The sequence below is a fragment of the Solea senegalensis genome, linkage group LG17, assembly GCF_019176455.1.
Source record: "Solea senegalensis isolate Sse05_10M linkage group LG17, IFAPA_SoseM_1, whole genome shotgun sequence".
Lineage (NCBI taxonomy): Eukaryota > Metazoa > Chordata > Actinopteri > Pleuronectiformes > Soleidae > Solea > Solea senegalensis.
This window is the reverse complement of record NC_058037.1, coordinates 9,762,547-9,902,271: the sequence shown is the minus strand read 5'-3', so window position 1 is coordinate 9,902,271 and position 139,725 is coordinate 9,762,547. Positions and strand designations below refer to the sequence as shown.

Below are 139,725 nucleotides of genomic sequence, written 5' to 3'. Positions count from 1 at the left end.
GTTAGAAAGATAGAGGAAAATGTAGTGGAGTAAAAGTAAAAGTTGATAGAAATACGAATAACAAAGTAAAGTAGAGATACATGAATACATGAATTTTCTACTTCTTTTGTACAAAGTATTTGTGTTTACAAAGTATTTTTTCACAGCTTCCGAACCAAGGCCTACAGCAGTGAAAGTGAACTGTACACATCGAGGTCTTTGATTTGTGAATAACTAAGAAAATGAATAACTATGTTTTCCTACAAAAAAAGTCAAGTTAAGGCCATTGCGCTTTCTCTCTTTTTTTTTTTACATTATCTTTTTAAAAGTTTCTGTTTTGAAGCTTTGAGACTTTCCTTGAATTTTTTATCATAGTGATCAGTATGAACGCTTCCAATCCAAACCATTACACCGGGCATATAATTTTCAGGAATAGCGAAAACAGCGTCATACTTTAAATAAACCATAATGTGGATGGGATGAGGAAATAATGTAACCAAAACCACCACATCTGCAGAACAGATGTGTAGGAGCTGGTGTGTTTCACTGTATATTTTCAGGGCAATAACACACATTTCCAGCAATATTAATGTAAGTACCATGAAGAGAAATGTGTGTTCTGCTTCAAGGTCACTTTTGGCTGCGCTATACGGAGACACATTAAGTAATGTATATTCATTGTAGGATGTTGGATAAAACAGAGATTTGCTACTGCACATTGCTGAGAACCTGATACTGTTTACACATTACTATCTCTACATTTGTTAAGATTGTTAAAGATATTCATGAGCATCTCTGCAGAGGCGAAACCTCAGCTCTGTTTAGAGGCAGAAAACCTGTAGAGATTTACATTTTATATGTGGAAATTTTGAGTGACTGTAAACTTATTTTAGGAGCAATTTCAAGGGAATAACCTATTGACTTTTATGCACCAACCAACCACGACTATTTCCGTTAAGCTGTCAGCCAATGACGCAGAAATGTTTTACAGTCGGTGTCTGCAGATGTTACAATGGCTGTGCACAGAGGGATGCAGCGCTGTCCCACTTTTTGTCCCCTTACGATGCTTAAATTTAAATGCCTTTGTCATTTTAGGCCATTTTAAGATCCCTCAGCGATTAACTACTAAAACAACTACTAAAAGACAATGTCAGTGTCGTTTTATATCTATGTCAGAAACATTTTAATCGCCTTAAAAGGTCCAAGTTTCCCTTTAACGACAACTGATTTTAGTCTCGGTTATAAGTGACGTTCTGTGCATATACAGCAGAGGTGGAGGACTCGAATCACGTGACTTGACTTGAGTCTGACTTGAGGACTTGAGACTTGTTTGACTTATGTTGATAAAAGACTCGACTTGACTTATGGAATATTTACATTTTCTCAAACATTGTCTGATTTAACGGCCTTGTGTACAAACCTGGCAACCAAGCGACACCAACACCACTACATGAACTTCCTTCCGACACTTCAAATTCCACAAAGGAAGATAAGACAGGAAGTCAGTTGGTTACTGTTTTAATCTAAAGCTAGTTAACATCTTGGTAGGTCAAATGTTGGTAATGATTAGTGCCCAAAACGTGCTTTTCCTTTTTTGCCTAATATTTGAAATGCATTTCCATGGTTAAATGTAAGCCTAATGTCAGTATTCTTTACATTTTAGGCTTTGTAGTTCTATTTATTTTAATTTTTATTGATGTTAATTATATCTTTCTCTTTTTTTGACATAAACAATTCAGTTATGGGCCCATGAAGCAGCCTTTACAGTGTATGAGTAATACAGTGTTTCTGTTGCAGTTCAACATGATGAAATGTCTTTTTGTTTGTGGAATATCTGGGAAATCATCTTCTATATTCATACGACTCAACTCGACTTGCTTGATTGTTGCAAGAATGAACTTGGACAGGCTTGAGACTTTAAGGTCAAGACTTGAGACTTGCTTGTGACTTGCATATGTGTGACTTACCCCCATGTTTGGTGTATAGTGTTATTAGTTGAAACTTCAATAAACAGATCACTATTTTAATACTTTTTCATTTTCAAATGAGGGAATTTCCCCCCAATGATGTATGTCAATGAGGGAGATCATAAGTGATCTCCCTCATGAGATCACTTATTTTGACAGTTCAACAAATCCTGTGGTTGGCCAATTAGGTTGTTTAGTTTTAGCTCTTTAATTAACTAATTATTTGTAAATTTCTTACACTCAAATAGTCTGACAAAAGCGCTGACAAGACACACATTGTCCTCTTTACGTTAGACCAGATTGTCTTTGTCAAACATCAAAGTCGTAAACGCCGTCAGCCTGGTTTGGACATGCACGCAGCACGTCAAGGATGCACCTTTTTCCCTGAAAGGACAGGACGGCTCCATATGTTTTTTTCCCCCCACTCTGGGTAAACACTGATGGCAAAGTCCTTGACATCTGCAATGAATGTTGCATGACGTGGGCAATGAAATGCATCCGCTTCCATTACAGGGATATGTTTTTGAAATAGCTGTTTGAATTATATTGAAAATTCACTCATCCATATTAAATGTGAGAAGGGGATGAGTTAGAGGACCAAAAGTAGTAGAAAGGTCTCACTCTGGTTTGCTGTTACCAAAATAAATACCACAATAATAGTGTCATTATATATCTGTACATATAAATGAATAAAGCCATGGACATAATGAAACCATCTCAATATCGATGTTTCATTAAGTTTTTGTTGATATTGGAGAAATTAACAGTAACTCAATAACACATAAGAAAAAAAAACCCCACATTTTTAAAGCCTGAATATGTGACCTATAAACACACCCCCAGGATTGCATTCCCACGGCAATTCACCATGTGTTGGATGAGCACTAATGGTTAAAACATTATAAAACTAGGAAAAATCCATTCCACTAATCAAGAGAAAACATAATAAATGAATAACAGAAACCACTGGACCAACGCTGGCATGAAAACATATGGGAAGAATTAAAACTACATATTTATATACCGTTAAAGAAGAAGCTCAAATTCAATTGAGAGGGTTGCAATTCCATGTTGGTATCACTACACGTATTTTGAATCCATGTTTTTCTTCTTTCACTTCCACTTTTCTCCAGTGCCGTGTTAAATATCAGTGTGCTTCGAATGTGAAGTGAGTGCAAACTATGAATTCACAGTGGCGCGCTGGAGTGTTTACCAAACACACACACTTGTGTGTTTGACTGTGACCGTGAATCTACTGACTGAGAAGCAGTTTCAGCGTTTTCTAATTGACCAGCAACTCGCGCACCCCAGGGCCTGCTATTGACCAAGGCCAAGGACTGTGTGCACTCCGCAGCCTCTTATCCACAGCAGAGAGCAGGCAATGAGTGCCACAGCGGGCTGCCACTGATAAACTCCACTAATCCACTCAGGGACCCAAACACTGTCGAGGCTTTTCTTAGCGCTCAGAATCAGTGCACTCTGCCACTTTTACCCGTGTTCCCCTCTTTTGGAGCTTTTGGAGTTACAAGCAGACATTTGAGATAAGGGTAACTTTTTATATCTACAACACATCAAATTTCCCCCCACAGCTATTAATAAATCTGTCAGTGGAAATGTTGTGGGAAATTGGGGTCCGTTTCCCCGTCGATATTCTCTAACACTGACAAATTCTTTCTTCTTTGTGCAGCGACACATTACGGCGACCTTAAATGACCAGCGGCACTAACAGCTTTGCACTTGAACACACCACACAATGCAGCCTGGCCACAAACATAATTCATTGCACATTCTGACACACCGTGTTCAGCTTGCGCTTTCCTGAGAGCAAAGAGCACTTCACTCAGCAGAAGCTGGATTAAAAAGATCATAAAAAAAGGACTTTAAAGTACTCATAATAGTTTCTAAGAAATGAAACATCTTTTGCCTGTTTTCACTCTGATTACATATTCTTTTCCAGTGAATACACACAGCCACCAAAATACAATTTTACTCTGACGGACTAATGTAAATTCAAATTTCCCCCAATTTCCTTAAAGTGACTGAACAAAGAGACGCTAATGGGAGTGCGACATGTTTTTAAAATGAGAATATTCATGCCTTGATTAGATCTTCATCTGGCTGCACTGTTTTTCCCAATTCAGCTTGTATATGACGTGATTATGACACACCATAATAAGCTGTTTTGTGGATCATTGCGAACAAAATCCACTTTAAATTGCCGTGCCATGTTTCCGCTATAAGTTAAACATTATTTCTATGGTACACTTAAAAACAAACTCAGCACTGTACACACTATACAAATATACATATAAACAAGATAGAAATCAGAGTTAAATATGCACTAAAGATAAACAGACAAAACACATTATCAGAGGCACAGTTTGTAAATTTAAACATTAACAATAATAAAAAGAACTGAGATATCTTGGTCAACCAGAGCTAAAAGCCAGCGAGGAGAAATAAATCTTCAAAGTAATGGATTCTAATGTAACCGTGCTGCAATAAATCTGACCTTCATGAAGGTTATTAAGTGAACCTGTTTTAAAGAGGAGCTAAATGAACAGTGTGATCAGTTCCAATAGGCGGCAAGTTTGTGGTGCAGGTGTATATATACATGTATATATATGTTTATCTCATTAATATGGATTTTTTCAATATACTATTCACTGAATATTCAATCTGCAACATAACTGGGGTTTCTTTCTTATTAATAATTTATTACAAACAAAAATATGAGTTGGCTCTATGGAACAGTTGGTATAAGTAGAGAAGCAGAGGTAGAAAGTCATGAATTACATTTGTGTGTACTTGTACTTTTTAAAGTCATTTTTTAAAAGTTGTAATTTTACTTTTACTCAAGTATGTTTTTTTGGAAGTACTGTATTGTAAAAAAATGTTGGAAAAATGGAAACTTTGACAGTGAACGATGATTGGTGAATTAAATGAAAGTGTGGGCATGTGTGACCTTTGACCTATTTTTTCAGCACATTAATTTGTAAAAGTTTGCCTTTAATTTAAAACAATTTGTGTGAGATTTGTGTCCCCTTTTCCTTTTTGCAATACACAACCTTGTTACAATAGTAACTAAATAACTTTTATTCTACATTTTAACTACATTTTAAACAAGCTACTTCTTTACTTTAACTTGAGTACATTTTTAGACGAGTACTTTTACTGGTCTAAAAAAAATAATGTTACTTTTACTTAAAATATTTCTGGTCTCTCTCCACCTCTGAGTGAGACAGTGAGAGGTCACAACTTCAACACTGTCATGGGATTTGTTGTGTTTGTTACAACAGATGCCGTCCTGAAAAAAAAAAAAACCCAGGCTGCCATCCAGACCTCATTATATAAGTCAACCAGCAGGAAAAGAAACAGCCTAAGGATATTCTGAACAATAATCAGTCAGACTGATTTGGGACCAGGGAGAAAACACACATCTGCACATATCAGTGCCAGTCTTCTTTAACATCCCTGTTCCCCTGGCTCACACTTAATCTAATCAAATATCTCCAAATAGATATAAGATAAATGATAAGAAGGCACGGCATAATTGAATCAGCCAAATTTAATTAGGCCAGTTTGTTTTGTGTGCTTCCTGGAGACCGGGAGGACAGAAGGGATGACTGTATAATGCTTGACTTCGTCCTCTCAAAGCCGTGTCACCATTTGCAGAAAATCTACAAAACAAAATGATACGTAAAATGTAATGATCGTGTCAAATGTATCGCATAGTTTGCGATTTAGATTGTGATATATGGAGTTGGGTGAAAAGCAATAAAAAATATCTCTTCTGACTTCCTCAAAATTGGGTTTCAAATCATGTAAAATTCACAAATGAAGTGAAAAAATGAAGTGAACTTGACATCCAAATTCCAAGGTCTGGAAGATCTCTACATTTGCTTTAGAGGCACTTGTGTGTATGAATGATGTTTGCTTGCGAAATCTGGATTTTAAACTCCGCATAGGGATGTTTTTTCATTTTGTCGAAGTGCCATTTCTCCACATCTCAAGCTGTGTGTGATCGAGTTTTATTTGAGACCTCTGGCCACTGAGCTGCTCTTTCCCCCAGGGACGTAACGCTGCCACAGCCGTGACTCGAGTGGAGAGGACAGTGTGGTTCCAGTTATAATGCTTCTCCTTGGGGTACCACGACTTTTCAAGTGCATCTAAGGGCCTGTCCACACGGAATGTAGGTGAATACATAGTTGTTGTTTTATTGTAGTGGCATTTCATCCACCATCTCTGCGCTGGCATTCACTGTCCCTGTCTTTGTCGTTGTCATCCTTCTCTTCTGTGTGAAGATTTGCCAACTCCTCTCAACCAAGAAAAGACTTCATTAATATTATTGGAAGGTGTTAATAATGAGTAATATATGTTAAATATGAGGACAATGCACACACACACACGTGCATTTGGAAGCAATATCAAATGTGGAATTGTATTTCAGACACACATGTGTCTACTCACAGTTATAACATTCAAAGGAGCTGAGGCACTGTTGACTCCGTGCTCACAAATTTGCTGTGGTTCTTTTATTGATTTATGTGTCTTAGGAGAGACGTGTGTTGTGCTGTTCCGGCCGCAGGAGAAATAAAAAGTGCTGCGATGAAACCAGCGGGAGCCTTGATAAGTTTGCAAAAGAGCAAAAGTAAATGAGCGTCAGGTGTGATTTCCCTCGTTCAATATATTTCACCTTATCAACACGGATTTAGATTCTGTATTTTGTGCCGCGTAAAATATTCATGTACAGCAATGATGTATTTGCAGGTCCAGTTCCCTCTCAAAGATACACTCAGGATTAAAAATACATCACTTTTTTACTTTGAGTTTTGATAATTTTCTCCAGAATTATATATAGAAGGAGGGGGGAAAGTAGACCATGGGCTCCAGTTAGCTAATATTAATGTTATGTAACATTGTCACCCCTATTATTGCTCAAGGCAAGACATATTAAACCAGGAAAATGACTAACGTTATCACACTGTGCCCACGGGGAGTCACAATATAATGTGGTCCAACACACGACAGCAACGTCAGAAACAAATATACATTACACAGAGAAAAGCCTCTGATTACACAGATGCTCATGTTGCTTCCACCACATGCACCAGAGTGTGTCTAAGCGCTCACTGAAGTAGCTGTACATATGTTACACACAGGGCTGAAAACAACACTGGAAAAGGGAATGGTGGAATATTTAAACATTAGTTTGCTAAACGATATCCCCAATATTTATGTTTATACCCACATGTATGAATGGCTTCATTTGTTCATATTGCAGCCATCCAAATCAGTCTCTTGTGTGAAAATGAATCAACTTATTGCCTTTTTTTGTCTTTTCACCCATATATCAGTCATGTGTGATGTTTTGATTTAACAGGAATACATACAGCGTTAACCTGGTGGCACACACTCATCTACAGCACTAGGTTATCTGACATGTTATGTAAGAAAATGAAAAAACAGGATGCAAAATAAAACTATTAAGCTGATAATAAAATTCTATAAAATGAAATATTTGTAACAACATTGCTCAGCAACAAGATTACAGGTGATGTGTCTGTGAAACGGGGCCACACAGTTGGTGTAGTGGTTAGCAATCTTGCCTTTGCAGCAAGAAGACCTGGGTTTGTGACGCGATCCGTCGGTTGTGCGTGGGATTTCTGCGGGTTCTCCGGTTTCCGTCCAAAAGCATGCAATAATGGCAAATTGGACTCGCTCTAAATTGACCATGTGAGAGTGTGACCCTGTGATGGACTGGTGACCTGTCCAGGGCGTACCCTGCCTTTCGCCCTACTGTATGTAAGCTGCGACCCTCATGTGGAGGATTAAGCAGCAGAAGATGAGTGAGTGAGTGAGTGACAGGGTTAAACTTAAACTCCTCTGCATCATTTCCAGTCCTCGGACCAGCAGAGGTTTAGTGCCTGCTTCCTTCGTCTGACCTCCTGATGGGGTCATTCATTTTTATGGCGTGATAGTGTCGTAGTAATTGCTTCTGGCTGTTCAGCCTTCTGTCACCTTTGCAGTAAACAGGACAACTCAAAGCAGGATATGAAAGAACTTGTGTCGCTTCACCATATGCTATATATGCAGAACAAAAACAAGTAAAACAGTTCAGCCCTGTACACCCTAAACCTATTTTTGGGTCCTTTTTTTATCATCTTCTTTTTCCTCTTTCCTCCCGTTTCCTTGTAACTATCCATGAAGTTAAATATATTGTTATAGAAAACTGATAAGGCGACAGTGTCCTCAATACAGCAAGTAAAGAACCAACCAAGTGTGTTCCACAATCTTAGTCACAGTTGGAGATTGGTTTGCCGAGGTTGTGTGATTTAGTGGGACACGTTGATCTTTTTCTTTTTTTTTACGATTATAATACATTAAATTTCCATGCATGTACCGCATATTAACAGAATTTCAGGATCGAGAGAGTGAGGCGTGGGTGTATCTGATTCCATCTAGGAAAAAGTCAACTCTCAGAATTCTTTATGAAGTTACTGAAGAGCAAGCAAATTTCAGGGCAATGGTTTCCCAACCTTTATGGCTTCTGACCTCTTGAACTGAGCGTTGGGTTAGGGTTAAGATATTCTTAGAAGGAGGAAGAGATGGGAAGAATTAGTACTCAACAAAAATACAAATATTAAATACTTTGCTTTTCTTATGACTAAACTGGATCAAATGAGATTAGATTTCCTTTTCTAAAATCTCAACAAGGAGGAGCAGAGTTACCAGGGCCGCTGGAGTGGTTCTCACCTGTATCCGCAGTTTATCTGCGTTTCTGTGGAAGGTAATGGAGGGAGGTCAGCAGGAGGAAAGTGGGGATCGAGAAGCCAGCTGTGTCCTCATTTGAGCAGGAACTCTTAATCAATACCAGGCAGCCAAAAAAAGGCATGCAGAGAATTGCGTGTGCCAGGGTCACAAATATCAAGCTTGGGGTTTATGTGCCAAATTGAACACTTGGAATCCATGGATGGACAGGGTCTTTGGGTGCTGACCTATGTGAATGTGAGGACTAGAAATAATCTATTTTACTTCTCCCCTGTGGCTCAACAAGCGTTGGCTTAAGAGTTTTCAGCGATATTTTTACCACTTTCTCTGCGAGAACTTGTGAAATTCACAGGTGAAATTTGATTGGAAAGGGCAGGCATAAGGTACATAATCAATTTTTGATGTCAGCTTCCAAATAGGCACACTGCCTGTCATTCATATTCAGATCACACCAACTCCAAATGCACTCTAGATAGCTCCGAGGGACTCTCACAAAGTCTGCCCTTAATAATAGGATGTCCGCAAATTACATAGAAACTCGCCAGGCACTAATGTGGGAGAAGAATATATCCTGGGAAAGGTGCTCTTGAGTCCCTAAATTGAATTTACAACGTTACATTGACTTTGAAAAGGCGGCTGTGCCATATTCAATGCCCAGGAAATAATAGTTTGCTCCACACCAAGCAGCCAAACACTGAGCCAGGGATTAAATGATGGTGCAGGTTTGCCCCCCCACACTGGAACACTTAGTGCAGTTCAAACATTTTCTCAGATCAGCTTACTCTAAACAGTTTACACTGTTATATTCAGAGGCACAACGGCTCTGAAATTCCCGCTTCTCATTCATTACTGACACATTATTGAAGAAAATGTGACAAACAGCTGACCTTGCTCAGTGATCACATTAACACATGGACTATTGCCTGTCAACAAAAGCACTGTCTGAAGTGTCACAGAAATGAATTGCATAAAATCAATGTGTGGCTTTCATTGTAAAAGAATGCTTCATCTCTCGAGCTGAAAGGAGTCACTCATGACATGAATCAGAATTGATTTTGCTCTGTTGAACTCGCTGAGGCTGTTTTCCTTTGAAAAATACTCGAGCAATTGTTGGAGGCAGCCTTTTATTCTGGTTTAATTGATTGTTTCCTGCTGCTATTTTGTGCATTATTAATATTTTACCCAGTTAGTGTAGCTTTCAAATCAACGATGGAGCTTCTCACATCTAACCCAAACAATATGAGTGTTGTTGATGATTTAAAATATTCAAATAAGCAAATTCTCACAGCTGGGTCTGTTTATAATCAAACTCTCTGACTCTTCTTCAGCTGTTTTTTGTTTTTGTTTTATTCAATAGAGTGAAAGAGCACCAGCTCACCATCGCTGAAGTCTGAACCCACCTGTTTCATCCATTGATGCGCCGTTACTTGAATTTCAGTGAGGCTGTTCTTGGTTGGTTCATTTAATTTAAATCAAATTTAAAAAGTGAAGGAGACAAACCACAGGACACAGAGGTTAAGACTGAGATTTTATATTGATGACGGTGATGTGTGTGGGTATCCCGAACTGCAGACCATCACTGGACCATCAAACAATGTCATAATTGTGACTTTCTGTTCTGCTGACTACAATCTGTACACACTTTATTCATTTTCATTTTATTTACTACATTGGCACTTGAATGTTCGCACCAAAGCAAAATAACATTTTATCACCATCAGTGTGATTTGATCCATTTTATTTTCAATAATTCATAACTCAGCATTTCCATATTAATTCAGTTTGGCACCCAATCATATCAGCTTTCGCTAGATCCACAAATAAAGTGCAACTCCTTCTGGCCTTCTCTATACTGCTGCACAGTCTCAAGTGTAGTAAAAAGATGACATCAAAACAACAGTCCCTGGGGGAAAAGACAGTCACACCTGGCCATAAATATGTGTTCTTAATAATTCATTTATTTTGAAAAAAATATCTACAAATGTACATGTCATCACAAACAAAATGTCCTGCGAGTCATCTGTGAGTTCTGACCCCGTCTCCAGTACTAGGAGAAGCCGGCTTTGCCCGTGAGGCCTGAAACGTCAATGAGGCAGTGGATGAATGTCACTGTTTCACAGGTACCATTTTTTTTGGATACCACTCGGAAGCATTTCCGTTCAATTTCTTGGAACAGTGCCTGGTGTTGGTGGTAAGACGGTGAGTGTGTGATCTCCCTTTGTCTTCCACCTTTGTAGAGAAAGTGGCCAGTGAGAAGAACATACTTCCTTCTCCATATCTGCAGCAGACCTCCCCAGGATCTATCCACAGCGTGAGTTCACGGGGCAGTCCCAGGTCGCTGTATTGAACTCCACTCTCTCTGCAGGCCTGAAGCAGCACTGGATCCTCTCTGCTGAACCTGTTGACTCGGATGCACCTGTATGCCTGTCCTTTGCTGGGGTTTTCAGGGTACCAGTGTCCTCTGAACTTCTCTTGCAGTGAGACTCCAAGGCTCTCAAGGAATGGCTCAACCTTGTATGAATCCAGCTTCCCGATCTTATTCAGAAGCTTCCTCAGGTAAATCAGCACAGCTACAGTTTCCTCTCTCATGCTTCCAAAAGCTTCCATGTTGTTTGAACAGTGTTCTTCTTCAGCATGTGTTCAAAGACAGAGCAGTAATCAGATGATGGTTATGAGGTGGAGGCTGCAGGTCAGGGTTATTTATACAAGAACTGCAGAGCATTAAAGGATCAAAGTCATTTAATGGATCACAGTCATAAAATAATGCTCAAAGGTATCAAAGGACATAATGGAATGTTTTTACACTACTAGTTAATTTTTATTTATTTATTTTTAAAAAATGTCTCCTTGTTGCAACTTTTCTCTCAAAGGAAATGCATTTTTTAATAAATAAATATTTAAATATAGATATGTTGTGGTTGCAGATGAGGAGTTTACATTTAAATGTTGAATATCAAATTAAGTTTCAGGCTACTGCTTTAACGAGCATGTCCACGTTGAGACACAGAGGAGAGGAGCAGCTCTGCATAGCCACCACTAAATACGTAAGTCGGTCTTAAATAATACTTTATGACTTAACTTTTACTAATTACACCTCATGTGAGCTGACCGTTTGTCCGTAAGGTGTCTGTCCTCTTATTAGAGAGTTTTATCTGTTAACGAGCTTAGTAGTAGACGTACCGTAGCACCAACAAGTCACTGCTCCTGCTCTCATATTGTTCAATTTTTTGTGAATGACTGTATTGTTGTTTTTTTTTTTTATTTATTAATAAGTGTTAAGTCAGGTTTTTATACACCTTTTGTCTTCAGACAATGCGTGTTCAGTCTGTTGTCTGTAGCAAACATTAGCTAACTAGCTCAAGTGACGTTAAAGCAAGCTAACTGACGCACAAGCTAATAATGCATTTAAACTACATGACATATAACGGGTAACTTGTATATGAGCCCAGTGCATTTTATTTGTGCTTACACACGGCCATTGTGACGCAAACACGGAAGAACATAATTTCTTAAATTCACCTGTTGTCTTTACCTCACGTTTTCACAGTTAAGCTCTCAAACAACAAGGGGACACAAAACTGTGCACAAAACTGCCCCCCTTAACAGAAAGTGCATGAATGCGTTAAAAGGCAGACAATGACTTAACAGTGAATGTAAATGGTGGTCTAAATAATAATGTATTTATCCATAAAACTTAAAAGGTTATACTGCATTAAGTTTACCCTCAGATGTATTATTTACATGAAACGTGAAGTTTCTGAGTAACTGAGTTAATTGTGAAAAGCATGTTTGATAAATCAATGCACTGACTGTAATAAAGGAAGTTTCCAACTGCTTCCTTCTGATAGAGGATAACCCAATCATATGCTTTCACTAGATCCACAAATAAAGTGCAACTCCTTTTGGCCTTCCCTATACTGCTGCACAGTCTCAAGTGTAGTAAAAAGGTCACATCAAAACATTTCAAAACTTAAGACAACAGATACCTGGCCAAAAATATGTGTTCTTAATAATTCATTTATTTTGAAAAAAATATCTACAAATGTACATGTCATCACAAACAAAATGTCCTGCGAGTCATCTGTGAGTTCTGACCCCGTCTCCAGTACTAGGAGAAGCCGGCTTTGCCCGTGAGGCCTGAAACATCAGTGAGGCAGTGGATGAATGTCACTGTTTCACAGGTACCATTTTTTTTGGATACCACTCGGAAGCATTTCCGTTCAATTTCTTGGAACAGTGCCTGGTGTTGGTGGTAAGATGGCGAGTGTGTGATCTCCCTTTGTCCTCCACCTTTGTAGAGAAAGTGGCCAGTGAGAAGAACATACTTCCTTCTCCATATCTGCAGCAGACCTCCCCAGGATCTATCCACAGCGTGAGTTCACGGGGCAGTCCCAGGTCGCTGTACTGAACTCCACTCTCTCTGCAGGCCTGAAGCAGCACTGGATCCTCTCTGCTGAACCTGTTGACTCGGATGCACCTGTATGCCTGTCCTTTGCTGGGGTTTTCAGGGTACCAGTGTCCTCTGAACTTCTCTTGCAGTGAGACTCCCAGGCTCTCAAGGAATGGCTCAACCTTGTATGAATCCAGCTTCCCGATCTTATTCAGAAGCTTCCTCAGGTAAATCAGCACAGCTACAGTTTCCTCTCTCATGCTTCCAAAAGCTTCCATGTTGTTTGAACAGTGTTCTTCTTCAGCATGTGTTCAAAGACAGAGCAGTAATCAGATGATGGTTATGAGGTGGAGGCTGCAGGTCAGGGTTATTTATACAAGAACTGCAGAGCATTAAAGGATCAAAGTCATTTAATGGATCACAGTCATAAAATAATGCTCAAAGGTATCAAAGGACATAATGGAATGTTGTTACTTCTGTTGAGCATGAGAGACATCAAAGGACAGGATGATATTACAGACTAACCCTCTCACTACTAGTTAATTTTAAAAAATTTTTAAATGTCTACTTTTTGTAACTTTTCTCTACCCCTGAGCAATCCCCATTGCTCATTGTGTCTTGAACACTCTAAATGTACCCCATCCAGGGGGTGGCCGCATCCAGTGTACTCCCAGTGCTGGTCCCAAGCCCAGATAAATGAGAGGTTTGCATCAGAACAGGCACCTAGTGTAAAAAATCTCTGCCAAATCAAATATGTGGATCATCAACTGTGGCGACCCCTTGAGAGAGGGTGTAGATGAAAGAAAACAATGCGTGAGCTGAAGGAAATAGCTGAAAACATGATCACCACAATCAGGGAAATTTATTTTTAGGTGAAAACATTTGTCTTGCATATTGTTGATTATTCTGACTGTGTATTGATTTTCTGTGGCATTTTAAATTTAGATGATATTAGATGATATCATTGCTCATTTAGCAGTTTAGTTTGGCAACATTGGGTAACAAATGGTTATTTAAAGCTCCTGACATTTCCTAATTCCTTTTTTGTAGAAGCCTGCACTTTGCTCTGATCATAAAGTCTCCCGACCAGCCCAACATCAATAACAGCAATCAACTGGCACCAGGTAACTGATGTTAATAAACATTATTGAATTTTAAATGTTGTCTATATGGGGGGATTTTTCCAGACCTGCTGTCTTGAGTTATAATGATGCAAGTGTTTCACTACTGATCAGTAACTTACACACAATACAACACAATATATTGCTGTAATTCACATACAACAGTAATTGCCAACACATTTCCACGACTTTCCTGGCGACGTTTTTGCCAGCTATTCACTGGGAATTCTGCAGAAAATGTGATAAAGTGAAATGCATGCAACAACTTACTGAATGTCAAGAATTACACATACTCAAACTCAGCATTCTGTGGGCAAGTTAACATATTCTAGTAAAAAAAACATGTTTATTTAAATGTAAACTTTCTTTTTAATCAGTGTTTTTAAATGCAGTGGCAGTTGTATTCTCTGAATAAGTACCCTTATGGGGATTATGGGGGCTATCAGAGAGGAAATTACTTCTGACTCAGGTTTTTTTACTCGGGTAAAAAAATCATTCCACACAGAGTGAACCTGTAATTGTGTCCATAGTGGCTTTCCTAATAAGTGGTCTGAATACTTTGTGAAGTCCCATTTTTCCTTATTACCCTTGTCCACTGATGGCAGTGATGCAATACATTTACTAAAGAGTGAGGTCCACAGCCCATCCGTGTTTATACTGTTCTGGGTCAAGGGCTCAGTTCAGAACAATGCTGCTTTGTTCCTCTCACATTACTGAGCTAAGTTACAAAACAAGCTGATGGCATGGCTTTAGTCAGGGTCAGGCACTGTTGTGCATCTCTGTATATCAAATTCCATGTTGACCGCAGAGACCTGTGATGATTGAAGCTGTCGTTATGACTCATTGCAGTGCAGCTATGGCACAATGCAAACATTAACAACAGCTGTCATCATTTGATTGTTGGTAGTATGTTTTTCAGAGCGCCTACTTCTCATACTACAGAATATGTGGTTGTTGATGTTTTTTATACGCACTTGTATACAAAACATACTTGTTGGGATGTTAGGAGTTAATACAGCATGTTTTGCCTGTTGTCAGGACAGATTGCAGCCACAAATGGCTCCTGCTGGATGCCCTGCGCCTGAGATCTACTGCTCTATTAAAGTGATTATTGGGGTTGAGGTTATTGGCAGGCGTTGATGTGGTAAATGGCATGTCAAATTAGATTTGCTAATTGGTCACTCAAACTTTATTCTCTCAGTTGTGTTTAAATGCTGAGCTATGGGCTGAAAATCAGTCGTTTCTAAAGGAAGTTGCCTCGCAATATATCTGTTCAATAATTTATGTATTTTTTTTTAAAGGTGAAGAATGGACTACCTGCTATGTCAGGTATTTATAATCTTAAAGACCATGAAATCAATAACAAAGATAGTGCTATCATGTCATATTTATGTCTGTAAGTCATCTTAAAGCTCCAGTGTGGAACGTCTATCTCCTCCCTGTGGACTTCTGAATAATTCCCAAGCATCTCTATGATCTAGTTTTGTCTTCTCTCCACCTACCAGTCTCCCACGTCCAGGTTTGCGCAGCTATTCTTCTTAGGACACTGTATTGATTTGCATTCATTTGGACAGCTTGTACAACCTTTAATCAAAACCAGTGAATGCCTGACCCTAACCTTAACAAAACATAATTCAAAAATTTGCCCCAAACTTAACCAGTTCCTCAAAAATGATGAGCTGCCTCTTTAGGACTAGATTTTTGTCTCCCTGTTGACTGCTGCTCCTGACAAGGTCAGTCTTTATGCCAGAAAAGGTAACAAAATATAAGTACACACACACCCACCCACAGAGAGCAAGAGAGAAAGAAGCGGTGCTGGCTTCTAATGTTTGATTCTGCGGTACTTTGGCAAGTTATCTGCTGTAAATCTGTCATTCAACACAGCGTTACTTGTCCAGACTGCATCTAGGAAACTTGGAGTTTCATGGTGAAGGAAAACACAGCAGCTGTTATTGACTTACGCAGGCACGTAGCCAGGCAGCTGTTCAGGGACCAGTTGATTTGCTTTGTGTTCTGTTGGTGGAGTATGCATTTTTATTATTGGACGATTACATTCATGAGATGCCAAAATCATGATTGTCATTAAGATATGATTTTTAAGTCCTGCTGAATGTCCAGGTTTATGTTTAGCAGTAGAAAACACTTTTTGTGGGCATGTCCTTGTGTTTTAACCATAGTCCAACTGTATGAAGCTGTATTGCTTTACTCTCACCATGTGCTTCTTCAGCCATGACGTCACGACAGAGTCAAGACTGATAGGCTTAATCAGCATTCTGTGAACTCATTTGACATTATCAATATCAAACTACAGCAGTTTTCAGAGTATATACCAGAGATCGTATGTGCATAAGTAATGACAGATTGACAGTTGTTTTGATTCACACAACATTAATGTGAACTGCAACGAGCTGCCACCACCTTAGTAATAATTAATCCCCCTGAAAGAAATTACTGTTAAAAAAAAGAAAGAAAAGAAATCTGCAAATTGATAAGAGATGGGTGTGTGTTTTACAGATTTACACAAGGCCTTCATTAGAGGCACTGCATTTCTTATAGGTGAAAACACTTAATAGAAGACTTTCAGGGAGAATTCTGCAGCTCTGTTCAATTCCCTAATTCATTCTCATCACAGTAAGTGAAAGTGAGAGGTCATTTAAGACCCTTAAAGGGAAAGTTAATTAAGTAATCCTGGATGATTTATTGTTTGCTTTTTGACACCAATTTTACAACTTATTTTAATTAGGTCTACAGGATTTTTCATCACTGCTCCCACACCACTGTACTGTCATTCTCATAGTCATCACTTAAAAGCTTAGGACACCGGCAGATTTATGATACCTTTTTCAATATTTGAATGAAATGCAGTTAATCTTGTTTAGTGTTAATCTTGTTTAGCATCTTGATAGTGTCTAAATATGACTGAATCAATTTGAAAGCACACCCATTAATCAAGATAAATCTTAATATTCAAATTCTGGTCAAGGTTTCAGATACATTTCTATATTTTTCAAATTCTCATCAGACATTTAAGTTTCCTAGAGGATGAATCACTTTTATTCTGACCTTTCCTCAAATTGTATGAATAGGTTATATAAATCTTAACAACCACTTTAATTTACTGATCACATTCACTTTTTTATCCACTTTCATTTGTGTTTCTGCTAATAGACATTCTTTCATGCCAACACATAAAATTCAGTTCATTCTAAAATGGTATGTGAACATAATTTATATTATGCACTCTAAACATTAGCATGCTTGCATTGTCACAGTGACGGAGTGAGGCTAAAGTCCTGCATTTCCTGGAGCCTGTGTTATTGTAACAGTCGTTAACGTATTGTACCGTAGTAAAGTAAACAGCACTCAACTGTACTTACAGTAATGCATGACCAAAAAAGAAGCACACACAGATCACAGTTGGTGATGGAGTTATCCCTTCATTTATATCTCAGAATAAATGTATAACGCAAAGAACTAACAACTGCTGTTTTGAAAGAGATTTATCACAGTCTGTGGAAGGTCTTGCGTGCTCCTGTTGTGTGACAAATGGTCCTATTAGGTTCTAATTAGACTGAGATTAAGGTGATGGAAAGCAGTGGCAGAATGAAGGATGTACTTCCACTGTGTGAAGAAGCAGGGGGCACAGCAGCCTTGTTCTTGACTGACAGTTTTGATAACCTCCAGTGTTGATCATCGAGAGGTTTCCCCAACGCCCTAGTGAGGTAATCTCTTCCAAGACTGAGAAATGGGTTAATCTCAGAAAGGCCCCCAATGGTGTAACCTCTTAGTCGTGTTTGTGTTTTACAAGTTTCTGTAGCTTCTGCGTTATCTGTTTTCAGAGACCTAAGGCAACCCTCACACTGACAAAGTGAAGCACTAATACACATTTTATTGCTCTTTTCCTTGGGTTTGGTGCGTAATCAAACTCCACCAGTGTTGCTATGCATATTACTTGTGTTCAGGTTCTGCCAAATCTCAGCGCATCTTTTTTTTGTCAGTGTATATATAAACAGTTTCCTGGCATACTGGCAGTAGTTGGTTTGTTTATTACTTTGGTCCACACTCAAATAACTCAACAGCTATATATTGTGTTGCTTTTATAATTCGTAGTGAGGTAGGTACCCACTAGCTGAATCATAATCTTAATTTACTTTTCTTTCTTTTTTTTTGATATAAGATTGTTGATATTTTTGCTTTGTGGATATCTATCACCAACACTGCTAAAATGTTGATAAGATAACGAAAATTAAAAATACATACACAGCAGCATGTTTGCACACTGACATCAGGATTTCACTCACATCAGTGCTGTGCTCAAGTAGCCTCACAGCCTCTTAGTCTCATTATTTATTCATAGCTTGCATTATACACTACTTAAAATCAAATTAAATAATCAATATGAAATAATAATATTTACTAAATGACCTAAAAACTTTTTGGAATACTGTAGTAGGTGTTTGACCTTCGACTTGATCAAAACAACTCTGAATTTTTTTGCAGCGTGGCAAATGTGCTGTATTTTGTCGCAGTACCTTTGCCAAATTAGCTTGTTTAGAGATCTTTTTGCTGCTGAAGTGCTGCAGCTGTGCAGTGTGGTGAAGTGGTGCTCCCTTCAGTGAGCCTGCCTGCAGGAATTCATTATCTTGAAAGCAAGCGTGGCAAAGACCATGGGCAGGTGGTGTAGGTAATTTCAAATTTCTCCTGTGCCCTGTGAGTGAAGATGCCGCTTTGTATTACCACCCTGCAGTGGCAGAGCACGTTGGTGTGGTCTGTCCAAATGTCAGTTAATCTGAAACGAGGTTAGGTTGATAACCAGCTGATTATCTGTGGAGCTCTAAAGCCCACCACTGTAATCTGTTTCTGCTTTCCAAATGCAGCTCAGATAGGAATAGTCTTCCAGCAATGCTCTACTGTTTTTCAGTGATAACAGATTGTATCACAGCTATCGTCAAATTATCGGCAAGGGTGCAACAATGTCATAAACACAGTAAGAGTATGGGGTTTGAGCATGTGAAGTGAATTATCATCAGATCTCTTGTTTTGTAATCTCACACTGAAATCCCAACAGTGAGAATCTGGGGGCATGTAAAGTGATGTGAGCCATATCACTCTTGTTACCCTGCACACTGAGAGCCATCTAAGTTCATGGCACATTACCAACCAAAGGAGGGCGTCATGGGTGTATCTGTTGCAAAATAAAGGGCTGTGTTTTTTGTCTGTCTAAAAGAAATGAATGAAGATTCATCCTCAATAGTGTGCCCTTCTTATTTCTAGCTGTATGAGAAGAGGCAGTACTTCTTCTCTGATATTCAGATATTGTTTAAAACTTGTAGTCCTTTATGTTTTTTTACATCTCAGGCAGTGAAACACTTATGTGTATAGATGCACTGGATCTTTTCTGCATGTGATGTGGTGTGATGACCTGCCTCATCAGAGTTTCTCTCAGATTTTGTCCTCAGCAGTATGACAACACATTTGTGTGCACCTAGGAAATTGGAGATTGGAGAATCATGTAACACACAGTTTATCACAAGTGACAATTTATTTCCTGTCTTTCTCTGTTGCTCACTCACTCATTTAGTCTCCCTGGAATAAACACAAAGACATGTACACACACATGCTGTGTTCTCTCTAAAGCTGATGCAGGTTTGGCGCCATTAAACTCCACTTTCTGTCATGCACACTTCTTCCCATTGTTTATATTGGAGCAGAGTGATCGTACTAAGCAGGTGTGGTGTACGCTCTCACCGCCAACTCTGCTCCTGCATAGTCAACGAAAAGACGAGAGGACAATAAGTTCCAGCTCACATCACTCGCTGCATATGGAAATCCAATTTCATTTTGGATAAAATGCATTATTAATATTGTCTCTGTCACACAAACATCAATACAAAATTGTGCGTTGCAATGTGCATGTGATTTAAGTAGGTTTTATTACTGATGGCATGGTAAGTGTAAATGTTGCATGGACTGCATTTTCATTTGTTTGCAGCTGATGTATCTTGTAGAAATCTGCAGATGCAAATCAAGGATGATGAAATTAATGCCTGTGAGTCTCTGGAATGACCAGCTTGCAAAATGCATGAGGCAGCAAAGTCAGCTCTGATCAGCCCATATACTGGTGAATTCAATTATGGGTCTGGTTTTATATGCTATTAAAATTTAAATGAATATGAATGCTTTTAGGCATGCAATAGTGAATTAAAAATCCATCCCAGAAAATGACATCACACACACAAGTCAATGATAAGAAAGTATACTCAGCCAATCTAAACTTTGCCTCAAGCAGTGGAGAGGTAGAATGGCAACAGCAGTTTAATATCAACTAGGTGTCTTTTTCATGGTCTCTGAAAATGTAAATAAGGAATGCTGTGGAAAATGGAAAATAATGATCCCGTTGTTAAATTAAATTGTATCCTATCTCCAATGGTCGCTGGTGTACAACAGTGTAATTTTGCAGACCATAAATTTAATACTTCAGACGCTGGCTAAGGAACACTACCTCTTAGCCCCATAGGAATTCAATACTTATATACATATTTTCATGGGGGGGAAAAAAAAGCAAAATAAATGCAACTGAAGAGACTGAAAAAATACATATTGGTACTGTATATTTTCTTAATTCCTTTTCCTGTAATGTAATAAACAGACTTCTGAAAAATGATATTCATTACGATGGTGATACTTTAAAACTGCCATCTTCTATATTAAATGAGAAGAAGAGACATCAAGCCTTTTTTAAAGCTTACATTTACTGAACATCTACCATCCGTGACACAATTATGTGTTGGATAAAATTCATAGTAATTGGATGTTGAGAAAGAAGAAGCAAACAAGCAAGATGGACTTATGGGAGTATAGTGCTGGCACTATGTTAAAATGTCAGCCCATATTGAATGATGTCAAAAAACATGGTTTCTGGAATCACTTCTTATTTCTTATAAAGTGTGTTCTGCAACACTGTCCACCATTTTATATTGGTGTTTGTATGCAGCCCTTAATTACTCCAACCATGCAAAATAAATTGCACCCATTCACTTGATCCTGTGCATGCAAATGTTCAATTAATTAACCACTTGTTAGGATGAAATGGATTTTAAAATCAAGAAGTGTGTGTAGTTGTAATATCCATAGCTATTAAACACACATATTTTCCAGGCTTAATGGCATTCCCCGATTGATTTTCATGGCCGCAGCCCACACCGAAGAGTTTAGTCATTATTCTGACTGCCATATCTGTCAGGCTTGAAGGTTATAACAGCTTTCATCAAATGGACTTCTTGCTTCAAACATGTTAACATGCACAGGTACATCTTGTACTGTTGGTCAATAATGGATTTATATCACATCTCAAACACTGACAGAATGTCATCAGATATTGACTTGGCAAAAACATCAATTTAAAACCCCTGTGCTGTTTGTCTTCAAAGGAAACAGATTTTTTTTAATGAGGCACATGCGTAAAAGCAGGTCAAAGGAGACTTATGTATTATTCTGAGACAAAGAGTTTACTCCCAACTTTATTTGTCAAGCATAAAAATGAGTTGGATTTTTCTCATTAAAAGCCATGGGGGCTGAATAAGGTGGTCGCTTCCAACTCACTTTTTTGATTGCATCAAAATATGAAAAGACATTATTGCAATCCCAGCTTCAATTCCCAATGATTTTAGTCCAACAGCCCACCTCACCTGCCCCAGATAGACAAAATGTAGATGGCACCTGGCCTCTGCAACAGTTGTAAAACCATGCACCATCAAACTACATTAATAATAATCAAATTATATAAATAATCAACTCAATTTGGACCTAAATGTTACAGAGATTTTTGATTGCCAGGTGAGATGACCAATGATGGAAGCTGTGGTGTCAGTGTGATGAGTTAATTTGGAAGATTTTAGTGAAGACAGCTCAGATCCGAGGAGAACCAAGACCAATGCCTGACATCTGAACAGTAAGGCACCATCGCAGATTCTCGCGAGCAGCGTGCCAGGTCTGATACATATAGTTAGTAAGACTTGAGATAGTCTATCAGGTCCAGATGCCTGGCACCTTTGTATCTAGGGAGTTTGGGTAAATTATGGCTGTTTATATTGAAAACCAGGTCTATTTTATAAGAATATGTGAATAATTCAACTTTTGAATTTTCTCTCACACTAAAATATATAAACTATGTATATGAAAATACATTCATTTTAAATGTATTCTGACAAAGCTTCTTCACCTCACACTTGCAGAGCAGTGCCAAATACTTTTTAATCTCTCCGGATGGCGAACACTTAAGAGACGCCATCTCCTGCAAAGTAAGAGTACGATGGTCTACCTATAAATGGCCGTGAATCACTTCACTATTAATCTCTCAACTTCAGAGGAGAGCAGGAGGATGAGGCACTATCTCACAAGTGACATGTCAATTATTCCCCCCTCATTTTATATCTGACTACTTGCCATAAACACCACCAAGCAACAGCAATCTCAGACATCTTGAATCTAGGCCTAAACACATTTCCAGCAGTGGGCAGACACATGATTGATGCAGAGTCCACCCTTCCTGAGGTCAGGATTACTGTTGAGCTGAATTATTCATCCAACCTGCTTGTAATCTTCATAGCTTTAACTTTGAGGCTCAGGATGCGGTTAAATTGGAAAACCCAGAGTTGCTGGCCAGCCATTCCTGCTTCTGCTTCCCTCTGACATGCAGACAGCTGTGATTACAATTAGAGGTAATAGAGTCTTTTTAAAATAAATATGGGAGGCTGTCGATACTGACCAGCACACACTGACTGGGGCAACATCACAGTCGGTAAGGTCACTGGTGTCATGGCAACACACCACATCAAAACTGCCCACCGTCTAAAGGCTGTTTAAATAAAATGCTGCTGTTTGCACTTTGCTGTTGGTATGTGGGATGCTTTGTTGTCAATTTGTTTGCAATGCTGTCAAGGGGAATGCAATTCACCAAGGGGAAATTTAGGGACTTAATACTTCACCTGCTCAACCTTGCCAAAGAAAAACCCTGGACGTTTGTTCTCCCGTGATGTAATTACTATGTACATTTAAGTGATGCTGTCAAAGCTGTTTAGGTGCAGTGGGTTGTGGACGCCTATTATAATTTGTCACTTCAAGAATGAGCTGTAGTTGGGAGGGAAATAAGCCTCAGAATATTTAAATGCTCATCTACTGCATGTATAATGTGATTTAAACAGTACTTCTGCTTAAGGAACTTCTTCTCAAATGTACCAAAATCCAGTATTCATCAGTATTAATCAGGTCAGAAGCAGCTCTATGTTGTTATTGATCGCCAGTGTGACACTGTGTACTGTCCTGTAGCTGTGGTGTGACTTACTGCTTGAACAGGGGGTGTGCCGTTTGGAGTGGCATATAATTAATATGTTGATGGTCACATATTTCATCCCTGGACCCTGGTTTCTGCTGATACAGTAATCAATGGCTTAAGCAGAGGGGTCATATTTTACAGCACAATCAATGAGTAACTCACCAAGTTCTGTATCACTTCTCCAGACACATACTGTAGGGAGAGAGAGATCCATAAACATGTAAGGCACTTTAAACTTTATGACATTTGCAGTGTAATGACTTTCATATTGATCTCAAGATTTGTTTTTCCTCTGTATTTTTAGAAACAGGTTTTTAGTATGTACCGCCAACGTCCATGTGCTCTGAAAGCTCCTGATCGACAACAGCATACACTAGCCAGCTTCTAATCTGTCATTCACTTAACAGATGAAACAGTGTCCGGCCCAATATCCACAATACCTAGACACCGCTTTAGTCAGTATTAATCACAGACCCAATTTGACAGAGACACAACTCATCTGTATTCCCCGCTGCCTTTCCAGAAGCATCTACTCATATGTAATTTAATACACACAGACACTGGAGTACCTATAACCTTGCCAAAGGGATAGGAGTATGTCATCAACTGTGACAGGAAGCCTCCTGAAGTCTGTCAAATACAATCACAGGATATGAGAAAATTGTTATTCTGACAGTAAACAGATAAACATTCCCATTAATTTTAACACGGCAGGGGATGGAGATTTGCTTTGAACACATTGTTTTGGTGCCATAAAATACCTAGCTTTCATATTTGCACCTGGAAAAACAAAACACAGTATATGGTTGGTCAAAGCATGATAGAATGGTTTGCAAGAAAAAAAACAAAATGGGGGTCACGACCTGTCTTTGCACTCAAGACACAAACAACCATCATGTCTGAAATGCCATTGTGACACGTACAGAAGAGCGCTGCTTGGCCCCAAGGTCAGGCCTCAGCCTTGAGTCAGCTGAGCAAACCCCTCAACTAACACTCATATTGCCTCTGCCAAGGGCCATGATTTAAGACCAAACTGTCCTCTCATTTCATTCTAGCCCACAATCCAGAAATGTGTCAGGAGTGGTTCTCGCTGCAGCAGACGCTGACCCACTGTCTAAAGTCGTAAGTGCCTCAAACAAATTCTTCTCAATACTTATATTCCTACAGAAAATCAATGTCTGTAATCGGTTAAACTGTATTTAAAAAATAATGCAGTGCTCCTTTTTGTGCTGAGGTTATGATGATGAAGAAGGCTTTTCTGTGCGTGTGCATGCAAGCTTGTGCCGTCTTGCCTCTGTGCACATCAGGACCAAAGCTTTTAGAGAGCTAAGTGGCAACAGTGGTGTCCTGTGACCTGCACGTCTCAGGATGTCTACAAAGATAAATTAACAACCTTGCACCTTGACAGCAGCCAGTCATCATCCATCAGCGAGAAGCTTATCCCTGTTATATCTGTAAATGATAAATGGACGGTATTTATATAGCACTTTTCCTAGCCTTAACAGCCACTCAAAGCACTTAACATTTACCCATTTACACGCGCATTTATACAACACGTCAATGTACAGCGCTTTTATATCATTTCAACATTAACACACTGACAACGTGACCATCAGTGCTGTCTAAGGACACTTAGATGGGCAAGCTCAGGAAAACCAAATGCCCCAATTAAATAATGCATGCCGAAGATGTATAACAAATCTCTGAAAAATTATACTTTTTAGTCCAATTTAGATAAAAAGTTAGTTAGATAAAAAACATTGCTGTTATGAATAATTTAGTAATTAATAATAGTAATTATTGAATGTTGAAGGTTCGATCATATTCATGTGGGCCTAGGCCACTGTCAAAAAATAGTTTTTTAGTGCAGGAGAATACACATTTTAGCTTTTAAATATAAACAAATGTCTGTGCTCATTGTCAAATTAGTACACACAGTGCTGATCAGCGCCACACTACCTTATTCCCAGTATCATGGGGTTTAGATTTTGTGTCTCCTGCCAAAATTTCTGCTGTACACACAGGAAGAAATCAGCCAAATCAACAAAGCAAAAATAATGATGATACAGCCTCTTGTGCACACAGTTAAATATCCATACATTGGATAATTATGTTTGTGTTTGTGGTTTTAATAGTTGTGTCTGTATTACACAGAGAAGCTTGTTTTACAAAGTGAAAGGCCCTCAAGGGAGTCTTCATTACAACATTACAACCGCAGCTGTATGACCAGATCCATAAACGATATGTTGGGCTGGAAAAAGGCGACAGTTTGATTAATCATGTCTTAAATTATGAATCGACCGTTATGCTTTTCTATTTCACCATTCTGTGTTTAAGTTAGAGGCAGGAAATGCTGTAGTATCAATCTGACTATAATTCAACATGGAATAAAACATTTTTCAAGGAGGGGAAAAAAAAACTTTTCCTAAAGTTTCAAGTGTCAAGTATTTGGCATCCAAGTTTGCAGGAAGAGCATGGCGCGTGCAGCCACCGTACCCATTCTTAACATTTCATTCCCACTCCGTCTCCCCTGCCGATTTGTGTGGGAGAATCAATTTGAAGCAGCTGTCTTCATGTTCCAGCAGACTTCCTAAAATGAGAATAAATAAACATATTTTAAGTGACATCCTGGTGGCCTGTTCCTGAATGCAGCAGCTATGCTATGCTTGGATTGGACCGGCAAATGAGAGTGGTGGAGTTACTTGATTGGATGACAGATGGAACTAAACCCTTACACCCTCCTTTTGTCCTTTCTTTCCAACCTGATGTCACACACACTTGACCCTGCTTTTCTCTTATTGTCCTGTTATGTAGTTTAGATGTAAACAGAGTAAAAACATAACATATGTACATGCACATATAGATAATATAATATATATATCATAAATTCATTTAGCTTTACCCCGTGTGTCCTCTACAACGTACTCGTAAAAATAGCATGACCTTGGAGTGTCATTCAGTTGAATGTTTCTGAAGGAAATCTATGTATTGATCTCTGTGCTACTTGATAAATGTAGTAAGCCTATACATGGGTGCTGAAGGTCAATAATGACATTCAACTGCATGAGTCTTTAAACGGTGCAGTGTTTCATTCGTTCACTCATCCATTTGTGGATTAAAAAATGGTTGCGCTTTATAACAGCTGTGAAATGAGCTGCAAATGGAGGTTTCATTTATTTTAAGTTGAAGTAACTACAACAAAATGCCGCAGGTCAACCCGAAATGACCTCTCGGGTGGGAATTGCTCTGTATGAAAATTCTTGTTCGTAATTTAATTTTCACAGCTGGGATTTTGTTTTTTAAACTCACGTCAGAGGCAATAAAGACAAATGTCCCACGTAGAGTAACACATTTTTCCAAAAATGACTCAACAGGTTCCTCGAAATTAAATTCTTGAGAGGTTGCTGAGACACATAAATAGTTAATTAAGATAGTTTTGTATTATTTGTTGACAGCCTCAGAAGAAAATATAAATAGTTAAACTTTAAAGCCATTGAAATGTTAATACTAGTTACAAAAAAAGATGATGGCAGCATGTTGTTTCATGCCTTTCTGGAGATGAGGTCGGGACTCGCAGATAGGTCACTGTAGAATTTGTCTGTGTTGGATGGATGGACTTAAATAAATGTATCAATGGACAGAACTCCTCAGCTTTGTGTATGTGTGAAGCAGCAGCCATACACGAGAAAACTAAATACGCTGCATTTTTATTAATAAGATATCAATACTTGGCATCTGGGTATTGATACAATTTTGCCATGCAAAATATCACAATATTATGCTGTATCGATTTAACATCATCAATTTACTTATATTAATGCACAATCAGAGTTCTCATTAGATTCCCCATCAACTCACTTCTGTTTTGTTAATTTGTTTTAATTTGTACTGTTATTGTTATTGTTATCGACTATTGGGTTATAATTTTCTGTTAATAGCAGTATCTCGGTATGTAAGGTGTCTGTTTACACTTTCAGTAAAGTCAATTTTGTCATGATTGTTGTGTGTTTGAGTGTGTGTAGACACAGTCTTAACTTTAGCATTTTGATTTGAAATTGATTTGGGGGATGGAGCAACATTTATTGAGTAGTAAAAGTAAAAGGTGGCAAGAGAGACTTTGCACAGTTAAACAGTTAAATGTCTCATCTCTTGATAGACGACATGTTTATGAAAGGCGATTGCTTCAGAGATCACTTGATTGGACTACAATGAAGAATAGATTGACTCAGTTCCACTCTCTTATTGCGCAGCTGAGGCACTTGTCCTCCATGGTTGTCAAAGTGTAGCGAAAGGATCACCTACAGTCGGCTTAAACTCTTATTCCTATTTCCATCTATTATTTTGGGAATTGGGTCAGTGGAGCTGTTGTTCAACTCAATTGTTCCCCTTGTTGGCAGCAATGCTGTTAATAATGCCTTCAGTGCAGCTTCAACAGTTCTTCGGAAATAGACTGGTTACATGTTGAAGAGGGTATGCACATAGAGCTGGTTTGTCTCCTTATATGTTAACACAAGGAACACACACAACATATTTGACATATAGGATTTCATAAAAGCAACAGCAACATTGGGGGAAAATATTCCGATTTTTGGTTTCCAGTGTGACCAGACTTGACAAAAAATGGGATCCTACATTTTCTCAGTCTCATTCGTCATTTTGGTAAATCATGACACACCTCTCTCTCGAAAGGCTTGCATGTGCTAATAGTCGAGCATGATTAATTCCAGTCTTTCGCTCTCGTTGACATTATCTTTAGATTTACTAAAAGAAACCTATTGTCAGCTGACCGCAATTAGCGATTCAAGGTGGCTCACATGCTAAGCTCTAAATTTAAATAATCTTAATGAGCACATTTTCATATCACACGGCCATTAAATGTGCCACTTACAAATATGCAACCACTTCCTAGTCATAACATTTAACATAGTGCTGAGAGAATTTGATTTTCTGATTTTGAGCGTTACTGTGACGATACTGTGATCATTACTGATCACAAAATGCAATTTTTTTTTTCAGACCCTTTTTATTACATCTGCATCACTGGAAGTAAGTTCATTGTCTTAAATGTATTGAAGGTGAACAAAACTGAAGAAGCAATTATTTTCCCTTGATGGTAATTATGCTCCGTGTATGATCGGTCACTTTCAATTGATGACCATGATGTACAACAATGGAGCATGATTGAAGGAGCCATTTCCTCTGGGGCCTAATTATTAATGTCATCTGTCTGAGAAACTTTGACGGGTTCAGATTTCCTGTATTCCGGTGACCTCATGCACTGATTGGAAGCTGCCTGACAGTGCTGCTGTGGTGCATTAAGTGTGGCCAGTGTGTTTCATGCCAGTTGATGTGCTCAGAGTGGGAACTCATCACCTGTGCCGACACACTAAAGAACAATTATACATCGCTGCCTCTTCTCTCACAACCACACATATTATAGACAGATTCACAACAGTGTAAACTAAAAAATAATTTGTGTTCTTATAGTAGAATGTACTTCACGTTTGCCACCACTTTCTGTTGTTATTTGCCGGGTTAGTACTAATACCAATTTGGTGCATTTGTGATAATATAAAATTATCACAAATGACTTTGAATGACTTTGTTTAAAAGTCATTCCAATTATCTGGCTCACTAGTAAATTAATGTGATATTTTCCACTGAGATCATAATTAAACCTGATTGTTACTCATGTCAATATCACCTTGAAGCATTTAGAAAAGCCTAGTCTTAAATTAGTTTCTGCAATGTGAAAATTGGATTTTCTCACTTCTTTTAATATGGCATTGGCTGGTAAAATAGAACCTAAGTAATTGAAAGTACAGCTCTCTTTTTTACAGCTTTTTGCCAGTCATTGTGCCATTTACAAAAACAATCTCGATGGTGATGTAATACCAGACTGTCACAATTTCATGTTTAGATTAAAATATAAGGTGGAAAAGAGGTTAAAAAAAATTCTTTTTTTTTCTTGAATAGATCATTTCAGGCCCTTCACTGTCCATTTTAAAATATATCTTAAAACCCACTTTTACTCTTTGGCTTTTGACCCAGTATGAGATAATTGATTTGACCAGTTTGTATTGTATTTGTTGTACGTTGATTGTTTTTATATTTTTTAGAAGTGCTTTATAAATAAAGTTGGATTGGATTGGATTTCATAAATGCAGTGACACATTCTTGTCAAGCAGTTATATTGTACAGTGTGTGTTAGTTGTTATTTAGCCAAATACAGTGGTTAAGTGTATGCTCTGATTTGCTGCCCTGTGTATTTCCTGCATCCGTCTGACATGTTTCACGTGATGACAGGTGACATAATGTTCTGTGTGATAAGTCATGATTATTACACTGTTGTGCTGGTAAAGTGGTTAATAAGGAGGATACTTTGACTGTAACATGGTTTAGATATCCATTTAAAAGGGCAGCCTGACTCCTTAAGGTCTTGCTGACTTACTGTGCTCGTCTTCTCTTGTCATCTCTTTCCATTGTGTATACAACTTAATGACGGAGCCAGATGTTAATTTGAAATTGCTGCTCAGTTGTATCACAGAGCAGAAGCTTCTGTGTTAATTACCATCTGTTGAGGATCATGACAGTATGTACCCATATGGTGTAACCATAGCAAAGCCAGATTGGTCAATTAAAGAGAAGTTACCAGCCACTTTGACCAATTGAAGAGAATAGACATGCTTATGTTGCTTTGAGAATGTGAATCTGCAAAATCCAGGGTAGCAGAAGTTGATTCTTGTACAATAATATATTAATATTAATATAATAATAACATTTATTATCATTTATGAACTGAAAAACAATACTTTTTTTTAACATAATAATTCCTCATCTACATTTGTAGTTAATACTGTCATGCAACAGACTGGCATCATATCTTGTCTCTTCACTGGCTGTATTCATCTAATTGAAGATGGTGGATAGCTGTTGTAACCAGGGATACCAAATTAGTTGCACTGTAAACAGAGTCACATAATGTTTGAAAATCTATTCGTGGAGCAATTGGTTGTTGCTTATATTTTCTTTTCCATACATTACACTCAAGACAGGTGATTGCAGACTTCTTCCAAAATCCTTTGCATCAAATAATATGTTTCTTGATTAAGTGGGACAGGTGCTGTCACTGCAAAGTTGCAAAGGCTATAATATTTCCAATGACTTTCAATGTAGCACAGCAATGTTCACAACGTAGGTTGCATCTGCAACTTAAATAATAACGATAATACAAAGTTGAAAGTGAAAGCTAACAACCTGTTTCGGTGTTTTTGGAAGATTGGTCACGTCAACAAACACAAGCACAGGTCTGGCAATAAAGATGGATCTCTTTATTATAAAAAGCACTCAAAGCTGGTAGCACTGACTCTACTAATGGGATGTAGTTGCTTTCTGTCTCATGTAGCCTTGTCTTTGATCTTGGCTCAGAGTTTCCACTGGACCCTCTAATTGGTCTTTGGAAGGCTTCAGCTGATCACATGTCCTGCAATAAGACCAATTTAATGTTTCTAAAAGAAATAAAGAACAAACCCCATTAGAGCCATGTGTTGTATTATTAGTATATGCATCCGTTTATTTTCATATATATATCATAATCAGTGTCACCACAAGGGAAATATTAAAAGTCAAGGTGTTTTATAATGTATCTCTCCCTTCATTAAACAAAGGCTTCCACCCAGAGGGAAGTCAAACCTCCTCTTGTGTAGGAGATTGTGATTGATCATAGACAATATTTCAGAAGCTTGATGCCACATTGTCTTGCTGTTAGCTAGGCACATTTGTCCACCTGTTGCTATAGGAAGAGTCTTATTTGTGATTTATTGGAGTTGTTAAAACAGTTCCTTGTTATGAACTGTAAAATATTTATAAGCTGACAGACTGGAGGGCATTTGACGTGAAGTAGTCAGTGTTCATATAAACCCCACTTATGAGCTGCTAAATTTGTTGTTGCACGCACCTTCACTAAATGTCTGATCTGTGTCATTATAATACATGGAATATGGAGGGAAAAGGCCAGACGGCCATAAATATCTCTGAATAAACACATTTAGTGTATTTAGTGTGTTAAATGTGTGTTTATGCTGAAAAAGTAGTGAAATTTGACACTTGAGAAACTAATAAAAGAGTGCACATTGTCACTTCTCAAACATTTAATGGTTTGGAACATTTGGAAAAATGCAAATAGAAATTAAAAGCACATATAGAAACGAAAGTATGTGCAGTAATATCACTAATTTAAAACTTTACGACAACTGTAAGGCTGCATGAATATTAAAAATCCTTTGATATCCTAACACAGAGATAAAACTGAGAAATGAGTGGTAGCTTACGTCTGCAACTTTTCTATTGAAGTTAGACACAAGTCTCTCAGGACAGAACACTTTGAAGTTGTAGAACGAGTGGACATTGGGTCACCACATCGTAGTGCTTGCTACTAATTAGCAAATTTGGCTAATAATCTAATCTGGAATGAAACCAATGAGGGGCAATCACAGTTTCACTTGCTTTTCCTGTCTGGGGCCAGCGAATTATAGTTGATGTGAACTGGTCTTGATAATGCAAGAGTTCAATATGGGACACATGTCCTCATTCATTTAAGAGAATGTTTTACCAGGCACCTGTCGATGATACTGTTGATTTATGAGCAGAAAACTCATGTTTACAAAATTGCTGGACACATAAATATGAGAAATGAAGTCTTTACTTTACTTTAGACAGATTATTACACATAAATGTAATTTCATAGCTTTATTTCGTTGAGGCCAACAATAAAATGGCTTGTTTTTCTTCTTCAGCACAGCATGCTATAATACCCAGAGGGCAGGGTGCTTGGTCAGTCAACTCTAACAATGTACAAAGACCCACTGTGACCGATAGATAGATCAAACCCAGAAAATAAGCTGGAGCGTGTTTATCAGCGAGGCTCTTTAGATCAGTGCCCTTTCAAAGCAGCTTTCGTTTGGCCCCCAGTGGGAAATCGCAGGGAATTAGATGTCATTCCTTTTCTCAGAAATAAAACCCATCTGTTTCTGAGAGTTAAATCGTTGTGGGCAAACAGTAAAATAAGCAGAGGCACTCAATGGACTTCTGCTCTCCACAATGGGGATTATGCTTGTGACAAAGCTGAAATAACACTTGTTGTTGAGGTTGGGAGGGTGCGTGTTATATACCAGCCGTTGTAATGTATCGCTACGATGCTCAATGATGCCATATGTCGTTTTCTGACGCTTGTCTTCTTAACTTTCTTTCTAAACTTGGCTTATTTTATATTTTATTATTAGCTGATTGGCGTCAGTAAATGGTGTAATCTGTATCCTCAACCAAGCAGTGTTGACATTTAAGTTGAGACATTTTGTTTAATCTGTTGACACAGTTAGTGTGAAACGGGCAAGTAGAACACTCTGTATATCAGTGTTTCTGGCATTTTTGTGACATTTCCTTGAATATTTGATTTAAAAATGGCAACGAAACCCCTTTTCTCCAACGTATCTCAACATTTACTGGGTCATCTTGTCATTCAAACATGGTAGGGTCTGATCTTAATGGTTTCCAGTGGAAATTACTCATAATACACCGTCAGGCGTGTGTATGAGCAACCATGGAAACAAATTCATCCTGGTCTTCACACACACACACACACACACACACACAAACAGACTGTCTGTAATTTCACTTTTAGGAAAAACATGATGAGCTTTGATTTTCTCCTCTGATTGCATCACACTGATTGCTTAATAAGAGAGCAATACTCTGTCATTATTGTAGTTGGGCCAAAAGTTATTTTGTAATCAACCGAAGAGACTGACATTTTCAAGCACCAAGTGATGAGACGGAATAATCAGGTAACTGTTATTGACCATATTATTTGGCAAATGATAATAACAACCTTCTAGTTATTCTGTTCTGGAGCTCCTTTCATAGCCGCGTTTATAAAAGTAAGATACATTCAAGTGTGTCGGACAGGAGAGAAGCTCTTTACCTCAGCCATGTGTTATTTCTGCAGTCAGCAACTAGAATATGGACTTGAATTTTGTCAATTTTGGTAACACTAAGCGGCAACATGACTGTCAGATGTGAAACATCAGTGTCACATAGCAGGGTTGTGTTGTAACTTATTGTTTATTTTGATGCATTAATACGTGAGTTATTAGAGAGGCAGCTCGGGTGAACCTCAGCACCTTTTTCACTGTAAATTCACAACATGGTGTAAAACTCCTGCCTCACATCGATGTTGGAATTCTTCCAACATCACACCTCTACAAATGACATATCTGGTATTCAGCCACACACTGATTTATGATGAAGTGTTTCTGCTCTGTGAGCACACTGGCCACTGTGTTGTCATTGCGCTCTGTTAGTACTGGAACAGATATAGAGCTGTTATACATTGATTTATATGCCCTAATATGAGCATTGTTAAGGAAGATGGATTACATATTTGACACTTGAAGTGTTAACTGTCATTACTTAAAGCTACAGTGCCTAACTTTTGTAGGTTTGTGGAACGATTGCAGGACGGTTGGAGTTTCCATTAAGAACAGTACCAAAATAACCAGCCCCAACCATTTTTCCGTACCCTTCCCTGGGGATACCAGAGTAATGGTACGGTACGGTATGGTACAAGTGGATCTAGACCCACGACAGTCAGCTGATTGGGCGACAGAAAGGCGTCACTCCCTTCTGACCAGTGTTTCTTCCATGCCTACAGTCTATTCTCATACAAAGTTTGACTTCTGGTTGAAACAAACAGCCACAAACCAAGCAGAAAACGAGCTGCTGGATGTTCTCTGTTGTTGTCTGCTTTGTCATGTTTGTTGTCGGTACACATTTATAATGTCACATTATGTGTATTTCTGATGCGGCCATCGAGCACAGCACACACCCCGCCTATCAAGTGAAAGTACTATTCTCAGTCGAAACGAAAGCCTGATCGAGGTCTTTACCGTTCACTGCACCAAACCGAACTGTACCATGATGGAAACAGTTTTTGTTGTTGTTATTCTGCTTCTGGTCTTAGTGAACAGAAACAGTGTCATGTTCTTTGTATGCCTCATCCTTCATCTAAAAACAAGCTCTGTCAAGCTAACGGACCTGACAGAGGGGGGCGTTTTTGTGTATACAGCAGCAGTGAAGGGGCAGGCTGGGACAAGGAGCATTTATCCTGTCAAACTGCTGAACAACTGGGTTTCCCGAGCAGTTAAATTCACTTCTGAAACTTTTCATTGGTGTTTCTTGGTGTTTTCAGTCATACTCCAACCTGTTTGCAGTCGTCTCATTTTACTGGCACAGTGTTGCCGTTGCCTCTATCTGTCTTGACAAAAAAGGAATGGCTTTGGGTGTGTAGCATGGAAATGTCACAGTGTGACACGAGATGTAAACGTGCTATACTAAGAAACACTGGCAGAGGATAGGAGTAATCAGCATTGTGTCCATCGAGTTTTAAATATTCACTATTGTCCAATTACAAGATATCATTTTGTAGATGTGAATAAGTTCATAGATGAAACAAAGGCAACCTCAATCTACCTCTGCAGTTTAGTTAATTGAGTTCCATCTTTTTGTGCCCTTTGGACATCTCTCCTGGCCCATTTCCCACCTTGGTAGGTTAATTAACACAAACCGAGTGGCTCTTCTCAGATCTGAACTTAAATGGGCCGTATTTCACAATCACATGGCAACTGTATATTATCCGTCATGTCAAAGGTAAATGAACCCCACTAAAGCTTGATAATTGTGGTATAGTTATCCAGTGAAGAGACGGTCTTTAGCCTCTCACTCATTCAGTCATTTGCATTTATTAAACACACCCACAGGGGTTTTAGTGAGCAAGTTCAATTAATATTCAGACATATTTCCTGTGCAACTCTTGAGGGCAGATGAGACGAACATAATGCAGCTTTTTCAAGCCTTTGAAGTGAAGACAGAGAATAACTGAATAACATTACATTATTCTCAGTGCTCACAACATTTCAATTAATGTTCAGCAACGTTAGACGTTTGAATATTGGCCACGTTGTAAAATACACTTCAGTTTGAAATAGTGTCAGTCACCGAGTCACCTGCTATACTCTGCTGTGGAAATATTTTAGACAAGCCACGAATGGGGATAAGAAGAGATTGTTGTAGCACTCACCCACAAATCACATAAGAGTCTCAGGGAACGGGAAAATACCCGACACTCAGATTACAGTGAGAAATTTAGATGCTATTTGACAGATTTCCGAACTATAAAGAAAATGTATTGTACTGTAGGAAAATGAAATTGAGAGTGTGACTGTGATTTTTGGGAAGTATGTACATATACAAATAGTTTGATGACCTCATTACAAAATGGCAATAAGGCAGTTAGATAAATAAGAATATATCATGTATATTTTGAGCTAAAGGGGGAATCGCTATGCTCATGGTTTTATAATTTTATGTGGCAATAATACCAAAGAAAAAACTAAGTTGAAGTCAGTTGGACTTTCAGAACAGAAAAGATAACAGCATAAGCCTAAATTACTAAACCAGACATTTAGAATAAGTCTGTGTTAAAGCCTTTATGTCATGACAGTTTGATACTAAAGGATGTGATAAAAGAATTTCAGGGGAAAACACTGATAACATGAGACCTAAGAGAAAGTGAGGGATTGTGAGAGGGATTATAATAAATACAGAGCAGAAGGGTATGATTAGAGGATGAGCACTGAGGGCTGTTTCACAAAAGTAGAATTAAGATATCCAGAACATCTGATCAAGCAGGGCTTAACCTATGCTATCGAGTTTATACTGGCTTACATTCTGGCACAAACGCCAAACCAGGATGTGAAGCCATGGCTTGGTCAAGCCAGAGTGAGCAACAGCTCATAATAATGTATAAAGAGGTGTGAAAAAAAGGCAGTTTAGTTGTTTTTAATAAGATTAGGGAAAACGCCTGGCAGACAATAGCAAACTGACTGAATGACTAAGTAGCTCAATGTAAACAATTGCAGAGCTCATTTGACTAAATTAACTGTTGGTAATGTCAATCTTCTTAGTGCGATTTTAAGGGTCTTATTCATCTTTGACTCTTAAAGCAGACTTTATTGGCACATCATGACTATTAGCATCAAATCCACACTTTTATACAGGCCACATGCTTTACATATCTTTTTCTTTGCTGTCAGAAGCAGCATAGTTAAGCATTTTCTCTTTCAGTAGCCTCCATAAGTTATTATTAGAGTCGACTGTCTGAAATGACTCTGCATTTAGTTTAAGTAGCACCATTAGAACAGCAACAAATGTGCCGACACATCTTGGCACAGTGAAGGGTAAGCTCGCTTCTGCCTCCACCGCACCTTTGTTCATTACTGAAAATGGCCGTTCTTGGCTGGCCTACCACAACCCAACTGCCAGCCAGTCAAAGTGATTTTATTTATGCACACTCAAGTGCTTTGTTCCAAGTGAAGACTTTTCTTTCTGGCTTGTGCCTCTGGGATTCATTACAAAGAGCGTACCCAATCAAGGCCCTGGTAATATTCTGTGGATAACACATAAAGCTTGTGTCAGGTGTAATTAACAGTGCAGGAGTACAGACATTGTTATATATCATATAGGTCAGTAAAGGCACAAAAAGGAAAGTTGCTCAGTTAGAAAGATTGATACCACTTTTATGGATGTAACACAAGACCACGGACAGCAGCTGGTTAGGTTAGTTTAGCAAGGAGACTGTGAAAAGGGACTGAAAAGAACAACATCCAAATACCACATTCTTTTTAATTATTTGTGTGAACACTGCTGTGTTAAAGTGTTGTAGTGTTGTCGTCTATTTTTTTTCTTTTTGTTACAGAAAAGCGGAGACAAAAGGTTACTGTTTCTAGCTAAGAAATTGTTCCCAAACTTTAACAGAGTCAGATCAACAGGTTGTTATGCCAGCCACAGTGACACTCAGATTAGGTAATCTGTTTTGGAAGCAATGGCAGCAATGTAGATTGTGGGCAGCTGTGGCTCAAGTACAAGAGCTCATATCCACTTATTGGAAGGTCAGTGTTCTAATCCACAGCTTTTCCTGTGCACATGTTGAAATGTCCATGGTGAAGGTTTGACTTTGAAGTATAAAGAGTGGTTAGTAAAAGTAAAAAAGGCTTTATAAATGCAGTTTAAACCCCAGAAAATGCTCAAACGGTATGTGTCTTTCTTAGGAGCATGTTTTAGTTTGTTTCAACATGAATACTTGATGATGGGTAAATATAATAAGTGGTGATAATTAGGGCTGCAACTTTTAGTCAACATAATTGATGTCAATTATTAAAAGTGGTCTTTAGTCGGCTTTCAAAATAACCAATATTTGCAGCCCTAGTGATGATGTAGGTCTTGTGTCAGGAGATAAATGTTTCATATTAATGTTATATTTTGTTTTGTCAAACAAACATGAAGGAGCGCACCAATGACACAGAGCATGATCATTCACAACAGAAGGACTCCAACCTTGTGACTCCAAGGAACAAAGAGCATGCACCTTAAAGAAGTGCTACCACATGGGCATGGTTTGAGGATAAAAAGCCTAACAGGGACCAGAAAACTTTACTTGACATATTATGCTGCAGAATGGTCTCCACAACAGACTTGCGTGCCACTAACCTCTTCTGTCATCTACACAACAATTACATCAAGACTGCCTGTGGATGAGAGTAACACAAGTGCTCAAAACAAATCCCAGATGCAAACCTTTATTTGTGTTTTTCCATAAAGCAAAGAATCACAGAGATGGAAGGATTTGCATCTGCAACGACATGGTCCCCATTGTACACAGCCAAGACAAAGGTTTTAGTAACTGCATTACCTGGACCCGTCAAACTCTCTGTGGCTGTGCTTGTTCAGATGTCTTTAAAAAGCCTTGCTTCTGGCACACAAGGCTACTACAAGACAAAATGTAGTAGCCTCAGCCTGCATCCTATCTCTACTCTGAGCAAGGTAATCTGGCCACTGTTCCACTCAGGTTTGTCAAGTGACCTCCAAAATTCACTGACATTATAATTTATTTCCTGTTGTTGCATAAAAACTGGTCCCTTTGTGGAATTTATAACCTCCTTTTCCACCTCTTTATCCTTTAGCCATGAACAATCTGTCAAAAAGAGACATTTGCACTCAGTACATTCAGTACATGTATTGTTAAAAAGCCCCTTTAAAATAGTAGTGCATAACTTTTAAATGTAAACTAAAATCTGTTTCATTGTTACCATGTCATCCTGAGTACATTCCCATTCTGCACAAGCAAAGACTTCTTTTATGTTAAGGTAGACGGAGGCAACAGTATTTAACTACTGAAGTAAGACGGCTGCAATCAGGTTAGAGTATGACTGAAAACACAAAGACGCGCCCATGAAACATTTCAGAAGTGAAATTTGCTGCTCAAAAAAAACCCTTGACGTGATAAATGCTTCTTCTCTCCCCTGCTGCCCCTGTGCCATGACTGTATACACACAAACTCTCCCTCAGTCAAGTATTATTCGACAGAGCCTGTTTTTAGATAAACATACAAGTAACATTACATCATTTCTGTTCACAAAGACCAATCAAAGGCAGAAAAACAACATCAATAACAACAAAGATACACAGCAGTTTAAGTTCAGTTTAGGTAACTTTCTTTGCACAGAGTGTGAGTTTAGTTGTCGTCTTTGGGTTTGAAAGCAGCTCTTTTCCAAAGAAAGGCACCCGAGTCAACCTCAAGAGTCACTGTGGCACAAAAACAGCACGTCCTCTGGCCTGCTGTGTCGAGGAAACATGGAGAAAACAAACGTATCCATTGACGCTGAACATGTTTTTTATTATTTCTTTATTTATTTTCAAGAAGTTGTCAGTCCTTTTTCTGTGGAAGTAACATATGCATCTGCCCTCTGCTATGATGTTGCCGTTTCGCTCTGCGAAATTCTCACTGCACTTGTTTTAAAATTCAAACTGAGTGATAATCAAATAGACTTTTCTCTCTGTAATGTTTTAACGCTCTGTTTCAGAGTTAAATAATACCTCTCTGACCTTTCTGCTATCTTTTTTCTCTTTTTTCTTCCGAGGAAGAATTGGACTGCAGAACCGCCAGTAATCCTTAGAAAAGATCAATGATTTATCTGTGAGAGGACTAGCTGGTATACTTTTCCCAACATTTACTTTATCTTTTTTTTTTTTTAAGGGGAATGAAAAGTTGGCCTTACTGTTTTTCTGATGATTACTGGAAGCCAATATTCTGTAGTTCTAATAGATATTGTGATGTGTGAGGCAGGAGTTTACTCTGCTGCAACATTTATGCTTTAATCATTAAGTAGGGAATAAACTATGGAATTAATCACCAACAATTCGGTGGCAACTTTCTGGTGTGTTTGCTCCTCTATTACAATAAACTGAATGTCTTAGGGTTTTGGACATTGGAGGATGTTGTCTTTTTAAGGTTTTGGATACTCCAACTCACATTCCCCTTTTTCTCACAATAATAGTTAACTGCAGCCCTGTTGTCTACAGAAAACATATTTATGTAGTTACTTTGAAGATGCATTGCCCACATTTTTCATAATATTTGATATGATATATGGATTTTGCACCACTGGTTTTGCACCTAATGTGCATCCACTTGAGACAGAAGCTGCAATCAGCAAATATCATCTCCTCACTTTGCACAGAATAACTTAAAGATAATCACAGACTATGTAGCAGAAACATTGTTAAATAAGAGAAGTGTAAATGTGGAAGGTAATTCTTGCTGGTAAAACATGCTTATATCTCTCGAGTGTAATAAATGTTTTATTTCTCCTTCCAGCTCAGCAGATACTGTCTGATGTCAGAGATATGCTCTTGTAGTTTAGAGAGGCTGAGGACAGGGGAAGATAATTCACCTCACTACTATTGATTCTAATAGGGAGGAATTATGTCCCACACTTGTTGCACTGTGTCTTTGTGTCATAAATGTCAGCAGAGCACTACTACACAGCAGCAAACACACAGTGGAGCAGCAGTGTTTGAAATCATTTACGTCAAATCAGAGAAAAAGAGCCTTACAACTCACTTCAAAGGCCAATTAGAGAAGAAATTGATCGCTTGAGTTTTATTACACAAGTTGATCTAAAGCAGTTATAACCTGCACTTAATAATGATCTGAGCTAATGTGTACAATCTGTGTGCTATAAGCAAATGACAGAGCAGCCAAAAGGCATTGGGGAATATTCTGACTGTGGATGATGATGTGATTTGACACATTCTGTCTTAACAACAAACTACCTGTATGTCACACACATACAGGTAGTAAAGGTCAAAACCTGTGTTAGTTTGAAGTAAATTGTGTGTCCTGTTATTCGAATATCGATTATCTGTGGCAATCTTCACTGAACCATAAACTTTAGGAAGCTACGTGTCCTGTTTGTCGCTTAGTTTGAAATTTAAGGCTCTACAGTTGCCAAAAGCTTTAATTTTAAAGGACAAAGCTTATTAAAATGTTGGAAGTATTTTATTATCTAAAGACAACATAATTACTCTTGTGCACTGATTGTACTGCCTCAAAGTTAATTTTGAATTAAATTACAGAAAGAGCTCAATCTTTCTTAGCTTTTCTCAGGCCCCACTGAATGAATTATCTTTAAAAATAAAAAAAATTCTCTGTGTATGTAGAAGCTGCAGAAAATCACTCTCTATTTCTGCTCCTTCAATGTGTTTAAGCAACTTCCAGCTTGGTAAATTATTAAATATTTTTAAATTTTTTGCAAGCATACAAGCTAACAGCTGGTGAACATATTTTAGCAGCTAAAGATCCTGATATTTCCCTCAGTAGTTGATGCAGAACTGAGGTCAGAAAGCTCCCCTAATTAATGCTAAGTTCATTTGTAGTGTATTACGCTAAAAGATGACATTAGTGTTTTGTTTTCTACTTGAATGTCACCGTTAACCTGCAGTGTGTAACGTTTTTGCTTGACATTTTCAGATTAAGGACACATACAAATTCTGTTACATTGTTTCTGTTCACAAAGACCAAACAAAAGCAGAGGAATAACATCAACAATAGGAACCAACAAAAGTTACAAAGAATATGAATAAATCTGCAATTCCATCCTCTTTTGTCCTACGCACATCCTTGCCATCAAAATGATTTGGATTGGCCCTCTTTCTGATCTAGGTTTTAATCAATAGAGCTTACTGAACAAGACAATCTCCCGCAACAGGGTTTGAATATACAAAAAGACATTTCCTCTCCCAACTTCCATGGTACCAGACGTTATAATCTCCAATGAGACGAGTGAACTTTGAGAAACACCAAGGGCTTCTGTAATTAGCTACTCTAATTTTAAAGCCTCAACTACATGCTGCTGCTGAAACACAGGCTCAAAATGATGCTGCTGCTGCCAGAAGTCAGACGTTTCTCCAAAGCACAGGAGTGTGCAGTAATTCTCCTCCGTTTATGTCCATAAATGCCAAGAAACTGTCACCAGCGCTTGGTTTATATATAGGAGACAGAGGCCAAGTTAGGTGATTGCAGAAGAGCCGGATGTTGATTAATAAGTTCACTGAATTGCCTCGTGTCATCCTCTCCTTTATCATACCAGTTCCCCCACATCCACTTCCTTTTCTCGCTAATATGCTCTTGTGGTGAAATCAAAACACAATTAAAAAATAACTCTGTTCTAATTATGAGGTTGCCACGAGGGAGTTAGCACAGTGAGCAATGCGCTACTCTTTTCCGTGAGCTGTGCTGCTGATGCTGACAAATACGACACAATCGATGATTTGATATAGTTTTAAAAAGGAAATTTTTTTTAAATGTGTTATTCCAGCAGCATGTTAAAATGACACCTTTTTAAGCAATTGCTCCACATTTTGGGGAATAAGCTAATAAGCTGTCTCTGTCTTATTTAATTATTTATTTTCAAATACTGTTAATCAGGTGGTTTAAAGGATCTGAAGGCCCAGTGCAATTAAAGGAAAATTCTTAATTCTTAGCAAATAATTAGGGCAATCTAGTGCTTTTTTTATTTCATCCAGTTGGATGTGTTATGATGGAAGTAATGATGCTAATCTGAAGTTGTACAAACACAAAGTATGTTTTTTGCATCTCTTTGGGGGTTTGTGACACCACGGTATAAGAAAAATAATTAAAAATGTCATCAGCAAACATGAAAATAAACAAATCAAATACATATAAAAAAAGTCAAGTGAAAGAGAGCTGGATACTATCGCTCATGTAAGTGTAAATAAATGTCATAAACTGACCAAATTAAAATGACAGTGATTTCCCTGGGAATTTAGTCAGGCATGTTATAGCATGTAGAGAATACTTTAATTGAAACTGAGAATAATCCAATTGTTTTCATGTGCAGGCCTTTAATTACTCATCCCCTGAAAGCCTGCTGCTCCTGTGTGTGCTATTATTAGCTTCTTCTTTTTTTCTCCATGTAGGAAAATGTTCCCATATTCAAGAGTGTGTGTTTTCTGAGGCAAAACAAGTCCTTTTTATCAGCCTTTTTTACCCTGTATCTCTAATGTCCTTTAGGTTACCTTTAGGTTTTCAGTCTCAAATGAAACACAATGTTTCGACATCCATCCATCCATTTTCTACCGCTTTATCCTCCACTTGAGGGTCACACTTTAGCGGGTTTATGAAAGAATTCCAAAAATTGTATCTTTATTCCAGTATTGGGGAAAAGCAACAAAGCAAACAAATTGTTATAGAATCACTGGTGTAACCAAAAACCCACAGAAAAGCATGTTCTTTCATTTCAGAACTTTTCGGTTTGCAGTTTCAGAGGAACATTGTGGTGTCTAGTCAATCTGCATAACCTATCTTTGAAGTTTGTTCGGACTGTGTGAGGAAATAACAAAATAAATTTCATTTAGGTGCTACTACTCTCTTACAATGGTCCTATGACCACTGTTTAAGGTGAAAATGTGAATCGTGTATTTAATGTGAGGCTTTGGTAACACTGAAATACATTAATCATCAAACATCATGACAACATGAAAAGGTTTCTGATGCTGTGGCTCTAAATTAAACCCCATACCTCAAAGGAGACGGACAAGATGTGCCTTTTTGGCAGGACGTACAGTCAGTTAATGTGCTGTCACACCAAGTTACTTTGATTTAGTTTGTCTTGTATTAGAGTCAGCATTAACTAGGTGAGACACTGTTGCCACCAAGTGGTTTGGGAAAGTAGGACGTAAAAGCTGTTACTGGATAAATGTGGAGGAGATGGGAGTAGCCTGCTTGTAGCAATCTCACTTGTAGATTTGCAACTGCACATTTTTCAAGACCAGAATATAAGAACAGGGTTTTCCAGTTTGTGAGGTCTGAATACAAACAGAGGTGTGGCCTAAAATTCATGTTGTGGTCTTTGTAGTGTTCCATCTGAAGTATTGCAATATTTTGCGTGCTGTTATATCGCTAATGTGCTCGCTAATCATCGCTTATGTGACAGTCTCATAAGCGGTGATTAGCATTGACAATGATTAGCATTGACAATACAAATAAACAAATAAACTTTTTGTAGATTAGCATAAACGGTCAATTGATGTTTCAGTCCACTAGATGGTGCCAAGTGCTCACTCTAACTCGTGTGACTCTCGCAATATATGATTTCGCAAAATACTCAGTATATCGCAATATCGTGTTAATATTGTACCATGACTTAAATTCCATGATAATATGTTGTTGTGGTGTCTCTGGTGATTCTCACCCCTAAACTGTAGGAACGGTAACTTAAATCAGACGCGGATGACGGGAGATGTTTAGAAATCAAGAAATTCGAAATGTCAGACTACAGTGTGCCTGTTGAAGCGTTCCGCTTCACTCAACTGTACCAGATGACATTAAAGACAGTATATGCAAATTTTGGAAAGGGGAACATATGTAATAGATATCCAACATTCATTTGTTTAACATTTTTATTTCTTTTGTAATAACAGTAAATGTTACATTGTGAATACACATAGTGCTATTTAATAACTAACATAAAGTTTCACATATTGGCTCTTACAGCAGTTTAATTCAAAGCTACAGTGTATTTTTACTATTTTAATATAAATGTTTCTGAATGGGTAAAACACTGCAACTGTACAGGACTTTTCCTCAGCAGCTCTTAGAATAATGAGATTAAATCCAAAGCTCTCACTGATGCATTTGTCTCATTTGGTGCTGCAAACTAGTCAGATAATATTACTTTAGGTTGATACAGCAAGTTGATTAATTACAGTATACACCCAGCAGTTACGAAGCAGCGTTATAATTTATTTGAAATGATGTTTATGACCACCATTAGTTTTTTTCTTAGTTTCAAGTGAAATAGTTTTCACTTAAAACTGCTGTGTCTGGAAACAACATAATAAGAGTGGTGAGAGTGAATCAAAACAATTGTGTTTCCTGTGGCTAAACAACTAGCTGTATAAAGCTGTATAAAGCCAGTTTGGAGCCAGAGATTTAAGTGGTTATTCACTGCAGGTTCTCTAGGAGTGACCTTTTTTATGCTGTTAGTTATTTCACTCTGCTTTCATAGATTGTTAGCCAAGTTAGCCTCAAGCCAAGATCACGGACGCTTAAATAAATTGACTTACGAATGGTTACATTGCACAAACATTTTGGCTGCTTCTCACAACTTTAGGATTAATTCAGAAAATAATAAAAAGGAAATCAGATTTCCAGAATCTAAGTTTCAAGCATTTTATTTGAAGTTTTGAAATCCATTACATTGTTTGTGTTTTTCTTCAATTCAGAGCTTTAATTACTAAACTATCCTACTGCCTATGGCCCTACTGCACTACCTTCTAGGCCCACCAGGGGACCACGGTCCACATTTTGGGAATCACTGTCTTACTGAGATCATGCAGAAACCAGACATACCTCATAATCAACAAAGACATGGTTATCTCTCTTTCTCCAAAATGAGACCTTTAAATGTCTTGTTTCATCAGCCCAACAATCCAAAACCCAGAAATATTTGGTTTAATGTCACATCAGATAAGGGAAATCCACTCATTTTAGAAGATGAACTTGACTGTAAAAATAGCTGCCAGACTCAGCTCCAACATGTGCGTATTCATGTGCAAATGACTGGGTTTTCTTCAGAAGGGACAGACAGCGGGGATCCCTGAGCCACCTGATGACCCCTCACTGATTTGTTTCCATGGTTTTAGACATTTGATGGACAGCTCAGTTTGGGGGTGAGGTCTGCAGTTCACTGTCATTGTTGTGTTCCACACTAATCAGATCCTCAGTCTTGACAGATCATCCATCTTTCTCATCCCTCGCTGCAATCTTTCTTCGACCTTGTCGGTCCTCGAAGAGCTTGAGAGGTCTTGACCTGACCAGACACTCGGAAAACGGCATCATGCATCTGCGGTAATTAGCCGCCGAAACCTGTGGCTCTGCCGGGGGATCATAACGTTTCAGAGATCACTCATTTCATGCAGCATTGATTTCAAAGGCATCAGATGACGCACACAAGAAGATTTACTATACTGTACTTTCATTGAAATTCATCAGTGCACACAGGATATAAATTTGTCTTTTACAAAGATGTTCAGGAGTCATGACCAGATATGACTTAGTATTTGCTGATTGCAGTGGCAGGTGCCTCTCAAATCAGTTCTGCCAGGCCGCATTCAACATCTGCTTTACTGACTTGCTGAGTAAAGCACTGACTCTAATATCGCACCTAAGATTTCAAGGTCTCTGCTCGACATGGCATCCTCATTATTACCTTTTGTCTTTGCACGCGTGTGTCCTTGTAGCGCTCACATGTTTTTGGACTCATTGCCACGCCAGCAGACTTTGTCAAGTCCTGTTAAGTCTGAGAGACAGCTGCAGGAAGAAGCAAAGATCAGTGAGCTATTATTTTTGATGTGAACAAGCATGGCTCATCTCGTTTTGAAGTCTGTTGTTTTCAGCGACATGTAAATATTGTTTTTCGTGAGTAATCTTTTTGTGTGTGCTCCTCTCCAGATACACCTCTCAGTGCTTAGACAAGGCCAATATTTGCCAATCAATATTTTTGCCTGAAGGAAATTGCTTTTAGGGATGTCAACGGCTACAAACACTTGAGATTTTATGGAGATGAGTCTCACACAGGTATTAAACTTAAACATGACGGAATTAGTATTGTCATTGTGAGCATATTAGCATACTACAAACACCCCAAAGTTTGTTTTAAAGCAGTTGTATGCTTGTGCTTTATTCACTTTCTGCCAAAAAAACTATTTTAAATGATACACACTGGACTTTTACAGTAAGGTTGTAAATGTTATTTGTGCTCTGACCTATGCATACACTGAAATATACTATTATGTTATTTTGTGTAATTAATTATCCACTCCTATAATTATGTCGTTAAGCATCTGGCGTGCAGTTAATTGCAGCTGACTAATGTGTCAGGTTCAGTTCAGGTATTGCAATTAGCATCATTATTTAAATCAAGGCAGTGGTAGCTGACATTGGTGTGTGTGTGATGTTGTAAGCAGGTACAATCAGTGTAAACAGCCATGAAGAGGTGTCACACTTTGACATCGCAACTAGTTCTTATTTAAACAGGAGAAAACGTTTTAGGTGAAATTTTCAAGAATATTTTTATATATATGTATGTTTTGTGTTTTTCTGCTTCTAACCAAGAACACGCTGAAGGAGATTCTAATTTGTGAATTAAATAAAGTGGAAAGCCTATTAAATCAAACAATGGTGCTTCTGAAATTTAAAATGTGTCCTTGTGCGTGCCGCCGTCGCCCTGTGAGTCAATTACGTAAAAATGTAGCCCCTGGAGGAAGTGATGCACATACTAATACTCGCACTGTATTTATTTATGCGTATTTAGTAACCAAAAGATCCGTGTCCAGAATATAGTTCCCACATATGCAGCAACAGTGTCCCACTGCATCACTTTCTGCAACACATAGAGAAGTGTCACTTTTTTATTGCCCTTACAGTTTTACCCCAGCTGTGGTAATAAACCATCCCATACATCAGCTCAGGCTCTCATAGTTCTGACAAACATGTCTGTAGCCTCCTTCCTTCACTCTTTACCTCACTTATACTTGTTATCGTTTTCGATAACATTTTATTTTAAGAGGTCCACAAAAGTGTTAATAAAAGCATAATTAACACATTTATTATTACTTTTACCCTTACAGGCTTGTATTAGAAAAATGTATAGATATTATATACCTGTCATAAACATTAACATAATAATTTTGAATACTCTCACACAAGTATTAAACCTGAACCTCAGGGAATTAGAGTTGTAGACTTTATATAGATATTTAATTATCCCGATTTGTTTACTTTAATAGTCCAGTATGAAAGAATTAAGCCATGTTTCCACCGAGTGGAACGATTCGGTACAGCGCCCAGTGCCAACCATTCAATTCTTTGGAGGCCTTCCCTTGGGGTACCAGAGTAAAATGGTATTGCATTGTCAGGGTAGCTCCACCCACGACAGCCAGCTGATTAGGCGACAGAAAAACATTATTCCCTTGCGATCGGTGTAAACACAAGCCTGACTCAGAGCTTGATCATTCCGAACTGTACCATGAAGGAAACACAGCATTGGTGACCTCTCCCAGTTTAATCAGGGAACTACAGTGACCTTCACATACCAGAAAGGAGGTCAAAACTCTCTCTGTTGTTAATCTTCATTGGTTCATGCATCAGGTTTTATGTGGCCAGAGTCGTTCGTTTATGTGAGTTAGTCATCTTCAACTTTGAAATGAGAAATGCACATCTGTTTAAGCTCCGCTACAAACGTAGCAGTGCAAGATAAGCGGCCTCTGTAAAGTACTTTGGGCTAACACCATTACTCTTTACAGGCAGATGATGAACACACAGACACTTGATCCGATGGAGTCTGTGGATTCATTTTTTCCCACTGGCACAGAACATTACACATTAATGCCTTGCTTCGCTCTTGCTCACGCTAACTGTGCCCTGTCGCTGGCTGTGTGTAGATATTTAATAAGATAAGATATCAATGAGATACTGAGATGTTAGAAGTTTAAATCTTAAACATTAAAAGTATTCCCTTTTAATGCTTTTTTCACTCCATTAAATGAAGTGGAAGATTTCCATGCTTCATTTTGTGCATCAAAGAAGTGAATTGTCGCTTGTAATCTGTTGTTAGTTACATTATTATTGGGTAATAAAAGGAAACACCTACACTTTATGTAATGGTTATAATGATTTGCCTCCATTTTCACAGAATCAGGCACACTTGCGGACTTAAACCTGTCCTGTCTGTTTCAGTTGTGAGCAGCATTCATCAGACTATAAGCTGTGGACATTCCTGATTCCCATTACACTGAATCAGTAGTGTATGAAACAATCCCATCTGCTGCAACGCCTGGTCCCTTTTATTATTCCACACACTTGTGCTTCTGTAATGTGGATTCATTTTTATTAGTTTTTATTGATTCTGTATGAAATGGGTGTGCTGTTGGTAGACAGTTGCATCTCCAAAGGAAGTTTCAGGACTTAGTTTAAATTGATCTTCAAAAAAAGAAGTTCACAGATTAAAACGTATTATTTGAAATGGAGACATTTGTATGTGTTGTCACCTCGGGGATTACGCTCTCAGATGACTTGACATACGCAAGTGTTGTCTGATGGTTTCTCTGGCTCAGCAACAAATCATAGCTGTAACCTAGCAACACCATGGTTTCATTAGACTGAGTGAGCTATAGCTGGATGAAGATTCCTTAAGGAATAAAGGATTTAATTAAACTTTATTGTCGTGTAAATATAAAATGAAGTACTCGAAATATCTGTTAAAAAAGACACTTTCAAGCTATTGGCAATATATAAATAAATAGCAGCATATGGGACAGTGGATGAGTATGGTCATGCAGTTTCTTCACCAAACAAACCCTCTCATATTGCATATTCTAGTGTACCTGAATTTATTTTAAAGATGTATTTAGATGAATGAAAATTTACATGAATAAAATCATTCCCACATGCACTCATGGTTACTTCATGTTTTTGTGATAAAAGTAGCAGAATTTATCTAAATTACCGCTTTCATTGATCTCTCTGACTTTGTGTCCTATTTCCCCCCCCGGGAGGATATGAGCATCTTTCAAAGTGTGTTGAGCGATTAATTACCCAAATTATCTCAATGGCTCATTAGCGTCTAATGGCAGTTTACTCTGATAAGGCTCTTTTCAACCCGTGATAGGAATTATATACTGTCAAAGTGTCATTTGTGCTCTAAAATAACTGCAAATGAACTGGAGGAGGAACATTTAATGTAAACCAATGGGAGCACACAGTGCTGTGTGTTGAATGTGTGCTGATCAGCATTTGTTTCACACTTTGCATGCAAGTCGTAGAAGCATTTTGCTTTTTGTTTATCTCATTAGACATGTAAGTTACCTCTGCCACGCAGGTTATGTTTTTATTGTCAATTTGTAGAATCTAAAAATGTACTGCACTGATTTTTTTTAAGGGGTGGAACATGACCCAGATTCGGAGCGGATCCATATAAACAGTTTCACTCAGGACAAACTGTTTCTAAGATTATCATTTGATATACTTGGTTTTTGATACAAATTTATAGCAAAAAAAACCCTCAGGCACAGGTTTTCACTAATACAGGTCTGAAACATAAAGTAAGATCAACATGACATTTACTGAACAATTTCATGTTCCTACTTGGACTTGTTTTTCCATTTAGCCATGACTTGAGTTTTAGTGCCACTCAGGAACCATTTAAATTGTTATTCGCAAGCACATAATAGCAAACGGCAAGATTTTACCTATTGATTTAGGTGTTTCTGTGACTCTTCAGATAGATATTGTGTAATATAACAGGGTGATTGCCATGGCATTTGTAGCATGTATTAAACCTCTACATGGAAAAAGTCCCTTTAATTTAGGTGCACAGTGTTGACTCAGTCTGTGTCATTCATTGTATTAAAAGCCCTAAGACACTCATTACATTTTAGCCTCCAAATCAATATGTCGTTAATGCTTTGTGCAAGCCTGGGTTGAATATGCTTCATCTGAATGTCCTTTCTCGGAATTAAATGCAGGAAATTGCCCTATGTTTATCTTAACAAGTGGTATCAAATGCACCTATGAAATGTGAACTATTTCTACAAATTAGATCAAAACATGTTTGTGCATTCTGTGTCTCCCACAGTGACCTATTACACTGGCTGCTGTGCAAAGGTTGCCAATGGCGGAGGAGAGTAAAGCCACACTAAACAAAATAATATGATATGAGGTCATTTTTAGTGTAAGCGCTTATTTTTGCACTTATCGAGAAAAGGTCACACATGGCTGGAAGGAGGCGAGAGTGCACTTCAACTGCAGAGCACTATAACATCTCACACCAGGGAAATGTCATCCGAAAGTATATATTATTTACTTTATTGGCAGTTTACGTGGGAAATGTGCAACAACAGGTTCAACATTATATCTCACACTCAAATGTATCACTTTTGTTGGCACATTTATAGCATTTGTGCTTGATTATACATCTATCATAAAGAGGCCATTGACTTGATCGTTGTGGCAGTGGATTTCAAACTGTGCAGTTTATATCACATTCAACAGCGTGTTCTTCTCTAAAATAACCATCAGTCAAGTGACATATATGCCTGTCCAACTGTTAGAAACATCTCTTGAGGAAGTTGCAGCCAAGCAGAAGGAAACTAAATCATTACAAATTAAAAGCTCCTTTTAAAGCTCGTATAAATATAACATCTACTTCTGGATGTGATGCCAATGTCATACTTTTGAAATCATACAAGTTGGTCCAGCCCTGGGATGATGCTGTGGAGGAGGCCTATGAGCACGACGTACACAGATCTGTCAGCTGACGCCAAACAACAAGGCTGCAAAGCCAGGGTTTGTCCAGTCAAAGTTTTGTGCAGAGGCATTGTGGGCAACCATCTGGCTGCTTAAGGAGTTGGGAATAAGAGGTCAAGCCCAACGGCGAACGATGGCAAGTCGGTGGCATTGGATCAAGAGGAAAGACCACTCATGGGTAGAAGGGGTGGAAGCCAAGGGGGGCACACTTGGGCTGCCAGGTGTCGCCAATGAACCCTCTTGAGGTGTTGTGGGCCTCTCATCGAAACACCAGGGAAGGAGGGTGCCCACCAAAAAACCCAATTCCCCCCATGACCAGTCATGGATTAGGAAAAGCAAAGACTAAGGGATTGTATCATCTAGTCCTACACAAACTGAACTACTTGAGCTCCATCAGCGTGTCTCATGATCATTTCCCTAAAACTAAGAGTCCCCAAGAAAATCCATGCATACTAATCTTCCTGACTAATGCCCATTCTGGAATGTACTTTGCCTTTGATGGGATTAGAGTTGTGTGTTTAGCAGGATGAAATGAGTGACGCAAATAAAGTGAAAAAGCTGCATTTATAGGCCAGCCTCCTCCAGAATTGAAAAGACAGAAATATTAATTGAGGCCAGGGGAGGGGCTGAAGATTGATTTAAAGCACCTCCACTGATAACGAATGACACAAAAGCAAATTACATGAATCAGTCTTAGAGGCGGATTTTGTTGTGTTGGCAATATTAATCACCTTTACGTCAAACATGACTTTTTTTGCAGCCTCCTCATGTAACGAGATGAGATTAAAGGCTGTTTCATCGGTGATGAAATACGTGAATTTATATGTTCTAAAATTAAAGCTTTTTAACAGGAAGGACGATAAATGCTCTATTAATGATGCTGTGCTGTGCAGTTTCCATTTCCAACTTCCATTAGAGTTGATTCATCCCACTTTTTATAGAAACATGTAATGTTGCTGCAAGCAGATTTGCTCATAATTTCAACAAATTGTACCATCAAAGCTCTTTCAAAGTGTTTTTCTTAAGTGGGTGATCTGCTAAAACAGCAAAATAAACTGAAAATCTTTAAAAAAAATTGTCATGCTCACTGAATGACCACATGTTTCTTAGCCTCTCCTCTTGTTCCCCTGTATTAACAATAGTAATAAAACCCATGCACACCTGATTAACATTTTCACCTCATCTTAGCCCCACTTGCTTTATTCCAGTAGTCATTGGTCCTCTCCACTTGAACACTTATCACTAATAAAATGGTGTCATGTTAGCAAAGACCATGATGGATTGAAAGACCACAACCTCTGGAGCTTTCTCTGGCACATGTCCACATGAGAGGAGGAGACTGCCGCTGCCAGTTCGATGAGCGAGAGCCGTGTCTCTGCCAGAAAAATGGCCCAAGATGTGATTAATGCTCCTGAACCACAACCTACAGGCAAAGCCCAATCTGGATAAGCTGCTCGTGGAACCCCCTCGCTGCTTCCATAGCAACAATTTGCTGATGAAATCTGGACAAGTGAATATGATGATATCTCATTAGCATTTACAGAATGTTTCAAGGTTTCTGCAAGACTGTTTTAATGATAGAACCCAGGTGGCGCTCAAGCTCCTGCCCATTTTCCCTTTCATGCTGTGTTCACATCGAGCGAGATTTGTCGCAAGAGCTGGCCGCAAGTGGCCATATTTTTGAAGTAACAGACATTTCTTTTCACCATCAACCAAAGCATTGTTGCACTCTCTGTTGTGGAAACATCTGCAGAGAAGAAACCGCCATTTTGTGTCGTCTCACAACACCAACTCCAATCATGTTTACCACGCCGCTTGGCCCGGCCGACATGAGTGTCTTGTCTGTGCATTGATTTTGTATGTAAACTTGTTGTCCGACAAATTTGTGCCGCGTCTGGTGCGAACACAACATAAGGGCCATGTTGAGAGAGCAATGTGTAATAATTCCTCTATATTGTATTATGTTGTACCTTCTGTCATGTTTAATATGGTAGTTTTGCACGAGTGTCTTTGTATTAAAATAGATAATAGTAGATATGAAGTACACAATTTGGTATAGCAAAGTTTTATTAATTTATTTATTAATTATGAAGAAAAAAAAGCCCCTGCCCCCTAAAATGTCTGGGCATACTATGGTTCTTTATGTGCTTTGTGTTTGTTTTGGTAACTTTGTCAAAGCTGACTTTAGTTACCTAATCTACACGTTTCGCTTAATCACATACATTTAGCTTTAGAACACTAACTTTTAACTGTAGTTGTCACACTACTTAACAGGTAAGAAATGGATAGCATAACCAGTGAACTCACATGACAACTATTCCCTGTTCTGAGCCCAAAGCATCCTAATAATTTTTCTGGGGTTGTAACTCTCTGAAATTCCAGTGAAGGTTTGGATTTGACTCATTCTCTTTCCCAGCCTGTCAGAATCTGCCTGAAATTAGTCCTTTTTACTCTCGCAAAACTTTATTATCTGCTATCAAGCATAACCAGCTGTTGAAAACGAAACATGGTCCTCATCTTGAGCATAAATAAAAACCTGTCTGACATAAATATGCAGAAAGCAATAGACTGCGTATAGAGTGACACTGACTATGTTGAATAATGTGATTTTTGTCACACTGGGAGGCACCACAGATGGTAAAAAATAATGAAATCACCCCGTCTGAACCATTGTTGATGTGATTAGTATTGATCGACAACCCACTGACCAAATTATTGTCTGATTTGTGATCGCTGCAATCATTTTTACATGCAAGTTGTCTTTTCATTCAACCAAATTTGAAACCTATAATTTGATATACACTGTAACTTGCACCCTGTGTTGTAAAAAATACTATTAATACAATGTTTGTGTAAAACTTTCATATGGCATGAGTCATGATTCAGAGATGTATTTGACTTGTCTGAGAGAAAACTGAATATATGACAGAAAAGTAACCATTGCTAATGGATTCACACACAATAAACTGGAAACAACAATTACATTTTTTTAATATTTCAACAATATTCATCTGTATTTGCAGATTACGCCTCCTGAGAGTTCATCCATGACAGTGCAGTGTTGCCACATTAATCGCCAGGTTAATGGGAAGACAGGCCTATTGACCAGCAGTCCAATAGGACAGCGGGGCAGGACATACAAATCAAAGCTGCCTGGCCTCATATTGACCTGACTGTCCGCAGAACACGAGATTCATTATCTGGGTGCTGGGCAAAGGAGGCGAGGGCTGATTGCAGGAAGTCACAGGGACATGATTCAGCTCAGACCCTCATAGAAATAATGGCCGACCATTCAACGGGTGAATGGCAACAGTAAAGCAACATTGAGAGATAAAAGGGCTGCATTTTTACTTTTCAGCTGTCTGCTGATCAGTTTGTACAAAGGCAGATTTTGTTTTATTGTCTTTTCTTCTCTGTTACAGTGTCCATTATTGAACACTGTTGTAATTTAATACAATGAGTTTACACAGGGATAATTGTTGAAGCAGCAGGAAGCCCTGTTTTGTGCATGAAGTCAATTCTTTGACATTTGGAAGGCCTCAAACAAACACTTGTTAACTTTCTCGTGTTTTGTAAACTGCAGTACATTATAAGTGTTTTTCTAGATGGCTGTATGGCAGGAGCAAATGGGCAGAGCTTCCTCATTAGTGAATTGATCTTACAGTTTTTTGTAATGTAGTTTATTGGCAGCTAATGAGTCAGAAACGCTCTCATTCAGAGCACATCTATTTGGAAACAAATGCAGCCAAGTCAGTAAAGCAGGAAGAAAGAGACTTTGTATGTATATATATATATATATATATACATATATATATGTACATACATGTACATACATATATATACCACATGTATATGCTCATGACATTTTCTTGTGTTACCAGCTCTGACAGAGTGTCACTGAAAGCTCAGACATTAAACTGGATGTCTCTGTTGAATGAGCAGACACTTGGGATTCTTTGATTTACTTAGCTGCACGTTTTCGTTTCCCTGAGAGTTGTATCAAGACGTTCGTCAAGCAAACAACCACAATCAGTTTGCATACATTTTCCTATATGTTTAAGATTATGGGAACCTCTGCCCATCTGGTTCTTGGAGGACAGATGTGGTCTGTGACTGTCCCCTTGTGGACAGAGCAGTGAACACCTTATTGATACTGTTGGTTTTTTAAGGGGCCTCTGCTGCTGTTGGCCCACATACACTAATTAGGCACCACATTAAAACGTTGACTATTTGTTTTACTGTTATGACAGAATGAGGAACAGTACATCCACAGTTTGTTTTGGAAAAATTTGAACCACTAATTATGTGTCTTCAAGCATATTTTATAGTCATATGTTGATGGACTTGCTGAAGGAAAACATATATAATTTTATGTCTCTCAGTTCTGTGGTCTTTGGTATTTTGAATGAAACGATATTTTTGTGGCTTAATTCTTGTACATGTGATTGTAATGATTGTAAAGGCATTTTTTTCAGCAGCCATTTTGAACAAGAAATAGTAGAACAAACGCAGGTGTTACTAATGACGTTAATTAAGGGTCCCCTCCATTTTGGTGTAAGGGTTCACCCCAATCTTCAATTTGTTTGTTTGTTTCTTAATATTACATCCATATTTCCTGTTTTTTAAAACGTATTCAATATAGAGACTGATGAATAATTATATATGGTCATCACAACATTGGTAAAACAACAACTTTAAGGACTTTTGTCCGGTATTACACATTTGCAGCGTATACAGCACACGGTGAGTGACACGCACACAGCTGTACCTACTCTTTAACGTCGTCATTACAATGGGAGGAAGGCTGAATGAATGAATGAAGAGCCGGACAGCGTCGCGAACAGCAGCCACAGTGGTTCTGGAGGAGTGTCGATAATCACAAATATGGTAGGCTGGTGTGTCTGTCAGACAACACGGAGGAGCAGCAGCAGCGAGTTTCCATGATCAGTAAGTATCTTAACATTAATGCCATCATCATCATGTGAGACTGTGCTTTCTGTGCATTATACAGCGTCGTTCCGTACGCGATTGCACCCTCGACTGCTTTGTTTTTGTTGGTGTCATAAACCGTCAGTAATGATTATTTGTCCTGATAAACACCGGCCTGCTGCGATGCTTTAGCGTGCGGAGTCCATTAATCGTCCTGGGGGAAAGAACGACATGATTGAACCAGCGCAGTAGTATTTATCGATCATTAATCATCTCGGCTCATTCTTCGAAACAGTTCTAAAGCTCATCTGCGGTCAATTTAAGGTAAATCCTGCTGTTCTCCGGGCTCAAAGCACAGTCGCCAGTCAATACATCTGCTCCCTGCAACTGTCATTCGACAGGGATTTACAGTACTGTTGAAGTAGATCGATGGAATACAGTGCATTTGCAATTCTTATCGTACATGTACAGTATGTCTGCAAGTAATCACATCTATACTTGACTCATCTCTCCTTCCTTCCATCTCTCTTTCACCCTCTTTCCCTCCAGGTGCCTGCATGTTCTCATGATCATCAGGCTCCCATGGTCTCTTTGACCTGATGGTCAGTCAGCCAGGGGCTGCCACTTTTCAAATTCTCATCGAGACATGTGAACGTGAGGGGAAGTGGATCCATCTCAGCAATTGGAGACCACTCATCAGTCGTATGAAGGCTGTGTGCTGCGCTGTAAGTGAATGTATTGAATTATGAGTGTTTTTCCTTCAACTGATGCATCAACCATATCCAATGTCTTAAACTTGCGGCTTCAATTTATGCCATGTGGCCCTCCAATCAGTATCAACTCATAATGTTATTACTGAATTTCATTATTATGATGTTTTTATCATTTAAAGCTCATATTGCCCACCCCTATTGCTTTTTCCCGAAAAGTCAGACTATTTTTCACTTGACCCCGACTGACCAGACTAAAGGGTCATTTTAGATTGAGACTCCTGCCAGATAGATAGAGATTTAAGATTTAAAAGTTAGTTATATTTTGTTTGAGCTTCCTCTGTTTAAAAAGTTTTTTTTTTTCCTGTACTTTAGAAACAATACAGTACAAGATGGCTGCCTTCGTAAAGCAAGGCCCTTGTACACAAATGTTTATTTATTTACAGTAATTTTACACTTATACAAACATACATATGGATATAAAAAAGAGTTGCTACTATGATCCCTATAATTAGTCTCATTATGTTTATTAATATAATCTCTATTATTATGAATAGTCTTATGTGGAGCTTGCATGGTGTGAGGCAGTCCCACACCCCCTGCTTTGTTCTGCTCCAGGTTTCTTCCTTTTCCTCCCTCCTGCCGCTAAGTGATGCTCATCAGAGAAAATTGGGTTTCTCTAAATTAAGAGTGCAGTCTCGATCTGCTGTCTTTGGCAAGTCCCCTGATATAACTATTTATATTAATTTACTTGCTGCAACTCTTATTATGATACTGATAATTCATCTCCAGTGTAATTCAGTTTTTCTTTTCTTCTCCTGAAGGAAAGTGTTGCTGGGAAGTGAAGGATCCTGCAGGCAGAGCCATGGGCTGTGGGGGGAGCAGGACCGATGCTCTGGAGCCTCGCTACCTGGAGAGCTGGACTAAAGAGACAGAGTCGACATGGCTGACCAGCACAGACACTGACATCCCCCTGTCGTCCATCCAGAGCATCCCCTCTGAGACCTCGGAGGCCGGCTGCTTCACTTCTGAGAAAACAATCAGCCCTGGTAGGAACAATGAATATCGGTTGAGTGGATAGCGAATGAATACTTAATTAATCTTCTCACAGCAACAGGCGGAAATTTAAGTGCTGAACAGATAAAAACCTTTGTGATTGTCACTTCATAAGATTCATGGATGGATGGATGGATGAATCGTCTCATTGCGATTAAAATCCGGTCAAAAATAGAAAGCAACACGGTGACCTTTGTGCTCTACCCAAAGATTGAGTGTGACATTTGTGAAACATGTTCCCTGAACACAGTTTTTCTTCTGTGCAGTCAGTCACTCAGAAATTGGTGGTTCTTTTGTGTGTGTTAATTTGTCTTTTCCATTGAATTGCGTGTGGACTTTCTTTGAAGCCAGCAGGAGATGAATCACTAAATGGGCATAATAGGTTACATCAAAAGCCAGAGTGCTCAAACAGGCCCTGGCTCTCTTGGCAACAGACGGAGCTGTGAGTGAATGCTGGCCCGAGGAGCCTTGATGTAATTGTGGAGATGAATTACAGCATCAGTCTGAGCAGATAAAAACAGATTCAGAAGCACCTGGTTACCTCGAAGATTATCTCAAACAGTGGCTCCACACTATGGATTAATTTAAAGCATGAGCATCACTCAGATTACATTGTTTGTTTGTGATTAATGCGTTTTAACTTTTGTTGTATGCCAACATCCAGTGCACTCAATAACACTTCAGTGTGATGTTGTTAGCGCTGGACTCACCCTCTTAATTAATAACAATTATTTATTTATCCATAGCCTCCATGAATGCACTGTGCTCTGTATTGTTCTTATGCAAAGGGTTTATTATGATTCTGTCTTTATATCCATATCCCTTTTGTTTTTTGCATGTTCATAGCATTTAAAAAAAAAAAGGGCATGTGATCGAGTGTGGTGCATGTCTCCTTTTGACAAGGTTGTCAAAGAATTCTTACTCAGGTGTGAAAAGGACCGGCAAATGCATGATGAGTTCATTAGTTGAAGTGACGACCAGCTGCTCAATAGGGTCATTAAAATGAGCTCAAATCTCAGGTTCTGTCTCAGTTCCAGATCTCTTTGAGGACGCGCTCCCTCCTCCTGCTCAGGCATATCTGAAGGTCTGCTCAGCCGTGTCTGAAGCCAGTCTGAGTGACGTGAATCCCAGCAGTCCTGCGGCCATACTCGCCTCTCCGCCCAAAGAGGAGGCGTTGCCTTCATCTGGCACCACGGTGCAGCGCCGAAGTGTCCTACACACCGAAGAGATTGTGAGTCTCTCCCTGGATGTTTTTCTCATTTTATCAAATACTCAAATAGTCCAAGGTAAATCTTCAGCGCTTTTGTTTTGTCCTGCTTGTTGGTTACATAACTCAAATTACTACTGGGTTTTGGGCCAGGCTAAAAAGGAAAGCAAAAACCTGCAGCAAGCAAAGGCTACTCCAGTGTGCTTTGTATTTAATTTTGACATTATTTTTCACTGATATATCACAAGGGAATATCAATTACATCTGAAAATAGGGCCAAAAGTGGAACCTTAGAGGCCATAAAAAGAGCATCCCCCTTAATTCATGAACAAAGGTGAGACGCAACTTTTTTAATAAAATACATTTTTTTTTTTGTTTCTTTTTATTTTTTTTTTAAAAAAAGCAAGTATTGTACATTTGCTGCTTCTGCCTGTGAATAATTTTCTGGGCCATTTGTGATTTTCATGTCACAACATGCATTTTCTTGTATGTTTACCATTGACTATCGTCCATTCTTCCATTCATCCACAGACAAAATGGCAGGACAGTCGTATGTCCACCAAGCAGGTGACCATCACAGTGACACAGAGCATCCACCAGGTGGACAAGAACGGCAAGGTGAAGAAGTCCCTCACCACCTACGAGGTGATGAAACCTGTGGAGAGCCTAAAGCAGGTGACCACACAAAACACTTGACTTACAGGTGGAGACTGGAAGAAGCCAAATAAAAAGAAAAATGATGACTGTGAAATAAATGAACTGATGTGACGCTTCAATGTCTGAAGGCTGAGGACGCACAAGGAGGACGTATGAGACTCTGAAAGGATTATTTTCTTGAAATATTGTTGACCAAGGTTATATTGCAGTTAACCATGAGATAATTTTTGTAATGCCTGTTAACAGACTTTCACTGTACTCATGAGTGTGGTTTGATTAAGTAAAAGTTACACAAGAATTCTTACTGAATCGCAGCCCGTTTTGAAAATTAGAAATCGCTCTTAGGCACTTTCAAATCAATACAATCTTAATTGTATTTGATAATACATTTGTGTAAATGCACACATATTATTTAAGATTTCTGAATATTCACATGGCTTAAATATTTTACAGTTTGGCCATTTGACACTGAATCACAGCACATAACTCTGCTGCTGCTGCTGCGCTACGATCTGTACAGCTCAGGTAACTGAAAACTGATCATGACGACTGCCTGGACAGGAATTTGTGATGATAATGAAAAAAAGTGTCAGACTTTCTTATCTAGTTGTTTGTGTTTTCTAATGACAATAAAGACAATAAATACGTCCTTTATTTTAAATTAGTTGCAGTACATGCATTATAGGAAGGAAAACCAGACATACATATTGGCACTTTGAGGAACCATGGTGAACAAACGCTTCTATCACCTGCTGAAACGTTTCTGCTGTGTTGATGAGTGGCTGTGGCTGCCGCAGCAGCAGCAGCAGCAGCAGCTCTGGGATCAGCTTTGTACTAAAAGCGTGTGGATTTGTTTTTGTTGGTCAAACTGTAACTGTCCAGATCTGAACAATGGCTCCTCTTTCTTCATCCACTCTTCCACAGAGAAGTCTGGGAAAAAGAAACTGATTTCTCTTTGTGCCGACTCAACAGAATCTGGAGAAATATACACAAAAAAAGAAGTGCAGTAAAAATTAGGAGAAGGTTGAAAAATGCTTTCATAAACTACACTCTTTGCATGAGTTCTCAAGGGTCTTTTAAGTGACCCTTAAGAACTTGTGCAATTTAAGTCAGTGGGAATTTACAACAGCTATTGTTCAAATATTTCCTGTTGCAACATCTAAAGGATAAAATTGAATAGAATAATTGTGTTATCAGTGTAAATCTACACATTTACATACACCTAATGACAAAGCAAGGCCCAATTTAATAGCCCATGTGATGATGCATTTTAAACTTATTTTCCAGGAAGTGAAAACACAGAGTTATACATATTTTTCAAAAACATGACGTTTCCTACCTGAACCGTGAGTCGTGTTCCGTGTGTCTGTGAGTCCATACTGGGCCCTGATGGAGGCGGGGGACGTGAATCTGGCTCTGAACACTTTGGTGGGTCCCATCAGTTCTCTCCAGTGAAGTATTCCGTCCTCTCTGGCTAAAATGTACGCACGCATTGGACCACTGGGGCAAAGAGATCAGCAGCAGCGTGAGTGGTCAGTTTACAGTTGCAAACACAAAAATAAATACTGTACACTTGTGATAAAAGAACAATATTTTTTTCTGACATGTATTTTAACTTTTTAAATGAGTCAAAATGTAGGTGTTACATGTCCCTTCTGCTAACAAACCAGCAGGGGTCACCATTATGGTTTGGCTTCAACCTTTGTGAGCTGTCATGTCAACATAGAGCAGCAATGATGAATCAGTTATTGATGTATAACTATTCTTACACTATTTTTCTGCTGTCTTTGCTCCTCTACAGCAAAGAAAATCAAAACAATTGATCAAAAACCTTTTGAGGAATTTGACATTGTATAGACCAACAACCACTCAACAAAGAAAATCGTCATTAGTTTCAGCCCTTATGTCATACTGTATGTTCCATATCTTATTTGGCTCCAGCTTCCTTCATGTCCAATTGTTCATAGGTCGTCCTAAATCGTAGTCCAATCTATTCACACCAGAACCTCTGGATAGCTCAGATATTAATACACATCTGACACACACAGACTGATAGAACAATGATCAGCTTTGGCAAAACATCAAAATCCATCTTTTTCAATAACACCTCCAGCACTCAGAGGAGCGGCTGCTGTAGCAAAAAATATGTGACACAATGTGATTAAAAGCACCTTTTGCAGTCCAGCAGGTGTTCGCTGCATGAAGAGCTACTGAGACGAGGCTTCACACTGATTCTCAGACATTTGCTCCATGGATGGTGCACTAAATATAGCACTTGTGTCATAATAGAAACTCCTGCTGTGCACTTTTGACAAAATGATTTACTGGCATCTGGCTGAGCATGAAAGGAGGGCTTTGTCCATGCTGACTGAGTGATTTATATGCAATGGAAATGTTCCCGTTATTCCATTTTGAACACATCAAACAGAAAATCACAATCATCCAAACTTTTATATGTGAATAACCGAGGATTTCATAATTTCAGATTTGTACATAATGGCAGTGTGTCAAGCTTACCTTGACATGAACTCAACAAGTCTTTGATAGAAGAATCGCCCTAGGGAGCAAAATAAGAGGGTTTACATCTATTTCTTCAAAACCAAAACATTTTTATCATGAAAAATGGTTTATTCACTGTGTAAAAGTCTTAGTCTAGTCAGCTGTTGACTCATTTATTTACTTATACTGAATCACTGTGAAGCAAAACTTTCTTAACTTTACCATTACTGATCATGGATTTGTTTGATTTGTTTAATTCACACCTGAATGTTCGGAGTAAAACCTCTCCGAGTCCTTTCTGCTCCACACGAGATCTTTGCATCTCACAATGACAAAGTTGTTCTCCAGGATTCTTTGATGAAGAGCCTGAAGGAAGAAAAACAAACTTTGACCTTGTTGTTTCAGACTGTAGTTGATGACACCAAGTAAACAACTGTGTATCTAATAATGTGTTTTGTGTTACAATTAGGGTTCTTCCAGAGAGCTTAAAGTTAAAGGGGCAGAATTGAAATAACATGACACCATCTGATGGTGAGAGCAGAGTCAACAAAAAAGCCACATTATTGATTGGGTTTAACGGTTTTGAAAGAAAAATTAATTTAATTCACAGTATAAGTCTAAAGGCATTGCTTAATAAGGTGCACAGAATTCTCTTTTTAGACCAGTACTTTTATTTGTACCGAAGTAAAATTTTAACAAAATAGTAGTACTTTAACTCGAGGAACAAAACTGACCTCTAACATCAGAGGATGAGCTACAGCGTCAGGTTTAATGGCCGCCAGGGTGAGCTGCAGCACTTTGGACAGACGAGCAGCTGTCAGTAACATTATCTACAGAGAAAAACAACAGACACTACAATTCTGTCAACATGGAAAGAACCATTGCAACACTTTTTTATATACTCGCTTGGTTTATAAACCTTAGCTTTGTTAAATAAATAAATATTCTATATTTATATGAATTTCATTACCCACCTCTGTTCCGTCTGTTTTCCAAAATAAAGGTCAGGTTAGATCAGAAAACAGCGACATACACGTCACCGAAGACAAAAATATAACTTATTTCAATACGACACTGTTCCGCAAGTTGTAGCTGTTTTAATGTCCTACATTTAAAAATAATACATATTGAAGTACATTTGACGTTAAGACGTAGCAGAATGATTCGGGCAGTCCGTTCGTAAATACTGCCCCCAGAAACCGAGACAGGCAGCACATTATGTTCCCACCTAAAAGCGGGTTTTTTTCATTCGGTTTTGTTAGCATTTTAAAATTAATTTGTTCACTTTAGGGCTGCAACTAACGATTATTTATCAAAATCGATGAATCTGTCGATTACTTTCTCGAGTACTTGTTTGGTCTATACAATGTCAGCAAACGTTGAAAACCGTTGATCAGTGTTTCACAAACCTGGAAATTAGTATGTTCTCAAATGTCCTGTTTTAACAACAAACCAAAATGATTTGGTTTTAATTATTTATTCTTCTGCATGGAAAAAAGAAACCAGAAAATATTGACATTTTAAAATGCTTGAAAAAAGAAGAAGCAGAAAGCTTGTTTTAATTATTTACACACACACACGCACACAGTCAAACCTAACCATTAATAATATTTGCCCTAGTCTAATCTGTAATGGGAAAAATATGTTGAAAAGCACCCTTATGTTTTGTTGCTCTACTGTTTTGCCTATTTCCTTCCTTTCTGTCATTTCATTGTTAATGTTATTGTTTTTAATTACTTTGTATATCTTATTGTCTTGTTTGAATGCAGACTCAGGGAATAACTTTAAAAGAGGGTCAGTTCTCTGTCTAAACAAATACCCATATTTAGTAAAATCTAGTCTTACTCCTATAGCTATTTTTTCATAGTTTATCCACACAAATGACTGAAATCAACTAAATGTCATCACATTCTTTATGCAGTTAGGAGGGCTTGATCATTTACCACCGATTTAACTTTATGAATGTATATATATGTAGTTGTTGAGCCACAAGATGCTGCCGAATCAGCTTTACTGGCCAAGTATGAGTGCGCACATACAAGGAATTTAGCTAAGGTTTTTCCATTTCAGTGTATATTTAAACATACATAGACATAGAGACGACAACAGCAACAAAAGACAAATAAGGTAACCATGAAGTTTAACAATGTACAGAAATGTTAAATAAGAATGGTGCAGTAGATGGTTTGGTATGTACTGTACTGTCCAAACTGAATGCATATGACATTATGAATGCATATTATGTGCACAGATATGTATACACACATATCTTCACATACATACATATAATATGCACACACATATATGTGTGTTCCATACATACATAAAAAAGTTGGGAAAGTGAGATATAGCAGAGACAGGATTTTTTTGTCAGTGGAATTCCATCAATGTGGGACATCAGATGTACAGAATGAGTTATAAACACAGAGTGCATTCCAGCAACACAAAATGGCCACACCCTCCAAGAGAGGAGACTGTGTGTGTGTGTGTGTGTATGCGTGTGTATGCGTGTGTATGTGTGTGTTTAACATATAGTTTGACATTCAGAACGAGAGAGAATAGGAGGGATGAGGGGGTGCTTGTCCCACGTCGTTTTCTCCCACCTGCCCATGTCATGTGACTCTGGGTGACACCACAGCTGTTACCTCCCATGAGGGGAGTGGAGAGGGTGAGGTGGGGTGTTGGGTGGGCACATTTTTGAGGCTGTGGCATTTAAAATGTATAAAGTATAAACTGCCTTGTGACGTGATTTATTTTAACGTTCTTGAACACAGTCTTTATTCACCTCACTGGTTGGGGAGGAGTACAAAAAGTAATGTTTTTCATTTATTATTAAAGTTGCAGCTTGTACTCAGTCAGCAGCCACAGACTGCTTCATAAAACAAATAACTTACATAGGCACATTAGTTTAAATGATAAAAACTGGTCACGTTAATGTAAAGTACACTGAAAATAGAAAATGCTGGACAAACTTTAAAAAATACTTGTCATTCAAACTAAATTTAGCAAGTTGTCGAACATTATCTTAATATAACAGGTTAACTTTAGTTTGAATGAACTTGAGTTGTTTGAGTGTTACATATTTAAGCTTTTTTTCTTGTTAATCTTGTTTTTTTAACTGTATTATCAGCAAAATTCAACCAGTGATGATCAAACACATTTTGGACAGCTGTTAGGAAATAAGGAGGGAGAAGGAGTTTGGATGACAAGGTATAACCTGTGACTTCAGAAAACGTCAGAAAATGTTGGTCATTGTTTTTCAAACCTGGAAATTACAACGTTTTCAAATGTATTGCTTTGTCCACAAACCAAAATGACTCTTGACTCTGTGACTTTTAATGATTTCTTTGTTACATGGAGCAAAGAAACCGGAAAATATTCACATTTCAGAAGCTGTAAAACCAGAAAACATGCCATACATCAAAGTGGTAGACTATTACTTTAGAGTAATTGTGTCAGCCCTAATGCTTATAGGTAATAATAATAAATGAATAATCCTGATATCTACCTCATGAAGCATTTAAAGCAGGAATATTTCTATCGTCTTCATCTCTTCATCTTAGATGTTTCTAAATATTACACAGAAGTGTTTCCTTAAAAGAGGTTTATGATGGGTTGAGCAGACACATGGAACAGAACAGAGACCACCTGACTTTCCTCAGCTGGGCGGCTGATTCAGCTTGATCCCCTCTGCCGGCCATAAACCCCCTTCTCTGTTTTATCTGTGTGTCACTGCTGCTGCTGCTGCTGCTGCTGTTGCTGCTGCCGCCTCTCCTGCTGCAGTTGTCATTCCCTTTTGGTCAGAGTCGGGCAGCTGACTGACGACCCCCACAGGCTTTTTTAGAGTGTCTATGGGCTGCTCCACATTCATTCCTTCCAGGGGCCACAGTAAAGACTTGTGTAACAATAATGCTCCACAGCAGCAGGGCAAAGATTCTCATGTGATGCCAGACGGCAATATTTTGACGATCATGGGTGAAGCTGTGGCTCTGTCTTGTTGAAATGTGTCAGAAATGAGCTGGACTATTCAAATGGCAACCACATGTGGCCCATAACCAACTTCATAGTGGCCCAGCCTGTGGTTCCACCAGAGAAACACTTTTCACTGTCCCTCAAAGATTCCTTCACCAATCCCTACAGTAGTCTGTAAATTTGTCATCATAACTGAGTTTGATGTACATGTCTGAGACTCAACTGTTGGTGTCATAAAAAAATGTTCACTGTAAATCTAATGAAATATAATTAATTTGAACAGATCTTTTCAGCACATTCATTTTACTGCTTTTACTTTATTAGTGTACTACATTTTTCTTTACATGTGACATGTAAATAAACTTGATTTACCGCGGCACTTGAAACCTCCTCTCACAGTCGTATGAAAAACATAAAATCAGGTTCGACCTGTACACTGCTGCACACTGATTTATTGTTATTGCAGCTCACCTGTTCACCCGGTCAGAAACCAAGTGACCGTTATAACGGGGTCATTAAGGGCGACAAAGGCCCCTGCTTCAACACCCGCCAGCCTTTTATGTCTTAATTGTTTGACTGGTGAGAAAAGACAGTGACGTGTTTCCTGTTTTATCACCTTTGTGGCGTTGGTGACAGTTCACAGACTAATGGGAGGGGCAACTTTACCAAAGATGAAACATAATGGAATCAGACGTGAATGCCTTTTTTTTTTACTGTCAATTCAGAATTAAAAGAATAAGACTTTGCTTTGAACCCAGCTCTAACTGATCATCTTAAATGTCTTGAAATGATTCAGTTTTAATGAAATATCTGTTCTATGGAGCAAAGAAACTAGAAAATATTCACATGTTAGAAGCTGAAAGATCAGAAGGCTTCTTTTGATTATTGAAAAAAAAAAACACTGAAACTAATTCTGAAAATAGTTGATGATTCATTTAGTAATGATATTTGCATTTGCATTTCTTATTAATTCTCCTGCACTTTCACTAAACAACTTATCCAGTCTGTGATAGAAATCACAGACGCTCTGTTAACAACATTTTTATGAAGCTCATTTATTTTTACATCACCCACAATGTAAATATTACAGGCCATGTTGCACAAAATAGTTTTATTTTGTTGTTGTTTTGTCATGATCAGTAGTTTTCCTATCACCTATAGATATTTTTTATCCGTTAAACTTTGCTGTCATTACTCTTTTATATCTCTTTTGTTGCAGTTGTTGTATTATAGACTATGATGAGACGTAATTCTGTTTATATCATTCTGTCTTTAATGAATTTTCTATTTCCTTATATATGTTTATGTTCTTTTCTTGTTCTTATTAGTAGTAGTAGTAGTAGTATTCTACTACTACGACTAATTCAACAAAGGGCATGTCTAGTTTTGTTTTTACAATCTTTTAAAAAGACAAAAGACTAAATAATACAGTAAATTAATTGTTTCTTCAGTATGTGCATCTACTTCCTTTATCTACATCTACTCTGTTTTAACTCAATACAAAGATGGTCAAATCAAAACTAAACAGGCTCTTTGTTGAATTAGAAAAAAATAATGTCCACATTTTATTCATGGACAAAAACTGTATACATTTTTACTAATATTCCTTATCATTAAATCTGTTGTTGTTGCACTAATTCATTCGCTGAACTCAAAGCATCTGTCAGGATCCCTCTGTCCCCTCTGTGAGTCACGGGAGTGAGTCGCCTTCACCTTTCCATCACCTGTTCTCTCTTTTAGCCTAAATGCTGGTGACCTTTCCCCTTTCTGCTCCGCTGCGCCACCACACAGGAGCAGGCGCGTTGCAACAGCTGTGTCAACCTCCATCGCCACACAACTGTTGTGCCCAGGGAAGGACACACAGGGTATCATGTAATGAGTCATCAACGTGCTACAGAAGATCTGTTCTAACTTTGCTGGGATCAAGCTGCTCACTTTTACTTCTTCAGTTGTGTTATAGCGGCTGTTCTTCCTTTATGACATTAGAGATGTCACTGTTACGTAGTTGTTCTTCTGCTCTTGGCTCCATATTTAGCTCATCCTTTTGGATTTTGTTGTTTATCTGTGACACATTTTCCACATGATATTTGTGTGTATGATCACATTCTCTGGCATGTGCCAGCACATCTTGCAGTCATGTATGTAAATGCACAAGCATGTGTCCACCGGCTGCCTTAAAACTGTGAGTAAACTTGACCAAACGCATTGTTTCAACGAAGGCGGTGTGATCATTTGCTATTAAACTTGCTATATCTTGTCAAAGCGACCATACACTGTACAAAATTCACAATTAGCAAAACAAGTGTCACTTAAACTTCTGAAAATTTAATAACTTAACGGAGGTTTCATATTTGACTGTGTTCTAGCAGAGATCAATGGTGCGTTCATCAACACGGCGCGTTTACAGTGAAAGGTTGCAGGGTGTTTCCTCCAATGTTCCAGGTTTAATTGACGATGTTGTCCCATGTGCAGGACTTGGCTCTGGTGTCAGCTGCCAGTTTATTTATACCAGTCAATATCCATACTATCCTCTGCTCGGCCGAAGAAAGTGCTCACGCTTCAGTCAGTCGCTAACCTCTATCTGCTGTCCTGAGGGAAATGACCTCCTTCTTCCTTCTGCTAATAAAAAGTGTGATGTGACATTGGCACCGGAGCAGACGGGTTATGACAGAGGGGGAACAAAGTGATTAGCAAACGGGGGCCCTAGTATGTGAGCACAGGTTAAAAATAACCTTGTTGACTCAGTTTGTAGATAGCACGCAACCCGGGCCGTGGAGTTCCTGTGCTGTCATCCGCTCATTTCGGCTCAATTCTTCTTGAAAACGACTCCGTTGGGTTTTGTCGAGGAGTGAAAACCCTGTTCACCTTGAAGCATTTTGAGCAGCAGGTTCTGACAGTTAAAAACCAAATCCCCAGATGACACACACAAAGAAGAATCATAGAGTAAGACGAGATCTTTCGCATGATGCATGACCCATGATGAAAGAGAGGCAGAAGCTTAGATGGGGCACTTTGGCTGATGTGTGTGTTGGCGGCCGAGGGCGGCGTGTGACAATCATCAGCTGTCCTGTTGTTCAGAGGGACCGCAGGATATGATTTGCGTCTTAACCATTGTGTCCGGTGCAAGTGACCAAGAATCCGCTCTGCCACAAAAGTCTCCTGATATTTCCAGCGCACAGATATAACTGGCAAGGCCGTGCGTGCATAGATGACATTAGTGGAAATGTTGCATTTGTTGTACTGGCTGGCGCAGCGCCATGGGAAATATCGAACAACTGTCCAATTTAGACAACATCCTGTGGCAGAAAGAAAAACGGGAGCTACAAAGATGGGATGGGGTTGCTATTTGTGGACGGCGAGTGCCTCGAAAATAGCGAGAGCGTTGGGTTTCAATGTAAGCCCTTCGCTCTGAGCTCGAGCTTTCTGTGAATGAGGCCTGGGTTCCGATCGCACCCAACCCCAGCGCTGATTTTAGAACACAGGTGTTGACCTTAGTGGAGCAGCTTGTGCTTGCGGCAGAGGAAAATGAACCCCTCAGCTCGGCCCATTTGCCTCTACGGTATATACTGGTCGTCGCACATGTATGCTTTGGAAACACATCTTACATGTAATCAGACAATCACATGGTAGCAGCTGAGTCTACTGAAGAACAAACTGAGCATCAGAATGAAAAGAGTCGTGATTTGTGTACGTCTTTCAATGTTGCCAGACAAAAAACTGCTGAACTATCGGGACTTTTTAATCAGAGTATGAGTCTGAAAAAGAGCAAATATCCAGTGAGCAGCAGATTTCTGGACAAAAATGCCTTGTTGACGCCAGAGGTCAGAAGAGATTGACCAATCATGAAAGGGCAACAATAAGTTGCAAGAAATACCCTACATACTTTATTAGTTATCATTTGTGCCTTGAGTGTAGAACATTCATATATTTATTGGATGAATCGCTTAAAAATGTTGTATGTTTCATTTTCTCTTTCCAGCAAAAGTAGCCAATGATTACATTCTGAGCATCATGAAGGAGAGATGGTTTTGTGTTATTTTGTTTATTTATTTTGGTGCCACAAACACCCACACACCTCACTTACACTCCTCACATCATCATCCATCGTCTGCTGTTAGATTTCAGTGTTTCGGAGCGTAACCGCGCCGTGATTGTAGAGCGATTCTTTCTCATTCGCTGTCACGTCACATGAATTCGTCCTGAAAAGTGCTTCCCCGCGACAGTGAGTGTCACTTTTTCCGACACTGTAAATGATACAATGAAAGGAAAGTGAAGCCCAGGATCCAAACTGGGATGAAACTCAACCTTGGCTTCAGCTGTGACTCGTGGCGGGGCAGTAACTGCTGTTCTCACTGTAAACCCCCACCCCCCCAAAAAAGAACAATAAAACACACCCATCATGCAGTTGCTTGCTTGTTTCTCTGTATCCCTCTCTTTCTGCCCTCTTTTTTTTTTTCTCCAAAAAGGAGCCATTGACATTCGGTATAAAATGGAGGCAGGGTGGGGTGTTGGAGTTGGGGGGGGCTGCAGAGAGTATAACGGCAGGGGTGTAGGGTGTCTCGAGCCCAGTGTGAACAGCTGAGAGGTGTGATTTCACAGGCTGGCTCCCCCCTGTCAGGGCCCTGATTGGGCCGGACAGGAGGCGCAGGAGAGGCCCGGGCTTCTAAAGGACACCAACAGGTGGGAGGCCGCTTTGGAGGGGGGCACTCCGGGGCGGGATAGAAAAGGCCGATCTGCATGGCCTGTTGTGGGCACAATCCACTGGCCAGAAACGGAGGAGGATGGTTGATGGCAGGGGAACTGAGGTGAAGAAAAGGGCAGGGTGAGGTTGGGGGAATGGGTCTCAGGGAAGTCGAGGGTCAGTCTGAGATAAGTTTGGGGTTTGGTGGGTTGGTAGGCCAGCTCCAGGTCAGTTTAATGTTGCTCGTGAGCAAATATTTTAGGGTTTTCTCTGGATTTGAGGCCTAAATTGCAGCCGTGTGTGAGTAAACTCAGGTGTCAAACCGGCTGTTAGATGTTTTCTCTCAGTGTTGTTTTACGACAACAGTGCACACACTCTGACGGAGGCCCGGCGCCTCCGTCAGGTAAAAGGAATGCTGAGGTGTGACACAGGAAAGAATCAACAAATTTGGATGCGCTCGTCTTTTCTTTATGGCCATTTGGTTTTGACACGGCAGAGGTCAGATTTATCAGGGGGAGTCACCACCACCAGATAGACACTTAAATGTGTAGGAGAGACTGTCAGAAACCTCAGTGTGGCCTCAGACCTTGACTCACCACAAGAAAAAACCTGAAGAGGAGACACAACAGGGCTCAGTGAAGGTGAGTCAAACACGAGTCAGCTTTATTTGAAATATGTGCCTTTATTGTCTCATTTTTTTCTCCCTCAAATGTATTTACAAAGGATGTTTGTGTGCAGTCGTTGGGGTTAACATGACTTGGCATGACATGATGTTCAGGAAATAACACAGACTGTGACCTTTGTCTGCTGGGAGTCAGTATTTGCCTCTCCCTCCAGAGTTATTTAGACTCACTTAATCATCCTCATCCGTCAGAGAGCTGCATTGTTTATGGCAGCATTCATATTACACTTCCTAATCCTTATTGTTAGAAATAAACAATGCTATGACTATTGTTTTTTTTTTTGCTACTATCAGAAGACAACAAGAGGGAAAACCGGTGTGTATGTGCTAATATCTATATTTTATTTAAACTTATTTTTGAATTTGAGGCACAGATGATCGGCGCCACCGTCACGTGTTCCCTCAGCCCCATCCCTCTTCCCCACTTCCCCTCTTTCTGTCACAGTTAACCATTGTTGAGCTGCTTGTTCCCGCTCCTCTGCATCTGTGGCTATGAAAGGGTGCTTTGTGTCCAAGCAACAGCGAATCCAGTTGTTGCCCCTTGTGAGAACATGCTTCCTTATATCCCCATATTAATACACCACTTATGGAATGTAAGGAAGTGTGTGGTTACGAGGGGTTACCCCACGAGAGGACGCGAACGTCAACCGCCATGTGGGGAGAAGAAGAAACACTTTCATTATCTGTTATAAGAAATGATGTGTGTATTTTTCTTTGTTTTATGATTGAGCGGAGTGTGTGTGTGTGTGTGTGTGTGTGTGTGTGTGTCAGAGTAAGGCAACAGGTGAAAGGCCTCTTCCCTCTCCCTCAGCTCAGGCACGTGTGCAGTTAACATTACTCCTTGAGCCGCTGATCAGGTCTCAGGGACTTCTTGAAAAATTCCTGCCCTGCCCCAACTGCTGACAGTCAAGCAGGATTGACAGGCCACAGCTGTCACCCATTATAGCAACCACAGGACTTTCAAAAAAGGCGGAGGGGAGGGTTTGGAGGGAGGGCAGCGATGTCACTTATGATGAGGGTTCACTACTGTAGGCTGGGAGGAAAGAGGCCAATGTCTCTGGCTGTCAGGCTTCTAAATCTGAATGTTCTGCTTGGTAACATGTGGGTTACATCATCACAGTCTCTTAAATAATGTCCTCACTGTCTTTCTCTCTGTGTTTCAGGTAAGGCCGAGGAGGACGTGACAGCGCGATGATGCCCACCTCCCATTTCCCTTCTCTGTTCTTTTTCTATGCCCTCACGCTCTCTGTAAACATCCCGCACCTCCGCCCCCCTTGCTCTCTGTCTATTGCTCTGCCTCTTGCAGCTGAAGCAACACACCTTGCTGTGGCTGGTCAAACGGAACCAAGTCAGGTGTTTCTGTGAGGTTTGGTCCCCTTCAACCAGCTACTGCGTCGTGAATTCAGTCAGCAGACACCGGTGTGGAATCAAAGAGGCAGTGGCGTTGTTGTGTAATGCTGCATAGTCTGGAGGTGATAGTCAGATAGCAGATTGTGTGTATTTCTATAAGTGGCTTAAGTCTGTGTTTGTTTCCTGTGTGGCATTGTGAGCTTGAATAAAAGTATTTATAAATAAAAGATTACTGACGAAATACAGTGTATTCAAACGTCTTCATATTGTGCAAAGACTGTGCAGTGAGTGATTGTTACAATCTGGATGAATGTACATAGCAGACAATGTAACTTCACTTCAAGGGAAAAAAGGTAATTATGATATTTAATAGCTAGTGATTAAAAAGATTTACAGAACACAATTAAAACCTCAACAAACAAGACATGGAGAATCAAAGTCAGAGTCCAATTCATTCTGCAAAAATATGATGCTGTCAATAACATACTCCAGGTTTTAGACTATAAAAACCCCAGATCTTATTCAGGATTATCTAATTTATTTTGCATCCCCAATCCTCAAAAATACCTTTTAAGTAATAAACTATAATTTATGGAATTTAACTGCACTATATATTACATTTTTCACAAATTGTCATAATATGACCATACAAAAATGACTGAAATGTACAGCTTTGAATAACTGGATATGTACATTATTTACCACATGAAATCAGCCATTTATGGTCCATTCCATAATCAACCATCTGTTTTATAAACACTGTTCTAATTCAAGTCTCATGAATAGTTCTGCATCAAAGCCTCCTTTCATTATGATTATAATGATCGCTTGTTATTAAAACTTAACTAAGGTATTGGATCAACTAAATTTCAGATTCATTTTGAAATATGCAGTGATGCTGCACTGCATTCTATAGACCAGTGGTCAGCAATGCTTGGCCCATGGGCATCAGTGGGCCAAGCATTGCTGATGCCCCGGCAGATGATTTAACAAATCTGATCTTAAATTTTTTGTTTATTTTCACAAAACAAATTAGTATTCAGTGGCTTACAAAAAACTGGCCCTTGACCACATTTACTTGCTCATCCCTGCAACAGAGACTCTTGTCTGTATCACAAAGTACAGGTTTATCAGCAGCACAAACTGCAGCCTCTAAAATGAGTATTAAGACACATCATAAACTTCATAAAGGTAGGATTTATTGCATAAATCTTGTATTAGACTGATTTAGAAACATGGACATTTGTGTAATTTCAGACTGATCTGAGTCAAGCAAGTTTTTTCAAAAGAAACAAACACATTTTGAAAGGTGGCGCCTGCAGCACTATGTTTGTCCACAGGGGGGCGGTGGGAGATTTTTCCTCTGTGGTTTCAGCAGCAGCAGCAGCATCAGCAGCAGAGGAAGTGAAACAGCACCGTAAACATGGCTGACAGTGGAGTGACAGGTGAGTTTGTGAGTGAATAAGAGCTCCACTTTTCATTTACATCCCGCTATATTTGACTTGTTTCACCGCGGGCGTGGAGTAATGTTGTCTCGCACTTGTGTTCCTGGTTTTGTCGTTTTCTTCCGCTTTGGTATCTAGCAAAGTTAAAATCCAAATGCTAGTTGTGTGCTAACATTAGCCTTCCACGCGAGCCCCACTGTGCGTTCGCGGGAGACGTTGCTGTAGTTGAAAGAGAGAAATACTAACATTTTTACGTAAAGATATTTTCATTAAAAGATACGCTGCAATGTCTGTGTGTGTGTGTGTGTGTGTGTGTGTGTGTGTGTGTGTGTGTGTGTGTGTGTGTGTGTGTGTGTGTGTGGTAGGTTTGTAGCGTTGTAAATGCGCTGCGGTGACCGTTGCAAAGCCGTTACTGTGTTTAGTGTGATGCAAGCCGAGCTAGTTTAGTGTCACACACAGGAATCTTATATTAACACCAAAACTGAAGAAGTGAAGCTATCAACTGAAATCTGGTCCTGTCAGACAAAGAGCCGACGTTTGTGATGAACTGATGTAATCCTGTTGGTTGGTTATGTTAACAGATGAGCCTGTCAATAAAGAGGAAATTGAACGAGCAAAGGTTAGTTTTTCCCCATGTTTTTCTGTGCTTCTGTTTTCACAGTTTTACCTTAAAGTTTCTGAGCTGGCCTGATTTTAGTGCTTTGTTGATCATCTTGCTCCTTTTTTTTTTTTGACACAATCACTGGCAGAGTGAAGGCAAAGAGCTGACTAAAGAGGAGAAGCAACGGCTGAGGAAAGAGAAGAAACATCACAAGAAAAATAAGGAGAAAAAGGATGACAAGGCTTCACAGGAGTGTGAGAAAGAAAAAAAGCCTGTCAGCACAGACGCTCCAGTATCACAGCCTCCATCACAACCCACAACACAGAAAGGTGCTCATGAAATTAATGACCCCCCTCCCTTTGACATCAGTATCCTGGTGTTTATAGTTTAATAATGTCACTAATATTAATCCCACATCTATCTGTGTGTGCATCAAGGTAGTTATAGTTCACGAAATAACGAAAACTAAAATTGAAAGGCACATTTTGTTAACTGAAATAAAAATAAAAACTAGAGTTTAAAAGAACACAATAACTAACTGACACGGAATTGTGTGTTTACAAAACTTACTAAAATGTTAGCGAAAATGTGCTCTGCTGGAAATTTTGAAAGACAGCCTTTCACTCTTAATGTGATGTATCTTATGAGGATACTTTGTTATGTATATTATTTATTATTATTTGTGCTGCTATGTTCATGTGTGTCTTAAGTCTGTTGGTTATTAGATTTTTACCTGGCACAACTGCATCCAACCTCAGCAGTATTAAGCACATTTTACACATCAGTCTACCTTCTTGTAGACTGAATGGATATTTGATTTGGGGATGGTTATTCATCTGTCCTTACACATTTTTACAAATTACATCTCTTTCTGGGTTTTTATGACAACTTTATGACAAACTTGCACCTGGCAAATACGAAAAATACTAACAATAAAACTAATAAGAACTAAACTAAAACAACGCATTTGCAAAAAATAAACCTACTACTACTAGCAAACCTGCTCTAAAAACTAAATACTTAAAAACAAAAAGTTAAAACTAAAACTAACCTTGGTATGCCTCTGTATCTCCTCCAGCTCCTTCACCAGTGCCTACCCCTGCACCAGTTCCCGTGCCTGCCTCAGACGCCGCCGTAGCTGCAGACAAGCCTGCTAAAAGTAAAGCAGAGCTAAAAGCAGAGAGGCGAGCGCGGCAAGAGGCTGAGAGATCGTCCAAACAGGGCAAGAAGGGAGATGTGGGTCAGCCGGCTCCCACGAGCAAACCCAAAGCACCACCCAGTGAGCTGCAGCCAGGTACTGCAACTGTGACGTTACGTGTGAAGTACATGTTACACACTTCTCAGAAGGATAACACTCTTAATGTATTTTCAGTGGTCAAGAGGCTTCCAGAACATATCCAAGCAGACAACCCAGATGTTTTAAGGAAACTAGCCAAGAAGTTGGAGAGACAACAGGTTTGTGTTTTTTCTAAAGATCTATGCGTTTGTCTGTTTCATGAGCAACACAATTTAGAAAATATTCAAACAAAACACGTTTATGCCTCTTTACCCAATGAGAAACAATTGAATTTAAGTGGAAATTTTGTCTGGATCATCTTCAGCAAGTAATATATTATAATATATTATAGATGTCAGAGAAAAAAACAAAAGGACTTTGTACACTGTTGTTGGCAAACGAAAGAAAAATTGTTCAAATGAAAAAGTAAATACTAACTGCTTATTTTATGGTATATAATATTTTATCGTTCACTTGAGTGGAAACCTGCATTGATAACTGTGTGTGAATATACTTAACATTACTTTCAGACACCAGATTTCAATGCTGCTGAAAAGGTTCAGGTCTGAGTCTGTAACATGTGTGCAGTTGACATTTGTGTCATTTTGTTTTGTTTGACAACCTTTTGTAGCTGTTTTTGTTTTCAAATATAGTCAATAATTGGAAAGTTATGAAAGCATATGCGTTGTTCAGTCAGTTTGGACAAAGGCGGCATGCACGTGGGATGGTGTTTTTTCTCTTTGCTGTGCAGGTCTTTAATTGTAAAACATACTGTTCTTCTGTTTGTTTGTGGCGAGTATTTACAACAATTGCATACGTAATGAAAGTTAAAGAATATTTTTGCCTTAGTAGTAACTCTTGTTACTAGTCTCCCTGTTCTCCACAGAATCTTCCCCTCAGATTTACAGGTTTATATTGTAAATGTTCAGGCTGTGCTGTGATTGTCTTCAACCTCACTATCTCAATGTTAACCCCTGAACTCCTGGACATTCATATGATTCTGGATTACAATCTGCTTCATTTCAGATCCCACTTCGGTCAGACTACGGCTACAAAGTCAGTTTGTTTTCTCACCTTCACCAGTACAGTCGCAAAGCCCCTCTAACACAGCTACTCAGGTAATGATGTTGTCTGAGAAAAAATTTATTTATTTAGTAGTGTGGGTAGGGAACATATTAACCAGTTAAATTCACAATTGGCTTTTTCTTTCTTTCTCTCACTCTTTTTTTTTTTTTGGTGCAGCATTCCTTCCACAGTGATTCATCCTGCTATTGTACGACTGGGCCTCCAGTATTCACAGGGCATTGTGGCAGGATCCAACGCTCGCTCTGTAGCACTGCTGCATGCCTTTAAACAGGTAACAATGACAAAGAAACATCTGCTACACTATATTATATTTGTTTATGTTTGACTGTGTGATAAAGTGCAAGTTAAAAATAGACAATAAGCTATAACCTTACCCAGCAGAACTGATACTGAAATCATTGTCTTCAGTTTTATTGTTATTACAAACAGGGAATTATAGTGAGCATAAAAGAATTGAGCGTCTGCATCGGACGTTTTTCCATTTAAATTGAAGACAGATTGAAAGAGATTAAAGTTAAATACCTTCTCCATAACTAATATCTTGCATTTTCCCTGTTTTTTTGTTCTCAGGTAATAATGGACTATACTACGCCTCCAAAGGAGGAGCTTTCAAGAGACTTGGTGAACAAGCTGAAGCCTTATATCAGGTATACACATTTTGAAATGATAGCAGAACATGAAGGGACTGCTTATAAATGTTTTTTTCTCAAATAAACTCATCAGTTACAGCTAATGTCTCTTTGTGTTTTAACTAAAATAAGCCCATGTCTTTTTTTTCTTGCAGTTTTTTAAATCAGTGTCGCCCCCTGTCAGCCAGCATGGGTAACGCAATCAAATACATCAAGAAGGAGATCTCTTATATTTCTAGTCAAGACAAAGAAAAAGAGGTTATTGTTTTGTCAGAGGTCATAAATGTAAAATCTATATATATGTGTAAAATCTGACACACGGTAAAGAGAATGTTACAGATTTTCAATCTCCCGTCCCTCACATTCTCTCCCATCTCCACTCAGGCAAAAACCAAACTACTGAACTGCATCGAGAGCTACATTAGTGATAAGATCATTATTGCTGCTATAGCTATTGCCAAGTATTCCATAGAGAAGATCAGCGAAGGAGACGTCATACTAGTTTATGGATGGTAAGACTTTTTAATGTTGACTTTCAAGGGCAAAAAGTAATGTTTTTCTCCTCCCTATTTTTGTCTCTCCCCTCAAACTGCCACCTTTCTTTCACATTCTTATCTAAAACTACCACATTTTACTCATGTTCATGTTGTCTGCTCAGCTCATCACTGGTCAACCACATACTGTGCGAGGCCTTCGAGAAGGGCATTAAGTTCCACGTGATTGTGGTGGACAGCAGGCCTCGGCTGGAGGGCAGGGAGGCTCTGCGGCGTCTGGTCAAGAAAGGCATCAGCTGCACTTATGTCCTTATCTCAGCTGTCTCCTACATCCTTCCAGAGGTGACCATGATCGTTGTAGCAGACTGAACAAACCATTAATATTCTATCGTTTCTATTAAAGCAGTTTACTGGCCCCGAATGGAGTAGCGAATCACGCTCCTGTATTCTCTTTTAGGTGTCGAAGGTGTTCCTTGGTGCTCACGCTCTGCTGGCCAACGGTTACGTCATGTCCCGCGTGGGGACGTCACAGATCGCTCTGGTGGCCAAAGCCTTTAACGTGCCTGTGCTGGTGTGTTGCGAGACCTACAAGTTTTGTGAGAGAGTGCAGACGGATTCCTTCGTGTCCAATGAACTCGGTATGGAAAGCATCCAGTGATTGTTCATGTCTCCTTTTCATAGGCGAATTTGCTCCAAGTTTCTTTATTCATAAACAATTCAAGTGTTTGTTTCCCCCAACATTCAACATACAGTGACTATTAGGGCTTTTAAAGATATAATATGTAACATTTGTTCATTTAAAGATCTAAAGCACTGCTGCTGAAAAACACTTTTAATTTCCACCTATTTGTTGACGTGTCTTAATTTTTATCACAACTTGTTCCCTCCAGATGACCCTGATGATCTCATTGTGACCCGGAAAGGAAAGACTCAGCTGGAGGACTGGCAGCAGGTGAAGTCTCTCGGCCTGCTCAACCTGGTGTACGATGTGACGCCGCCCGATTTTGTGGACCTGGTCATCACAGAGCTGGGAATGATCCCATGCACCTCTGTCCCTGTGGTGCTGCGAGTAAAAAATGTGGACCAGTAATTTGAAAAAAAAAACCAGCTCTCCTGAACCAAGAGACTGTGGAGTTGTGTGCATGAATGATTGCACACAACACACAATATCGTGCTTTTAGCATGCAATAAATATATATCTGTAACGGCATAGGCTGTGTTTTTGTGGTAAAATTGCATCATTAGAGTTTATTGAGGCAAGTTGCGTATTTTTTTTTTATGTTAGAGGGAGAGATGTTATGAGCTTTTTCCTTACAACTGAACGTTTAATTGCCAGTATTTAGAGCATAACATTTCCACCATGTTCAGGTTGTCAACACTATGCAGCTTTAAACTCGCCATTAAAGGCTTTTTTTAATTACTATTGAAGGCCCCATAAATTCTTCAGACTAGGTTTTATTGATTTGATCAATTGAACAGGATAAAAGATATATACCTTGGAAAAAGTTCTCAGATGGTTTGCTGTTGCATCCTCATGACAAGTTCTTCAACTTTTAAATCAAGTTTAACGACCAAGGAAAGCAGCATTTTTGACCAAATTTGTTCTAACTCGACAGATTTTAATTAAAGTATAAGGGGATGTAGGTCATGGCCAGAGAAGGCATTAATCAGATGGTTGGTGATCCGAACACTGACCTGAATACAGGTTAAAAACAACCCTGTATAGTTATTTTTTAGATTTCAACATTCGAACACATTGTCGTCACTGTATAAACAACATTTAGATATTTAATTTATATTGTATACTATCCTTCGTTAGCCTCATTTGCCTTTAAGTTGACACCAAATGTCCAGACTTTCTGTATAACATAAAAAAAACATACATGTGCTGTTTTGAAATCTTTATTTAAGATGAAGCTCGTTCAATACATGTTCAATGTGCAGTGGATCGACATTTGTTAATTTTCCCTGTAGCTACATTGTGTGAACTCAAAGTCAGTGTATGTTTGACACAGTTAACAGCAAGCAAAAACAAAAAGGTCAGAATGCTGTTTAATACAACCTTCATATTAATATCTTGTGTCAGTTTAATACATTTAAAAGTGTTTTTTTTTTTTTTTATTATTATAATATGGGTGAACACCTGTCAGAAACAATTCAGAAATAAAATAGTCTAAATTCCTCAAAATAAAACATAGCAGCTCCACAAAGATTTAAAATAAAATCTAAAAGACAAGGAGTCTCTTCAGACTTGGCGTCAGCATTTTTCCCTTTCAGAAAAGTCTGTTTCTGCTCAGTAGATCACTGCAAGGTAACGATAAAAACCAGTGGACTGCAGTTCATAGTGGTTTGACCTTACGTCTCTGTGTGACCCACAGCAGGATGGAGAGGACGACTGTGGACGCCCCAAGAGGCCCAAACACCTGTAGAGCTGGAAACTCCCCCTAATGTCAAAGTGAAAGATAATGCATATAAGACAAATAAGAGTCAAGTGCACCAGTGTTGGATTTGGTTTATAATGATTCTGACAAAGCTGCTTCCAAAACTGACCTCTCGAAGACACTTGTATCCATGATAGTTGTCAGCACAGCTGCACTCAAAGAAGCCTGGTCCATAGGGGGTGCAGAATGAGTTCTCTGGGCAGTCGATGGCTGAGGATCGTCAGACAATGGCGCGACAAACAGATGTCTCATATTACCAAAGAGTTCTGCAGGTTTAGGTGTGTGTGTATGTGTCATAACGGGAGGTTTGTGAGAGATGGGGAACTTACAAAGCTCTCCACTCCGATTGCACATGTTTTTCTGGTCGTCGCAAAGACGATTCCTTTCTTTTATCTCCACCTTTGACCAAGACATGTTGCCTCCAGGACAATCTATGTCCACTGGCAAAATCCTAAGGAGACAATTTGATTTAGAAAGAAACAAAAAGCCAACCTAATCAACCACGAGTACTAGGAATAATATACTTACATGTGATTTAACTCAGTAAATCCTTGGAATACTGTGTCACTCAGGTTGACAAGAGGATTAAGTGAGAGGTCTCTGCAAAACAAAAAGTGAAATGGTTCTTTGTCAGTAGAAACAATTTTATTTGATCCTAGAAGTCAAAAATAATGTTTTGTCACCATGTAAAACAGTCTCATTTGACCATGCAGAATCAACAGGAACTCCACTGCACTACATGTTGTGAAAATGAGTATAAAATTATTTGCAGTACATACATCATCACTGCTGTTGATGACTCGTGAAGATCCCCCACTTGAGTTAATGAACAATTGGAGAGATCCAACCTAACAAACACAACACAACACGTTAAATCGTTAACAAAAGTTAAGTTGCAGAAAAACTGTGCTTTATATGGTGTTTGACAACGTCGGAAGCTACAACACTGGTGACCTTTAAGAGACACAGCAGGGAAGCTCGTTTAAATACACTGATGACACAGCAGGAAAAATGATTCCTCATCATCACATCTTAAATTTATCTCTCCTACTGAACCTCCACTATTATGGATAAAGGTCATAATGAAGAGGGGGGTCTGCAACCCATATTCATGTGATCCAGGAATAATAAGTAATGTTTATACTATTTTTATTAACACATCTATTTTTAACTTGTCTGTTGAGTGTTTTTTCGTTCCAGAACTCAGGAATAGCCAACTATGTTCATAGTTTCTTTACTGCGGCACAGTGACAATAACATTTTGTGATCTTCTTCATGGACACATGGATGCTGCTGGAGCAGTATTTTAGTTTGTATGTACAATCAGTACTAGCTACTTTTATCATAGTAACACAGGGCACGGAATATATAATGAATAATATTATTATATATTCCTTGAGAAGTTTAATTTGTTTCTGTATTTTTGGTGATATATTAGAGAAACAAATTAAACTTCTCAAAGAAAAAAATTGTCAACATTTCATGTTTTTCTAAGTATTTAATTTCTGTTCTGCTGGCTACAACTTCCACATTATCGGCCTACAAATAGCAATGTCTGTATTTCCTACAGACCCTGAAGGCAACATTAAAGTCCTACCCGATGATGCGTTCAGGGTCGGTTGTGTTGTCATTTGTAACGCAGCAGCGTCCGTCTATCCGTCCAGCGGATACGGCGCAAAACTGTCCCACTGCGGTGCCATTGAGGACAGTCCCGCTGCACAGTTTACATACCTGGAGTTACAAATGATAATGGGGAAAAACAGGATTGTAAACAACAACAATCGCAGTCATTTGAGCGGCTGCTGTAATGTACTGCCACCACAACATGTCGTTTTCACAGCGATTCGTTCGCAAAACCTGCCATTCACGGATTCTATCAAATATCAAAGCTGTTACGGTGACAAACATAGGTCATACCTGCAGTTCAGTCGACTCACAACTCGCGTAAAAACATAAATTAATGATGAAAAGAAGCAACACAGGTTTCAGCTGGTTGCACCCAGCTTTCATTTTCATCGACTGAAGTCATGTGACCACTGTAGCCGACATGTGACCGGAAACTGGTCCAACACTTCACCCAAGAAGTCTAATTTAATTTTGCGCTGCAATTACGCATACACTAAATTAAGGGGTATTTAATCGAATGTTATTTGCGTCTGTCGTGACTAGAACAACAGGACGAGGGAGAGCAAATAAAGTATGCACACTGCATTGATATTCATGCAAAAATATGTAAAATATGTTGAAATAATGAATTCTGGATAAACACATACTGAATTTTATATTTTTTGAATTAATTTAATATAGTGCGGAATTATTTGTGTAAGAGTACAATGTCGTATTTTTATGATACACCTTGCGCAAGTAATTCATCAGTAGTTGTGTTCCCTTTGATTTCTGACATTATTGACAAAATGAACGCATTTTTTTCTGTCTAATTAATTTTTGGCTGCGCTTTCACTGTCACTTTAGGATGCACGAAACACAAGTGGGGACACTGAGTTAGAGTATTTTATTATGTATAGAAATTCAATCAGCATCGTGTTCGTGACAATTTTTATAAGTGTATATGACACCAGTATGGATTGTTATTTAATGTAAATATCATAAAACATGTCAGCATTTTTTTATTTTTGTGCCCGTAGTCAATGACGCACCCCCCGGCGGGGGATGAGATGGTTTGGCCCAGAAGAATTGTTGCAATGCCTCTTGATGGGCCAGTAGACACAGCGAACACAGAATTCCGTGATGCTGGTCGTAGATTTGCCTTTTCTGCGATTTCTGTGACATTTTTTCTCAGCGTGGGCTTCGTCAGGGTTTCTTCAGCCAGTGTAGGAGAAGAAAAAGACAAGAACAACAAAAAACAAGTGCAACTGCTGCTCGTTTCATGTGTCGGAAGGTTGTTTTTTTGAGTGGCTCTGACTGCGACGGTGTGGGCTTTTGCAAGAACCAACAACTGCAGCTTTGATCCCGAACTGTGGTCGCGCCAGTGAAGTGAATAACCCGTGAATTGTCACAGTGCGTGTTATTACTAAACTTATCACGGACCACTTAAAAAGTGGGTGAAAACAGACATTTTAATGGCAGCAGTGGATGTGTAATTACTTAACACTTGCAACATGGCTGCTGCGGGGACAACAGCGAGAAAAGTTTAACACTGACGTGGGAGAAGTTTTACGCGAATGCTCGCTGCTTTATGAGTTGTCGTGTGGATAATTAAGTCGTCCACAGTCTCGCTTCAGTCTGGTTCTGCTTTTCCCGGACTCACGAACCAGTGGATGAACCGTGTGGGAGCCTCCTCCTCCTCCTGCTGCTGTGTCCTCACCGCCGACAGTCACTGCAGTGGACTTTTCTGTGGGGAAACTGTGGTGTCTTCTTCTTTTTCTTCTTCTTCTTTCCCATCGGAAGCTGCTAAGGAACTGTCGTCTGCCTCTCGGTTTGTGTGTCGAGATTAAACCCCATCAAATCCATAAAATGCATTTTTCCATACCTGAAACGGAGGTGCGCTCTGGGGAAAATGGATCGAACTATGTGGTGAGCATGATAATTTGTGTTTTTGTTTTCCCCACTTTCACTCGAACTGTGCTAAGTGCTGGTTTTAGTTAGTCATGGTCCAGGGCTAATGCCAGTGCAGCAGTGATGCTCTGTGTTTACTGTTTATTACATTAACAGTGAGGCGTCAGGACGTAAACAGCTGTATAATCAGCTTAATTGCCACCATAGAGTCTAAAACTGCGATATTCTTGCATACAAGATGGAAAAAACAAAAATATAAATGAAATGATAGAATGGTGACTAAAATACGTCACACCAAAATACAAGAAAGCCATATTAAATAATACATAAGATATACTCCACAGCTACGTTGAGTACACGAAATGTAATACAAAATGCAACATAATATACTTTTATGTTAAATGTGAGCAAGTGTGTAATCACAGTTACAGTGAAGGTAGAGGAGCAAACCAAACGGAGTAACATTGAAATGTGCAGAAATAAAGGAAAAGTGATTTTACTTGGGCTGGCTGATGTTGGGAAACCTTGCAATAACACTGTTGAATATGATGATTTGATACTTGCGAAACATGTAATATGTTGAAATGTGACATGTGCTTTATTGGGGGAAAACAAAACATCTTAATGCCTCTCTTAAAATATTTTCTCCTTCTCGGAAAAAAAACAAAAACATCTCTTGATCTGATCTCTTGCATCAAATTGGGAGAAAATTATATAATAAAAGGCAAAGACAATGATCTACCTTTATTGTTCTCAGTCAATCAAAGGAAGGTACAATCTAGGTTTATTGCTGTTCAATATGTAACTTTTACTATATATATGTGTGTATATATATATATATATATATATATATATATATATATATACATATATACATATATATACATATATACATATATACATATGTGTGTGTGTATGTATATGTATGTATATATGTATACCTCCAGTGATTAGTTTTTTTCAGGGGAGGGTGATTCAGTTATGGCACTGGTGACTTCAGTGGAATAGAAACCACTTGCCTCCATCATGATTCAACACTTTATCCGACACTAATCCTTGTAGGCATGGTACCGTGTTTGAAGTTGGCACTTGGGTACATGTCATTTAAAGTTAAGATCCTTTATTGATCTCAGCGGGAACAATATTGGGTGTTAGAATAGCCCTAGTACACTAGAAAACAGGAAGAAGTATAAGTACAACATAGATGCATAGTATATAGATGATAATATAGTATGAAAAGCAATTATGTACTGTACTTTGTACTGTACTGTACTGCCTGTGATTATTATTGTGAATGTGTGTCTATGTTACATTATTGTCAAAGCCATCAGAGGAAACTTGAGTGTTGCTGAGTCTCTGGTGCCTGAGCTTGAACAACACAGCGTTGCCTTTGTTTTAAAGATTTAAGTCCACATTTCAGGTTCACCTCCATGATATTGCAAATCCTTCATGCCATTTTCTCTCTATACTATCTCTCATGTTTTTTTTAAAGGTCCTGTGTAAAACACTTGAAATCTGCAAACAAGTTATGTTTGATAGGAGCTACACCTTTGTTTTGCCTTGGCACAATGGCAGACATTCACTGTAGAGGGGAGAAGTATGATTCATGGGGGTTGGTCAAGGACAGCCAGAGTGAAGCATCATAGTCATAAATCAATTTAAGCTTTTGTGGATGCTAAATACTGTTTTTCCTCATAAACCATGAACAGCAGTTTCAGCTACAGTCAGGAGACATTGTACGTGTGTGTCTGAGGGAATATTGTTCCAAAGAATTACTGTCAACTTTGTCTTTGATGACATTTTGACATCATTGTTGGTGTGAATGTATGTCCTTTTTAACATGCCTTTAAGAAAGAAGAATCTGTTATATTGCTACTAGGGAGTGGTTTGGGTCTAGGTTTATTTCTTGTCACGAAAGTGTCGGAAACAAACACTACAAAAACCAACAGTGGTGGAATATTAGTAAGTGTTTGTAGCAGATGCTTTATAGATGGAACAGAGTTGCTCTCACATTCATTCACTGCTTTGAAATAACATCTGCAACATCTGGTTTCCATGTGAAATCACACTGGTTGTTCTCAGTGTCACACACGTACCAGTGAGTATTGTATCATGACTCTATAGTGCTCCAAGAAGGGGTGACATATCTTGGAATAATGTTACTGTGTTACTGCTGCACAAATGTGCTATAAAATGCAAGACCTGTGTTTCAATAATTCCCTGGAGAAGTGCTGGACATTTGCAGGGATTTAGAAGTGTAGAATAGTTTCCAGTCATCAGCACGGCACAAACACCTACTCTTGCTTTTGGAAGTCAGAGTGTGTTTAAACAGAGTTTTTCTGGTGCCATCTCGGGCTCAACACTTCCTGCCTGTGCACATTTTTTTTTATCCTTAACTGCAGTGAAGACTTTAAAGAGAAGACTAAACACCTCTCGGCTGGCAGTGCTAAGACTGTCATTGTGACCTTCCTGTAACCAGCCCACGGGAAGTGACTTTGCTTGATTATAATGCTGAGAGATGTGTTGTGTACCTTGGAACCATTAGGCCACAGAATTTGCAGAGTTTGCACAGGGTTTTTTATAATAACAAGGGCTGCAGTTTGTTTTTTTTTTAAATATGGAGCAAATTCCGTGCAAGCACAGATGAATCTTTATTTTGAGTGCTCAGGCTTCCTGTTGTTCAGTTGACTCATCATATCTTCCTGTGTTGTTCACATGGGCCGTGTGGTGTCTTTGTGGCTTTGTAAAAGTGGGATGGAAAGTGACGGTCGCTCATTTACTTTGGTTGAAAAACCTGTTCGTTTGTTTGCCTTTTATAGTTTTGAAAGTGGGGGAAGTCATGTTTGAACACCATAGTTTTATCAACTTTTTTGTACATGAGCAAATTGAATTTAGTCTCTAAATAAAGTTAGATATTATTGGTTTATAAAATGTTTTTAAGTGTTCCAATTACCCCCGTCTTACAATTCCTCAGACCTTACAACCCCTGGTTTCAGGCTTGTTGGAAATAGCATTAATCGAAAGAGTAACTTCTGCATATTGACCGCTTTACCACTACATATATTCAAATCTCTGTTACATTCAAACCATTGCCAAATGAGTTCAGCATTATGCTTAATGAACTTCACAGACTTTGTGTTTGTCAATATAGCAGTTTTTGTATTCGTGTCTGTGCCGACATTCCTGCGCCGCGCACAGTGAGGCATTTTTCATCACGACTGAGCAGGCGAAGCGGAAGTAGTACACGTGGCGGGTAAAGCGTCATGTGTACTACACATACAGTAGCACTATGGCTGAAATCACCAAGAGGCGCCTGTGACAAATTTCAGAAGTGGATTCTGCCGCTAAAAATAAACCTGGATGTTCAGTTGGACTTCACAATCGTTTGTTATCAAAATCTAATTTTTAGCTTCTCACAGACCATCCAATATTGAAAATGATTGCTTTGCCAATGGTAATCAGGCACTCCCTAAACAGCTGCCTGTTCCTGGAGAAGTAACGCCACAGTCACAGACGGATAAACAACACATAACTTAGCAAAGGCCTTACTGTAGAAATAAAAAAAAAAAAACCTTGGTGTCAGTGATCCACCATGGGCAATAGAGGTTTTGCACTGGAACTTAAATTAAACTCTTAATGTTTGATTTTGTTTGTTTTGGTAAGAAGACAATTGGCAATGTTTGAACTGCTGCTGGCTCTTGGATGAAAAACCAACCTATTTGGTTCTTCATACAGTTACCATAATCATGTCATTTTTAGAATCTGCCATTCAGAGTATGTATTGAGATGTTTTCTTTGCGTTATCACACAGAGTTGAGACATTCTGCATACTCATTCTTCCTTCCTGCCTGGATACTGCTTGCATGCACATTTCTCACTTCATTAGTTGGTCTCTCTCCAAAGTTTTTGACCCTTCCTCTTTCACTCTAGAAGTTTTGATTTTCCCACTTCTGCTATTTTCCTATTGATTCTTATTGTAGGTCATTGGTGGTATGTGAACCATAGTGACACCATGGCTGCCTTTGTTGACTATAGATAATCATTAACATAGAGGAGGAAGGAGTTTGTGTCTGAAGGCAAATCTCAAGTACACTGTTCCTCGTTTACATGGCCATGGCTGTGTGTAGCCTGGTGGAAACTGGTGTTTATTAGTGAAAATATTCAGTTTCATACTAGTCTATCCGTTTGAAAAATGTTATTGGAAAAAAAACATCAATTCAATAAACAAAGTACGCAAGCATGTACTTTGTTTATTGAATTGCAGCTAGTGAAAATTTTTAATCACACTCTTAGCAGAGGTAAACCATTCATTTATTTATATTTTCTGTGTTGGACTTTTTTTTAATAATATTTTGAGGAAAAACTAAGTCATTGTTATTATTTGTAGTGGCAGGATTGACTGGCAGTCAAACAGGCTTTTAGTGCCTTTTGAAAAACATTTCTTTTACAGTCCATTGGGTGTTTTGAGTTTTTTGATGCAGCCTCTATTTGGTTAAACTTTTCCTCCCCCCTAAGGCCACAACTTTGTTATTCATTTGGTTTAGTAACATTTTCAACATTTAATGAGGCATCTGACATGAAGTATATATTTACTGTCAGTGATTGGATCTAAACATGATGGCGAGCAGACTCACAGATTGTGTTTTTTTGTGGTTTCTGTATTGTTATGTTCTGTATAAGGCGAGAGGCAGATGTTTTAACTGCAGCAGTTTCTGTTTTTTTCTGTTTGGAAGTTTTAGCTTTGAGAGAATAATGAGTGAGGAGGAGAAATCAGCAATGAAACTTGTGCTCAAGCTGTTGCTTTGCTGTTTTTCATCAGTGGTGGTTTTATCTCTGCACCAAATTCAGAAAGCCACTGATGCATACATGCCCTTGTTTAGTTGGAGAACAATATTATTATATAATGTTTATCCGTTCATTTCTGTATATGTCAGATTGTATTTATATTTGACATTTTAATCTCTGCTGGTCCAGCGACAAGTTTGTTTCAGATCAATAGAGGCATTTGAAGTTCAGTCTCTGAAGTATGGCAGAGCTCTGTTATCGCTCTCCTTGCATTGAAAATTGTCCCCTTCTTTTCACACAGGCTTACAACATCCATGTGAATGGGGTCCTGCACTGTCGGGTACGCTACAGTCAACTGCTTGGCCTCCATGAACAGGTAATCATGATGCATATACATTTCTGGTGATTTTCTAAGTCTGGGGCACACTGAGCATCGCTCAAATACCATCGCATCCATCTAGGGTGACCTTTCACTCGTCTTTGTGCCACATGGTCGATATTCCAACCACTTGCCACTGTAAATTGGCGATGTGGTCCTTTGAGGTCTTGTGCCGTCATCCCTCCCCAGTTTAAACTACATGCATATAAATGGGCCGCATTTTGGAGGCGAGTGGGCAACATGGAAGGAATGTTCTTGGCCTTTCTTTCATTTCACCTGCTGGGGAAAAGTAACTTAATCTGAAAAAGAAATGCTGGACAGTGTTGGCTTGCCTGTTCTTCAGCATTTTTCCTTTCTGCCTTAGTGAAAGGTCACAGAACCACATTGGTTTATTAAAGCTGTTAATCAGGCAATTTCTTTATTAAGCATCAACTTGTTATGCTTATGTTGCTGAGGTATGTGTTAATTTCATTCATCCAATCCATACATAAATAACCACTGTCCTGTTTTCACACATTAGTAAGTAAGCAAGCAGGTGCCAAACTTCTCTGTCTCCATCCTCAAGTCTGTGTTATTCAGTCTGACAGTTGCTGTTGCCTGGCAACAGGGTTTGGGGAGGACACACTCAAATCTGTAAGCAACAACTCCAAAGGGATTCCGGTGGCATATTCATGACCCCAAAAACATTGTGGTGATTGCGGTGCTCGTGGTGCTCACACTCACATTTGAATGCTAATGGCCTCTCTTGGTTTCTCTTCTGTAAGGACTCATGACAAGCCATATGACATAGTCTTGATTTTCTTTCAGATTTACAAGACGGTACCCTGTGCTCAGTGAGCTAATTTATATGTGTAACGAGTGCTGCCTCTGGCTGGTGTACTGAAAATACCAGAGGGCAATCTGTTGAGGTGAAAATCACCTCACCCCGTAGTGCCCACTGTGGCCTGCTTCCATCACATCATATGTGCAGGATCGAGGTGTATGATAAAGAGGAAAAAAATGTGTTAATGGATTCCTAATGTTGAGCGTGATGTGCAGCTTTAGCCTGCAGCAAGATGTTAGAGTGAAACCACATTTGACATGTGATTCCAGATTTGTGAGCTCTTAGTTCAAATCCTCCTCTGTTCAAAGCTACCAGATTTTTGATGATACAAAATGGGAAGAAATGAGTCAAAAGCTGGAAAACAAAGTAAACTTGGAATGACTAGACAGTCAGGGTTCCAGATGTGTGTTATACACGGAAACTAGTCGTTGAAACAGGGTTTTAAATAGACCCGTGATTCATCTGAAAAAGCTTGAATGTACCTCTTTGAAAAAAAACAAAACCTCCACTCCCTCAATCAGGAGAGTGCCACTCTGTGCTGAAGTTAATGGATTTAACCATGTAAACCTCATATCTCATGGAACATGTGTTCAAAAATAAATGGAGCAACGTAACTTTTCCCTACATATTCACAGTGTTGAGCAGAGAAAATGCAGGTTGTGTTTCCTGTAATACTGTAACTGCTTTGTCTACAGATAAAGAAAGAATATGGCAGCAATGTGGTGCCTGCTTTCCCCCCAAAGAAGATCTTCACACTGACTCCTGCTGAGGTCGAACAGAGACGGGAACAGCTGGAGAAATACATGCAGGCTGGTAAGTCACTCACAATGAAAAGACTTTCTCATGCCGTGTATTGCGTTTCACTTAATTCCCGGCTTAATTTAAATTCTTGCCACACTGCGGTTGTTTTTGTCGGTGCTTTAAATGAGATTCTGTTCAGGGTTTTTTTTGTTTTGCAGTCCACACATCGCCGCAGTTTGCTTTAAATGTTTTGCTTCACCACAACAATCACAAGTATGACTTGGCTTTGTGTCTGCAGGGAGTCCAGCCATACACTGTTCTTTTCATAAAAGCATAGAAGTGTTTTGCTAAAGAAGTGATGATCCATGCACAGAGTCTGCTGGGACACTGAGCCAAAGCCTCGCCACACAGAGTTATGCTGACACACCTGAAAAAAAACAAACCCACTCAGGATTTCTAACCTGTTAGGGATTTTAAAAGTTTTATTATGTTTGGCTCCTCAAGCGATGATATGCTTCCTCCAGGGAAGCTTTAACATGTGTCTGGGTCAGATTTGAAAGCCATAAAGAAAGATGGATTTTATTTATGGTATTTATAGCACCAGTGAGTTGTCTTTTTTGTCTTATTTTATATTCTTATGTAAATGTGCCACACCACCCTTTTCAAGCTTCCTTTCCAATTTAATGTAATTTTCAAAAAGCCAACTGCAGTTTCGTATCCTGGATTTTCATCATATTGCCCAGATTTTGTAAACAGATCAAGGTTGAGCTGTCTGCATATACACATGAATGAGTGGAACTGACAGCAGCGAGGAGGGTTTGCTTTAATCCTCTCAGGCACTGGCAGTTACAGCAGAACAAGGAGGCGTTGTTTGAGTGTGTATTTGCTCATAGCCCGGGAGCATACGCACACAGGGTGTTCTTGGCCACAAGTTCATGTGATTACATCACAACTTTTTACATAGTTATGGAAAATGAGCTGTTACAAACACAATCTGCTCTCAGATGGCTCTCAGAATCTTCACATGTGGTCAAAGGAATAGATTTGTTAAATGACAATGTGGAACAGGCTGACCCACAGTCAGATTGTCGTCATCTTATCATGGAGATAATTAAATGCACTGCTCTGCAGCCCAAACTGTATCAATAGAAAGGCAAAATGCATGAACAAAAGAGATAAGCTTGACTTGTCTTTTATTTACTAAACATGGGGAGTTCATTATGTTCACATAAGTCTTTGAACCACTGCCAGACAAGGAAAAGCAGCTTAGACTAACCTCTTTTTTGCATGTCGAGCTAAATTGCCTTCTAAAGTGTCTCAAAAAGGTCAAACCAATTTCACAGGAAACTATCAAATAGCATAAGAGGGAGATTTAGTTAGGCAATGAATACGCCTCAGGAGGTTTATGTTGACCCAATATCCTATCAAGTTTTCTGATCAAAACCAAACATATCCATATAAAACTTGCTGCTACTTCCACTCAACATTGAACTAATGTTTTTTGGCTTCTGCTAATCCTCTCCTGTTGTTCTTCTTCTTTTTTTCTTACAGTACGCCAGGACCATTTGCTTGGAGCCAGTGAGCTGTTCAACAGCTTCTTAAGGAAAGCACAGCAGGTGAGTCATTTTTTTTTTTTTTTTTTAAATATTACCTGCCTGGGCTCTTGAGTGCATATGTGACCAGAAACACTGAATTAATTCTGGGTTTTTTCACCAACAAGATTTAAAGTATCGTTATGTTCATTCATCTCCCTGGTAGCTCCCTCTCTTTCTCCCATACACAGCACAGCATAAACATTTTCTTCCCCTCTGTTTATTGTTAAACGAGCGACGCACCGTCACTCTTGTGTGTAAGCTAGCCACAAGCGAGCGTGTGTGCGTGTGTGCGTGTGGTGTGCGTGTGTGTGTGTGCGTGTGTGTGTGTGTAACATATTCACTACAGTAGAGTATAGTTTATTATGTACAGTACATTATAAAGTGTAGTAATTTCATAATTTAAATAGAAGTGTGTGTGTTTGTGTATGCATACACTCTATGTGTGCTTCTAATGAAGACAAACATTTACTGACATCTTATTGTCGTTTACAATCATTTACACAAGTATGAATGTATATGGGAAATGACAAAAAAGGCAACTCTTAAAATTGTGGCACTGTGAGTGCACCTACATTCTGTGCTGGTGCACCTAAATGAAACAGTTGGACTAGAGCGCTGCCTGCATTAGACATAGGTTTTCTGTTGGTCAGCACGAGCAGTGATGAGGCTGACTGTGCTCTTTGGACCAGAAGTCTGACATCGTCATATCTGCCAAGCTAGTTATTAGTTTTGGCATTGTGGTGGAGTGAGGTAAGGTTAAGCGTGTGTTCCAGCTTTGAGCATCACTTTAAAGTTTTTTTGACCTGTCAGAATGAGTTTTTGTTGGCATTGACAAATCTGGGAAAAGATTACGTGGAGGGAAGCAACCTTTAGCCACATGCAACGTCATAGATGCGTCGTGTGTTTGTGCTGTGAGTGACTACATGAGCCTCCTAATGATTCATCCCCGCAAGATCTTCTTTCCGCTGTACTAAAAATTAGATTAGTCGCTGCAGTGGTTGGCATATGCTAACTTTAAGGTGTTAAGTTGCTGCATGATGGAAAGAAAAACTTGGTAGTGAGTGATGACATACATCCAGGCCAGGTAGCTGTGTTGATTCTTCATCATTCAAGCTGTGACCTTTGTTGCCTCGAGGCCTGTAAATTCAATATCCTTCACGGAACAGATTCATCCGTCTGTAGCCACGTCACACCCCGTTCTCCCTTTTTCATTAGGCTGTGAATTTCTCTCTCTCTCTCTCCCTCCACCTCCTCCCTCAGTCCCATACACTACAGTATGCACTGTGAGGACAGCAGGTGCAGAATAAGAGATGAGTTACCACCCAGTGTTGTTATTTCATCTAAACCTTCAGTGGCAGGGATGTACTCGGAGACCTCCTGCTGTGGAAAACAGAGAAGATGAGAGATGATTAAGCCGAGGTGGTGAGAGACTGCCTGAGGATAGGAGAGACTGGGGTTATCTAGTATAAGCCTTTATATATTAGCAGTTTAGTAGGTACTATTTAGGGGTTTTCAAATATTCATTTTATGGGTTTTTGTTCAGTTAAGGCATCAGAAGCACAAACGTAGCAGCAATAAGGAAGATAGCCTCTGTGTTTTCTTTGAGTTGACAGCATTGCAACAAATAGATGGGGTTTGTAAAATGTCCTCCTCCATTCCCAGCTTATTTGCTGGCTGTGTTATTGTTCAATGATGCTCAGATAAATATTTCATTTTGAGTTTGAGTAAATATATTCAGACAGTTTAAAATACTGTCAGTTTAATAATCTCTCTGTCTAGTTCAGTACCAGACCATTGAAATAAGTATATAGAAGATCCACCCATATCGGCATTAAACATCATATGGCTGCTAAGTTTCTGATGGAATTTTACAGTTTCCACCCTGAAGTCTTTTTTTGTGTTATATTTTGTCCCTCAGTATCTGTCTTGTTGGTATTTTGTTTTTGTGTCTCCTCCATCTGAACTTTTGTTGTTAAAATAGAATTGACCTTCTCAAAAGGCCGTATGTCATGTTTTGCACTTGAATGTGTGATTATCGGGACCACAGCCAAGCCACTGCAGCCTCCTCATATTTTCCTTTGTAGTGGCAAAAGTCGATCAAAGTGCAAATACGAATTGCATTTCAACGTATTTGCTCTTACACAGAAAAGTGTGCTGAGGGAATTTCACCTTTGTTATGACAATGCCATGTTTTTTCTTGCCCTTGTGATGCGTTTGGATTTTGGACTTTGCGTTTGGACTGATATGAATGAGAGCGTGTAGCTTACCAATCACTCTGACGCAGAAAGTGTTTTATATTTTGTTTCTTATCCACAGGAGACGCAGCAGATTCCCACAGAAGAAGTTGCGCTCGACATCTGCCTCTCTAACGGTCAGAAGGTTACTGTCAACATTCTGACCTCAGATCAGACGGAGGATGTCCTTGATGTGAGTGTTGGAATGTTGTCTGTGAAAGAACACAATAATGTGCCGCTTTGACTCTCTAGTCTCTAACTACCTTACTACCTACCTTACCTACTTTTAAAATGTATTTTGTAGAGAGAAAAAAACAAGGGTTTAAGGTGCTGCTGAATGATGCAAAGTATGACGTTTAATCAAATATAGTTAATAATCTACTTTGTTAGACATCTCAAAGATGTCAAAAAGGTAGATTACACAGACACCTTGAATTTCCTCTTCTCTAAGCTCAGTAGACGATACATATTAGGTCACATTCTCTCTTCACTAGTGTTCCCTAAAGATTTTATAGTCAGTAACTTCAAACTCTTCTTATTATATATAAAAATATCAATATAATGATAATCTACAGATAAAATGAACTGAGATGAAAAGAAAGCAAAACAAAACGATACACTCTACAACAGGATGAACCTTGGTCAAGGCAACCAGGACAAAGTTAGTATTTACAGTGAGATAAGCCAGTAAAAAAACCCACCAATATGTTTATATTATGTATTTCTGTCTCTTTATTCTTCCCAACGTGACCCTTGATCGCCAGCAGCCATATAAATGCAAACCATACAACTTCACTTTAAACATGCTGATGTTTCATAACCATTTTCTTGGCTTTAAACCAAGATAGTTGAAGAAGAGTGCTTGTGAAAATGTCAGCACAGGTTAGTGAAGAGAGGCCAACTGTGCCTTTCAAGTCCTGGACTTTGGGTTTAGAGTTCTTTTAAGTAATTTTATTGAGGGCCAATGAAGAACTTAAAGACTTTGGTTTTGTCTTTGATAAAAAAAGGGGAAAAAACAACGACATACACATGTGTATCATCGCCTTCTTGTTAGAGTGTAATGGTGATGAAAAGCCAAAGGCAGACATTTTAGGTTTCATCAGACCAAACTGTCATTATTGCTTTGTGTATTCAGTTTCTCATGCCAAATATATTATATTAATCAAATTATATAAACACAGAGTGAGGTGTGCTCTGGGCATATTGGCTGGCCAAAAACAAAACTTTTTAATATCAGTTGGAGTCAGAAAGTTTGGTGAGCGTTGCCTCAAATATTAAGTGAAGCTCAGTTCATGTAACAAAGAGCTCGTAACAATGCTGTGGCAGGTCCAGCCAATATATCACAAGAATGAAATATGGAAATAAATATGATTGTGAAAATGAATTCTCTCTCTCTCTTTCTCTCTCTCTCTCTCTCTCCCTCTCTCTCTCTCTCTGAACTTTTCTGCAGGCTGTTGCAACAAAGCTTGACCTTCCAGATGACCTTGTGGGTTATTTCAGTCTGTTCCTCATTCGTGAGGGTGTGGATGGAGGTTTAACATGTGAGTTTTATCACCAGTCTTTTTTATTTTACGAGATGTATACGTGTGAAGTTTTAACTGGTGGTAACTCTGTACATTACAGTACAGTAATAACCTGGTAATAATTCTGTAATGGCGTCAAATTAACTGGGTAATAACAATGATAACCGTGTGGTAATAACATTAAAATATAATAGTTATTTTGATTGTGATATCCAGGTGAAAGCTTGTAATGAAGATTATGATACGCTGTATATCTCACATCTACTCCATTGTTATCCCTCAGCTATATTTTATAATTACTACAGAGATAACATAACACTTCTTCTTATTACAATACTGCAACTATTTGTGCATGTGTTTTCCTTGGAAATACTTAAAAAAATGCATTCTCATTATTTATTTTCCTACCTTGATTGTGTGCATAGACAAAATCTCTCGACTCTTCAGTGCAAACATCGTTTGTTTGTCCGCATCTGCATGTGTTGGCAGTGAGCTGCCACACTGATACAGGCAGCAGCAGCAGCAGCTTTCCACATCAAGATGTTTCTTTTTTCCAGTCCCATTTTTTTTCCATTTGCTCACAGCCCGTTCATATTCCCTTCAGTCTCAAAGACACTCGTCTTCCACCTGCCAAATTCCTTTTCCTCCCTCCCACTTGGCTGAAAATGGTGCCAGGTGAAATTGGAAAAATCTGCAAGTATTGCAGGCATGTTGTATATTCTTGGAATAGTTTTAAGTTGGACAGTCGGAATGGTATAAAAGAGAAGGGCTGTGTTTTAAATATGACTCGACTACTGGAATAAATGCAGTGCAGCAGGCCGTGTATCAAACAAAACTCGTGGTGGGAGTATTGACATAACAGGACGGCTTGAAGAACTCAAATACTTCATCGACTGTCAGGAAGTTTCCCAGAAGTCTGCATGTAAATCAATATGTGCTGTAAAATATGCAAAGAAAAAAAAACAGCAAGTGGTTTGAAATGGCAGCCATAGTCTTTTCATGTGCATTCACTGTAGCACTGACAGTTAAGCTTTGTACATTTTTTAAGCATTCCGTTTGTCTGCTTTTTGTTTGACTGTGATTTCCAACATCAGAGTAACAGCGGTGTCTCTGCTTCTCGTAAATAGTGTCTCGTCACACAAAGTGAGTGTACGTCTGCAGACCAAAGCGCTCCTTAGTCACTGGATTAATAGCGTTGTGCGCTTGTTCTGGAAACCCTGCAGCACCTGAGATTTCTTCAGTCTTCACGAGGGAATGTGCTGCAGTGAAACAGCTGTAGATTATGAACATGCACAGACGTGCACACACCCACACACAAATGTGGTTGTTTTTTTTGTTTTTTTTTATCTGAAACCTGTCCAGATCGGTTTCCCCCATCCCTGATTGTTTGTCATTGGCATCAGTATCCAAATTGTTGTTGGGAATTCACTGATTTCTTCCTCTCACTCTCTTTCTTTCTTTGTTTTCCTGTGTCTGTCTCTCTCTCACACACGCAGTTGTGCGGAAGCTGCAGGAGTTTGAGCTGCCTTACGTATCCATCACCAGCTTGCGGAACTCTGAATTTCACATACTCCTACGGAAAAGGTACCTGCTCACATAATGACTTCTTCATTTCACCACATACTTCCATAAGTGCTCTCCTCCACATTGGCTGTAATTATAACTCTGATTCATTTTCTAGTGTAATCACTTGTTATTTATCTACTCCTGTTAAAGAGGCTAGTCGGATATTGTTTTTTGTATGGAGTACCTATGGTACATACATTAACTATGTTTCTTATACTAGGTATATTCCCATTGTCTTTTTTTTGTGTTTTAACAGTTTTATACCCGCCTTGTTCTTATCTGTCAGAACCATGCTCCACCTAACTCTAGGCTTCTTATCCAGTGTCTCCATCTCCCACAAAGTGGCAGCTAATCACGGAAAAAAAGCCCAGAGTCATTTGTTTTACCATTATTTTGTCAAGTGGGGTAGTTATCGTGACCAGACAGATGGTGTATATGACTGTTGGGGATTAGACAAGGACATGTCTGAGGTGACATTGTGAATCAATCGCCTGCTTCCATTTGCTCCGCAAATACTTGACAGCTAAATTATCCAGTGAGCCTACTGTGCAGGTAGTTACATTTGTAGGAATAAGTGAGATATTTTGGGCCATGTTGTTCAGCCCTGCTGCTAATTGAGTCATTTTCAAGTGAGTCAGAATATTGCAGGTGGAAATAAAGGAGGAACTGTTAAAGCTAAAAGATTTGATTTTAACAAACCAAACTACATCACACAAAATACCCTTTGACACAAAAGTATTTAGCAGTTGCCAATAGCACATCCTCAAACTTAACCTTTTGGATTTACTAAAACACTCTGGATCTGATTTATTTGTTATTTTTTTCTTTTCTGAAAACAGTTTAATGTGAGATATGAAGCCTGAAGCTTTGCTTATTTTGGAAAGGAATGGGGATTAGAGTTTGCTTATGCAGGGTAATGAGCCTCTGTCATTAAGAGCTTCAGGTCACACAAAACCTTAGGATGGTGGCAAATCTGTTTGCTTTGGCGAGCCAGACAAATTCTGTACATGGGAGAAATACTGATGCAACTTCCTCGTTCCAGTATGAAGTCAGTAACAGTTTCCTTCTTCAACATAACTTTTTTTTTCCTCCACTTTTCCTCATGTGTCTGCTCTTTCATCACCCTGCCCCCTGCGCATTGACGTACACAGGATGTTTACTTTCTTTTTGCCTCAAGGAAAAGTCTTAGTCCTCCTGACCTAGTTTCACCGTGCATTACAGAGCAGTGAGGGAGGAATGAATGTAGAACTAACAAGTGGAGGTGGAGTGAAAACAGACCCCCAGTGTATGAAGTCCTGGCGGGCGGGCGGGGGGGGGGACTGAAAGTGCATGTTGAAGGGGAAATGATGTCTCCTTCCACTCCAGTGAAAACATTTAATTTAATTGACATCATGTGCTAAAGATATCTCCAAAGCGTTCTTTCAATAAAAATGGGAATATGAAAGATATTAGAATTTTTTGTAGTTCAGCAACAGAGCATGTTTATGTTATGTTATGTGAGCATGTATATGAGTGAAGGTAATTTAAACAGCCTATAAATCTGTAGTGGGGGCTTTCTTTCTGTTCACCAATTTTATTCCCTTCTTCCCCTCCTTTCACACTTCACATGACTAATACGACATCCTCCAACACCACTGTGTCATGCTTTTACATGTTAAATTTCACCCATTCTTTCAGTGCACAGTCACCTAAATGCTCACAGAATGAGCCCTTGATACTTAGATCAGGATCGAGATCATGTTTTTAATGGTCAGACTAAACCCCTTTAGTGTTTTAATGGTAACTGAAGGTTCTCTTATATGCTTAGAACGGAAGGGTGAGGTGAGAGACATTCACATCGTACTTTTTTTTAAGTGTTGAAAATACACAAATGCTTTGGGAATTTTGCTGTAACTTGAAAGTGGATTGAAAATTCAGCGCCGTGCCAACTCAGATGGTAATAATCCCAACTTGTGTTATGAAACCAGTGAAACCATCACATCTACATCCACTCTGAAGTAAAGTATCTTTAATTACACATAATATGGCCCAAATGGGATCTTTCTTATTTTCACATGTGGTCCCAATTCAGTTCCCTCTCCTTAAACTGTTGGATTGGAATTCATTGTTGTTGTTTTTTTAAACATTACACTCTTCTCACCCGTACTGTGCTTTAGTCTATGTACAAGGAGTTGCCCTGTTAGCTCACATGTTGTAGCTTTAACAAAGAACCTGTTAAGCTTTATGTCTGACGTAATCAAGTCGATGTTGATTGTATGTTTACAACCTTGGGGCCGCTGTCACTAGGGTTAGGTACCAAACTCTTGATTAGTACTGTCTGAATTTCATTGATACAGCTGAGTACTGATTCAATTGGTGCCACATTTCAAGTGAGTGAGAGGAACATGAGCTCCGAGTGAGAGAATGTGGTGCAGCACATAGTTTTAGGAGCTGCTGAGGTTGAAATGAGAAGGGGTTTCTGTTTTGTTTTTTGTGAAATTACCTGTAGCTTGATACAGTTGATATAAGCTGCAATAGTTCTATCTATACAAACAGAGTAAGGAAAAAAGGGGGGAAATGTGCTCTTGTGTACTGGTATAGAAGTGTGTCAAATTTGAGAATGTAGATAATTAAATGTTCCTTAAGGGTTAACTAATAAACTATTTAAAATGATCTGAAAAATATATTATTTCAATTCTGAAAACTGACATATTGACACTTAAGAGATGGTTACCTTGTTGGCAAATAGACAAAATATGAAAGCATTTTTTATGTTGTGTTACTAAATCTCTTCAAATCAACCAAATTAACACTGTCGATATTAATTATGCTACTCTTTTTTTTTTTTAAATTCTACTTTTTGCTTGATTGTGGATTTGTAGAATCTGACAGTTGATGTAATTTCCTTCTGCAGCTATTGGGACATGGCCTATGATGGTGATGTGATGGACAACAGAGTTGGACTGAATTTGCTATATGCCCAGGTAGGATTTCAGAATAATAACAGAATAATTTACATTGGATTTGTAATTTTATTGAAGTCGCCACATAAATTGTTTTTAACTTTAACGTTTTAAAACCTCAAATTCTGTACCAGTGTGATCCTTTATTTCCTTTGCTGCCAAGGTTGTGAGTTGTATCAAATAAAAATATGAAGCTGCTGCCTCTGGAAAAAATGAAAACCAAAGAAAAATAAATAGTGTTTAACATGTGTATTTGAGCGTGTTTCTGTGTAATTATTTGCTGACCGGCACTGTTTACACAAAAGGCCTTGGGTGTGATTACTCCCACATGTACCAAAGGAAACACAAACCTGCTTTATTTTGCCTGTCTGTGCAGAGAGATGAACTTCTGTTTTGTGTTTTTGTTTTTCCAGACAGTATCTGACATTGAGCGAGGCTGGATACTCGTCAACAAAGACCAGCACAGGCAACTCAAATCACTGCAGGAGAAAGGCTCGAAAAAAGAGGTAAACAAGGACATCTGCTCAGTTATTTTTCCTCCACAGCAGCTAACTGGATTTCAGCTACTCAGGAATGTCTTTGTCCAAGAATAAATCTGCAGACTGTAGTGATAACTGCCTCGAGTGCATTTTCTAGTGGAAATTTCAAACTTAATTCTCTGGAGATTTGTTATATATATATATGTGTGTGTATATATCAAATATTAGTCATCTGAATTGTTTGTTATGCTTTTCTTTCCAGTTCATCCATCTAGGTCAGACACTGAAATATTATGGCTATATCAAGTTTGACCCATGTATCACCGACTTCCCGGAAAAAGGCTGCCAGGTCATCGTCAGTGCCGGCAACAACGAGCTCAACTTCCACGTCAAGCTTCCCAACGAGCAGATGAAGGAAGGAAGCTTCAAGGTCACGCGAATGAGGTGTTGGCGAGTCACGTCTTCGGTGAGTGGAATTGTGTGCGAGTTAGCACAAGGGTGAGTGCGTTCACCTTCAGCAAAGTGTGTGTGTGTGTGTGTGTGTGTGTGTGTATCTGTGAAGCTCTGCAATAATAAAATTGGATTCACTCCACATTATTGTGAGACTGCGACTTGGCAGGAGTAGCGATGCACCAGATTTGGCCAGAGGCCGTCTCAAATGACACTGATTCATGTGCCTTCAAATCCTCGTGTGTACAAACATTTTGTCACCACTGCACCACAAACAAATGTCTCTAGACACGCCAGGCATCAGTTTTTACTCCTCCTGCCCGCTGAAAGTGCTGATCTCCACACCATCTATTTTCATCAGTCCAATTACCCAAACACGCAGCCCACACAAGGATAGTGCTTTATTGATCCAAAAGCTTCTGCTATGTGAACTGATAATTGTCTTGTGGCAAAGGAGTGAATGTGATGGTATGCAGTGGAGGCAGCATCCAAGCAGTACTATACTACTCTGTATACATCCATATAGTGACATTGGCTGTGTTATAGTATTTATAAGCATTAGTTTTTGAAAATATAGCATCAAGGATCTTCGGGGAAGGAGCAGAGGTGCAGTTTTGTAGAACAAAGTGTTGATTGTCAAGAGAAGGTTATTGTTTGTGCTGGTGTTTGTGTGTGTTTTCATAATTACAATATTAATCAATGACTGAGTAACTGAGATACTTTCAGGATCACAGCAGATGACGCGATGACACAGCTTCAGATTCAGCTCATAGTGATTCATGCACGTTGCTGAGTCAGCTGAGCCTTTGTATTAGTTACAAAAATCTTTATAACCCTGATGATCGAATCAAATCAAAAATGTATCTGTATTCAGAGAGAGGAGAGCCGACAGGTTACACAGTGAGCACGCACTTGGTGTCAGTGGAGAGAGAGAAAAACAAACTGCTCTTAACAGGAAGAAATCTCTGACATAAGCAGACTCGGATGACAAGATGTGCAGCCGTCTGCCTCGGTTGGTTGGGTTGAAAGGAGTAAATGGGGGAGAGAGAGGAGAGGAAGGGAAAGAGAAAGGGGTGAGGGGTTGAGTTGCAGACAGATCAAGAGCAGATGTATAATAGTTGAATTCAGTACAGAGTAGTTCTTGTAAAGAATGAAGTAATAGTGTGTCATTCGGGTCATTTCAGCTTGTCTTAACATACGTCTGAATTACAGACTGATGATACGGCATCACAAGGCATTTAGGTGTCGGGGGGATCAAATAAAGCTCAAGGTTCAATTGTGTATTTGTCAGTTTCTGGTCGGTAATTATGCTGGAACAATGTAGTTTCACTTCTGTGAATAGTTCAGAAAAGTTCATAAGCAGGAGTTCTACACGTGCGCCATTTTAAATAAGAACATTCATAGAACCTGCATAACAGGGCAGATAAAAAGCTCTTATTTTCTCTGTGTGGTTCTATAAAAGAAGGTTTGCGCGGATATCATAACAGTGCATCTAAAATTAAAATGCACGTTGTCTCATCTGCGTCCACACTGTGTCCAGCAGAGTGATTAATTCCTCAGCCCGTACCCAGAGGTCAAAGTGATTTTAATCAGCCTCTTCCTCTCACACAGATATATTTTTAAAAATATCTCATTTGGTGTAGCACTGCAACCCTTGTCACAGGCCGATCTCAAATGTCCGGAAGAACACAAATAAACCGTGTGTTTGTTTTTGTATATACAGTCCATATATAACAGACCTATGATTTTTATCTTCCATCTGGTGGCTACATGGAAAGTACGCCGCCATTCCCGCCCAGAGGAAAGGGTTTCAGTGAAAAGCACAAGGCCTCATAAATGAGGAATGAAGAAAGGCTCGTCTCCGGGGAAATGTTCATGTCACTGAACCTCACAGATGTGTGAAGGCATTTTGAAATTCTGTATTAGCACATTTCTCTTCCTCTGCCGCCGTGTTAATCTTTCAGCATGTGCACGCTCTGGGTTTTTGGCTGGTTGTCATTTGTGATGCAGCAGCTCGAGAAAGAAAAGTAGGTTAGGAACTGTAATTTATTTAGCTGCTTACAAGCTTCCACCACCCTACTCTCATGTAGTAGAGTAAGTAAGCTTGCGGATGGGGTTTGTTGTTCCTTTTAAACTGAAGGAGGCAAATAAACCTTGATGCATGAAGGAGATGAAGTCCATGATGAAATCGAAACTAAACCACAGTTGGCTGATTGTATCAGCTCCAGCACCAGTGCTGTATTGTGCATTTTAGAGGATGATAACGGTGATAATGTTTGTTATCAGGGGCCCGAGATTCTGGAACGATCTGCCTGAGGAAATAAGGCTGAATCATTCAGTGTTTTCATTTAAAGCTCCTTTTCTAACTTTCTCAGATTGTATCAGTTGGCTTTAATGTTACTTCTCTGCTTGATTATAATTTGTTTGTTTTATTAAATGATGTTGTTTTTTTCATTTTAATCTGTTTCTTATTCTGTCTAGGACGTAGGACTGTTTTTGTACTGTTCCAACTGTAGTTCATAGCTTTTTAAACATAAACAAATGTCCGTTACATTCAAACCATTTTCAAATGAGTGCTGATTGAGTCTGTCAGCTCCACACGACTGCCTGTCTGTATTTGTCAGGGTAGCAGTGTTTAGATCTTCTGTCATCCAGTGACTAAGCCACGCTGCACACAGGAAGTAATTAATAACTTTGTTAGTGAAGCGAGACAGTGGGAAACCGGTTGGACTATGACTGAAAATTTTGGAAATGAATTCTGCTGCTCAAAACTGACTCCTTCAGTCAGGTCTGATAGTATTGCTTCACAGAGCGTCGACAAGAAAAATAAATATCACCAAAAATTATGCTCTGCAGCTTTAAGCACTGGGTACATCATTGAATAAGTGCTTTATAAGTAAATATGATTGTTATAATGTTAATAGTATATATTTTTTTGTTTTGCTGTAGCAAGTCCCGATAGCCAATGGTACAACCAATTCCTGCAGCTCGACTAAATGCGAGGTCAAGCTGGAGCTGGCGTTTGAGTATCTGATGAGCAAAGACCGCCTTCAGTGGGTCACCATCACCAGTCAACAGGTACGAAAGAGGTCGAGCATTAACTTGAACAATGATTGTCTTTTTTTTTAATCAGAAACAGAGACATTTTGACCCTGCCCCCTTTTTCACAGCGAGGAAATCAATGTACAATCTTATTCAGCACAATCTTCCAACTGTGTGATTTCAGGCAATTATGATGAGTATCTGCCTTCAGTCAATGGTGGATGAATTAATGGTGAAGAAGTCGGGTGGCAGCATCAAAAAGGTTTGTGTTAAGAGAAATTATTGTTTGATAGATACCCAATTTAATTTTGAAAACATCATAAAAACAGAATTTGATGTGTTTTGTTTCCCTTTACAATCGCTAAATTCAGTTTATGTTAGAATAGGATGTTTACATACTCAACTATAACACACCTACCTGCCTATAAACAGATTGTAAAACTATATTTTTTATTTTGTTGATTGTAGAGATGAGATTAGTAGGAAAAAGAATGAAGAAATAAATATCGGGAGTTAAATGTCTTCATTATGTCTTTGTGTCTTCATAGATGCTGAGGAAACGACACAATGGCTCCATCCACCGAACTGACAGTCAGCAAGCTGTGAAATCTCCCCCTCTGCTGGTGAGAAATGGAACAGCATGCCCTCATTTTTTCTTCCTTTTTTAGGTGCATTCAGGTTCATTTTATTCTGTATTTTTTGCTGCAGGAGTCCCCCGACCAGAACCGTGAACAAATCGTCAAACTATCAGTGAGTATTTCGCTGACTTTCTTTGCTTTGAAAAAGACAAACACACCTGGAAAATGACCTGGAATATTCTCCACAGTATTAATGTCATTCCAGTATTAATTACGGCATTGATTTTTCTATTTAGACCAAGCTGAGCTCGGTGTCCCTGCGCGGGATCAGCGCGTCCAACTCGGCAAACGACATCAGCGGCAACGATTTCCACGGCAACTATGCTTTTGAGGGAATCGGGGACGATGACCTGTAACCCCTCCCTTCCTCTCGCATCCCTACACCCCCCCCCACCCCTTTCATTCCACTTTCAACAACTGGGATGACAAAGATTATGAGCTGAGCTGAGCCGAGCGAACTACACACACACACACACACACACGAGTGTCCGATTCTGCAAGATTGTAGCGTCTTCTCGGAGAAATCGCTGCCTTAAGCTCTCGTTTTAACATTTGTTTTAAACTTAAGCTCGTTTTTTTTTTTCCAAAAAAATCATATCTACTTACATTTTCGACCGTATTTTTATTGAAAGTGGCGGCGAGATACTGCGTAAAGCTACAGGTACTCGGAGGTCTGAGGAAGTTCTACGTCTGTTTTACTCACGTGGTTCACTGTGTCATTGACAGTATTTGCGGAGTTGAAATGTACCATGCTAAATCTATATAAATAACGTGAAGAAATCCTGCTCGATGTTGATCCCTGATTCTCTCCCCTCCCTCCCCAGTGGCTGCATGTTCCTCTTCAACCAGAGAGAGTTAGACCTGGTACTCGTGATAAAAAACAAAACAAACGAACAACACAACTGGACGTGGAAAGAGTCGAGAGGCTGTGTTGACGTTGATCTCAGAACTGTAGACTTTTTCAGTGCTTACTTACTAATACAGCTTGGCTAAATACCAAAATGTCATATTTTTATATACCGTCAGTGTGTGCCATGCTTTCTCTCTGTTATGTGCCAAGTCTGTAGATGTCTGAACCAGAAAACCAGCGGTGTTCGCAGTCACTCATGCTGCCTTCAGAAGTTTAGTCTGATGCCTTAACTGTTTAATTTCTCTGCGTCGCGCATCATCTCGTCATTCAACATGAGATTGTTTTTTTTTTTAGAGTTTTAAATAAGCGCTGTCGTCGTCGCCGGTGTCAGTCGTTACCTAGAATCTTGCAGAACTTAAGAGATGATTGATTTGGCCCGAGCTGCTTGCACTTCTTGCTGAACCCATCATTTTTGCACAGTATTACAGGTGGAGATGAATGTTTGGAGTGGAAGCGTGAGAACATTTTGTGGAGAGTTTTATTTTCCCGAGGGGGGCTCTGTGTAAAAATCCATCTGTGATTTTTTTGTTTTTAAGAAATATTTTAAGGTTTCTCATAAATGCCAAAATTATAGTTTACTAAAGCATTTTGCACAAAATAAACAAAAAATTATGACAGTGTCACTTTTTATATTATGTACATGCAAATAAGTATTCTGAACATTTACTACTAATATCTCTATCCTCATAGCTTGTTGTAATCAAAATAGATCAAGTGTAATCTAAGCTGTGTAGAACAAAAACAAGTTTAAATGGACTAACATTTATTATCATTGTTTACATCAATGTTTTAGTTCAAATGGAAAGTGTTTACAAGTTTTGCATCTGATATTTCTTTGTCTTGTTCTTGTGGAGCGAGCGATGGCGGAGCATTTCCGGGGCTCCAGTACGAAACATTGTGCCAATCATCTCTGACGATTTAGCTTAAATAAAAAAAATAAATAAAAAAAAGGTGCTTGGATGAAACGGCTAATGCCGTTTCCTGGTGTGTCGTGAATGATGGGCCACGCAACAAAATGATCATATCCGCTGTTTTAAAGGTCATGTCATTCCATTCTCGCTGTTAAGCTTCATTTGAAAGCTTAACAAAAAAAATCTTGCATCTCATTGTTTTTGAAGCCTCTAAATGTAAATCAGTGCCAACCTGTCAACAGCTTTACTGGTAGCCACAACTGTAAACAAAAATGTTCTCAATGTAAATGTCTTGTTCTGTCACTGTTCTGTCAATTCTTCATTTGTAATTTTTATTTTTTTTTTAAAATAGAGGGATGACTGAGGACACCAGCCATGTTTTTCTTCTCTCTTCCCGTCAGTACCAAGTACGTGGAAGCCCCAAGGTCCTGGGTGTTAAATGTGTAGGTGCCAAATTACACGTCAAGTGCATTAACATCCGCATCGCTGTTTAACTAAATGTCAGATTCCATTAAGACTGCATTGACTTGATTAATTTCACTGCTCTTCATTTGATTCTAGTGTTAAGGTTCAGCGACGACTGTCCCATCCGTTTGTCCTGATGCAAAAATAAATCCTGAAATGAGACGACCTTGTGGTTCTCAGTCAGTCGTCAATTAATGGTGCAGTTGAGTCATTTCTTCATTACTGCCGTGTTTATTTACAGCCGTGGCAGCAGCTCTGGTCTAATGCCATGCAGTCTGTCAAGAATGAGTGTAGAGTAGCCATCATTTTGACATATTACAGAGAGGGAGAAGCATGTGTAACTAATTCTAATGGTGGTTTAATTCTGTTTCTGTTTCTGCTTCAGTTTTAGGGCTGTGGTTTCACACAGGGTTCCTCAATGCTGTACCCACTGCCCTGCATTTGTTTTTCAGATGTTTCTCCCGCACCAACACACCTGATTCAAATGATCAGCTCGTCAACGAGTTCTGCAGAAGCCTGGTAACGAGCCGTTCATTTGAATCAGGTGTGTTGGAGCACGCAGGGCAGTGGAAGAATTAGGAGTTGCTTTGGAATTTCCAGACTTTTTAAATGGCTTGTTTGTCTCAGCTGTCTGCTTAGACAAAACCAAACTTTCAGAAAAATCACGTCAAATCCAGCACGATTCCGCATTTCACGGCTGGTTCAATTTCTACTGTTAAATTCTGTGATTCCGTTGGATGTTTTTCCCACTGCGGAAATCAAAGGGCCCTACATATGCGTCCTATCAGCTTAGTTAGTTAATATTGGGCAATTTCCAGGTCAGCTGAATCAGGTGTGTTGGAGCAAGGAAACAAGTTGGTCCCCAGGACCAGGACTGAGAAAACCTGGTTTAACACATGGCTGTGGATGAATTTGGTGACTTGCTAATAAAAACTGCTCCTTAACGCAACCATCTCATCAGCCAATAAAGTGGACAGTCAAGAAAAGCAAAATGGGGAAAACCTTATTGATTTAAGTGACTCTGAACGTGACATGGCTGGGTTGAATATGTCAGACACCGCTTTTATCTCTAGAATGAACAGAAAATGGTCAAGAAAAAGGGAACATTTCCTGTAAACGGCAGTTATCGGGGTGAAAATGTTTTGTAGCGGTCGGAGGAGAATGACCAGACTGTTTTGAAATGACTGAAATAACCACCTTTTACAACCAATGTAGGAAGATCGTCTCTCAACTCACATCTGATAACACAGAAGTGGATGGGCTACGACACCAGGGTCCATCATTTTAAGGTACAAATGTCCATTAAACGCATACATTAACATATATAAAGAGATATTTTGTATTCGCTAAAGTGCAGCTGAAACAAACACATGAGTAATTACAATGAGCAGAATGTGTGTGTGTTACTGGCCCAACAAAACAATAATGCTGAAGACCATCTGTTTATTAATAGAATGTTGGAGGGTAATTAACTGCGGGTGTTATTGCTGTGGATGATCCATTTCACATCACAGTAACGCGATCCACGTTAATGTGCAAATGCTTAAATTAGATTTGGTGCGAGACAGTGTGTGGAAAAACGTCCAACAACACGTGCAGAAGAACGAGAAGTAGCCTGGTGTCCGACATTCAATGAAATGATTCCCATGTGTTTATTTCAAAATCCTCACTTAAGGCATTTATGAGACACTGCATAAGGACAAAAATGGACACATAGGCGGGGGGGGGGGATATAGATACGAATCAGTGGGTTCAATGCTCTTGTCATGGCAAATTGGCAACCTGAAATATATCTCGCTTGCATATAATAGTCATTCACAAATAGAGTAAATTTAAAATTGCTTTCCTCTTTGTTTTTCCCACATTAAGCAAATGACACACCACACATTAAAAATTAAATTCTACCTCTATATATCAAAGTATGCACTTCTAGCAGTGTATTACAGCCACTTTATAAAAATAAACAACTAGGACACACTCACATGCTTGCTAATAGTTATTAAAATGATCTTTTATCCCCAGGTTAAAAAACAAACAAACAAACAGTGGGCTAATTTCACAGTCGGTAGTAAACAGTCATCCAGAGGAAGATGATTCTACAGTCTCTCTTGAAAAACACTTTTCTTACCTAACGATAACTGATATGTTAAAGGTCTGTGGGGGGAAATCATTTAAACTACATGCTCATGTAAAATCAATTCTGACTTTATTTGGCGCTCAAACAGAAACAGAAACCTGCCAAATTGTAGCTGTGTGTATGACTGTGCTTTTTCCCTTTAACCATACAACCTAAGCCAAAAAAACTAAAATGCTTGTGCATGCAATTTTAATGTTAAAATAACCAGAAACTACTTTTTTATTACATTTTCACTTTTTGCCAACATCTGTTTACCACATCACTTCTATCCTGCGGGGCTCGGCAAAAGAGGATGATACAGTTCAAGACAAGTTCATTAGAGTTTAACAAGTGTAAAACAATTCCAGTACTAGTAAACATCACTTTGCTAGTAGTACATACATAAGTAAATTCATGCCATAGTCAGAGTTGTGCCTCAATGCGATGAAAGCACAATACTGACCGCTTATAAACACCGGTCTTCATTCAGAGCTGCACTGTGTAGTCTGTGTGTCGGCACATGTTTAAATTTGACAAGTAAAAGTTACCAGGTTATAGTAGTTACATTCACGTTATTTCCTATGGTTATGAAGATGTTTAAGACTTTGATGGAAGTAGAAATAATCTCATATTAAATAAAGAAAACTACACAGTGCAGCTCAGCAGATCAGGGCGTTTAATGTGCACCAGTTCTGTGTGAATGAGTTCAGAAGAATTTGGTTTGTGTTGTTTTGTCGCGTCCCGGACTGAAAAACAACAGGAAGAGACAGTGAGGACACTTCAACAGGAGAGACGGTCCATTAGTCTCAACACAAACAGAGCAACAGAGTGAAAAGACAAACTACGAACAGACTCGTCCACCTTACGTAATCCAAAAGGCATCAAATTATTCACAACGATTCTTTTTCCTAATTGTGCGAGATTCTACAAATAAACAATTAGCAGCCTCTGAAGACATCTGACAAAACACTTTAAAACACACACACATACGCACACTGAAACAATATAAAGGCTCTGTGAAAATTAATAATAATAATAAAAAAAAAAAAAATGAGTTGCTGGTAGCTTAGTTCCACTGAGTTTTCTTTTATGTAATCTCAAGTTTGTAGCACAGGTGTATAGTCTGACCTCCCTCCCGGCATATACTGCATATCAACTCCTGCTTCTTTTCTGTGAGCCTGGACTCCAACTCCCAACCTTTTCCGTACTTCATCATCTTTATCATTTCCAGTCATAGGCACCTTGACCCAGCCATCCGTGGCCAGGCCGTGTTTCTTCTGGTGTCTCTTGTAATTGTCCCAGTGGCCGGTCGTGTATCCACACTCCCGACACTTGTACGGTTTCTCTCCGGTGTGCCGGAGCATGTGACGCTTCAGGTTCATGCTCTGGTTGCAGCTGTAGCTGCACACGGCACACTGGAAAGGCTTGGCGCCTGAGTGCACCCGCTGGTGGCGCTTCAGGTTGGCCAGGTTCCCGCAGGCGTAATCGCACAAATGGCACTTGTATGGTTTCTCGCCCGTGTGCACCCTGTGGTGGCGCTTGAGGTTGTCGAAGTGCGCTGAGGCGTAGTCGCACTGTGGGCACTTGTACGGCTTCTCGCCGCTGTGCGTTTTCATGTGGCGCGCCAAGTGGTTGGGGTAGTGTGTGAGGAAGGGGCAGGCGGCGCAGGTGTACACCTTGTCACTGCGCTCACCGGGGCTATTGGGAGAGGATGAGGCATCTTTAGTCAGCATTTCAAGGGTACACTTGGCACATATTTGGGCTGAAGAGCCGTCCTCGTCCTCCAGGACGATGCCGCACAACCGGCAGGTGAAAGGGAAAAGTGAAGGGGGGAGGGTGGCACCATCTGCTATGCCCTCCCTTGTTGTCCTGTTGCCCTCTCTGCCTGTAGACTGCAGAACAGGTGGAGGCTGGTGGCCAGGAGCAGGATTAGAGGCTGGTATGGGGGGTGGTGATGCTCCCTTTAAGCTATCAAAGGCGGACAGGTAGTCATTGTTCTGGGCTCCCAGATTCAGGTTTGACGTCGGCCTTGTAACCTGTGAAACTTCACAATAGGATGGAATATATTATTATTATTATATTCAGTCATTAAATATGTCGTGGTTTTTTTAATAAAAACATTAAAATTATTGAATGAATCCTATCTCTCTGTTTCTCAGTATAGCCGTGTTTAGATCTTGTATCACCTAGCGACACTCCAGTGCTGCACACAGGAAGTGATTTGTTTTTTGTGTCAAGACAGCAGAAAGATTGGGCTCGTAAAGTGAGAAAACCTTAGGTTGAAATACGACTGAAAATGCAAAGGAGTGCCCAGGTAAAGTTTAAGAATGAATTCTGCTGCTCATTCAGCATTTTAATTGGATAAACGTCTCTTGTCCCAGCCCACCCCTGCGTTACTGCTGTATACACAAACACTCCCTCAGTTAGGTCTGATAGTATTGCTGGCAGCATACTAATTAAGTTGCATCGTCTCTGTGACAAAGACCAAACAGAGGCAGAATATTCACAACCAACAACAAAAACGTTCAAAGTTACACTGCAGTTTTAAGGCTTGGGTGAATCATTTATAAAAATCAAACTTACCTCTGGTTGAAGCACCAGACTCTTCTCCACTGGACCTCGACCCACTCACTTGCCTCTTCAGACTTATGTGGCTGCTGGCAGGTCTCGGCAGGAGGTCATGTCCCATCCCTGCAGAGGGCACGTGCATGCGCTGGTGCCTCTTAAGGTTACCGAGGGAACTGCACGCAAAAGTGCAGCTGTCACATTTGTAAGGTTTTTCCCCCGTGTGAATGCGCAGGTGTCTCTGCAGGTTCACCAGCTGGGCTGAGGCGTAAGTGCACAGGGGGCAGTTATAGGGCTTCTCCCCGTTGTGCGTCTTCATGTGGCGCTTGACGTGGTTGGCGTAGCGCGAGGAGAAGCCACAGAGGTGGCACGAGTGTAGTTTGGACAATTTCTCCTCAGCTGTCAGTGCTCGCTCGCCCATGCCGTTTCCCATCCCTTCATCGTCGAGCTGCGAATGGGAACCTGAGCGAATCCCGCTGATGCCTCCAAAAGGTAAACAGAAGTCTGTACTTTTGGCTTCTCTGGAGGCTTTGCAGCACCTAAGGCAATATGGACCAACGAGGTCAATGCCAGGTCCTAGAGGTTCATCGCGCAGTTGACCACAGCCCCTGCAGGACAGGTATGGAGGGAAAGTGGGCTCTGAGTGGGCTGCTCTGCCCTCATCATCCCTGCCGTTGTCTGTCGTGCTGCGAGAGTTGTCTGTTTCACTTTCCATGCTGAGCTGGCTGTAGGCAGGACTCTCCTCATCACCCAGAGGATAAACAGAGAAACCAATCTCAGCAGCTACCTCTGTGCAAGCAAGACAAAGAGGAAGGAAATGGTTTTTTTTACAGGTACTTACACACTATCTGATCTCAGCAATGCAGTACATAGAATAACAAACATGAGCATACTATGTTCTATTACTCTCTAAATCTGCAAAATGTCAAAACTAGGTTTGTATTTGCAACTTTGTCTTTTACACATGTATAACTTGATAAACTTAATTGAGCACCAAAACAACTGAATTAAGTTCCAGACAAGTCTGGAGGCTGTGATTGTGTGAAGGATGAAACGGTGAACAACTGTAACATGTTTGCCGCAATGAGACAGACATTTAAAATGAAAACGAACAATGTGTGCACAGTGTGCACTTCGTTACTTGTTACAATCACACATCAATGGAGTGAAGAGCACTCCCCCAAACACTTCAAACCTAAAAACAAAGGCTTACTTAACAATTAAATGTATAACCCAATCTCTCCTTAAGAAGTAAAAGTGAATTTTCAGAGACGGTAACGTTATGGTACTCACAGTTCCACCAGCGAGGTCACCTGCGTTCTAACTGTTATTATGTCAGCTGACATTTTTTTTTTTACAGCTAAAGAAGAACAAAAAAGCAAAGACACATTTCACGGGAGGTAGAGAGAGGAGCTGCGTGAAGGCAGGACGGGTGCGTCTGAAAGAGCGACAAGAACCACAAGAAATCCACCTTCCTCCACAGATGTTGAGGCAGGATGTGAGGAAGGCGAGAGTGGAGACTGCCCTTTTATGCTGCCCCGTGGAAACCCCCGGTGGATGATTACTGAGCCTAATGATAATGATGATGACTATAATGGTGAGGCTGCTGCTGATGATGATGATAATGATGAGGGTAGATGATGATGATGATGATGATGATGATGATGATGATGATGATGAGGGGGAAATGATAATGGCAGTGTGGGGCAGAGGCAGCAGACGATGATGATGATGGTGATGGTGATGGTGATGATGATGATGATAAATAAATGCTCTCTTATAATGGTGTCCTTGATGGTAATGGTCTTGTTTTTATGACCCTTATATAATAATGGTGTCTCTGCTCCTTTCTCTACTTTTCCATTTTTCAGATCACTCTCTCTGACAAAGAGTCATGCTGGGAAATACGAGCTGCCGGTGCCATTTCTCTTACCGCTGCACAGAGGGGCTTCACTTCATCACTGGCAACCCAACAGTAAAGTCCTTTATGTAGGATAGCCACCTCACAAGTGACCCCACCTCTACATTTCCTTTACTGGTCGAGCCACTGTGGGACTTAACTGAAATGAACCCTATGTGATCCTCACACTTTTCTAATCAACAGACATTCTTTTAAAAGTGCCCTTGACTACCTTTTAAAGATCCAAACAAATGTATTACCATTTTAAGTGGGTGGAATAATGCTTAAACAAAGATAAGCAGATAAGGGATAATTGCAACATTGGAAAACACAGGTTCAGACTGTCTACAATACACAGGAGGGATTCTCAGGAAACACAGTTTTAGCACAACAATATTGGCTGTACTGTTTTCCTTTCCACACTGTAGCAGAGCTGCACAGCAGTGAGTTAATGCTAAACCCAACCTAATATCTTCTGCTTCATGATACAAGTGTGCAAGCAGTGAAACACACTGGGGGCTTTTATTATGAAGCAGTCACAAGAACCACGATTACACAGTTCACCACTGACCACCACTGACCATCATCAACAACCCCCAACACACACACACACACACACACACTCGAGCTTGAAACACTGGATTATTAAAAAAAAATAAAAATAAACTGATTACACACCTGAAAATTTTTCCAGGCCTAAAATCTTGTGGTCACGATCTGGATCACCAAACTCAAGGTCTTGTCCAAGAAGGAAATCAGTGTCTAATGAGAGGTTTCCTGGGACATCAGTGGCTACAACATCTTCAGAATCCACTGCAGTGATAGAAAGAAGCCCATTAACAGCAATCCATCAATAATATAATTTCACTTACACTACAGAAAGATTGTTAATTGCATTTAAATTTACTGCAGTGGGCAAAAAAATCCTGAAAGCATTATTTCAGGAAAAAAAATACTGAATATTGAAGCTTCCTGAGTTTCTTAGTTACTTCTGTTACTTCAAAAACCACACGTGTCTGTGATTTTGTGGGAATATTGTTGATATTTTATTGACCATAACACTGATTTGTTGAAAAAGTTTGTATTTAATTAATATAATAACTTCTGAGCAAAACAGAGACAACTTTTAAAAAGAAAATAATCCTTTCTTAGTCTTACACAAATGATCACAAATAAAGACAAACATGCATTTTAACTGAAGGAGATTTATGGTAATAAGTTTGCTGCCTTAAACCATGGTAGAGCACTGCAAAATGGTGTTTTTTTGCCTGTCTAAAAGAGCATTTCATTAGCAGAAAAATAAACAGCTAACAGATGATAGATTGAACTGTCTTTACTGCAGCTGCAGTTAATGATCCCAGAAAAAAAAACTTGGGCTCTCAAGCTTGATGGAATCCAAACAACTATCACAGCTGTCAAAAAGTACTTTCAGGCAAAGTCAAGGACATTCTAGGCAGCACTTTTTGGCAGAGCCTTAAAAAGCAGCCTCATACTGCCATCTCCTGGTCATTGCTTCATACTGCCATTTCTTGGTCGTTATAGTGTGTGACAGAATGACAGTAATATGCAATACAGGATGTTTATTCCTACAGGGCCACACCTTAAATTATTTAATTAGAAACATTTAGGGTCCAAAAATTACAATCTTGCTAATAAATGCTGAGCCAAGAAAATGGAAATACATAAATTTCAGTATCTATCCCAGAAAAGACATCACAGCAAAAATCTGGTCGGTTGCTATTTCAAAACAGTGGATCTGTATGATCCATATGAAAGCAAAACAATGTCTGGTGTTATTATGTGAACAGGAAACATGTGGTCAACCATCAGGCCAAAAATCAAAGCAACTGCTCATTGTTACATGAGTAATGGTTTTGGCGACGTAGCACAGCTTCCCTCGAAACTTAAAAGTTAAAAAAAGAAAAAAAAGAACACTTACACTTGACTGGCTGTGGATTCAGTTGTTTTTTTCTTGGCATCTTCCGGTCAGCCACTCTTTTATTTGTGATGTCTTCTTGCAGACTTCCACAACCATCAGCTCATTCTCATGTGTTTGGAATTTATCTGCAAGTACTTCTGGAAATTGAAAACAGAAGACATACATCTTGACAAGCAACACAGGGCAGAGACATTTGATGAACAATAGTTTGTTGCATTATAGATGTTAAAGTTTGTATTTATAGTTTTTTGTAGTGATACACGATATTATCAGCATGATGTCATTATCAGCAGATATAGGCTTTGATATGTATTATGGGATATCGGCAAACCCGCCAAGATCTGCCGATATGACTAATGACTACAACAGTAAGATAAATGGGCTGCTACCTCCTAGACAATTTCTTTTTAAGGTTTTATCGACTGAATGAAGAAAATCTGTATCTCCATCAGCTGAGTAGGCAAAATATTATGTTAATTTCACTACAGAAAAGACTAAATGACCTTTGCAGTTGGAAGCATGGAAAAACGTACATATCTCGGTATCAGTTATCCGCCCAAGCACTCCCGATATATCGGCATATCAGATATCTGCAAAATGTCCAATATCAGACAATATTTTCCTCACCGTTTCCCTGAAGCCGATTTTCAAAGTATGAAACTGTTTCACCAATAATCCAAAAACCAATCACAGAAGAATAAGACCAGGAATTTCATTCACACTGAAGAATCTGGAGTTTGTAATTAGAGTCATTTATCCCGGAAATTAATTTTCAGATTTGAATATCTATCACAAATTCCAGTTATTACCTTCATCAAGAAGAATATATCTGTGAAATCAAACAGTTAAGTATACATATTTTATTAAAACCATTATGGAAAACCGAGCAGCCTTGACAGAGTTTAGCTTTTTATTAAGGCTCTCTCTCTATTTTATTTTTATTTTTTTGCTGTTGGGGAAGAGTGACAAGACTGCAGTGAACATGAATAGTGTGTCATTTAATCATTTCATGCTACTCACAAACAGTAAATAACATGCTATTACACAGCTACATTACCATTTTCCGACAACATATTGATTTTTTTAACAGCTTCACTTTAGTTCAACTCTGTGCCTAAAGATAACCTGCAGACTATAAATACTATGAATCAATATCTCACATATAATTTTCAGTAAATCTATTGTGTTCTGATTCAACTCATTGGAGGATATGACAAAGAGTAATTAACACACTGCAACATGGCAGCATTTTCAGCTTTACCGATAAGAACCACTCACTCTCAAGGTAGCTAACATTAAAAGACACATGTTATTTGACTGTACAGTGTGAGCTGTTAGTATTTCGATTGTAAACAAAACGGAAATTCAATGAAAAGGAGGGAATCACGCAGCTACTTTAACAAAATGGCTAACAGATAAGCTCTGGAAGCACTCGGGCGAGTCAACTCGCCTTTTTTAACTGAGACATGTATTCACATAGCAAACAGCTAGCTACTGTTACCACTGTACAACATGTCAGCATAATTTACGGCACAACAGTGGCTCACATCCTGACGAGAGACTGCTCACAAAACGAAGTAATAACTGACACAAGTGTCACGTTCATGAAACATCAGTCGTTTCCACACATGTTAACCTACAACTAAATTTGCCGAGGAGCTAATGTCAACTTCACTAGCTATCATGCTAACTTACCTAAAAAACGTAAATATTGCTGTCCACTGAGGTGCTTTTTATCGTCGGTAAACACGCCATCGGGCGCGAAGTGCTCTGCCTCAGATACACAACGTCTGAAGATCCGCCATTTCTTCATGAGCCGCGGCGACAAAGAAAGGCAATTAATGGTATTTTTCATAACTTAATTGATTTTTTCATTCGCCCGAGATCCAGCAGCTGCAGCAACATCACAACTTCCGGTGTAAATCCTTCAGAGTAAAATCCGCGACGATAAATTCATCACCAGACACCACACATTCTACAGTTTATTTACATCTAATGTTCCATGATTATTTAGTAATTAGTTTGGCGATGTGTAAAAGAATAATTGATTTAAGTGCAATGAAATTATTAGTCTGATGTAAAATTTGTTGTTGCTGAAATCTGTTTTTTTTTTGTGCCACACTTAGGTTTTAAATGTTTACTAAAAAAGTGTAAATGTAAAAGTAAAGCACCTGTACAGTTTACAGTAACTCGTTAAGGAAGAAGACACCTTTAAGAAGTAAATTTAAGATAAAAGGTCACATAGGATACTTTCAATTGTTTATGACGCGACAGTCCTTAAAATGTTACAGTCTGCTAACATGCGAGCGAATTGCGAAAATTCGGTCGCATGTGAAGAATTGCGAAATTGCGTTCCACGCAACCTTTGTGATAATTCAAAGGTTGCGTGGAACTCTCTGCTTTAATTTTGAAGGCCTGACGTGCTCACAGGATATTCTATCGTTGTTGTGGATGCACCTTGATTCTATTGTATACATTCTTCTTCCGTTTACTGGGTGTTTCCGTTTCCGAAAATAATTTCCGGTTAATCCATACTGCATTGTGGTAGTTGTAGTTCTTAAAGATAATGACGAAAATGCCCTTGGTATGATTTTCTTCCAGTTGCAGGAAAATGTGTCTGTTTTTTAAACAGAAAAATACAAAAATACAAAGTAGGTTTTCTCCTCTGATAGAAGGGAAACATACTATCCCAACAAACATATTACACGCATTATAATACTTGTAATAATACCATGTAATGTACATTTTCACACAGATAACAAAAACGTTATGTTGCCCATATAAAACATCACAAGCACCCATCACACTTTTATTTTATTATTATCATTAGTAGTACTAGTATTATCATTAGTAGCATCATCGTATTACTCTTGTAAATAGACCAGTAGACACCACCAGTAAGAATTAAAACTAGTATCACCTGAAATGTATGTTTTTCCCATTTTATGGCTTTTCCACAGTGTACTCATACAGCCTATATATCCACAGCTTTAACTTACGTTGTGTGTGTGTGCTGTTTTCTTTGATAATAACAGTGTAGTGTTTGTTTAAATGTGCCCCTTAGAGACACTCTGGCCTCTGAAGGAGCCTCAGCAGATCCTTAAGGAGATGGAACTGTTGGAGAACAAAAAGAAGCAAACTCATTGTGCAGAGAAAAGGGTTACTAAACACAGGTGTCATGGTTTGTTCCCACGGGGTGCCCTATGGACAAAAATGCTGCGTGCTGAAGTACCCACTAGAGTGGCACAAAAACATGAGGAAGTGCCTCTAAAGCAAAATATACATTTCAGATTTTGATTGTTTCTAAAGGAGTGCCTTTCTAGTGGAGAAAAGTGATGCAGTGTCCTATAAGATGCCCTTGCAACTTAATTTCCTCTGGGTGTCCTTCCAAACAAAAAGGGTGCTGTTGATATTCCCTACTGTCCCTACATGACTGTGTCCCAAAGGGTGTCCTTAGAGGAAATGCTATGCAGTGCTGTATAGAAAATGTCCAAATTGATGATGCTGTGCTGTAAAGGCTTTCCTTGTATAATATACACAGGTGTGTGAGAATGTGGGAAATTACATACTATAGGTGACAGTGGCAATCTTTCTAAGACAGCAAGGGAAGCTCAGCTTCCTCTTAAATGTTGTCAAATATGTTCTGTGTTGTATTTACATTTCAATACCAAACGTGTGCTAGAGCATGATAAGAACGTATTCATTTAGAATTAGCTGTTATTTTTCGCATATTAAAACCACTTGAAGCTCAGCTTCAACTGTTCTCTATGTGACAGCAAAGAATTATTTTTTTTCACTGCGGTGAGCTTGATGGTGATTGGACTAATGGGGCAAAAATATAACTTAGGAAGGGAAGCTTAGCTTGTCAATGGAGCTGGGTTTCTGCATGATGATTGGAGGAAATGTCTGAAAGGCGTAACCAGTTTTGATTGACAGCGTTGTAGAAACATACGTGACAGCGGAGCCTTTTTTACCTCAGTCCTGTGTGGATTTTGCGGAAGTTTGTAGCTGGTCGCTGTGTGTTATTTGCTTAGCGATATAGACAATTTCTATTCATACATATACATTGTAAATAAAGACACTATTATAACATTTCAATTTTACATAATTGGCACATTTTCTTGTTCTAGTTGTTCGTTTATGTATAATAACTGGGCCTGAAATGAGCGAACCACCACTGCTAGGTGCCCTTTTAATATTTACCCCTGCCCTTCCAAATGTCTGTGCATGCCACTGCATAATAGTACATGTTATCACCCCAAAGACCAAAGGACACACACCATATCATAAAAACGCGTGGTAATAAATTAATATACTCCATCTTTATTGTTGTTTTGTGTGTAATAATATGACCTGAAACATGACACCTCACAAAAATATACAATAATAAACAAATATTATCACACCAAATGACACAACTAACTAAATTAATAAATATTGATTCATATTGAAGGATATCTGATCTAACATGTGATTATTCCAACAAATAGATACACAAAATATTCACACTAGGAATGTAGTGTCCCCGTTTCAAGTATGTATTGTTTTGTTTTGTTTTGCTGATGGGACTGGTCATTTATCAATAGAGGAGATCCTGGGATTCTGCGTCATTCCATTGGATCATATGTTCATGTCACTGCAGTGAGCCTCCCCCTCAGCACAGCCTTCATCACTCTGCTGCTGCTCCTGCTGCTGCTGCTGCTGCTCCTGCTCATCCTCTGCTGCCTCCTTAGCCTCAGTCTGGACTGGTCTCCTCGCCTCTCCTCTGCACCTGGCTGCTCTCCACCATCCATCACATCCTGCCTGCCTGCAGCTCGATCTCTCCTCGGCCTCCTCCTGATGTCGGTGCACCAGTGAGGAGGAGAAGGAGGAGGAAGAGGACAAGGAGGAGGAGGAGGAGGAGGAGACGTGCACGTTTCTGTGCCACTGTTTGGTCCTCGAGAGGAGGAGCCAGTTGTTGATTGTACGCTGCAAAGACAGGGCGCCGCGCACAGAGAGGTAAGAGATAGCGTTTACGTAATAGAAATGGTTGTGTGTTATAACGGCGGCTCGGTGTCACTTTCGGATGCGCATTTTGACGCGCGTTAATTGCGCATAGTGCGATACTTAGAGTGGGAGACATGGAGATGGAGGGAAATGCGAGTACGTAGCCTGTTAAACATGCCACTCCCTGCAATAGCATACTGATGCTGTCTTGAGCACGTCTCCTTTTAAATGATTACCTTGCATGTGTGAAAGTGTGCAGGTCATGTCTTAAACACCTCAATTTTAAGTGTATCTGGATCCTTAATGTGTGCACTACAGATCTGTTTTGTTATGTTTACAAAAAAAAAAGCATATTAGTGGGTACAATAAACTGAAAAGACTTTTAGCACTGATATGAAGTATTCCACATCAATATACAGTATTGCACAGTAGGCTATAGTAAGATATTATACCGAAGCTTATATTGTTGTTATTCAATATGATGAAGTAGGCAGACTGCCAGAGGTCACTACCACTCAGTGTGGAGCACATATGGAACTGAAGCAGAATTTTTTCTCAGTGATGCCATAGAGCACAATGTGTTTTATGTGTGTGTGGGCAGGCTGAGGTCACTCACATGCCTCTGAATCCCTGCATTGCTGATGTGGGCTTGTGTCCAGTGAGCGGACACTTAATATCATCAGGTTTCCCTCCACTCACTTAAAAAACTCCACATCTGAAAACGGGACTAAAAAACCCCCACCGTCTTCTAAAAGATAACGTCGCATCACATGCTGAGTTTCTTCCATGTCTGGCTTTTAAAGGGGTTGGTGAACTGCTGCTTTGGGCCCAGATGCTGGGGTTGTGTAATAATCCCCTCATGTCATTGATATTTCTCATCTGAGATCTGTCATCAAGAAGAGAGTCCTTCCAGAGGCTTTGTGTAGTCAGAAAGCCTGCGGTGCGCTCACTCAGGAATACCTTAAAACAGCCGAGGCACATGCACAGATGCGCAGGAGGATCAATACTGTTTGCATTCACTTAATGCACATGAATATTTGCCTTGTGACACTTAACCTTTGTGAAGCCTCATTTGCTGCCCATTCATGTTGTATGTATGGGACAGTTTAAGTCCCATTAAACCCTGTATTCTAATGACACAAAGACAACCGTCTGTGCAGGTCAGGTGCTGATTACTTCCCTTTATTTGTTTCTTTATTTGTTTTTTTTTTTACATATACTTTTTTACAGTAGAAATGTGCTTGAGTGCCTACTGGCTTTTGTTGTCAGGTCACAACTGGTGTGATCAACCTGCTGACTCATGAAAACAAAGCTCCAGCCAAAGCCTTTGTTCATTCCGTAGTGATGCTCTGTGATGCTGTCGTTTTCTTTAGCCTGTTTGAAATGAATTAAAAGTGAGACTGAAGCTGATGTGAATACTGACTAGAATGTGTGGCTGAAGCTTTTAGATTTTATTGTTTATTTCTTTATGTCTTTGAACTGTTAGCACTGTGCTAGTTCTTGATATTATAAGCCCAGTGTGTAACATTAACCCTCTTGTGACTGTTATAATAATCAAGCCAACTGGATTTATTTAGATTGCATGCCTGAAGAATTGTCAAAAAAATTTCAATGAGTGAGTGCTTCTGCCCCTTTTTCTATATCTGGCAGTTATTCACCATATAGGAATAACGGTACTGAGAAGCTGACGTCACAGACATGTGACGCGCTGCTGAATCTTGTCTGTGATTGGACAGTCATTCCGCGGAAGTCCTGAGGGCTACCGTAATATGTACTGTATATAAAAGTATATGGGAGCAAAGCTCTATTTCTCAGCTTTCCGGTATCCATCCATCCAATGCGCCAATCTCAGCTGACATCAGGGCGAAAGGCGGGGTCTCACCCTGGACAGATCGCTAGTCTATAGTTTTTGAATTTTCTAGACATCACAAACAGTCTAGGAGTTATGGTAATGAAAAGTATGCATGCTGGTGACAACAGGATTGGTTACAGAAGGGTTAGGGAGGGGTTTATTGGCAGATACAACCCATAAGTCTGTTTCTGTAAGTGCATAATTGCTTTAAAATAAAAGCTATTTGGGTTTTTGTAGCCAATATGAACATCTTGTATCTGTACTTTGTGCAAGGGCCTTGTTTTATGGAGGCTATCATCTTGTGTTTACTTCAGTCTGCAGTCTCACCATTAGATGTCACTAACTCTAACACACTGGCCATTTAAATTCTCTGTTCTCTATGACAGTGCTGTCGTGCTTGAGCAGGTTACAAGGTCACTCAGAGCCTCACAGTGAATATCCACCTCCTGTCGAAGAAACATGCCTTTGTACTGCTGGGATAATTATGTTTTATAGTAAGTTTATTTATGAATGATATCCTAGCCTATGTCACAGCTTTAAACTGACCTCCCATAATTCAACATGTTTGATACCACATTCTGTTATGAGTTATAACTGCTGTTTAGGATTAAAGTGTTTTGTTTTGCTTTCTTCAGGAACATTCCCTTCTTATATGAGCCATGTGCTTTTTATAATTTAATGACAAATATCTTAAAGTCTTAAAACCATTTGTTTTCTGGAACAGAAATAAAGTCCTAGCACCATTTAAGAATTTGGAGTCCTGTAACGGCTGTTTGTCGGACTGTTCATTCAGTGAGGCACAAAGAAAGAAGGCGCACCACAGTCCTGGAGTGTAAAGAAGGTTGGTCAAATCTTTAAGTGCGCCTTTGGCTTCAGGAGCATTTTATGGTGTACTGTATACACACATGCAAGCACACACACACACACACACACACACATGCACGTCGTGATTGTTGTTCAAGAGAAAAGAAAAACCATTAACCTTTAAACTGGAGATGTGCTCTCTCTTTCCCAGCAGCATCTGCATCCATGTCTACTGGTGTTTGTTAACTATGTTCCCCTGAGCTTTCCGAGGGACATTAATGAGAGCAGGACCTTTCTCTTACGCCCCACTGTCTCATCAATGGATGTATTTAGGGAACAGGTCATTAGGTTTGCTTAACTTACATCTAATCATTTCAAAGAACAATGATTCTTACTTCTGGATTTGGTCATCTTGGATGCGTATGTGGCAGCGAATGCTTCGGTTTGAAATCAGTAACCACTGATGTTTGAAGCACTTAGGCTCATTGTAGTTACATTTTGTTGTGACTCCTTTCTTGTTTCTTTTTTTTTCTTCCCCTTTTGAAATGTTTTGTCAATTATTGTTTGGACAGTGTCATTGTGGCTAGCACTGTTACCTCACAGCAAGAAGGTTTGAATCCTGATTCGGCAGAGGGTTTTTTCTGAGTCTGTATGTGTGGGTTTTCTCTGCGTGTACTCCTGTTTCCTCCCACTGTCCAAAAACACGCAGAGGTTAGTTGGACATTGACCTTAGGTGTGAATGTGACCATGATTGGTTGTTAGTCTCTAGACTAGATATTTGCCCTGCGACGGAGTGGCAACCTGTCCAGGGTGTATGCCACATGTTGTGCTACAAAGACCAACTAAACAAACATAATGCTTTTGCTGATGTTAAAGATATTAAAACAAACTCTACTATACTCTATTTGTGTGGACTTGAATGATTGTATCTTAACCACGTGTTGCAGAAGACAGACAGTATCTCGTTATCCAGAAGTGTCTCCCGCCATGTCCATCTCTGCATCCACATGAGCCAGCTGTGCACTGTGTGAGCATGCTTTCTGCAGCTCTACATGGACGATTTGATTCAAGATGATGACTATGAGCTGTAACTGGGCAAGGCTCCGCTAAGCGATTCTCAGACAATGAGTACAACGAACATGGTCTGTAATTGAAGCATTAGTCAGATGTTAAAGAAGAACATGTGAAGAGAAGGTTTGGGCTTTATTTTGGTGCAGTGTACTTGCCAGGGTAGCCAGTCTGAGTACTGTAGCAGCAACTGTATAAAGAGCTGAATCTCAGCCTAAACTGAGTCTGAGCTGCTTTGTCCTCATCAAATTAGACTTTTATGTGTAGACCAGAGTCAGTTCACAATCCTTTGGTGTCAAAACACTTGTTGAAATTTAGCAGAGAAATGCCTATGGTGATGGAACATTATGTAGAGTCTTGTTTTGTTTTTGAGTTACCACTCATATTTTATTCTTAAATGTGGGTTTGGATTATTAAATATAAATTAATGTCCGCTTTGTCCAAACCACACTGCTGATTCAGTCCGTTAGCTCAGACTGCCTCTGTGTTTCTCAGTATAGCAGTGTTTTGTTTTTGTGACGACTTTTACGCCACGACTTATGAAGGCAAGGAGGAGGCACAACAGCTACTAGTAAAGTCAGACAGAGAAGATGGAGAAGCTGGCACTGTTTTTGTTATGACTCACAAGTCCTCAAGGGCAACAGAAGTTCTGCACTAGAGCTTTACTGATACAAATGAATTGTGGTTTTTGTGCAAACTAATCATAAATATACATTAACAAACACAAATGATCAAGGTTTCTAGGCTACAAATTGTGTTGCGGTAATTACTTGGCTATTTGTCTTGTCTAAGTGCTGAGCGATACACTCTGCCGAGAGCTCGCTGAGCTGTATTCAGGAAACACTTCTGTGCTTGTGTGTGTGTGTCAGCATGTGTGGTTGTCTGTGAGTGTGTGTATATTGGAGCGTGTAGGGGTGGATGCACCATAGCTCCTGTGTTTTTATGCCATGCAAATTGAAGTCTTTTTGGAATGTGTGATGAGTGTGTTTTTGATGTTGTTTGCGTGTGGGAAGTTTCACTATAAATAAACAGCAGCACAGTGATGGGTTCATTATAACAGGGGTTGGTGCTTGGAAAACAAAGCCAGTAACCAGGGAATGTGGATGTTCATAACACAGCAGCAGTAACTGGGGCTTAGTGCAGAAAATGCAGAAAAGCTGGTGGAAAAAATAAACTAGAGATAGTATCAAACCCTTTCAAATTCTCACTGTGGTTTCTTTTGTGTTGTGTCTCTCCGTGACAGCCACGATGAGAGGCTTTATGTTTGTTGTTCATCTTTCTAGGAAGCAACAAATTTGGGACATGCACCTGAGGATGAAATTAGTTGGTCCCCCCCTATGAAAATGGCACCGTTTTAAACAGAGACACGAATGTTTAACACAGCTTTTCAAACATCCTGGTTTTATTTTTTTTTTATTACTACTACCAGGGTCAAAATGATTAGCCCCCCTGCTGCTAATCGTCAGTGTGTTTTTGCTGGACAACAGCCTGCAGTCGTTTGTTGTAGTTTTCAACAAGTCTCTGACACGTCTCCTGAGGAATCCCAGCCCATTCTTCTTTGGCAAATCTTTCAACCTCCTCCAGATTTGATGGCCTTCTGGCATGGTCTTCAGTTCACCTCAAGGATTTTCAATGGGATTTAACTCAGGACTTTGTGCAGGCCAGTCAGTAACATTCACTTTGGTCTTCTGGAGGTAGTCCTTCACTGTAGGAGCGACGCATGTTTTGGGTCGTTGTCGTGTTGACTTCACTTATCCTTCTTTCTTCATGATTCCTTCACCTGGACTCAATGAGGAAACGGATTCGATTTTGGTCGTCATATGTCAGAAGGGAAGGCCACAAAGCACACATCTAGAGTCAAGGTTGTTGTGACCAGGTCAAAGATCTCATGCTAATGTTTTTAGCCAATATCTAATTGGTAAGAATGATAAACTGATGGCCTTTTATATTGAAACAGGTCAGAAATTCTGCTGCGGAGAACTTATTCAACAGATTCTTCTTTCTTTTTTTTTAAATGCAAGTTTCTCTACAAATCAAGTTTCCCATAAGAATTTCCGGAATGACAATTTCAGAAAAGAGTAGTTCTGAACTCTAGATGTAGCAAATGGCAAGTTTTCCATGGTTTAAGCGTAATCACTGGTTCACAAGGTCACAAGGTCACGGGATCAATCCCGGGACGCCCATGAGCACGGCACCCAATCCTCCATTGCTCCCCGGGTACAGATAAGTGGCGCCCACAGCTCCTGCACCCAGCTTGTGTGTGGTGTATAGTAAGGATGGGTTAAATGCAGAGGAACATTTACTATCACTAATTCTATAAATACTAATTCTAGATATAAATAGATAGATGGGCCAAAAGAGATTGAATTTGTAACCCATTTTCTATCACTGTTTGTTTTTCAGAGTTGTGTGCGTTGTGACCTTGCGCATATTTTAAGGCAGTATTTGAATACGTTTAGCATTAAACATGTTTACACGAGACAAAAACTGCTGTTGCATTTTCTCTAGCCCTATTTTATTTTAGGGTGAATTGGACAGCATCTCAGTAAAGTACAGGACACATTGTTTTTCTAGCTCCACTGGGGAAAAACTTCAATCGTCTAATCATCAGTTTATGTTGCCAACTTCTCAAACGGCAACAGACATATTTTCTTTGCTCTTAAATTACCATAGACGTATAAAGGTCTGTCGCTGCTGGAAGACTTCTCTATTCATGTTGATTTTTAACATATCCACAGACTGGAATACAAACACAGCCTTAACTCTCTCTCTCTCTCTGTGTGCTGGAAGAAAACATGTTAGGTCGTGCAGCATTAAATCAATCCACAAGTGTTTTGCCTCTTCTTTACACCATGTCTGAAACACCATGTCTTAAATGTTAAACATTTTAAAGTTTAAGCTTCTGTTACTATTATATATATTCATATAAACTGCTCAAAAAAGTCAGGAAACGAGTACAAGAAAATATCCAGAGTGAGATGATGTGCACGTCCCGTTCAATCATATATCTATTCAGTTTGTTGTTTCTGAAAATCCAGAACCTAATTCATGATGTATATGTTTTAGTTAATAATTCAAATTTTATTACATAATTTAAATTTGACTCCTGTGACTGTAATGTACTAATAGGATACTGTTAGGTAACAGTACAGTTTACAGTAACAGTTTTTTATAGCTTAGTTATAAATATAGTTAGTTTAAAGATATCATCTATGACTATATATCATATTTCCTGCCGTGGAATATAAAGCCACCAGCTCTGGAAATCCCTGCTCTCGGAGATCTACGGTATCTGTGACATGTTTCAAGTCACTCCTGAAAACACATCCTTTTTTAGAAAAGCCTTAGCACTTTGTCCTAATGCAAGCTTGATTTAAATGTATTATTATTATTATTATTACACCAGCTGTCAAAACAAATAAGAGCTAGAATACATCATACAAAAGCAATCGGAGCACATAAAAGAATGTGATTTAAAAGTATTCACTGAAACTGCAGTTGATGATTGTACTTCTGTTTCCACAGAACGTGGCAGCTGTCAGTGAAGAGTGATGAAGCAGAGATGGTCACTTCTGGACTAGCTCAGACGAGGGAACTGCAGTGGAGGTGGAGCACGGAAGGAAAACAAAAGTAAACCACATGACCAGAACTTGGAAAGCCTCCAAATTTGTCAGGTTTCCCGTCGGGCAGGGTTTACCTCCTCCCCGTCGTCTCAGTCTCTCCTGCTCTTCCTCCCTAGTTTACCAGAGCAGCCTGTCCTTTCCAAGTGTCTGAGTCGTGAGAATTTACTTTGCTCAGTCACCCACATACCCAAATTTAAACACACATACTCTCTCTCGCTCACACACACACACACACGGACATATAGTTGCATCCCGCTCATGCTCGTTGGCCTGCCTTCCTCTGCTGCTGCTCCTGCTCTAGTCCCACACCATGAAGAGGCCAAAGCAGCAGACGGGGCCACTGAGCTTCCTAAATTTCTTCAGCAGAAAGCCCAAATCAGAGCCAAAGCCAGAGAGGCCTGTGGATGTCCGGCCCAAAGAGGAGGTGGCCATCACGCTGACCCCCAGCGAACATCCAGAGCAGGTGAGGACTTGTCTTCCAGTACGGTTAATAGTGTTTGAGAGGTGAATGAGTATCAGGTAGTTTTTAATGCTTTAATTACAAACAGACATTTTCTGATGGGTTGCATGTATTTTATATATTTTTCTCACAAACAAGAAATAATATGCAGTTGAAGTATCATTGCACTGTTACTTTGAAAAATGTAGCACATAAATACAGCATATTTATTGATGTCATTTGATGTTTTATGATTTTTTTTTTTTGGTTCATTGATGTCTCTCTATTTGTTGAGCAAGTCTGCAAATCATTAACTTCTTATGTATTCACCTGTTGCTCGCCTCCTCCTCCTCCTCCCTCACTGTTACTGCCCTGGTCCATTAGACTGTTTATTTAATTAATTGGTAATTTGTTCAAAATTATGTTGCCAAGAAACAAGTGAGTGTCCACCTGCATGCACACCCACCAAAACTAGAAGGATGAGGATGCTTTTATTTATTTATTTATTTCTTGAAAATGAAATATGTCTCTGAGAACAACAGCAGACTGTTCTCACTCGAAAATAATCATCACTGTCACCGTTCACAGGACCTCAGCCTCACAGTAGAAGATGCTGGAGAAGTAAGAGTTTCTGGAGCAGAAAAAGGAGAAGGAGAAGGTCCACCAGCAGTGGCTCAAGTGTGTGAAGATAGTCAAGCCACAGCCGAGTGCGCCGGTGGGGTCAGCAGAGGCTCCACCGGTGTCCTGTCCCTCTCCTCCTCCAGCCAGGAGCAGCTACTGGATGAACATCTGGTGGAGTGCCCGCTGTGCCTGCTCAGTCAACCACGTTGCCACTTCCCACGACTCACATGCTGTTCCCACCGGTCCTGTTCTGACTGCCTCCGCCAGTACCTGCGCATTGAGATATCAGAGAGCCGGGTGGGCATCGCATGCCCACAGTGCCCCGAAACCCTAGCGCCACTGGACGTCCATGCCATCCTGGATGACCGGGCATTGCTGGAGAGATTTGAGGAATATCAACTGAGGCGTTTTCTAGCTGCTGATCCTGATACCCGCTGGTGTCCTGCGCCTGACTGCAGGTGAGAACCATCCATCCATCCACCCTGAGAAATTTTACACAATCACAATCATAATCACAACATTATGGTCCTGATTTGACCTAGTTTTTCTCCCCTGCCCCTCCTCAGTCACACATACATACATACACACTTAGAGAAAGAGAGAGACTGACAGAAATGGAGCTGTCTCAAGTGTTTTTTTCTACAATACCTTGTCAAGTTATGTGTTGGCCCAGGCAGACAGTTGTTGCAGGAAGCACTGTTGGCGGTGCTTGCATTAGTTGGTCACATTGTGAGAAGCTAATAAACTTCCTGCAGGCACTTCTTGGTGTTTTCAGCCAAAGTGCAGCTATATGAGACTGTTCCGCTTTACTCCCACTGTGTGCTTCCGCCTCGCCCGCTCAGCCATCACGTGCGCAGGAATGCTGCCACAGACATGAAACAAAGAAAACTGCACAGTGAGATACAAACGACAACTTTAATGTCCTATTCATTAATAGTCATTTTAGTAACGTGTATAATATTACACAACTACAAAATGATCTGTCGTCTTTTTAGGACCAGTGTAGTTTTTCCTGCTCCGTGAGGGAAAGTGGCTGAAATGTGGAATGACGTCACACAGGGATATTTAAAGCTCAGCTCTGCTGTGATTTCATTACAGAATCAACGTCATCATAAATCATTCAATGGAGAAATCCACGGTGGAATTGTCAGATGAATGTCTTACAGCAACGTAATGCAACCACCATGTTCATGAGTTAACACTCTGCTCTTCTTGACAATATGCGCAGACGGATCCATCGCTGTGTCACCTAAATGTTCATGGATGAGTAATGGGATAGGGCTGCTGATGGGAAATCGTACACCTGTGTGTGCGCGCGTGTGTGTTCTGTGGGTATATGTGGTCAGAAGCACATATGCAGCAGGGTTCAGGGCTCAGTGGGACACTGTCTGTCTCCCCAGCTGTCAGTGCTCATAGTCCAGTCAGTCATCACGAACGAGTGGGGCAAAAATCAATAAGCCTATCTGTCTGATGGTGTGGAGGATTAAATGTAACAGAGAGATGCAAGAGATTGAATTTTTGAAGTGTCAAACAAAAAGAAAACGCTGCCGTTTTGATTTCTGAGTTAGTGCTAAAAGGGTTCAGAAGTAAAATTGAAGTTGCAAATGACAAATGGCTCCTTCGGAGCAGAGCTGACCCATTATGAAAACTATACAGGCACTGTTGTGATTTTGTCCCCATATGTTCTCGACATGCAGACATTCCTCCAGCCCTTAGTAACAGAAGCTTTGCTGCAGATTATATAGGTTGGGAAAGTGTGGCAAAATGTGGGTTTTTGCTTTGTGTGTGTGCGTTCTTGTATTTATATCTAAAACCGTACAAACTTATCTTTGTGAGGACATTTTGTCCGGGCCCCACCCACGACTCTACAGTGCTTTTTCGGGGTTAAGATCTGAGGATGGAATATTTGTGTTTCATGTGCTGAACTATGGAAAGCAGTCCCACTGAGAGTTGTAACACTCTTTGAGTCACACAGTCAGCAAATGTTTTTATTTGTGAGACGAGACAATAATGAGCATTTCGGTGTGTTTCACGAGGCTGAAGAGGAAAATAATACAAGGAGAGCATCAAAGATTTGAGAATCATCATGTTATTTTTTTTATTATAATAAGCCGTGATAACCACTAGTGGGCAACATGATTCCTGCTCATGTTTTATCATCAGGTCAGTGTCCAGGGACAAGAACCCTGCCCATTCTGCCATCGTCTTGTGTGTTTCCTGTCTCTCCACAGCTATGCTGTGATAGCTTACGGCTGTGCTGAATGTCCCAAGCTGAGCTGCGGCCGCGAGGGATGCGACACAGAGTTCTGTTACCACTGTCGGCAGCTGTGGCACCCCAACCAGACGTGCGACCAAGCACGACGTCAACGGGCCCGCCACACTTCAGGGGGCAACGATGCCTCCACACTGTACGTCTTCAATGAAGAACATGGAGGAGGTAGGACTGGCAGCTGTGGTTTACCTTTGTCACACTTCCAATATTATTTTATAATAAGCTTGGCTCTGTTTAGTTGTAAAAGAAACGACCTTCCACATATGTCTTGTGTAAAAATGTCCACAAATTGGCTCTATTTTTTTGTTAGGGAGGTTTTATGAAAATGTTTAAAGGTCCATTGTGTCTTTCCCAACACTCTCTCACCTCTTTTACTCAATTCCTCCCTCATCGTAGTTTATGATTCTGTGTTTTTGTGTACTGAGTTTCCACTTCAAAATGTGAAACGCTTTGGCTGGTTTGTCCGTCATTCTTGCTGTAGAAACATTTTGGTGCAAGAATGGGGACTCCATAAATGAAGGCCCTCACCTTAAATACACATAGAAGGACCATTCTAAGACTTTGTGTGGTTCAATGGCAGCTTGCATCCATGATGTTGCATCACTGGAATTAGAAAACTACACTACCTAGTTTTTCATATTATTTTTTGTCTTATCAGTCTCATCCTGTTCCAAATAAATTATACACTAAACAAACATACTTATGCGTAGTGTGCCAATGCATCCTCATAAATATTACACACTGTGCCTTTAATGGCACCCCTCCATGTTCCGTGTGTGGCTTTAGATGCAGAGGAGATCAAAGCGTGCCCTCGCTGTGGCGCCTACATCATGAAGACCAACGACGGCAGCTGTAATCGTATGAACTGCACTGTGTGTACCTGTCAGTTCTGCTGGCTGTGTATGCAGGAGATCACCGACGTGCACTACCTCAGGTGTTGTGTTCACGAGTGCATTAACATTCAAAACCAATGTGTAACTCAGGAGCTGTAGTTTTATGAACTTTGCATTAAAGTTATATTCATGTTTTGCTTTTTTTTGTGCCTCCATATTTATACCTACGGAAGAGGATTAGGGCCAAATGTGAAAAACTATTTGGAAAAAAAAATTGACATTATGACTTTCTTAAATTTTGTATTTTCACTTTTTTTCTCAGAATTCTGACTTATCTGGCTTTTTAATTTTAATTTTTTTAAATGTGGCCTTTATCCTCTTCCATATACAAGTAAAAAATGATAATAGAAGTAGTATTTGTCACCTACTAATGTTTATTAATTGTCACCTACTATACGTAAAAGAACACAACAGAATTTGATCTTAGTCCCACAACACTATTATTCCATATGTGGATTTTAAGTTAGAAAGGCCAATAAAGTAGTAAAGTAAGTTTTTATTTATAAGCTCCATTTCCTTTAGCTCTCTGTCTGAGCCTTAATTGGCTTTCCTACTCCTGGTGGGAGTCACTGCTGACTTATCACTTCATGAGCTCCAAAATCCAATGCAGCAGAATATGTAACTGAAGCTCTAACACAAGCTACAAGCTGAGATGGATTTAAAGAAACATTTTGCAGTCTGTCCAAAGTCAAAGAGGAATGCATTTTTTTCATGTATTGATTTTTTGAAAATGCCTACTGCCATCTTCTCCCACTTTATCTCCTCCTTTCCTCCCCCACTCTAGTCTGTCTTTCACACTGTAAATAACAGCGTAACAACGTCCTATAGAAGGACAAAGCTTTTATCATCTCACAAGTTCAGAGCACAACTTAAGCGTCTCACCTTAATCACACCCTAAAGTGACATTTGCTGTTCTTGCATAAACACATTTAGAACCAGCACATTCCTAAATAGTGCTGTGTTTTTTATTGTCACTGCTCTTTCTAATTGCATCTTGGTTCCAAACTAAACAGTATTAGTCAGTGTTGCACTGCTTTACTTTACAGTTCGACTTACATTACAGCACCACAGATTAAAGTGAGACATGAGTTAACATCTATTTTACATAAAGTCAATAACCAGCCTTTATTTAAAAAAAACATTTTATACCAAATCAAAATGTTAATGTGACTCATGGTAGTTGCAAATGACTCTAATTCAGACACGTAAATTGATAAATTCAGATTAGATCATTCAGTTTAGGTAATGATATAATGAGACCAATAGATAAACAACCCACTGATATTGTCAATACTTTAATAAAAAATAGTGTTTGTGAGTATGAGATTAAAGTCAAAATGTTAACTTTTTTTCTCAGAATTCTTAAATTAAAATCCGAATTTTGACATTTTAACAAACCATGGCCTACATAATGATAATGATGCTTTTGTGGCAATAGCTTCAGTCACTGTGGCAAATTAAGGCTAAATGGTTACAATGACAATCCAAACAAGATGCTGATGATGACACTAGTGACCTTTAATCTCTTAAAGGTCACAGAGAAAGGGAGTTCACGTTATTACCAGAATATTTATATCCACATATTAGCACTTGAGGTTTCATGAAAATCCATCTAGTAGTTGTAAACGTTGATCCTTACATCTGTTCCTTCCTTGTGTGTATCTCAGTCCCTCAGGATGTACGTTTTGGGGGAAGAAGCCATGGTCACAAACCCGCAAGGTTCTGTGGCAGGTGGGCATGTTACTCGGAGCGCCAGTGGTCATCTCCCTTATAGCGGGTATCGCCATCCCAGTCATCATCGTAGGCATACCAATTTACATGGGCCGGAAGGTACAAGACAGTCATAAACACGTGTCCTTATTTGCATATAAATGTCAGCTTGTTATGTTATGTCACAGTGGTGGTCTGGTCACCTGTGCAGGCTGTGTCCCTTTCCTCTCATGCATGTTGTTATAGTAGGTATGAATAAGTGAAATAAGAGATAAGAGATAAATAGAGAAATAAGTGGATGTCAGTTTTTAAAAAATCTAAGTTTTGCTTATTTTCTTCCAGGTCCATGGTCGTTGTAAGAAAAACAATATCTCAGGAAGCAAGCATTACTTGACTGTGGCAAGTGGAGTGATGATGTCAGTGTTTGTGTCACCGGTCATAGCAGCCGTCACTGTGGGTAAGAAGCAAACTGCAACATGGCCACCTTCTGTACGGCACACTGAGAGGAATGACTGAGATGTAATTTTAGCTGTGAATTAGTAACAGAAACAGTATAGACACTGTATTTTGAGAGAACATATTTATATATACATATATATGTATAATATATATATATTATTTATTTATTTATTTATTTATTTAATTTCTAGTTTGAAGGGCAGACTGCAGGAACTACTACTATAAGTTCTCGGGAACTATGTGCAGTTTCATGGCAGGAACTAGGAAATAAATGGGAGTACCATGTAGTTTTGTGTTTGGTTTTTTTTGCCTTTGCATGGTTTTCTTTACAATGAGAGAAAAATATGGCTTAGTAAATAATTTATTTTAAATCGTAGGGCTTGAACCAGAAATGGCCACAAAATTGCGTCACCATTTTTAAAAGATTGTAGGTAACATGCCCGACTGTGACATCTGCTTCTCAGCTTTTATTTTTTGTTTCACATCACATTCACAACCAACTGTTACAACGGTTTAATTGTTTTTCTTATTTGACTCACATCTGCCTGTCTTGTTGCTCTTCTCTCTTCACACACACAGCCTCTCATGCTCTCTCTCTCTCTCTGTGAGTAGTTAGTCTGGCTGGCACATCCTCTTGCCCTAATTTCACCCTGTTACAGAGTCAATAGTGTCCCAGTGTCCCTGCTGTGTTAATGATGTCGCTTTGTTTTAGGAGGTCTGCTTTGTGCTCCAAAATTCCTGTTTCAATCAAAGGTTGCATAATCCCACATGGGAAAAGTTGCCACTCTTTGATTAGACTGATTTTGTTGAAAATACTTTTGTATTGGTGATGGGGATGAAGGGAGAGCAGGGAGAAACTCTGTCACTATTTGTAATATTCTCATGTGTCACAGTGGACTCTTAATCCTCAGGGTTAGATTGAATAAACTATGAAAAAGAGAATAAGTAAGGTGACCAAACACCAAGGGGATGAAATAATCCTTTGGCAGCAGATTACAGAAAAAACAATTTTATGTGCTTCCCATTTAAACTTTTAGTGTGAACTAGGGCTGAACCATTAAATGAAATGTTGTCGAACTCGCAGTACAGCAGGAGGCACAACAATTTTAAAACAAACTGTGTGTCAAAATGTCATTTTAGATTAATTATTGTCCTGATCTTTACACATCTTGTTCTACAGACTGAAGAGAACATATTTGTCTCTCACAGCTCTGCACAAATATCACACAGTCAATCATTTTAAACATGTTTTTCGAATGAAAATGAGAAAAATGATGTAAAAATTACCATTCCCTCTGATATCACGAATTTTTGTGGACCTGGAAACTTCAGACCATAGTGAAGAAGGAAGCAATTGTGTTTGTTTTGCAATCGTATTATGTAAAATTGAACATACTTTAAAACATTAAGAACCATACTTGCATAAAATGTATCTTTTAAATACAATATTTCATAGTCGTCGTTGTAGTTCAACACAAAGTTAAAACATACTACTGTCTTGATAATTGTTTTTTAATATTTGTTGTCCCTGCAGGTGTGGGAGTCCCACTAATGCTGACTTATGTCTATGGAGTTGTCCCCATGTCGCTCTTTAGGAACGGTTGGTGTCGCCCGCAGAGTGAACCTCCCGAAACACACAAAATCCAACTGGAGGACTTAGCCAGCTGTGAGTTCATGTTAGTCACATTAAAGTCAGGGATGTCATGTACTAGAACAATTTACACGTGTTTAATGTTTTTATATTTTTATGCCTCCCCCCGTGCACACCCTAAACTAATTGAAGTTTCAACTTCTCTTATAGATCTTCTGTTCTCTCATGTAGTCAGTGACCACTGGACTGGTCAGAGCAACAGAACAACGCTCAGTGACACCAGTGTGCAGGAAGTTAGAGTCAGTATACAGGAAGTGGGTGTCCTGCCAAGCACGAGTAACACTCCTCCAGAGCTAGATATCTATGTGAGATTGGATGAAGCCACAAATCGCCATGAATATTCCCAACAGGACACTCCGCCAGACTGCGAGGTGGTTATTGTGCCAGATAGCAAAGTGGACGACACACAAGCACTTCCACTAAGGTAAATATCTTTTTATTTTTTTTCATTTCATTTATCTTTCTAAAATTATACACTTATTTATATGTTTAGCCACAGAGCACAGTTATACTAGTTTTGGATATTTTCTTTTTATTTAGTTTTGACTTTTTGTTTTTTAAATAAGAATGGTTTTGCCAGTTTTTATTTATTGTAAATGTGTTTTAGTTAAGTTTTTATTAGTGTTAGTTTTTTTGTTATATGGAGTATTTGCCAGGTGTACGATGCTAAAAGGTCATAATCAGTATTGTGTCATAAAAACCCAGTAAAAGATGACATTTTAAAAGTTTATTAGGACAGATGAACAACCAGCCATGAATCAAATATAGCAGTCTACAGGAAAGAAAACTGTGTGAAAGGTAAAAAAATACAGCCAACAGACCAAAGACACATAAACATAACAACATAAATAATAACAATAATAATGATAACGAATAACCCTCATGAGACACATCACATTGTTTGTGAGCCAGGAGTCTCAGGAGCTCAATCTGAGGAAAAATATGAACAAAATTAAAAAAACGCATAAAAGACTCAAGGTTTGATTCACTTAGATGAACCGACTCAACCCATTTAACTACATAACAAATGCACAGCCTTATGTCCAACATTGTAAATGAAAACAAATTAAAACCATTTTATTATGATTGAAAATACAACGAGAATGAGAATACACTTCATATGAACCCAAAATGATTATTATGTATAAAATTTGTTTACAAAGAAGAAAACTAAGAACATTTTTGCTATAATGCTAGTTAAGACAACACACAATTCAGTTTCAGTTAGTTATCGTTTATTTTTAACTCTAGATTTTATTTTTATTTCAGTTAACAAGTTAGCAAGTTAACCTTGCCACAGAGTTACAGTGATTTTGATGTTTTTTGAGCAGCTGAACATCTTACAGCTTCACACTATATGTCTGTCGTCACAGGGAAGGAACTAATATTGAAGTCCGAGTGGAAATTGAGACCCATCCCAGAGGCGCCCGCCAGTCCAGCCTAAGTAGCATCCTGTCTAGCCGAAGCTTGTCTGTGGAGTCACTGGGACACTCACAGTCCCAGTCCCAAGACCACTTGTGTACCTCAGAACTGGAAGAAAGAAAAGAGGGGGGAAGAGGAAAAGGACAAGAGCAGAAGGGAAGAGAGACATCAGGAGGGGATGCAGCAGGAGTGGAGGGGACCCCAGTCTTTGAAATAGACGATGTATGAGGTCATCTATTGTAGGCTTTCTATTTGGGTGATAATTTAGTCAGGTTTAATGCAAATAAACCCTGAAATTTCACTGGACTGACCTGGAAATCATTGGCCAAAGCCACCTCCTGCTTCCAAGACAGGCCCTCCCACCAGATGCCTTCTAGCGCCAGCCTCTAAGGAAGATGCAGGTTCAGAGAGAGCAAATGAAAAAAGATGAGAGTGTGTGAGTTTGTGTGTGTATGTGTGTGCGTGAGACAAATAGCATGAGAATATGACATAAAAAATAGGAGAGCAGTAAACTGCATTGCAGACAGGATAGCACCCACCAGGGAGTCTAAAACAGATGTGATTGAGAGCATGTTAGTCAGCTACATCAGTCTGTTTTTATCTCTGCTTTCTAAATAGAGACCTACCTTATTCCCCATCTGTTATAACTCTATTTCATGAAGCCCTGTCTTCTTCTGGCTGTGCTCTTATATTTATTTTTAGTGACCCCTCTCTTGTCCCTCTTCAAATAAAGAACCCCCCCCAAAGCATGGTTTGTTTTTATGGAGGATGGAGACTTTTTTGTCTTGTCAAAACAAGTAAAAATCAATCACTTCCCAAGCCACGCTGCCAGACAGTTTGATGTTTTATTTGTTATTTATTTATTTTTTACTCTTAGGAATATCCTCAGAATTTTATGACGCAGTGTTGAGACAGACAGACAGAAAGACAGACAGACAGACGACACACATGCTGCGCTGCTCGATTGCTCCTCACGCAGGTAACGACACCTGGAAATGGTTTGAACCTCTTAAATGTTCTCCGCAGGACTCGAGATGATCTTTGACATTGTGGCATTATTCTAACTATTATTCTAACTATTATTCTAACTATTAAACTGGTCTTTTTTGGGAAGCAAACAAGGGGTGATGTTACTGCAGTGTTGGCCTTGAAGAGGCTGGTACCTCCTTAATACAAGAGGGACACTTTGCTCTATTTTGTAAAAAAAAAAAAGCTCATTCTGATGCAGACACATATTGCATTAGCAACAGTGAAGTAGCAACACAGCACTGTGAACAGGCTCATCTTAAAAATAACTGCATGGTTATCCTACCTGCTGTGTACTACAGGACAACACATGTGCCCACAG

The 139,725-nt window shown here is 39.3% G+C and overlaps 9 protein-coding genes and 2 long non-coding RNA genes across 14 annotated transcripts; 6 read left to right on the top strand and 5 right to left on the bottom strand.

The window, feature by feature from the left end:
* Window positions 1-10,779: 10,779 nt before the first annotated feature.
* On the bottom strand, window positions 10,780-11,306 carry LOC122783776 (protein BTG3-like). The gene has a single exon (XM_044048607.1). It carries the CDS (start codon window positions 11,304-11,306, stop codon window positions 10,824-10,826), a length of 483 nt encoding a protein of 160 aa, XP_043904542.1. The 3' UTR covers window positions 10,780-10,823.
* Window positions 11,307-12,884: 1,578 nt separating this feature from the next.
* On the bottom strand, window positions 12,885-13,367 carry LOC122784499 (protein BTG3-like). The gene has a single exon (XM_044049798.1). It carries the CDS (start codon window positions 13,365-13,367, stop codon window positions 12,885-12,887), a length of 483 nt encoding a protein of 160 aa, XP_043905733.1.
* Window positions 13,368-55,893: 42,526 nt separating this feature from the next.
* On the top strand, window positions 55,894-60,211 carry baalcb (BAALC binder of MAP3K1 and KLF4 b). Its single transcript, XM_044048536.1, has 5 exons — window positions 55,894-56,290; window positions 56,822-56,997; window positions 57,807-58,031; window positions 59,070-59,269; window positions 59,777-60,211. Exons 3-5 carry the CDS (start codon window positions 57,848-57,850, stop codon window positions 59,939-59,941), a joined length of 549 nt encoding a protein of 182 aa, XP_043904471.1. The 5' UTR covers window positions 55,894-56,290; window positions 56,822-56,997; window positions 57,807-57,847; the 3' UTR covers window positions 59,942-60,211.
* Window positions 60,212-60,536: 325 nt separating this feature from the next.
* On the bottom strand, window positions 60,537-63,589 carry nme6 (NME/NM23 nucleoside diphosphate kinase 6). Of its 3 annotated transcripts, none has more exons than XM_044048533.1 (6): window positions 63,376-63,589; window positions 63,136-63,253; window positions 62,665-62,767; window positions 62,420-62,459; window positions 61,242-61,402; window positions 60,537-60,877 (listed from the first exon to the last, which is right to left on the bottom strand). In XM_044048533.1, the coding sequence occupies exons 2-6, from the start codon at window positions 63,226-63,228 to the stop codon at window positions 60,726-60,728; spliced, it is 549 nt and encodes a 182-aa protein (XP_043904468.1). In that variant the 5' UTR covers window positions 63,229-63,253; window positions 63,376-63,589; the 3' UTR covers window positions 60,537-60,725. The 3 variants fall into 3 exon arrangements, with proteins under 3 accessions (XP_043904468.1, XP_043904467.1, XP_043904469.1); XM_044048532.1 differs by having other exon boundaries at window positions 63,136-63,231; XM_044048534.1 differs by having other exon boundaries at window positions 63,136-63,197.
* Window positions 63,590-70,905: 7,316 nt separating this feature from the next.
* On the top strand, window positions 70,906-73,327 carry LOC122784199. The gene is made up of 2 exons (XR_006362150.1): window positions 70,906-71,695; window positions 72,900-73,327. It is a non-coding gene; the product is annotated as an uncharacterized LOC122784199 (long non-coding RNA).
* A 1,141-nt stretch (window positions 73,328-74,468) lies between these two features.
* Window positions 74,469-80,506, top strand: eif2b4 (eukaryotic translation initiation factor 2B, subunit 4 delta). The gene is made up of 13 exons (XM_044049471.1): window positions 74,469-74,531; window positions 75,113-75,150; window positions 75,281-75,461; window positions 76,211-76,426; window positions 76,505-76,587; window positions 77,435-77,526; window positions 77,651-77,765; window positions 78,065-78,141; window positions 78,279-78,381; window positions 78,508-78,635; window positions 78,782-78,959; window positions 79,075-79,255; window positions 79,508-80,506. The coding sequence occupies exons 1-13, from the start codon at window positions 74,510-74,512 to the stop codon at window positions 79,705-79,707; spliced, it is 1,614 nt and encodes a 537-aa protein (XP_043905406.1). The 5' UTR covers window positions 74,469-74,509; the 3' UTR covers window positions 79,708-80,506.
* Window positions 80,506-83,102, bottom strand: atraid (all-trans retinoic acid-induced differentiation factor). Its single transcript, XM_044049473.1, has 7 exons — window positions 82,976-83,102; window positions 82,656-82,789; window positions 81,838-81,906; window positions 81,587-81,658; window positions 81,388-81,509; window positions 81,168-81,268; window positions 80,506-81,061 (listed from the first exon to the last, which is right to left on the bottom strand). Exons 1-7 carry the CDS (start codon window positions 83,072-83,074, stop codon window positions 80,957-80,959), a joined length of 702 nt encoding a protein of 233 aa, XP_043905408.1. The 5' UTR covers window positions 83,075-83,102; the 3' UTR covers window positions 80,506-80,956.
* A 669-nt stretch (window positions 83,103-83,771) lies between these two features.
* snx17 (sorting nexin 17) lies at window positions 83,772-106,348 on the top strand. Its single transcript, XM_044049357.1, has 15 exons — window positions 83,772-84,592; window positions 89,661-89,735; window positions 91,257-91,374; window positions 92,854-92,918; window positions 95,214-95,324; window positions 96,582-96,672; window positions 98,151-98,238; window positions 101,114-101,183; window positions 101,576-101,668; window positions 101,904-102,107; window positions 105,041-105,169; window positions 105,318-105,395; window positions 105,682-105,756; window positions 105,842-105,883; window positions 106,008-106,348. Exons 1-15 carry the CDS (start codon window positions 84,533-84,535, stop codon window positions 106,125-106,127), a joined length of 1,419 nt encoding a protein of 472 aa, XP_043905292.1. The 5' UTR covers window positions 83,772-84,532; the 3' UTR covers window positions 106,128-106,348.
* Window positions 106,349-108,571: 2,223 nt separating this feature from the next.
* LOC122784208 lies at window positions 108,572-115,230 on the top strand. Its single transcript, XR_006362151.1, has 3 exons — window positions 108,572-109,346; window positions 114,099-114,335; window positions 114,610-115,230. It is a non-coding gene; the product is annotated as an uncharacterized LOC122784208 (long non-coding RNA).
* Window positions 109,679-118,464, bottom strand: znf513a (zinc finger protein 513a). The gene is given in 6 exon segments (XM_044049363.1): window positions 109,679-111,309; window positions 111,311-112,217; window positions 112,757-113,527; window positions 115,317-115,451; window positions 116,578-116,714; window positions 118,273-118,464. Coding segments are annotated over 5 exon segments (1,902 nt in total). The 5' UTR covers window positions 116,618-116,714; window positions 118,273-118,464; the 3' UTR covers window positions 109,679-111,260.
* A 2,826-nt stretch (window positions 118,465-121,290) lies between these two features.
* Window positions 121,291-139,123, top strand: si:ch211-278j3.3 (E3 ubiquitin-protein ligase RNF19A). Of its 2 annotated transcripts, none has more exons than XM_044049670.1 (10): window positions 121,291-121,575; window positions 128,813-129,373; window positions 129,938-130,428; window positions 132,202-132,407; window positions 133,029-133,176; window positions 134,803-134,965; window positions 135,188-135,302; window positions 136,839-136,970; window positions 137,106-137,379; window positions 138,329-139,123. In XM_044049670.1, the coding sequence occupies exons 2-10, from the start codon at window positions 129,221-129,223 to the stop codon at window positions 138,603-138,605; spliced, it is 1,959 nt and encodes a 652-aa protein (XP_043905605.1). In that variant the 5' UTR covers window positions 121,291-121,575; window positions 128,813-129,220; the 3' UTR covers window positions 138,606-139,123. The 2 variants fall into 2 exon arrangements, with proteins under 2 accessions (XP_043905605.1, XP_043905606.1); XM_044049671.1 differs by lacking the exon at window positions 121,291-121,575 and adding an exon at window positions 124,237-124,256.
* Window positions 139,124-139,725: the final 602 nt, after the last annotated feature.

Coding starts and splice junctions, on each gene's coding strand:
- LOC122783776 (XM_044048607.1), bottom strand. CDS start 11,306: ATGAGAGAGGAAACTGTAGCTGTGCTGATTTACCTGAGGAAGCTTCTG.
- LOC122784499 (XM_044049798.1), bottom strand. CDS start 13,367: ATGAGAGAGGAAACTGTAGCTGTGCTGATTTACCTGAGGAAGCTTCTG.
- baalcb (XM_044048536.1), top strand. CDS start 57,848: ATGGGCTGTGGGGGGAGCAGGACCGATGCTCTGGAGCCTCGCTACCTG. Junction 58,032..59,069: donor TGAGAAAACAATCAGCCCTG/GTAGGAACAATG, acceptor GTTCTGTCTCAG/TTCCAGATCTCTTTGAGGAC. Junction 59,270..59,776: donor TCCTACACACCGAAGAGATT/GTGAGTCTCTCC, acceptor ATTCATCCACAG/ACAAAATGGCAGGACAGTCG.
- nme6 (XM_044048533.1), bottom strand. CDS start 63,228: ATGTTACTGACAGCTGCTCGTCTGTCCAAAGTGCTGCAGCTCACCCTG. Junction 62,460..62,664: donor GTTTTACTCCGAACATTCAG/GTGTGAATTAAA, acceptor TTTGCTCCCTAG/GGCGATTCTTCTATCAAAGA. Junction 61,403..62,419: donor CTTGTTGAGTTCATGTCAAG/GTAAGCTTGACA, acceptor TCTTTGCCCCAG/TGGTCCAATGCGTGCGTACA.
- eif2b4 (XM_044049471.1), top strand. CDS start 74,510: ATGGCTGACAGTGGAGTGACAG. Junction 77,527..77,650: donor CCTCTAACACAGCTACTCAG/GTAATGATGTTG, acceptor TTTTTGGTGCAG/CATTCCTTCCACAGTGATTC. Junction 78,142..78,278: donor AAGCTGAAGCCTTATATCAG/GTATACACATTT, acceptor TTTTTCTTGCAG/TTTTTTAAATCAGTGTCGCC.
- atraid (XM_044049473.1), bottom strand. CDS start 83,074: ATGAAAATGAAAGCTGGGTGCAACCAGCTGAAACCTGTGTTGCTTCTT. Junction 82,790..82,975: donor GTGAGTCGACTGAACTGCAG/GTATGACCTATG, acceptor TTGTAACTCCAG/GTATGTAAACTGTGCAGCGG. Junction 81,062..81,167: donor GATACAAGTGTCTTCGAGAG/GTCAGTTTTGGA, acceptor CTTTGACATTAG/GGGGAGTTTCCAGCTCTACA.
- snx17 (XM_044049357.1), top strand. CDS start 84,533: ATGCATTTTTCCATACCTGAAACGGAGGTGCGCTCTGGGGAAAATGGA. Junction 95,325..96,581: donor AGACGGAGGATGTCCTTGAT/GTGAGTGTTGGA, acceptor ACTTTTCTGCAG/GCTGTTGCAACAAAGCTTGA. Junction 105,884..106,007: donor AACAAATCGTCAAACTATCA/GTGAGTATTTCG, acceptor TTTTCTATTTAG/ACCAAGCTGAGCTCGGTGTC.
- si:ch211-278j3.3 (XM_044049670.1), top strand. CDS start 129,221: ATGAAGAGGCCAAAGCAGCAGACGGGGCCACTGAGCTTCCTAAATTTC. Junction 133,177..134,802: donor ACCGACGTGCACTACCTCAG/GTGTTGTGTTCA, acceptor TGTGTATCTCAG/TCCCTCAGGATGTACGTTTT. Junction 135,303..136,838: donor CATAGCAGCCGTCACTGTGG/GTAAGAAGCAAA, acceptor TTGTCCCTGCAG/GTGTGGGAGTCCCACTAATG.